At 38.2% G+C, this 124,498-nt stretch overlaps 1 protein-coding gene across 1 annotated transcript; it reads right to left on the minus strand.

Moving 5' to 3' along the window:
• Window positions 1-2,052: 2,052 nt before the first annotated feature.
• LOC108111893 (dnaJ homolog subfamily C member 16) lies at window positions 2,053-116,559 on the minus strand. Its single transcript, XM_041817719.1, has 8 exons — window positions 116,305-116,559; window positions 115,291-115,529; window positions 114,949-115,076; window positions 113,412-113,572; window positions 43,883-44,125; window positions 43,604-43,829; window positions 24,069-24,451; window positions 2,053-2,350 (listed from the first exon to the last, which is right to left on the minus strand). Exons 1-8 carry the CDS (start codon window positions 116,557-116,559, stop codon window positions 2,132-2,134), a joined length of 1,854 nt encoding a protein of 617 aa, XP_041673653.1. The 3' UTR covers window positions 2,053-2,131.
• Window positions 116,560-124,498: the final 7,939 nt, after the last annotated feature.

Below are 124,498 nucleotides of genomic sequence, written 5' to 3' on the forward strand. Positions count from 1 at the left end.
GAACTTGCTGTTCCAATTTTTGTTCTTGTACTAATAGTTTCGATATGGTCCTGAATTCCCCTGAATAAAACCGTAAGCTCTGAAAAATTTAACCCATCATTGGATACGGGAATCCAAATACCGGCCATCCAGCCTTTGGGTATCGGGAATGGAATAGGATACTGTTGGGTACTTTCTGTCCACCCAAACTGAGATCAAACGCCAGTCTGCGACTCCGTTATAAGATTATCTTGTTTTCCTGGCTCCTGTTTTGGAAATTCCTGAACCTCTTTGCCCTGGGACTCAGTTAGTCTTTGACCCTTCATCTCTAGGTCTGTTTCCACCAAGGTACCCAAATTCTTTTCTCTCCGGGCTATTTTATAAGCCCTAGCTATATTGTTCAGCTCTATGTTGCTGATAGTTACCCCTATCCGTCCTCTTAAGGCTAAAACAAAGGCGTTCAAGGCCATTTCCTCATACCATCTAGTATTCTCGATCCCCAACAACATACCTTGCTCGCTAGACTTGACAAGACTCACTAGGGCATTCTTCAGGGTCATGATGTTGGCTTATAAGGCCTCCAATTCTAACTTCTTCTCCCTAATATGGGTCAATTCCATAATCAAATCCTGCTCAGATCTTTTGTCTTTAAAATTTCATAATTTGATCCCATTTCAGCTCCGATTCATCTTGATCGTGGACTTTATCTGCCGCTTCTACAACTTTGTTCCTCACCGCTCTGAGTGCGATTACGTCTACATTCGATCCTTCGCATTTCATTAAGCTTAGCACCTGCTCCAATGCTCCTATAAATCCATCGAATTTACCAGCGTCTCCCTCATACTTCGAGATAATTTCTTCTACGTCTATTACCTTAATAGCTTCTAAAACATTTGTCGTCGTTATTGCTGCATGTCGAACCTCCTTTGTCATAATAAATCTAGATTTAATTCCATTGAGCTGTACTGTATGAGCGATTTGTGTTTAGTAGAATCTAATGTGAGCTTAATTCAGTGTATATTTAGCTTAGCTAATGAGTATCTTATTGTGTTATTCGTGTCTTTTGTTTCTTTTAGTGTGTAGATGCGTGAGTTACCGTGTGGTGGAATAGAGTTTTGGAATTAGTTTTAAATAAGTCCTTTTCCTCTCAAATTGAAATTTAAATAAATAGTATTTATTTCTCATCTTCCAGTCCTTATTACCCATCGTGCTGAAGCTAGTTGATCTGCTGTGCGGACAGTCATTGCCATCGGGGTATTCTTCTCTAATTTCTTGTTTTGGTCAGCCCCATGCTAAACGACCACCCAGTTTGTTACAGTGTATCGCCTAATACATGTCTATAGTCTCATCTGTTTTTTTTCGTTCTTTACTTACCAAATTTTCTATGTTTTCTTTTTCTTATTTTTATTAATATATTTCCTTCCATTCCCATGCTAAACAAACGCCTGTGCATCTCAGTACGCCGTCTAATATATGTTAATGGATTCATATCATTTTTATTCTTTTATTATTCCATAGAATTAATACCTCTTCTTGCTAAGCGGCCGCCGTGTGCTTCACAGGTCCACCTAATACAAGTGAAGTCATAATTAATATTAATCTTTTAATTGTTTACAGTACCTTTACCTCCTCCCCTGCTAAACAGCCGCTCTGTGCAATATACTGCGCCGCCTAATACATGCAACTGAATAAAATACCTTGTTTGAATTATAAATCTTGTCCTCGAATTTCTAGTCCGTTGCACCTTCGTTACACTGTACCTAAACCCATCGAGCCACTCATTCCTCTTCTGTATTAGCTTGAACCTGTCGAAAACAGCTGCCAACACGACTAGAGTCGTCTGCAACTCCCTCTCTGCCATTCGCCAACGATCGGCCATTTCAGCGAGCTGTTCGGTGCGCATCGAACCATCGACAACCACAACGTCTGCCGACGCTTGCCTAAAGCAGACCGTTCGATCGAACTGGTTAAATGGTTAAATGGTTACAATTTATATCTTGACTGGCGAAAGAAAGAGTCTCATACATGTTTCATATTCTTTACTTTACGAATAAAGGCATCTAAAAATCTTGTGATCCCGTATTTTTTTATGGAAATTTAAATTTATTTTAATCATATCTGTTACTTTTGACATAAGTAGTTTGTGAGCTTATCACTTAGTAGTAAATTCTGGCCAATAATTTATGTAGTATTTTTGTGTCCTCCCATCAAACAACCTTTCAAGCCAATTGTCTAGGCTATTTAGTAAATTTTCCTCTAAAAGAATATTTGATTCTGCCTCAGATTCTTCAGAGTAACCTCTTTCCAGAAACGTTCCAACTTCAGGGTCCTCAGTTGGGTCCAAAAGTATTTTTGTGATTTTTAAGATTCTCTGAAATTGAATAATAAAACAATAAATTTATAAGGTATTAAGGGAAACAGGATTTGTAAGTATAGCTATATAAATTTTAAAATTTAATATTAAAAGCTCATAATTCAAGTATTTGATTTATAATGTAGATAATATCGGTCACGATCTTATTATTTATCATAAATATGATGTATTAGGAAGCGAATCTATCACATCTATATATAAAAAAATGTTCTTCGAGATAATCTTCATACACAACCAAGTTAGTTGAGCACTTTCATATTTATTAATATGATTGTAGCTATCTCTCAAAATTCGATAACTTTGTATAATCATTACAGGTCATGAGAAGTTGCCCAACAACTAGTTTAGCTAGTGCTTGTCAGTATTGACATCAATTTTAAGTGCCTAGGGGGGTAAGGCCAAATATAAACACTAACGTGTGACAAATCCAAATCACAGAACTAATTCCTTCAGAATTTCAGAATTGAATAACTAACAACTTTAAGATCTTTTTAATTGACTTTAGGAAATGATTATATTGGGTTTACTCCGGACATTAGGGGAGATGTCGAAATGTTTGCTGACTCGACGTGGTGATGTGATTCACACATATTCACATTCTCTTCCGAAGCGAACGGACGTGTTTTTCTACTCTCGCTTATCTTTGTTGATTATTTGTGAATATAAACTTAAACCTAATCAAAACAATCGGCAGACTTTGCCCCGTGCAGACGTGTTTTCTCAGCGCTCCTACAGTGTGTTTGTAAGCGTTATAACAAAGGGTAAAAAAATATTAAAATAAAGGCGAAAGGACGCTGTCAAAAAAACATAAGGAAAACTGAACAAATGCCGGCAACCAAGCAAATAATTAGTGCACCCGGTAAACAAACGACTCAAAGCCGCGAAAGACAACAACAGCAACCAGCGCTCGCCTCGCCGATTCTCTGTTGCTCGAAACAACGCGTACTTTTCGTATGTCTCTCCGGAGCCAAAAAGAAGTGCAATGTCTTTGACTGCGACCGAAGACGTCCGCTCTCTGTCGCCCCGACTCCTAACCCCAAGCAGCGTTGTCGTTACTCAGTCTTGGAGCTCACAATGCCCTTCCCCCTCTCCACGATCGATGCACTGACGTCAGCTTGGGCAATCTCTTCTACGGTGTCATTGGTAACTACCGTTTCTGCAAATACAACAACAACTGCGTCTACATTGGAAGAGCCACATAAAAGAAACGGCCCCGTGCAATGCACTAATTGTCAGGAGTATGGGGCTTACTGTTCACTTCGAACAGTCTGTGTAGCTTGTGGAGACTTCCACAATTCGGCCAACTGCCCTGCCAACAAAGAAGACCCCAAAAAGAACAAATGCGTTAGCTGCCAAGGTAACCACACGCAAACTACAGAGGCTGCCCGTTTTACAAGGAGATAAAGAACCGAATGCGTAAAGTGACAGCAACGCGTCATCAGAATACCCAAAATGTGTACAATTACTCGAGTACGACGCCGGAAGTATTATCTGCAAGCTGCAAGATCCTCACTGGGTCAACTAAATACCCAGAAGGGCTCCAAATACGCCGATGCCCTTCGATTAGGGACGGAAAACCCACTACAGCCTAATCTAGGAAACGCTCAGCAGACCCAACTTCAGTCGCAAGGCACTCTGGAATCTATGATGATCACCATGCAACAAAGTATGATGGAATTCATATCATTCATGAAAACGACCATGCAAACACTGGTTCATAACCAGAACATGGTGCTACAGCTACTTGTAGCTCAGCAGTCCAAATAAGAGATGGCAAATCTACGAATAACGATGTGGAACGCCAATGGCGTCCAAATAAATTGAAAAAATCTATTGTCATTATGAAACCGAAGCCCGGAAAAGACCATACAATTTCGTCATCCTACAGACCAATCAGTCTATAATCGTGTTGGTCTAAGTTGTTCGAAAAATGTCTTTTAACTCGCAATACCATATCTAGAAGCACACAATGTTATCCCTGCTCATCAATTTGGCTTCCATCAAAACTATGGAACAATTGAACAAGTAAACAGAATAACATCAGAAATTCGCATAGCCTTTGAGCATCGGGAATACTGCAGCGCAATATTCCTCGATGTATGTCAAGCCTTTGATCGAGTGTGGCTAGATGGTCCCATGCACAAAATTAAAACGCACTTGCCTAGATACACTCATAAGATTCTCGACTCCTATCTATAAAACAGAACCTCCGCAGTAAGGTGCAACACAACAACATCCGGTGACTACATTATCGAAATAGGAGTCCCGCAAGGAAGCGCGATAGGGCCTACTCTGATATTCCCACGAATTAGCAGCTAACAACATCTACGTTCGCTGACGACACCGCAATTTTAGGTCGCTCGGGGTTCCAAGGCCGAGCCACAACACAGCTAGCAAATCACCGCCTCGTAGTAGAGAGGTGGCTATCTGATTGGCGGATTAAAATAAATGAACAAAAATATAAACACATAACGTTTACCCTCAACAGGCAAAGTTGCCCTCCACTATCATTGAATAACACGCAGATTCCCCAACTTAACGATGTAACGTATCTCGGCGTCCACCTTAACAGACGACTAACCTGGAGAAGACACATCCAATGCAAAAAAGAACATCTAAAACTGAAAGCCAACAGCCTCCACTGGATGCCGTCTACAACGTAACGACCTGCCAAGCCAGCAATAACATTCAGGCCCCCTTTAGCATTCAGGCCCCTAACTGTTAGTTAGATTAATTAGTTTTAAGATTTGATACACTTATTGTTAGTCTCCAAAGGGAGAAGATTCAATAAATTAATAGCAAAGTAAAAAAAAAAACCTATACTAATTACATTTGATTTAATATTATATAACCTTGAGCCATTTCTCTTCTGCGCAGTGAACTAAACTATGTAGCGTATATGTTTTGTTTAAACTCTCAAATTACTTAAATTTTTTTTACATTCTCTTTTTTCTCGTCTTTTGCGATAAACGGTTCCTATCCCGCTTGCGCCTCTCTCGTGTGCTTATCTATACCTAATCTTGATTTTAATCTATTCCCTCCGCTCCCTCTCCCTTCTTACAGTGTGCACATCTAACACTTATCTTGTTTTTATTCTTTTTTTCTGTTCTCGCACAGTGGGCTTTTTTTTGATTAAATAGTGTTTCAAAATAATATTTATATCTCATTATGTCTGAAATTGTCTGCTATTTTAAATCTTGTAATAAAATAATTAGCTTTGCGATAATGTGGTTCATGCCAAATGTGCCAATTTTCTTGCCACCGTATCGGACGTTTTGGCCCGAGGCGATTCCGGCTTACATTACTGCTGTGAAAGTTGTCGAAGGACTCTAAGGGAAATGAGATCCTTTATGCGGCAGACAAAAAATGGGGTTCGTGAGGTGCTCGGCGCTTTTCGCAAAGCCAGCGATTTGCTCTCGGTGCTGGACACCCAATTTAATAATGTCCAATTGTTAAATGAGTCTCCAAAGCGTAAAAAATCAAACTCGTGTGTGCCGCAGATCACTAGTTCCCTTCTCCCTCCCACTTCTAACCTTCAGAACACTGAAGCGTCGCCGCAGCTGTTTAGAACGCCTGTGGCCATCACTCCGGTGAGTACGAAAAATTCGGCATTCGATACACTGCAGGGCAATTTCGTGCCCGGACCACCGGCGTGCAGTGGCAGTGCAGGATTAGAACCAGCTGCACCAAAGCCCCTAAGCGTAATCCCACCTGAGAAACATATATTCGATTCCCGGCTTTCCGATGATACGTCTGAGGCGGCGAACCGAAAGCCAACATCAAGGTGGATGACATAACTAAATTTAAATATCATTATAATAGGAAAGTATCATCATTTAAGATACGCGTCCCGGTGGAATTTTACAATATGTGCTCAACCAAGTTCTGGCCGGATCAGATTTTCGTCCAAGAACATCAACCGGGACATAAAAAAAGAAAATTAATCTACCTCTACGCAAACAAAAACGACTGAGCAGCCCCTGGCAAAAAACTAATATCTTCTCTCCCTCTTTTCTATCAGAACACAAGGTGGTTGCGTTCTAAGCTTCCTACTTTGTTTTATGAGAGTCTTTCTTTTGCATCCCAAATAATTGTTTTTACCGAAACATGGCTAGTTTCGGAAATTCTTAGCTCTGAAATTTTTCCGAGTAGGTGTGCTACATACAGGCTTGATCGATCACTCGGATCCGGGGGTGGAGTGTTAATTTTTCTTGACTCTAAACTCGTATTCGAGGAGATTAATCTTCAATTCGGTGATATCAAATTCATTTGTGTTAAACTTTTGCTTCCTGGTAGGTGTTTATTTATTACGTGTTCTTACATCCTTCCCAAGTCCGGAACATCCACGTATGAGTTGCACGTAGCGTCCATACAATCCGTTTTTACGTAATTATCAGATATGGATCAGCTAGTAGTTCTGGGTGATTTTAACCTAGTTTAGCTTTAACACTCTTCTTACATCACGATTTTTTTGGAGTTAGACATGACCCGGGAACAAATTAACCATGTTAAAAACACTTTGGGTCAGTTAATCTATCTATGACTAATCTCAGATTCGGACTCCGTATCTATACCTAGGGTTCCACCACTTACACGCCCAGAAAATCTTTATCATCCCACTCTGGAGCTGGCGATCGATGCTGGACCACTCCAAGCGACTGAGCCTACTAGGGCTGTCAAAAATGTTCGCTGTTTTAGCATGTCAGACTTTCTTAAACTTAACATTCTTATCTCTGATTTTGATTGGTCCGATATCTACGCATGCAATGATATAACTTCAGCTTTAAACATATTTTACCATGCTTTAAACCTAATTTTTGATATATGTTTTCCAATAAAGTACCCGCCCAGACAGGATAACCCTCCTTGGTTTACCAAGGGCTTAAGCTTAACGCTCAGTGTTATAAAAATTATTTAGCTCGTTGTAGGACCCAATTTACACAGGATCCGAATCCATTTTATAATTTCGTTAAGACTAAGCGTAAAATAATAACGTTTCCTTCAGCACTAACGTTTAAAAACTCAACGGCGAGAACTGATCAGGCACGAATGCCGATATGTTCCCCAAGTTTTTTCAAACCACATATTCACCTTCGACAACCGCTAGGCAGCCTTATGTCTACGGTGTTTTTCTACGGTAATTGTTTTTACCGAAACATGGCTAGTTTCGGAAATTCTTAGCTCTGAAATTTTTCCGAGTAGGTGTGCTACATACAGGCTTGATCGATCACTCGGATCCGGGGGTGGAGTGTTAATTTTTCCTGACTCTAAACTCGTATTCGAGGAGATTAATCTTCAATTCGGTGATATCAAATTCATTTGTGTTAAACTTTTGCTTCCTGGTAGGTGTTTATTTATTACGTGTTCTTACATCCTTCCCAAGTCCGGAACATCCACGTATGAGTTGCACGTAGCGTCCATACAATCCGTTTTTACGTAATTATCAGATATGGATCAGCTAGTGGTTCTGGGTGATTTTAACCTAGTTTAGCTTTAACACTCTTCTTACATCACGATTTTTTTGGAGTTAGACATGACCCGGGAACAAATTAACCATGTTAAAAACACTTTGGGTCAGTTAATCTATCTATGACTAATCTCAGATTCGGACTCCGTATCTATACCTAGGGTTCCACCACTTACACGCCCAGAAAATCTTTATCATCCCACTCTGGAGCTGGCGATCGATGCTGGACCACTCCAAGCGACTGAGCCTACTAGGGCTGTCAAAAATGTTCGCTGTTTTAGCATGTCAGACTTTCTTAAACTTAACATTCTTATCTCTGATTTTGATTGGTCCGATATCTACGCATGCAATGATATAACTTCAGCTTAAAACATATTTTACCATGCTTTAAACCTAATTTTTGATATATGTTTTCCAATAAAGTACCCGCCCAGACAGGATAACCCTCCTTGGTTTACCAAGGGCTTAAGCTTAACGCTCAGTGTTAAAAAAATTATTTAGCTCGTTGTAGGACCCAATTTACACAGGATCCGAATCCATTTTATAATTTCGTTAAGACTAAGCGTAAAATAATAACGTTTCCTTCAGCACTAACGTTTAAAAACTCAACGGCGAGAACTGATCAGGCACGAATGCCGATATGTTCCCCAAGTTTTTTCAAACCACATATTCACCTTCGACAACCGCTAGGCAGCCTTATGTCTACGGTGTTCCGCAGTCGAATCTCGTCCCGCGACCTTTTCTGTCTAAGAGTGGATCTTCAGAGTGTTAAGCCGACCTTTTCCCCAGGCCCCGACGGCGTTCCCGGCTGTGTGCTTAGGTACTGCGCGTCTTCCATGTGCAATGCTGTCGAGAGAGGCTGTAAATGAAACGAGCGTCTGACGTTGTTGAGTTGATATTTCAAACTGATTTTTATTCGTTCAAATCCTAGCTTAAATAGTTAACATGAGAATGTACATTTTTGATCTTAGTTCTAGACCCACGCATCGGACAGTTCCCGATCGTGGGAAATACTCTAAGTGCCATAAGGGAGCACACAGTCACCCCGATAGCACATATGGTATCTTTAACAAACCCAGACCGCTCGCAGGAGGTCATATTTTGGTTTGCTTGTATCTACGTAGGCCCAAGTGGCGGTTGTACTTATAGATAGACAAGTGCAGTACATTGCTGCAAAGATTCTTACGAAACATATGCATCAGAGAACGTCAAGGGTGTCTTTTTTCGGCACCCGAATCACACTTATACATTTCGAGTGTTTGTCGCACTCATGAACAGCAAGAATAGAGCACACACCCGAGTGCACAGATCGCTTTGTGTGTTTGGAGTGTTTGCGTTTTTGTCACCCACTCAATTATATGCACATGATTCTAATGCACAGACACCCAACACACTCATAGCAAATGAAGGGAGGGTGTCTCAGACACCATGTTTTTGGGATGAGTGAGTCTGGTGTCTTTAAATGATTCGGGTGTCTTCAAATGATTCGAGTGTTTCGGGTGTCTTCAACTTATCTGAGTGTTTCGGGTGTCTTCAGCTGTATTGCATGAGCAGGTCATTGAGGGTTGACCGAATAATTTGACATGAAAGAAAGGAAGGAAATCTCGGGCTGCTTGTATTTACGTAGGCCCAAGTGGCGGTTGTACTTATAGATAGACAAGTGCAATACATTGCTGCAAAGATTTAGTACGAAACATATACATCTTATTTATGTATTAACGTGTTCGTGTGTTCCTTCTGAACATTCTGCCAAAAGCCGGCAAAACTGACATAAGATTTACATAATTTATTGCTTATGTATAATTCTGCTTAAACGATTTAGTGGATCGTAATTATTTATTTCATTTAATTTTTTTATCATAAATCTTGCTTATTTTGTTTATTTATATTTTTTCTTTTTAACCATTAGTTTTTCTTATAAATTTAATTAACATTGGTTTGAATTTGTCTTTCTTAATAATAAAAATTATAATACTTCGTGTTCTTATGAACATTCTGCCAAAGGCCCGGCAAGCTTGATATTTAGTTAACAATATATTTTATTTTCGACATTTGTGTAAACAATGATTAAGTGGACAGTACATTTTTATAATTTTAAACATATTTATATAATATATTATATATACAGTCTGCACATAATTTATTCGTACACCCATGAGTTGCACGTTTATTGCCTAATATCTCGAGAAATACGTAACGGAAATTAAAATGCAATATCTCAAATGAAAGGAACACATTTCGAGAATATATTTTGAACATAAAATTAACAAGTTTTAACTTTAATACTACATAATTTCTTTAATAACACAAAAAAGTAATTTTTTTACGCACAAAAATTATTCGTACACTTCATAAAATGTTAAAAAAAAAACAACAATTCCAAAGATTTAAGCACTTTAATCTTTAGTGGGTCCATCGTTGGCCTTAATGGAACCTTGTAAACGTCGACACATGCTTTTTATAAAGTTGTTCGTCTCGTCAGCATCAGTTCCATCGAGGATATGTTGTCCTTTTCTGGAGGATATCCCAAAAATGTTCTATGTGGTTCAAATCTTGTGATTTAAGAGTCGGTTTTTGCTCCTTGCAGTGACATAAAAGCCACTATTTCACAAAATACGACAAATATATCGGGTCGTTATCTTATTGAAATACGAAAGACGCTGGATTCTGTCCAAGTTTAAGGGCACTTGGAATTAAATTTTGGCCTAAAATGTCTTTATACATAAATTTATTAATTTTATCTTCCAAAACGACCATTCGACCCACTCCACCTGCAGCTGTACACCCATAAACCATCACATTCTGCCCAACGTGCTTAAAAGTTGGAATCAAGTTTTTTCCTTCGTGGCTTAATTAGCCTTTTGACTACTTTAAAGGGACCGCCGCGTCCAAAATTTTTAATTTTTGATTTGTCAATAAATATAACGTTTTCCCAAAACAATTCCGGCTTCCTTACATGCACTTTTGCGATCTCCAAACGCATTTTTTGTTATAATCAGAAATCGATGGGTTTTTACGAACAACTCTACCATGTATACCAGCATTGTGCAGGGTGTTCCGGATGGTTTGGGAACAACATTTTTTTCTGAAGGCTTCTCTAGCGTTTTAAGAATTGTTGTAGATGTTATTCTGGGATTTTGTAATGGTGCATTTACAACTGTATGCTCCTCCCGTGGTGTCAATATGTGGTTCCTTTCAGATTTTCTATGTTCTACTGCAAATTCTCCAGTGATTATGTATTTTTTTTATAAAACTTCGCATTGTGGAAGGTGACTTGACAATATTTCTACTAGTTTCGGGTTAATTGCGGTTCGCTAAATATAATTTTATTATAGTTTTTCTAAAATTGAAGGATAAGACTTGACCCCGACCCATTTCGTCCAATTACAGCCAAAAAAAAGCAGCGAAACTAACAAAACAACTTTGAGAATAGTACACCGAAGTTTGCTCCGAAGTACAGTTCAAAAAAGAATCGCGGATTACCGTTGGATTCAGAAATATAAGTCAAGAATGAGAAGTGTACGAATAATTTTGTGCGTACAAAAATGACTTTTTTTGTGTTATTAAGGAAATTATATAATATTAAAGTTAAAACTTGTTAATTTTATGTTTAAAATATATTTTCGAAATGTGTACCTTTCATTTGAGATATTACATTTTAATTTCCGGTACGTATTTCTCGAGATATTAAGGAATAAACTTCCAACTCATGGGTGTACGAATAAATTATGTGCCGACTGTATATAATGATATATACATTTACTTAATTATTTGACATTAAATTCCTGGCAACGGGCCGGCGAATGTTATGGCTTCTAATCTTTGCCTAATCAAACATTTTTTTACAAAATATATTATCAAAACTAACATAGCTATCAACGAAAATATAAGACTAGCGTGTCCGGAATGGAAATGCAAATCTTTCAATTGTGTATGGTTTTCTTTCAGATCTTTAATTTCTTTCTTTAATTTTTTAATTTTAATTGTATGATTTAATAGGTTTAGTTTTAAGAGATCCCACATAATTTTAGGAACTTCACTAACATCTCCTATGTATGGTGTTGACAGAACCTGTTCACTTTCCGATTGAATATTATGATGTGCTATTAAAATTTTGTCATCCGTTCTTGCAGTACAATACGACGCAATACTGAAGATCCCTTGCTCAGGCAGCTCACTAAACTCCAATTGAGAGCCAGTACATTGTACCCATTGTAAGCGGAACCTTAAACAGCCAACTACTAGCAATTCGAAGCTCTATTTGGTTTTAACGGTTGAACCTCACATGCGTTGTCATTCGCGGAGTTCCAGGGCCAACTTCCTTTGCATATCCTTTTACCTTGTTGCCATTTTTGACATTGATTTAAGGTTGCTTCACTCATTAAATGATATGAATCGATTTCAAAATTATAAATCAAATATTGGGAAGTTATGTGTACCATTATCATTTGTTCTACAATCCTAACAGGCAACGGTTTGTTCTACAATCCTAATAGGCAACGGAATTAGACTGAACAACTTAGACGGATGCCTACTAATCAAAGGCACCTTTGCACTGATGATTCATATTTTCTTCTAATTGTTCCCTGTCATCTTCATCCATTATACCAAATAAAATATGATATAATTAACCCATAAACTCGGAAAGAGCGCGCTAGGTTCTGGATCTTGGTTGCATCATGAATAATTTATTATTCTCTTCTAGTTCTAATAACTGATTTTTTTTTTTTTTTTTTTTTTTTTGCTTTGCTTTTATTTATTGAATCTACTCTTAATTTTGAGACTAACAATAAGTTGACGAATCCTAATATTAAAATTTAACTAACAGTATACTAAGACTGCATTCTGGTTGCGCGTCCCTCAGGTCGGTCGCTGGGTGGGTAGGTCATTGCGACGAAGGCGTGATTGGTTGCTTAACCTTGTTAGACCTCTCGCCAGGTGGTTAGGGTGCACCGATAGCTTGGTGAAGTACTTTACTTTTTGTTATGCGATCACTTTTTTGACTGGTTGAATGTTTAAGTCGCGGTGTGTGTTTTCGTTGCGAACATACCACGGTGCCCCGGTGATTGTTCTCAGGATCTTCGACTGAACTCTCTGAACAATGTCAATGTTGCTATTGCTGGCGTTCCCCCATAACTGGGAGCCGTAGATCCATATAGGTTTTAGTACCGAGTTGTACAGCATGATTTTATATTCAAGGCTACGGCTAAGAATAGCTGTGTCGTCGGCAAACGTAGATGTTGTCAGACGTGTGCTTGTTGGGATGTCTGCTGTATAGAGGACATATAGTGTTGGTCTTAGCACGCTACCTTGAGGAACTCCAGCTCCAACAGTGTAATCATCAGATATAGCAGTGTTGCACCTCACAACAAATTTTCTGTCGTGAAGGTAAGACTCTAAAATCTTGTGGGTGCTGTAGGGGAGCGTTGTCTTGATCTTGTACATTAGACCTTCTAGCCAGACTCTATCAAATGCTTGAGAGACATCTAAAAATATGGCAGTACAGTACTCTCGTTTTTCGAAAGCGTTTCGAATTTCTGATGTTATCCGGTTGACCTGCTCAATTGTTCCATGCTTTTCACGAAACCCAAATTGGTGTGACGGGATTCCTTCCTGGATTCTCAGGTATGTGTTTATCCGAGTCATTAGGCATTTTTCAAAGAGTTTGGATAGGCAAGAGAGTAGGCTTATAGGTCTATATGACATGGGGGTAGTGTGGTCTTTCCCCGGCTTTGCTATCATTATTATAATTGACTTTTTCCATCTCACTGGAAAGTGGCCAAGTTTTGCGATGGCATTAAAGAGCTGGGTGAGAGTGCAAACGGCGCAGTATGGGAGCTCAATGATCATTTTGGGAGTTATGAGGTCGCAGCCCGGGGATTTTTTCGGATTCAGTTGTCTTTTGCTGATGTTTACGATTTCGTTTGGGCGAAACTCAATCGGCTCATGTTGAGGCTGGGGCTCATATGATAGAGTCGGCAAAGTAAACGCATTTGTGGCAGGATTTGGTTGGAAAACATTTTTAAGGTGGTTGGCAAACGTGCTGGCTCGGTCTGCGTCACTGCGCGCCCAGCCGCCCGTGGAATTTCTAATAGGCATCACGGTTTCTTTCGGTGAGCTCAGAGTTGGGTGAGCTCTCCATAGTGAGTGTTTTGTACAATTAGTTCACAATTATAATAACTGATTTTGCATATTATTCAAAACTAGATGGCATTGGTCTTCAAAGCTATGAAGTTTGTCACAAACTTTTCTCATTTCCCTTATCAGAACTTTTCCTTTTGAAATCATATTGAAATATGCATCCATGTTATAATAAATTACTAAATTCCAAGTTGTACTTACAATTTCCACATCTCCTAGTGGATCTAAATATATTGCCGCAGTACTATTTATTTTTTGTACATCAAACACATTATTTTTGGGTTTTATAGCTGAAGCACTGGATACCTGACAAACTAAAGCAATCAAAGTCAATATCACTATGCTACCTAGTTTAGATAACCTAGGAGAAACTCTTTTTTTATGGCCAATTAAAGGACAAATCTTGGTAATCGGCCTCGTCAATGATGCTGCTGAGGTTTTTACTTTGACAACCCTAACTTTATCGTCCCTGCCTTTATGAATTTCTTCTACTTTTGCCATTGGCCATCTGGCTGGGTGAAAGTTTTCATCTTTAAAAAACACTATTTGCCCTTTTTCTATATTTTGACTACCTTTTTTCCATTTATATCTTTGCTGCAATGTATATAAATAATCCTCTTTCCATTTGACCCAAAAATCTCTTTTCATTTTTTGAATTAATCTCCACCTATCTAGGCTCGCAATTTTTCCATTTTCTTCAACTGCCTGCACTATATCCAACATTGATCGACCTATTAAGAAATGCCCGGGCGTTAGCACTTCATTATCATTCACGTCTTCTCCTTTCATATATAGTGGTCTAGAATTAAGTACTGCTTTTCGTTAAGGCTTTTATTATTAGTAGTTTTTGCAGACGCATCAAAACCACTCTTAACTTTGTTGTTAAGCTCTCATCCCTAATTACGGCTTGATGCGGCAAGTAATATTTTCCTTCTGATTTAAATTCAATCATATGACCTAAGTCTATATATTCAGCAATAAACTGACAATATTGTTGTTTTAGATTTTCATCTTTACAAAATTTTTTCTCTAAATTTAAAAACCGCGCCATTGCTTGGTTTTTTGAATCCCCCCAAAACTTGATCCTCTTTAAAAGGAATTGAGACCACATATCGACCTGACGAATCTTTCTTAGTTGGTATAATGAAATTTTCTTCGCAAATTTGAAATTCTAAGTCATCTTTTCTCTCCTCTTCTTGTAATTCCCAAAATATTTCCATATCTTTGCACTCAATCATGGTTGCTACTATTGTGTTCTCGCCTTTCGATTTTGTGCAGCCCGACACTATCCATCCAAATGCAGTATTTTGACCTAGGAGTCCGTCTATTTTCTTTATTCAATTTTTAAAGATGTGTGCATACAGATCTGCTCCTATTATCAGGTCCACCCTACCTGGCTTGTTGAAATCGAGATCAGCAAGCCGGTATTTATCCCACTTTGCTGTGTCAATGTTAATCATTTGAACTGGTAGTGCCTTCAATAATTTTGGTAGGATGATCGCATCAAATTATTTTTATTCTTTTTTTGTGTTTTGATTTGTAAATTTACTGTATGCCTTGAAATGCATGTTTTACTTGTGGAAACTCCACTAATTTCTGTATACTTTTTAATTCTCGGTAATTCGGGATTTTGTGAAGCCTCCTCTGAAATTATAGTGCTTTGAGACACACTGTCTATCAAAGCTCTTAATTTTTCGAAGCCACCATTGCCTGATTTTACTTCAATCAGGGCTGCAGCTAACAACGCTTGCTCAGTTGTTCTACACGTGTTCACTTTTTCTGGAAGGTTTGTTACAAGTCATACACACCTGCTCACTTGTGTATCTTTTAAAACTTTGATGCCTCAGACATCTTGTGCAAATATGATTTTTTTCGCCAAGTCAGTTCTTTCTGCTGGGTTCATTCTTTTAAATTTATAACACTGGACTAAATAATGCCTTGGTAACTTACAACACGCACAATTTTCGATATAACTATTGGGCATTGTAATGACAACTTTCTTTACAGGTTTATCTCCCTGTAAAAATGATGATATAGAATTCAGTCTTTGTTCTTAAAATTCCATCACATCAGAAAGTGCCTGATTATCTTTTGTATCTTTCATACAAATTTCTTTATTAAATTTTCGCAGAATTATGTGCGCAAAAACGGCATCGACTTCTTCGGATAAGTGTGCCTTTAATTTTGTAATGTATATTGACTCATTAATAGTGTCAATAAACTCTTAATCTGCTTATCTGAATCCAAATTTAAATTTGGCATATCCATAAGCCTATTCATGTGCTCAGAGAATATTTTTCTTTTATTCTCATACCGCTTGGTCAAAAACTCCCAAATTCCTGGCTTCTCGTTTTAATGCCCACTTGAGATAATTAAATTTTAGAGAGGGACTTAAATCTTCTCTTGTGTGGATGAGCTCTGTAAACAGCTAATAAAACAGATCCCATTCTTTGGAATCACTAAAAAATGAGGGAATTTAAATTTTAGGCAGGGTTGGTAATTCCTCCGCCTTTACCACAATCAACACATAAGCCTGCTTTTAATCTCTGCTGAGTCTATTGTTTATCGCAGCTAAAATGTTTTGCGTATCAAACTCGATATCGCTTATCTCCTCCTCGAATACCGAACTTTCGAAACAAGTATTAACCTGTTCTATTAAATTCTGAAAAAACTCTATTTTGTTTTTTTCTTATTTTCAGCAAATCCTGACTGCTGTCTATGAGAGTCGTCGTCTCATCCAAATATTCTCTTAGCTTGCCTACCTGAATTTGGAATGTCTGCGCTATTCCGGAAGCGTTCTTAAATATTTGTTTCCGCGTTTTTCAACTTGGAAACTGGGGCTGTGGGTACAATCTGTCCCTCTGGCTTATCCTTTGAAGACTCTTTATCAAATCTTAATTTGATTTGAGCCAGGACCATCATTTCATGTCGTACTGTTTCGAGTTAAAGTATTCATTATCGACAACGCCGATATTCAATAGTTGTGAAGAGTTATGAAGCGATTCTGAAGCTCTTCCAACCTTACTATGTATTGTTTGGGTAACCCTACTTTAGCTTCTACCTGCCTAATTCCCAAAATGATTCCGGACTGCGCCTTTAGCAACTCTAAAGTTTTGTCTGACATCATTTTTTATATATATATGTTTTAAACTTAGGTATAAGTATTTTTGTATAATATATTTATATAGGTAGGTTTTTTTGTAAGCTTATCTGGATTTCCGATGACGATGCTGCTGCTGTTATCGCTGCCGCCGTAGTTGTTGTTGCAGACTTATCTGTAGTTGCTCCCGTGCGGCCTTCCTTCCTCCTGCTTCCTTTCGCTGGTATAGGTGTCGGCTTTAGAGATGATTATATATATATATATATATTTATTTATATATATATATATGTATTTACATTTCACTTTTTGTTGAACTCTGTTTTGGTTCACTTCAACAGGCTCCTTGCCTTGTTATTCAAATTTTTTCACTAATTGTTTGTCCAGTCTGACTTTTTTACACCCGTTACTCGTAGAGTAAAAGGGTATACTAGATTCGTTGAAACGTATGTAACAGATAGAAGGAAGCGTTTCCGACCCTATAAAGTATATATATTCTTGATCAGGATCAATAGCGATGACGATTGAGCCATGTCCGTCTGTCCGTCCGTCCGTCCGTCCATCCGTCCGTCCGTCCGTCCGTCCGTCCGTCCGTCCGTCTGTCCGCCCGTGCGTCCGTATGAACGCTGAGATCACAGGAACTATAAGAGATACAAAGTTGAGATTAACCATGAAGATTCTTGAGGTCCCGGGACAGTGCAAGTTTATTACAGCATCCTGCCACGCCCACTCTAACGCCCACAAATCGCAAAAAACTATAATTGCTGAAATCTCAGGAACTGTTGGAGCTAGAAAGTTGAAATTCGAAACGTAGAATCTTTAGATGCCAGCGCATCTTAAAGTGGTTTTACTATCCGGCCACACCCACCCATACGCCCACAAGGCTCAAAAGACGGATTTCGGATTTTCTAGAAAAGCTGATATCTCGGTAACTATAACTGTTAGAAAGTTCGGATTAGGCATGTAGGTTTTTATGATGATCCCAATGCGAAATCGCAAAAAACTATAATTGCTGAAATCTCAGGAACTGTTGGAGCTAGAAAGTTGAAATTCGAAACGTAGAATCTTTAGATGCCAGCGCATCTTAAAGTGGTTTTACTATCCGGCCACACCCACCCATACGCCCACAAGGCTCAAAAGACGGATTTCGGATTTTCTAGAAAAGCTGATATCTCGGTAACTATAACTGTTAGAAAGTTCGGATTAGGCATGTAGGTTTTTATGATGTTCCCAATGCGAATTGTTTTTTTCCGATCAAGCCACGCCCACTCTAACGCCCACAAAACCCGAAAAACCAAAAATGCAAAAATCTTAAAAACTATAAGACCTACATATGCCTCTGCAACTTTCGACGAAGTTGCATTCGGCCACGCCTACTCTAACGCCCACAAACCGCGGAACACTGTGGCGTCTATAATATTATTATGAATGCCTTCGTTTGACCTTGTATAACTTATTTCTGTTAATATCTATCGATTTACCAAAGATTTTTCAAATCGGAACATTATTTCGCTATTTATGAAGAAATTAAGGTTATAAGGCCTTACATGGGCAGTGACGTCACTATAAGCATACTTCCTCTGACAATAGGTGGCGCCTCGTGAATTTTCACTAGCAAAATAATATTTTAAAATTTTGTAAAATAGTAACGGGTATCTTATGGTCGCGGCACTCGACTATAGCGTTTCCTCTTGTTTTTTTTTTTAACTTTTCGAACTCTTTTTTGTTCGATTTACTTTAAATGATTCCGTTGTTGAGTTGATATTTCAAATTGATTTTTATTCGTTCAAATCCTATCTTAAATAGCTAACATGGGAATGTACATTTTTGATCTTAGTTCTAGACCCACGCACCGGACAGTTCCCGATCGTGGGAAATACTCTAAGTGCCATAAGGGAGCACACAGTCACCCCGATAGCACATATGGTATCTTTAACAAACCCAGACCGCTCGCAGGTCATATTTCGGGTTGCTTGTATTTACGTAGGCCCAAGTGGCGGTTGTACTTATAGACAGACAAGTGCAGTACATTGCTGCATTGATTTAGTACGTAACTTATGCATCTTATCTATGTATAAACGTGTTCACGTGTTCTTTCTGAACAAATCCTCTTCTCAAACTGTTTAATCTCTCGTTTGAAACGGCTACGTTTCCCCGTATTTGAAAGGAATTTTTCATCATTCCTTTACACAAGAAAGGAAAAACTTCAGATGCTGGTATCTCTAAATTATCAGCAATTCCTAAACACTTTGAGAAAACCAAACCAGTGTAGGTCAGTATTATCTTCATATCAACATGGTGTTATAAAACGACAACAACAACCTTACTCGAATTAACCTCTTACGTCATTACTGGGTTCCGAAAAAGTCTTCAGACAGATGTCATCTACACTGACTTTATAAAGTATTTGACTCTGTAAGTCACTTACTTCTAGTTCATAAACTCGAATTAATTTGATTCCCAGTTGATCTTCTTAGGTGGGTTGAAAGTTATCTGACTGGTAGAACGCAACGTGTTTTATTTAAAGATGTCTTGTCTGATCCGGTTTATGCTTGATCCGGTGTTCCCCAGGAAAGCCTTTAAGGTCCGCTATTTTTCCCATTATTCATAAATGACCTCCCAATTGCTTTAACAAATTATTTTATTTCAATGTATGCAGATGATATGAAACGTTGTATTCAATATAAAGATGCGTGCTACCAGAGAAAACTACAATCTGACCTAAACAACTTTCAACTCTGGTGCTCAGCAACCTTACTAAGTCTCAACAGCTCTAAGTGTAAAGTAATGACCTTCAGTCGCTCTATGCCGTTAATAACCACTTATACACTTCGTGGTGTAACCCTGGATAGAATTAAGCTAGTAAACGTCTTAGGTGTCCTATTGGGTGCCAAACTTACAGTTTCCGACCACATATTTTCCATGGTTAACAAAGCCAGAGGTGTGCTAGGTTTTATAAAAAGATGGTCGAAAGAATTTAATGACCCTTACGTAACCAAAACTTTATTTATCTCTCTCGTTCAGCCGATCTTAGAGCATGGATCTTGCGTCTGGAACCCCCAGTACGCGGTCCACCAAGACCGTATAGAATCTATCTAAAAAGGCTTTCTCATATTTGCTCTTCGTGGCCAAAATCGGGATACAAACCTACATCTCGTAACTTAAAAAAGTAGACTATTACTAATAAACCTACCGACCCTTGCTAACCGTAAGACAATGCTTGGCATTGTTTTTATTAACAATCTTATTAGCGGAGATATTAATAGCCAAGCTCTAATAGGTCGCTTAAACATCAATGTGCCCGCTAGGCCCACTAGAAATTATATTGCCTTATCCTTGCAGCCACAACTTTGCAGCTCGAACTTTGCCCTTCATGAACGATTTAGGGTATTATGTTCAAGTTACAATACCCTCTACCACATTACATCCAATACTTCTCCTACAAACGTAAAAATTGCTTTAGTAAACCACTTAGCACACACTTAATTTCGTAGTTTATAACATTTTTCACTCAATACTATCCCCGTGTTCCGAGCCGTACGATAGACGGCAGCGCCCCTCGGTCGGTTGGGCGGGAGGTGGGTTGCACGTCAAGCAACGGGAGTCGTGGAAAGAAGAAGAAGCTACATACTCGAATCCACATCCTATGTGTCATCAATAATGAACTAGGCGGAATGTAATAATCATTGAGCATGCAATCAGTCTACCCATAGATTATTTCATAATAATTAAAACCAAAAACGTGGTAGATCAGTCAGAGAAACGATAGATAGAAACGATATTTGTCAGTTTTGTCAATTGATAAATTAATTGCACAGTGGAGGTGAAAACCGGTTCGTAGACTCTTGCTTAATCTTCGGTATTTTTGATTGGGGTGATTGTTTCGCTTTGGGGACTTAGATTAAGGTGGGCTTGCCACAGAGGAAATCTGGAGCTGTCCGGTGATATCTTTGCTTTGTTATTAGATGTGTTTCTGCCAGCAGCATAACTTCAAAATGATTATTCTGAAAGAATGAGTTATTTCCAGTTCTTGCCGTGAAACGCCGTCAGCATTCAACGTTGTTATTTAACCGTCCGATTGATTAGTTGGAATACTAGCATCTGTATCAGGATTTTTTGGTTTTGCATAAGATTTTGGTGGTTGTCATAAACGACATGATTTCCATCATACTCTTTTGGAGTGTGACCGTCATTGCTTCGATGTTGCATTGGTAGCTTTCCGTGGCTTGATCAAGTTCTGTTTTTAGACTCTGCTGTCTAAATAGGATGCACATCGTTTTTGCCTAGTTTTGTACACTCTGCCTCAAGCTCGATCTTAAAAAGTGGTTGCTGTTTTGTGTCCTTCTTAAAAAAATATTTTTGACGGGAACTTTCTTTTGTCTTAGAGCCTCTGCTAAGTCATCATTTAGTAAAACTTGCCAGCCTTTCTGCTTTTAAGTTGTTATGAGTAATAATTACGTTTTTGTAAATAAAGGTTTTTCGAAACAGACCATTTTGTTTTTACCTTTGTCGTAGACGTCGTACTGCGCAAACTTGTTGACAAGTGCATTGGAAATTTCCTCTGTCAAATAAATTGGTGGGAACTTTTGTGTATTATGGTCGCCTGCTCGGTTTAGCTGCGGTGTCTTTATCCGCTAGAAGGGCATAAGCAAGCGCAACTCTGCCAAAATATATCGTAGAAATAATCTCTCGGACTTTTATTTTGCACCGTTCACGGCACCGCATTTTTTTGTATAATTATAAATTGTAAAATATTTATAAACATGTGGCATAAATTAATGACCTCCGCAAAACATATGGTGTTACCGATGTGTTCGTGAACGCGTGTGAAAGTTAATAAATTATTAAATACGATTTAATAACTCTAAACGCCTCATACTAAATTCGGTGTTAAGGGCCATAAACTCAATTCGCATCGTTTGAACGGTATTCGCTTATACCTGCAAAACATAGCGACAATCAGCATCGGTTGCTGTACATTTCGAAAACTTTTACACAACGCCGAGCGTTACATAATTTCGATTACTAAGCGGAGGATTTCGTTTTTCGGTTCAGTTAAGCCCGCTACTTCTATTCTCGCTTTCGTCGTCGTTAGGCAAGTACATCGGAAAGATTGCGTTTCGAAAACTAATTCGAAATGTCGGAAAAAATAAAAAAAGAGCTTGTGCAACGTGTATTCTTATGTACACCTTTGTAGCTCTTATAGTTCCCGAGATATTTGCATTTATGGTTTTCCGGATTTTGTGGGCGTTGAGTGGGCCTGGCTAGATGACCATAAACTCAATTCGCATCGTTTGAACGGTATTCGCTTATACCTGCAAAACATAGCGACAATCAGCATCGGTTGCTGTACATTTCGAAAACTTTTACACAACGCCGAGCGTTACATAATTTCGGTTGCTAAGCGGAGGTCTTTCGTTTTTCGGTTCAGTTAAGCCCGCTACTTCTATTCTCGCTTTCGTCGTCGTTAGGCAAGTGCATCGGAAAGATTGCGTTTCCGAAACTAATTCGAAATGTCGGAAAAAATAAAAAAAGAGCTTGTGCAACGTGTATTCTTATGTACACCTTTGTAGCTCTTATAGTTCCCGAGATATTTGCATTTATGGTTTTCCGATGAGAAAAAAACAATTCGCATTTGGGCATCATGAAAACCTACATGCTTAATCCGAAAATTCTATCACTTATAGTTACTGAGATATCAGATTTTCTACAAAATAAGAAAACTGTCTTTCAAGCTTGGTGGGCGTAAGAGTGGGCGTATGCGCTGGCATCTCAAGATTAGAAATACATTTTAACTTTCTAGCTTTAATAATTCCGTGGTGTCAGCGATTTTAGTTTTTCGTGATTTGTGGGCGTTAGAGTGGGAGTGAAAAAACCTACGCTGCATAGAGCCCTCAAAAAGCTGTCTGATTCATCTCAACTCTGTATATCTTAAAGTTACTGAGGTCCCAACGTTCATACGGACAGACGGACGGACAGCCGGCAGTTTAATCGACTTTCCTATTGATACTGATCAAGAATATATATACTTTAGGGGTCGGAAACGCTTCATTCTACCTGTTACATACTTTTCAACGAATCTAGTATACCCTTTTAATCTCCGAACAATGGGTATTAAAATTGAGACAAGCGAAGCCCCTCGAATCCAACTGCAATATGGATGACGTAGATATTGAAGCACCCCTTCAAAACAGTGCGGATACCCCTTTAACGCGAGCAAGGAACAGTCACAATGGCACCTGGAGATAAATTATGCCAGAGGAAATAAAGTTCATACCCAGGCTCGAGCTTGCGATGAATAAGAATTCAGAAGCTTTCGTAAGAGTCTTCAACCAGAAATTGCTGCCAAAGCCCAAAAAGCCACCAGAAAATCCGTCGTCTTATAGGCCAATATACCTGGAGTGCTGCATTAGCACATGGCTGCGGGAAGCCGTTTCTCTTTCGAGGTCGACAATCGACGCTATCGCAAAAGGGATAGATGTTGCTTCAAGGGCAATCCAGGGTACCAGATGGAAGGGTGGCAGCAAGGAGTACTGCTTGGTGCTGACCATGGAGATCAAAAATGCGTTTAACTAAGAGCTTGAGACGTGACTTCACATGCTCTCCTAAATCTTGAACAACCGGTCGCGCTAGTGTTAAGTTATACTTTCGAGATATCATACTGCTTACTTATGTGGAGGAGTGGCCACTATTGTGAAATGCTTTGTGCGATGGAGTCCTGAGATTGGCACTGCCAGGTGTATGTTTTTCCTGGTATGTAGTTCCTTCGCATAGGATTAGATTATCTCTAGGGTAAATCAGGGGTTACCCAGTATATGTACGGATTTATTGTTTTTGCTTAATTTAAACTTATTATTATTTCTTAACTTAAAACCAAAAAGCAAATCGATTTCCGTTCACAATAGTAGATATAAACCGATATACTTACCGATAGTAAGGGAAAAAATGTTTAAGATATTAAAATCGGACTTAATAATAAGCTATACATTTCAATTGACAATAAAACATACCTTTGGTCCCCGAACAGATTCTGGATGTTTAGCGTGGTACATGCAAAAGTATTTACGGTGACCATTTAATGCTAGGACAGTTCCAACACAGTTTCGTGGATTAACTTCCAACTTTTGATTTGTACACAATGATAAGCGCAGAATTTCCGTAAACCAGGTCAATCCTCTTTCAATAACCATGTGCCCAAATAGTAATGTTTTAGATTTCCTATATGGCCAAATCGCCTTGTGAAAGTATGGAATAAGTCTATTTCGACTTTTAAAATCGGTTATGAGAAGTATTGTTCGGCATCCTGGTTTTAAAAGGCGAATCATTCCATTATATTTTTCGGCTCTCAGTTCGTATAACTTTAATTCCGGAATATAATTATTTTGGCATTCGTCTGAAATAAAACAAAAAACTCTGCAATAATATACCTTATAATAGAGGAAGTTTAATAAATTAAATAAAAGAAGTGGTTATTCCAAATTAAAAGTTCTACATAAAATTAGTGGGTTATACAAGGGTGGTCCGATAGGTATTTAGGCCCAGGTGGACCACGGAGGATAACGTGACAAAACCCTTGATCTCGTATTGGCAGACCGCCGATTGAACATACGCATCTCAAAAGACTGCGTGGATCATATACTGCATGGAATTTTGGGCATAAGAAAGCTGCTGGACAGAAATTTGCGTCGAATGAGGAGGTCGTCGAAGCCACAGCCCCCTTTTTTTGCAGACCTCGAGAAAGCGTCTTTATCAGACGGGTAAAAAAATTGGAGCATCGCTGGGTCTGGTGTATCGAGCCAAGAGGAGATTATGTTGAGAAATAAATCGCCACTTTTCTAAAATTTTAGTTTTTCTTTTGGAGGCTAAGTAATTATCGGACCACTCTCAATTCAAATACATAATTATCTTGTTTCATATACAACTCGGATTTTCGAAAAATACAAGTCCGGTTGGAGTATAACTCTGATAACAATAGACGCAAGAAGTTTTACAACTCGCGTTACTTGTAGAGTAAAAGGTTATATTAGATTTATTGAAAAGTAAGTAACAGGTAGAAGGAAGCGTTTTCGACCCTGACGCTCCTCGGCCGATTACGGGGAAATGCCTTCAGAACACTAGTTAAAGTCGCCGCTTGGTTACCGATAACAAGGAAAACAAGAGTGTGTGTTCGAGATAGTGTTTTATTACACCGCAGTTTCTCATCATTAGTGTGACCCAAAAACATAACCCTAGACATCTTCACACAAATAATACTGACTTCTAGCGGCGCTAAATACAAGCTTAACTACCGATAGCCCTAATCCGTTCCGCGACATCCCACCCTCGTGAAGGAGCCACATTCACCTCGTCCAGGACAGCTAGCTTCGAAGCGGGACGCATTGTCGTCTTGGCTCGATGGTTAGTCCGCATTGCCGCTCGACGAGGTACTCCTTATCTTCCGTTGAACACCTCTTCCACGACGCCTCGTTTCCACTCTTTTCGCGATATGGCCGGATCACATATTAACACCAGATCTTCTCGGCGAATGGGCTCGATGTGCTTGCACCCTCCCTCCCTGCGCACAAGTGTACTCATGTACCCGTCGCTTCCAGAACCGATCCCACAACATTCTTGCTGGTAGCGCATATCTCGGACTCATGTCCGTCATCTTTGGGAAGATCCGGAATATCGGGCTCTCCCTTCTGCAAATCGTTACACACACCGTGCTCCTGCCTGACGGTGTCCATCAGTCTGCTGCTTGAAGTTCCAATCGCGGGATTGATATAGTCGTCACTACAACTGCGAACGCCGACTGGCTGGAATCCACGAAGATATGCAGATGTATAGCCCGGCTGCCAGTACCTCCTCCTCAGCTTGGGGCCATCTAAAGCTAGTGATTCATGAGGGGTTAACGCTCTGACCACACTAGCCGAACAGCATCTGCATGTATTTTTCTCACCCGTGTTGAAACGGCGATAGCTTCTTCTTCACTGGAGAAACTGTCGACGTAGTCATCCATGTAGTGGTATTCGTTGATCGCCAGGACGCACGGATCCGTGCTGCTGTACTGCGATGGATTCACGGTCTCCACATCATCCGTTGAGCATGGTGACCAGGCCGCTCCGAACGTCTTCACCTGCATATTGTATATGTCGGGCTGCCGATGATCGTCTCCGTTTTTCCACAGGACCCTCTGGGCTCATCTGTCCTGTGGCTGCATTAATATCTGATGAAAGATCTTCTTGATGTCTGCACAAACCCAACTGCTCCTTTTCGAAAAAGGGAAAAGCACCGCTGGGAGGGGCTTGTAGGGCCTGAATTCAGTGACACGCCGTTCACCTTGGCAGCCGCGTCGAAGACAAGCCGAATTTTTCCAGGCTTGTTCGGGTTTTCCACCCCGAAATGCGGCATGGCCCGTGCGTTTCCGTTATCTGAGACTAACGGCGCCGGCTTCACTCCGCCAGCTGCGACTGACTGTGTCGGCTTCGCTCCGAAATTCTCGATCTCGAAGTAATCACTGACCATCTTCTCTAGCGGTGAGCTCGTCTTTCCACTCACCGGTCCATACACCACCCATCCAAGTGTGGTGGCTGCTGCATATGGTCCTCTGGTTCTGAGGGGTATTCCTAGATGCGCATGATCCAGTCCAATTAGGATCCTTGGCGTCGCGTTGTTGCCCGGCTTCACAGGCTGGCGCGTATTTGCCTCCCCTGCCTTCACATCTTCTCGACGTAAACTCTGCATCGGAAGGTTCAAATTGGCCACTCCGTACACATTCTTCAGCTCATGGGGCTTTGGCTTGCTCGCTGTACTGATCTGCAGGCTAACCATTCTCGCGCGCTTTGGCAGATTTTCCACCAAACCACTGCACATTCATTTCTCACCTCGCACCTTTCAGGTTCAGGCTGCGGATGAGTTCGTCGTCGGTGAGCGTGATATACGATCCTGCATCCAGCAGTGAGAAGGAGTCGACCTACGAATTCTCTCCGTACAGCGTCACGAGAAGAGTCCGAAATAGCAGGTGACCTCCAGTCGAATCAACACAAGTCAAGTTTCGGTGCAATAATTCCTGACGGCCGCGTGTCGATCGCCTCTCGTCCTCCTCGCGTCCTGCGTCTATAACTGCGGCTGACGTAGGCAGGCTCTTCTTGCTAGTATCCACTGACTGTGGCATTCGTATCCGTCGGCTGCTGTCTCTGTACAGCTGCCGGTCTTGACTGCTCCTCTGATCCGTCCTACGGCCTCCATCTGCGACTGGCGGCCATCCGGGATGTCCAGCTGGCTTACGGAGTATGTAGTGATGCCTCATTCGGCATCCGTAGACGTTGCATCCGCGGCCCTTCTTGCAGGACCGGGCCATATGTCCATACTCCAAACATGAAAAACGTAACCTCAACTTCCTGGCGGACTCGATCCGAGTCGTTGTAGAAGCGTGGTTGAATTCCTTGCAGTCGTTGATTTCATGCCTCCTTGCGAACAGTATTCGCGTGCAGAACTCTTCGCTTCGGGTGCTCCTTGATTCCGACGTTCATGACAGTGCACACCAATTTGTCGAATGCATGAAGCATATCGCTCAGGTGTTCCACAGTCGGATACGGCTTTATCGGCCAAGGCTCCCGTGGCGGGTGAACATAACCTACTTCAGGCTACGCAGTGGTGGTAACACAAAATGGTGGAGAATAGCTCACTGTTGTTGTTGTACAGGTCCGTGTGACAGGTTGTCCGTTTGCCCAATGGCCGCCGAGCGTCGGAGCCAATTTTCCACTCAGTTGTGGCGGCAAATTTGCACACAATTGTGCCAGAAACTGTTCATCCAAAGATGGCGTCACTCCGAGCTCTACTTGCAGATTGTCACTCATTATCTGCCTTTTCAGGTTCTCACTCGAACTCTGCCGTGGCGCGGCTCTCAAACACGATAAACGTGCGATCCTTTCCATTAGGGCCTCCACTTTTACAGCCGTGGAGTCCGTAATCCGCCTCGTTGCATCGGGCTGCAGGTTACGTACCGCTTTCCTGGCGGCTGTTCCACTTTCCTTTGGAGTCTGTGGCCGCTGCCGATCACCAGCCACCCTCGCAGAGCTGGCCCGGTTGCCAGTTGCTATGGCTGTGGTGAGACATTTGATTTGTGGGCATCATCTCGCAGAGTGCGAATAAAAGAAAATGAAGGCGCTCGGCCGATCACGGGGAAATGCCTTCAGAACACTAGTTGAAGTCGCCGCTTGGTTAGCGATAACAAGGATAACAAGAGTGTGTTTTGGAGATAGTGTTTTACTATATCGCAGTTTCTCTTCCCTTTCTCTCTGAATGCGCAAATCGGTGTAAACCGGGCCGCCAATTTTAAGCTCGTCATCACCCGATTTAGTGTGACCGAATAACATAACCCTAGAAATCCTCACACAAATAATACTGACTGATACTAAAACTGATACTGGCGCTAAATTCAAACTTAACTATCGATAGCCCTAATCCATTCCGCGACAGAGATGATAATAAAAAATATTGACTTCTGATGGCCGATTAGGACATAATAAGAATGCAAATATTTTCTGTTTGACGGTTGAATTGTTTAACCTTAGGCGTGTGTTTAGCCGTTCGTGACGTGCATTTTATTATCTTCTTTTTTGGCTTAAATTAGAACACAAAAAATTCTATGCGGAGATTACGACCAATCGTGTCCGCCAAAGTACAAAAGTGGTCACACTGTCATGCCTATCGTAAACTTCTAATCGTATATGATCGGTAACTAAGCAATCGTTTTAAATTAAACATTAAATGATAAAGGGTACAAGTACTGATTTCATCTTATCAACTTTACTTTAAAAAAAATTTTAATAATAAAGAACATTTCTTAACACATATTGGACTGTTGAATGGCGACCTGGAAGGCCGGATAATCCCATTCTTTAACAACTGTTAACTTTGTTAACGAAATCCGCTGCCCACATGGGGTAAGTGTATAGCTTGGCGTATACGAGTGTTCCCCTCCGTACGAATAGTTCCAATAACTCATGTGTTGGATGGATGCGCCCCGTTATAGTGCGAAAACACTTGTTTTGTCTTAAGTATCACAATGATAAATTCAATTTTCACCGATATCGGGACTAAAAGGTCATCGATATTTGAGAAGTTCACATCAACACATTTTTGATATTTAAGTTGTTCAATTACGTTCCCATAGTAACGCTGGAAAAAAAGAAACGCTAGGCCAAAAATGTGCTTGAATTGCATGTGAATTTTTTTTTACTTTACTGAAGCCATGAACGGATCTTAAAGTAAATAAGTAGTCGACAATCATAACGTTCTTCAGCTCCTTCGCGGGCTTTACGTAATTCTTTGCCGCTTCAGCGTTATGAGAATTCTCATAGTTTTCCCCGCCAGCCTTTGTTCAATAAAGGTCAAGCTTTCTCTAAAAAATTTATCGCAGTCCAGTGAGTTACTATTATACTCATATCTTCCACACAATCGGTTTCCTTGATAAAGAGTTTTGCCTTTTCGGAATCTGCGAAGTTGGGAGCTAGGTCCATTGGCCATTCATTGCTTTTCACATGGGCAGTTATACGTTGCGTGTTCACGAGTTGGGAAACCATGCGCTTTGTTTGTTAACGTCAGAGCAAATAACAAAAAACGTGGTTTACCAAAGAGCACTTTAATGAAACGATAATTTGCGGACACGTACGATTCAGTACGTTCATTTACTTAGAAAAGTTCAACTAAATAGTAGTTGACATGGATTCATTACTGTTGTAAAATAAATCAAAAAAAATAAATAAAATATATAAAAAAAAAAAATCTTCATCTTTTAATCACCAAAATCGCCAACCACTCTTGTCACATTTTTTCAGAAGAGCTGATACCTCGGTCTGTAGTATTATTATGAATGCCTTCATTTGACCTTGTATAACTTATTTCTGTCAATATCTATTGGTTTATCAAAGATTTTTTTAAATCGGAACATTATTGCGCTATTTATGAAGAAATTTATGTTATACGGCCTCACATTAACAGTGACGTCAGTGACTATAGCGTTTCTTCATGTTTTTTATATGTCCAGCAATTACGAAAAATGAAACAAGGGTTTTGTGCTTGAGTGATTGGCTTTTACGGTCGCGATAGCTTCGATAGTTGATCTTGCTCCCCGAAAGACAAACTGCATTGGTGAACGATCCCCTGCTGCAATGCTGACTTCGGTCAGCCAACATGGTAGATCAGGCATATTGACCAATATTAGGGGAATATGCTATGGCTTACAAGACATTTCTAATAGGACCACTTTATGCTTCTTTAACTCTCTGGAAAGGCTCCTTCCGTAAGACACTGATTTAAAACTCTTCCAAAAACCTTCTGGATGCTTATTCGAGTGCCGCGACTATAACGTTTCTTCATGTTTTTTTATATGTCCAGCAAATACGAAAAATGATTAAAAAATTGGTATATTAGAAACAAAATAAATTATAGTTGCCCGCACCTTGGTCACTTAACAAGGGTTTTCTGCTTGAGTCAATGGCTTTTACGGTCGTGATAGCATCGATAGTTGATCTTGCTCCCCGAAAGCCAAACTGCATTGGTGAAGGATCCCCTGCTGCAATGCTGACTTCGGTCAGCCAACATGGTAGATCAAGCATGCTATGGCTTACAAGACATTTCTAATAGGACCACTTTATGCTTCTTTAACTCTCTGGAAAGGCTCCTTCCGTAAGACACTGATTTAAAACTCTTCCAAAAACCTTCTGGATGCTTATTCGAGTGCCGCGACTATAACGTTTCTTCATGTTTTTTATATGTCCAGCAAATACGAAAAATGATTAAAAAATTGGTATATTAGAAACAAAATAAATTATAGTTGCCCGCACCTTGGTCACTTAACAAGGGTTTTCTGCTTGAGTCAATGGCTTTTACGGTCGTAATAGCATCGATAGTTGATCTTGCTCCCCGAAAGCCAAACTGCATTGGTGAAGGATCCCCTGCTGCAATGCTGACTTCTGTCAGCCAACATGGTAGATCAAGCATATTGACCAATATTATGGCGAATATGCTATGGCTTACAAGACATTTCTAATAGGACCACTTTATGCTTCTTTAACTCTCTGGAAAGGCTCCTTCCGTAAGACACTGGTTTAAAACTCTTCCAAAAACCTTCTGGATGCTTATTCGAGTGCCGCGACTATAACGTTTCTTCATGTTTTTTTTATATGTCCAGCAAATACGAAAAATGATTAAAAAATTGGAATATTAGAAACAAAATAAATTATAGTTGCCCGCACCTTGGTCACTTAACAAGGGTTTTCTGCTTGAGTCAATGGCTTTTACGGTCGTGATAGCATCGATAGTTGATCTTGCTCCCCGAAAGCCAAACTGCATTGGTGAAGGATCCCCTGCTGCAATGCTGACTTCTGTCAGCCAACATGGTAGATCAAGCATATTGACCAATATTATGGCGAATATGCTATGGCTTACAAGACATTTCTAATAGGACCACTTTATGCTTCTTTAACTCTCTGGAAAGGCTCCTTCCGTAAGACACTGGTTTTAAAACTCTTCCAAAAACCTTCTGGATGCTTATTCGAGTGCTGCGACTATAACGTTTCTTCATGTTTTTTTATATGTCCAGCAAATACGAAAAATGATTAAAAAATTGGTATATTAGAAACAAAATATATTATAGTTGCCCGCACCTTGGTCACTTAACAAGGGTTTTCTGCTTGAGTCAATGGCTTTTACGGTCGTGATAGCATCGATAGTTGATCTTGCTCCCCGAAAGCCAAACTGCATTGGTGAAGGATCCCCTGCTGCAATGCTGACTTCGGTCAGCCAACATGGTAGATCAAGCATATTGACCAATATTATGGCGAATATGCTATGGCTTACAAGACATTTCTAATAGGACAACTTTATGCTTTTTTAACTCTCTGGAAAGGCTCCTTCCGTAAGACACTGATTTAAAACTCTTCCAAAAACCTTCTGGATGCTTATTCGAGTGCCGCGACTATAACGTTTCTTCATGTTTTTTTATATGTCCAGCAAATACGAAAAATGATTAAAAAATTGGAATATTAGAAACAAAATAAATTATAGTTGCCCGCACCTTGGTCACTTAACAAGGGTTTTCTGCTTGAGTCAATGGCTTTTACGGTCGTGATAGCATCGATAGTTGATCTTGCTCCCCGAAAGCCAAACTGCATTGGTGAAGGATCCCCTGCTGCAATGCTGACTTCGGTCAGCCAACATGGTAGATCAAGCATATTGACCAATATTATGGCGAATATGCTATGGCTTACAAGACATTTCTAATAGGACCACTTTATGCTTCTTTAACTCTCTGGAAAGGCTCCTTCCGTAAGACACTGATTTAAAACTCTTCCAAAAACCTTCTGGATGCTTATTCGAGTGCCGCGACTATAACGTTTCTTCATGTTTTTTTATATGTCCAGCAAATACGAAAAATGATTAAAAAATTGGTATATTAGAAACAAAATAAATTATAATTGCCCGCACCTTGGTCACTTAACAAGGGTTTTCTGCTTGAGTCAATGGCTTTTACGGTCGTAATAGCATCGATAGTTGATCTTGCTCCCCGAAAGCCAAACTGCATTGGTGAAGGATCCCCTGCTGCAATGCTGACTTCTGTCAGCCAACATGGTAGATCAAGCATATTGACCAATATTATGGCGAATATGCTATGGCTTACAAGACATTTCTAATAGGACCACTTTATGCTTCTTTAACTCTCTGGAAAGGCTCCTTCCGTAAGACACTGGTTTAAAACTCTTCCAAAAACCTTCTGGATGCTTATTCGAGTGCCGCGACTATAACGTTTCTTCATGTTTTTTTATATGTCCAGCAAATACGAAAAATGATTAAAAAATTGGTATATTAGAAACAAAATAAATTATAGTTGCCCGCACCTTGGTCACTTAACAAGGGTTTTCTGCTTGAGTCAATGGCTTTTACGGTCGTGATAGCATCGATAGTTGATCTTGCTCCCCGAAAGCCAAACTGCATTGGTGAAGGATCCCCTGCTGCAATGCTGACTTCTGTCAGCCAACATGGTAGATCAAGCATATTGACCAATATTATGGCGAATATGCTATGGCTTACAAGACATTTCTAATAGGACCACTTTATGCTTCTTTAACTCTCTGGAAAGGCTCCTTCCGTAAGACACTGATTTAAAACTCTTCCAAAAACCTTCTGGATGCTTATTCGAGTGCCGCGACTATAACGTTTCTTCATGTTTTTTTATATGTCCAGCAAATACGAAAAATGATTAAAAAATTGGTATATTAGAAACAAAATAAATTATAATTGCCCGCACCTTGGTTACTTAACAAGGGTTTTCTGCTTGAGTCAATGGCTTTTACGGTCGTAATAGCATCGATAGTTGATCTTGCTCCCCGAAAGCCAAACTGCATTGGTGAAGGATTCCCTGCTGCAATGCTGACTTCGGTCAGCCAACATGGTAGATCAAGCATGCTATGGCTTACAAGACATTTCTAATAGGACCACTTTATGCTTCTTTAACTCTCTGGAAAGGCTCCTTCCGTAAGACACTGGTTTAAAACTCTTCCAAAAACCTTCTGGATGCTTATTCGAGTGCCGCGACTATAACGTTTCTTCATGTTTTTTTATATGTCCAGCAAATACGAAAAATGATTAAAAAATTGGTATATTAGAAACAAAATAAATTATAGTTGCCCGCACCTTGGTCACTTAACAAGGGTTTTCTGCTTGAGTCAATGGCTTTTACGGTCGTGATAGCATCGATAGTTGATCTTGCTCCCCGAAAGCCAAACTGCATTGGTGAAGGATCCCCTGCTGCAATGCTGACTTTGGTCAGCCAACATGGTAGATCAAGCATATTGACCAATATTATGGCGAATATGCTATGGCTTACAAGACATTTCTAATAGGACCACTTTATGCTTCTTTAACTCTCTGGAAAGGCTCCTTCCGTAAGACACTGATTTAAAACTCTTCCAAAAACCTTCTGGATGCTTATTCGAGTGCCGCGACTATAACGTTTCTTCATGTTTTTTTATATGTCCAGCAAATACGAAAAATGATTAAAAAATTGGTATATTAGAAACAAAATAAATTATAGTTGCCCGCACCTTGGTCACTTAACAAGGGTTTTCTGCTTGAGTCAATGGCTTTTACGGTCGTAATAGCATCGATAGTTGATCTTGCTCCCCCGAAAGCCAAACTGCATTGGTGAAGGATCCCCTGCTGCAATGCTGACTTCTGTCAGCCAACATGGTAGATCAAGCATATTGACCAATATTATGGCGAATATGCTATGGCTTACAAGACATTTCTAATAGGACCACTTTATGCTTCTTTAACTCTCTGGAAAGGCTCCTTCCGTAAGACACTGGTTTAAAACTCTTCCAAAAAACCTTCTGGATGCTTATTCGAGTGCCGCGACTATAACGTTTCTTCATGTTTTTTTATATGTCCAGCAAATACGAAAAATGATTAAAAAAATTGGAATATTAGAAACAAAATAAATTATAGTTGCCCGCACCTTGGTCACTTAACAAGGGTTTTCTGCTTGAGTCAATGGCTTTTACGGTCGTGATAGCATCGATAGTTGATCTTGCTCCCCGAAAGCCAAACTGCATTGGTGAAGGATCCCCTGCTGCAATGCTGACTTCTGTCAGCCAACATGATAGATCAAGCATATTGACCAATATTATGGCGAATATGCTATGGCTTACAAGACATTTCTAATAGGACCACTTTATGCTTCTTTAACTCTCTGGAAAGGCTCCTTCCGTAAGACACTGGTTTAAAACTCTTCCAAAAACCTTCTGGATGCTTATTCGAGTGCTGCGACTATAACGTTTCTTCATGTTTTTTTATATGTCCAGCAAATACGAAAAATGATTAAAAAATTGGTATATTAGAAACAAAATATATTATAGTTGCCCGCACCTTGGTCACTTAACAAGGGTTTTCTGCTTGAGTCAATGGCTTTTACGGTCGTGATAGCATCGATAGTTGATCTTGCTCCCCGAAAGCCAAACTGCATTGGTGAAGGATCCCCTGCTGCAATGCTGACTTCGGTCAGCCAACATGGTAGATCAAGCATATTGACCAATATTATGGCGAATATGCTATGGCTTACAAGACATTTCTAATAGGACCACTTTATGCTTCTTTAACTCTCTGGAAAGGCTCCTTCCGTAAGACACTGATTTAAAACTCTTCCAAAAACCTTCTGGATGCTTATTCGAGTGCCGCGACTATAACGTTTCTTCATGTTTTTTTTATATGTCCAGCAAATACGAAAAATGATTAAAAAATTGGTATATTAGAAACAAAATAAATTATAGTTGCCCGCACCTTGGTCACTTAACAAGGGTTTTCTGCTTGAGTCAATGGCTTTTACGGTCGTGATAGCATCGATAGTTGATCTTGCTCCCCGAAAGCCAAACTGCATTGGTGAAGGATCCCCTGCTGCAATGCTGACTTCGGTCAGCCAACATGGTAGATCAAGCATATTGACCAATATTATGGCGAATATGCTATGGCTTACAAGACATTTCTAATAGGACCACTTTATGCTTCTTTAACTCTCTGGAAAGGCTCCTTCCGTAAGACACTGATTTAAAACTCTTCCAAAAACCTTCTGGATGCTTATTCGAGTGCCGCGACTATAACGTTTCTTCATGTTTTTTTATATGTCCAGCAAATACGAAAAATGATTAAAAAATTGGTATATTAGAAACAAAATAAATTATAATTGCCCCCACCTTGGGCAAAATAAATTATAATTCCCCACTTCTTAACAAGGGTTTTCTGCTTGAGTCAATGGCTTTTACGGTCGTAATAGCATCGATAGTTGATCTTGCTCCCCGAAATGCTTATTCGAGTGCCGCGACTATAACGTTTCTTCATGTTTTTTATATGTCCAGCAAATACGAAAAATGATTAAAAAATTGGTATATTAGAAACAAAATAAATTATAGTTGCCCGCACCTTGGTCACTTAACAAGGGTTTTCTGCTTGAGTCAATGGCTTTTACGGTCGTGATAGCATCGATAGTTGATCTTGCTCCCCGAAAGCCAAACTGCATTGGTGAAGGATCCCCTGCTGCAATGCTGACTTCGGTCAGCCAACATGGTAGATCAAGCATATTGACCAATATTATGGCGAATATGCTATGGCTTACAAGACATTTCTAATAGGACCACTTTATGCTTCTTTAACTCTCTGGAAAGGCTCCTTCCGTAAGACACTGATTTAAAACTCTTCCAAAAACCTTCTGGATGCTTATTCGAGTGCCGCGACTATAACGTTTCTTCATGTTTTTTTATATGTCCAGCAAATACGAAAAATGATTAAAAAATTGGTATATTAGAAACAAAATAAATTATAATTGCCCGCACCTTGGTCACTTAACAAGGGTTTTCTGCTTGAGTCAATGGCTTTTACGGTCGTAATAGCATCGATAGTTGATCTTGCTCCCCGAAAGCCAAACTGCATTGGTGAAGGATCCCCTGCTGCAATGCTGACTTCTGTCAGCCAACATGGTAGATCAAGCATATTGACCAATATTATGGCGAATATGCTATGGCTTACAAGACATTTCTAATAGGACCACTTTATGCTTCTTTAACTCTCTGGAAAGGCTCCTTCCGTAAGACACTGGTTTAAAACTCTTACAAAAACCTTCTGGATGCTTATTCGAGTGCCGCGACTATAACGTTTCTTCATGTTTTTTTATATGTCCAGCAAATACGAAAAATGATTAAAAAATTGGTATATTAGAAACAAAATAAATTATAGTTGCCCGCACCTTGGTCACTTAACAAGGGTTTTCTGCTTGGGTCAATGGCTTTTACGGTCGTGATAGCATCGATAGTTGATCTTGCTCCCCGAAAGCCAAACTGCATTGGTGAAGGATCCCCTGCTGCAATGCTGACTTCTGTCAGCCAACATGGTAGATCAAGCATATTGACCAATATTATGGCGAATATGCTATGGCTTACAAGACATTTCTAATAGGACCACTTTATGCTTCTTTAACTCTCTGGAAAGGCTCCTTCCGTAAGACACTGATTTAAAACTCTTCCAAAAACCTTCTGGATGCTTATTCGAGTGCCGCGACTATAACGTTTCTTCATGTTTTTTTATATGCCCAGCAAATACGAAAAATGATTAAAAAATTGGTATATTAGAAACAAAATAAATTATAATTGCCCGCACCTTGGTCACTTAACAAGGGTTTTCTGCTTGAGTCAATGGCTTTTACGGTCGTAATAGCATCGATAGTTGATCTTGCTCCCCGAAAGCCAAACTGCATTGGTGAAGGATCCCCTGCTGCAATGCTGACTTCTGTCAGCCAACATGGTAGATCAAGCATATTGACCAATATTATGGCGAATATACTATGGCTTACAAGACATTTCTAATAGGACCACTTTATGCTTCTTTAACTCTCTGGAAAGGCTCCTTCCGTAAGACACTGGTTTAAAACTCTTCCAAAAACCTTCTGGATGCTTATTCGAGTGCCGCGACTATAACGTTTCTTCATGTTTTTTTATATGTCCAGCAAATACGAAAAATGATTAAAAAATTGGTATATTAGAAACAAAATAAATTATAGTTGCCCGCACCTTGGTCACTTAACAAGGGTTTTCTGCTTGAGTCAATGGCTTTTACGGTCGTGATAGCATCGATAGTTGATCTTGCTCCCCGAAAGCCAAACTGCATTGGTGAAGGATCCCCTGCTGCAATGCTGACTTCTGTCAGCCAACATGGTAGATCAAGCATATTGACCAATATTATGGCGAATATGCTATGGCTTACAAGACATTTCTAATAGGACCACTTTATGCTTCTTTAACTCTCTGGAAAGGCTCCTTCCGTAAGACACTGGTTTAAAACTCTTCCAAAAACCTTCTGGATGCTTATTCGAGTGCCGCGACTATAACGTTTCTTCATGTTTTTTTATATGTCCAGCAAATACGAAAAATGATTAAAAAAATTGGTATATTAGAAACAAAATAAATTATAGTTGCCCGCACCTTGGTTACTTAACAAGGGTTTTCTGCTTGAGTCAATGGCTTTTACGGTCGTGATAGCATCGATAGTTGATCTTGCTCCCCGAAAGCCAAACTGCATTGGTGAAGGATCCCCTGCTGCAATGCTGACTTCGGTCAGCCAACATGGTAGATCAAGCATATTGACCAATATTATGGCGAATATGCTATGGCTTACAAGACATTTCTAATAGGACCACTTTATGCTTCTTTAACTCTCTGGAAAGGCTCCTTCCTTAAGACACTGGCTTAAAACTCTTCCAAAAACCTTCTGGATGCTTATTCATTGATAACTTTACTATGCCATCCGATATTCCATTAGGCCTGGAAAATTTTCTGGTTGCCAGAGGTGTATATATTAATTTAATTCAGAAAAATTTCACTCAGTGGTGTAATTGTTACTGTCACTTCTTCACGTTAAGAAGGTGATCGCACTATTGGAAATAGGCGTTCAACAATTTCCGTAATTTCAGGACTCAAAGTAAAAGTAAAGTAAAAAGTATATATATTCTTGATCAGGATCAATAGCGAAGTCGATTGAGCCATGTCCGTCTGTCCGTCCGTCTGTCTGTCCGTACGTACGTCTGTCTGTATAAATGCTGAGATCTCAGGAACTATAAGAGATACAAAGTTGAGATTAAGCCAGAAGATTCTCAAGGTCCATATGCAGCTCAGGTTTATCAGCATCCTGCCTCGCCCACTCCAACGCCCACATATCACGAAAAACTAAAATCTCTGAAATTTCAGGAACTATTATAGATAGAAAGTTGAAATTTAGTATGTATAATCTTTAGATGCCAGCGCATCTTATGATGGTACCATTATCCGGCCACATCCATTCTTACCCCCACCAAGCTAAAAAGACCATTTTTTAGAAAAGCTGATACTTTGGGAGCTCTACTCTTGTTTTAACCTATTTTTGTCAGCTCCTTTCTTGCCGACGAACCTTGTTAGGTTATTATAGCGTGATCTATATGGCCTTCTTATGCCATCCGCTAGAATGTGTTTAACCTCTGTGCGTTTACAAATTCTGTCACCCAAATGGGGTGTTCCTTCAATTTGGAGTACACTGGTTCCCCATATAGTCTTATTGCGAATAGAATATTTATGTTGTGGGGTAACTTTTTTTTGAGCACTTAATTCAGATTAATTTCTTGTAAAAAACCTTAAGTGTCGTATGGAGTCATAAACGGGTCCGCTTCCATAACTGCAATTTGTAAGGGCTGCTTTTTTCTTGACTCCTGCGCTTTTGCTTGTAACGGATGAAATATATACAACATATTCTTTCTTGGGGAGACGTTAGATTCGATCCGGTTGTGTGCGTTAGTTATCCTAGGTTTGTTCCCTGGTCGACTTCTATATTCCTCTATAAATTCATCGACTGACGAGTTGTAGTCGACGTCTAGAACATTAGTTTTCCGTAAAAATAACAGACTTTTATTTGTAATATTTTATTTTCTACATTTGATATAAAAATGATTTAGAAATTAATAAAAAAAATTTCCCAGTGTAGACTGAAGTGAACTTTAACTGTTTTCTTTTTGCCAAACAACAACCTTACTTTTTTTTTATGTCCTGCAGAATTGCCTTTACAGACCCTTTTTTATTTCGTACTAATTAAGATTCAAATTATTCAAACAGCATATTTTCATGCATTTTTTTAGCATCTGATTCTTTTTTTATGTATCCTTCCTTTATAACTACTTTTTATACCCGTTACTCGTAGAGTAAAAGGGTATACTAGATTCGTTGAAAAGTGTGTAACAGATAGAAGGAAGCGTTTTCGACCCTATAGAGTATATATATTCTTGATCAGGATCAATAGCAAAAACTATTGAGCCATGTCCGTCTATCCGTCCGTCCGTCCGTCCGTCCGTCCGTCTGTCCCTCTGTCCCGTCTGTCCGTCCGTCCGTCCGTCCGTCCGTTCGTCCGTCCGTCAGTCCGTATGAACACTGAGATCTCAGGAACTATAGTAGATACAAAGTTGAGATTAAGCATGCAGATTCTTGAGGTCCCGGGACAGCGCAAGTTTATTTCAGCATCCTGACACGCCCACTCTATCGCCCACAAATCGCGAAAAACTAAAATCGCTAAAATCTCGGGAACTATTAGAGCTAGAAAGTTGAAATTTTAGTGGTACTATTAAATGGCCACACCCACCCATACGCCCACCAAGCTCGTATTTTCAAGAAAAACTGTTATCTCGGTAACTATAAGTGATAGAAAGTTCAGATTAAACATGTAGATTTTTATGATGCCCCAATTGTTTTTTTGTTTATCTGGCCACGCCCACCCTAACGCCCATAAAACCCGAAAAGCCAAAAATGCAAAAATCTCGGAAACTAAAAGAGTTAGAAAGTTAGGCTAAGAAATACGTATTTTAAAGAAGCCACTGCAACTTCCCGCGAGTTTTTATCCGGCCACGCCCACTCTAGCACCCTCAAACCGCGGAACACTGTGGCGTCTATAATAATATTATGAATGCCTTCGTTTGACCTTGTATAACTTATTTCTGTTAATATCTATCGATTTACCAAAGATTTTTCAAATTGGAACAATATTTCCCTACTTATGAAGAAATTTAGGTTATAAGGCTTCACATGGGCAGTGGGCCTCACATGGGCTTGGGTAATTTCCACTAGCAAAATGAATATTTTAAAATTGTGTAAATCAGTGACGGGTATCTTATAGTCGCGGCACTAGACTCTAGCGTTTCCTCTTGTTTTTATTAGGTTTTGTAATAATTTGTGTTTGTCTTTACCAAATTTAATGTTTTAATTTTGTATTGGGCTTGGTTTTTTTTAACGTTGAGTGCTAATTAATATTATTAATTTTTCGATTGTTTTATTTAATTATCTTATTAATTGTGAACTCTATCTAGTCATGTAGTGGTTATTGCCATTAAATTTAGTTTTCGTTTGCATGCGTAGTGTAAATAAGATGCTGCATCGCCGGCAAATCGAATGTGAGGCTCCAGAAAATGTTGCCATGAGGTGTGTTCAAGAATCACGCCACAGCCGATAATATAAGATAAGCGCATTCATTTGCATTTGTGCATCTCTGTTTAAGTTAGCTTAGCTAAGATTCATGTTCCGTTAAGGTGCCAATAGAATAGAGGGATGCGATCTGAATTCTTGCTACTTCTTAGTTATTGGCGTGGAAGCATTGAACGTAGTTAACTTATATATTCTTGATCAGAATCAATTGCCGAGTAGACTTAGCCATGTCCGTCATTGGACCTGTCCATATGACCGCTGATATCTCTTTAACTATAAGAGATACAATTTTTGGACTAAGCATGCATTTCTGTAGGTTCTTTCTAATTATGCCTACGAAGCGTATTGTTTTTTCCGCGTTTGCTAAGCATACATATTCATTATTTTCGGGTGTCTTCAGCTGTATTGTATGAGCAGGTCATTGAGGGTTGACCGAATAATTTTACAAAGGAAGTAAGGAAATCCTGATAATGGCCCCTTAAAATTGACTTATGATCTGTATTCTTATATGCATCTGCAAAAAACGGTAATAAGTTTATAGGTAGATGTCTTGATTACGACACGGTAAATCCTAAAATATTGACACTTTCTGAAGGGGCTATATTCATGTTAAAGTAACACGTTGATTTGTATCTGTGTAGTTTTTTATTAGTACCTGTGATGCAATGTTAGTCTCACATGGGCAGTGGGCTTCACATGGGCTTGGGTAATTTCCACTAGCAAAATGAATATTTTAAAATTGTGTAAATCAGTGACGGGTATCTTATAGTCGCGGCAGTAGACTCTAGCGTTTCCTCTTGTTTTTATTAGGTTTTGTAATAATTTGTATTTGTCTTTACCAAATTTAATGTTTTAATTTTGTATTGGGCTTGGTTTTTTTTAACGTTGAGTGCTAATTAATATTTTTAATTTTTCGATTGTTTTATTTAATTATCTTATTAATTGTGAACTCTATCTAGTCATGTAGTGGTTATTGCCATTAAATTTAGTTTTCGTTTGCATGCGTAGTGTAAATAAGATGCTGCATCGCCGGCAAATCGAATGTGAAGCTCCAGAAAATTTTGCCATGAGGTGTGTTCAAGAATCACGCCACAGCCGATAATATAAGATATGCGCATTCATTTGCATTTGTGCATCTCTGTTTAAGTTAGCTTAGCTAAGATTCATGTTCCGTTAAGGTGCCAATAGAATAGAGGGATGCGATCTGAATTCTTGCTACTTCTTAGTTATTGGCGTGGAAGCATTGAACGTAGTTAACTTATATATTCTTGATCAGAATCAATTGCCGAGTAGACTTAGCCATGTCCGTCATTGGACCTGTCCATATGACCGCTGATATCTCTTTAACTATAAGAGATACAATTTCTGGACTAAGCATGCATTTCTGTAGGTTCTTTCTAATTATGCCTACGGAGCGTATTGGTTTTTCCGCGTTTGCTAAGCATACATATTCATTATTTTCGGGTGTCTTCAGCTGTATTGTATGAGCAGGTCATTGAGGGTTGACCGAATAATTTTACAAAGGAAGTAAGGAAATCCTGATAATGGCCCCTTAAAATTGACTTATGATCTGTATTCTTATATGCATCTGCAAAAAACGGTAATAAGTTTATAGGTAGATGTCTTGATTACGACACGGTAAATCCTAAAATATTGACACTTTCTGAAGGGGCTATATTCATGTTAAAGTAACACGTTGATTTGTATCTGTGTAGTTTTTTATTAGTACCTGTGATGCAATGTTAGTCTTTTTTTGGTTTTTTAAGACTTTGTCATTGAAGACTAATCACTTGTAATCATTATAAGCTCTTATTTTTTAATATTAGTTACTGAAGACGGCAATAACTTTTATTCTTACAAATATAGTATTCTAAGATTAATATTAATCCAACCGGAAAATTATTTTGACTTTTTTAAGGGGCTATATTTATGTTAAATTATTTGGATTTCCTTCCTTCCTTTCATGGAAAATTATTCGGTCAACCCTCAATGACCTGCTCATGCAATACAGCTGAAGACACCCGAAACACTCAGATCAGTTGAAGACACCCGAAACACTCGAATCATTTGAAGAAACCCGACTAACTCATCCAAAAAACATGGGTATTTCAGACACTGCCTTCATTTGCTATGAGTGTGTTGGGTGTCTGTGCAAGAGAGTACTGGGTGCGCAAGTGCTTATTCGAAATGAGCTGTGCAAGAAACCCACTCTTATTTTAGGGTGCCGATCATACTCTGAGTGCCGAAAAGGCACAAATGATTCGGGAGCACTTATTGTCTGGGTGTACCATTGCCGTTCTTTGGTAGGTAACCTACCGATTTACTAAATATTTTTTAGATCGAAACATTCCCATTTTTTTAAGGAAGATATCTTATGAGGCCCTACTGTGCAATAACGTCACCGTCAGTTATTAAACATGCTTGTGATAAAAAGTGGCACTGTCTCAATTTCTGTTAGCAAAATAATTATTTTAAATAAAGTTACATTTAATCACTTTTAGCTTTTACTGGCTCAGAGCACATACCTTGACTTTCATTGAGATGTCCTTGTGCCTTAAGATTTTCCACTTCAGCGTTTACAAAGTACGTTAATATATATCCCACAGCGAACATAAAGCCAATTGTTCCTAAAAGGGATAAACATACAAGAAGGTGCTCTTCTTCAATATTATCTGATACGTAATCCACTAAATATCGGAAGCGCGAGATCCATTTACTTAACAATCCTTTTGAGTGTTCGTCAAATAATTTCTGAAAGTTAATAAATATTTATATTTAAGCAATTTTGCAACATAATTACATACCTGCACAATAGATTCATATTTGAATCCTTCGGAAGATTTTAAAAGCCTTTTTAACGTGTACGATATGTCATTTTCAGTGGAATTTGTTAGATTTCCAGCTACGACAGTATCATTTCGTTTAGCAACAAAGACCCATTCGTACTTTATATGTTTATTATTTCGTCGCCAAATTATGACAATTTGTAAAAGACTTTTCTCAAATGATCCTTTGGAAATTGACTGAACAAAATTTGGTTGAGTTTCCTGAAATCAAAATTTTCTTCTTTTAGAATTTCTAATTTTTTAAAACATTTCTATGAATATGAATTCAAGCTTTCTAGCCAATTTGAAGCTACTCTTTTCATGATGATCAATATTGTAAAGCTCTTGGCTTGACTAACACATTTTGTAAAAGGTTTTTGCTTTCTTGAGGCTAAAAAAATCGAAAACCTTTAATAACCGATAAGTTTATATATATATTATATATATGAAACTGTTATTTTTGTTATCTCAATATAAGTTTTATTTTAATAAAAAGAGAGGAGAAAAATAGGTAAGCAAGATAACCCAACATTTTATTTTAAACGGCTGTTAATTTTTTAAAACTTTTCCTTTGGAGACTAACAACAGGTTGTCAAAGCTTAAATATATAATTAACAGTATTTATCTAACAGGTGTTTAAAATATGAATATTGCTGGGCCGGGCAGTCGTTTCGTCGCCATGACTAGGCTCCGAGCGAGATTGTTTGGATGTTCGTTGAGTTTTCTTCGGTAGGTCTCTTTAAGACTTGATATTTGGAACACAAAATTCTACGCGAAGCGTCAACCAAAGACGTTAGCAGGAAGGTAATATTTTATTGACAATAAGCCATCGGAAACCAGCCTGATTAAATTTTTCCTGCCAGATTAGTTTTAAAGAAACTCAAAAAGTGTAATATACCCGGCATATTCAGCAACCCACCTCTTATTTAAAAATTCAACCTATTCCCAAGACAACGCAGTGCAGTCAAGAACCACATCAAATGCCTATCCGGGAGACCGACGATTTCTCAACAACATCCGGACAGCGACTTAGTCATAAAAGAGAAGACTATAATACAACAAAATGTAAATGGATACTGTTAGATTAACTTCTCGTTTTCGATTTTTTTAAGTGTTAAGAGGGGAGCGGGATTTATTAAAGCTTTTTCGCTCTGACGACTTCGGCCACCGTTCTCCTTCTCATTTATTATGTCGATGAACATAAAACAAATATAAAATAAAAAGTAATTTTTTAATTAACATTATTATTTTTTATGTGGGTGGCAAAAACATCCATTGCGACAGTTTCCGAAAGAAAAAACATTAATTCAAAGGTGATTCGGGAGAAATCGGAATAAAGAGAGCATTCTAACAAATAATTTTAATAAAGTAAGATGGATGCGCTAACAAGTATAATTCTTACATAAATATTTATAAATAAAAATACAGGGTAACAAGAAATAACCCTCACAATTTTTGACGCAATGGATTTCAAATGCGTTATGATGCAGCCCTTATACAGCCCAAATATAGCCATTAATATATGTTATATTATATCTACATAATAGTTGTGTATCTGCATTTTTTCTCAAATATAGTTCCTTAATAAGTTGTGATGAAAAATGTGAGTCCGGGTAATTTCTTGTCACCCTGTATTTCTATACATTGTAATAACTAATTAACAAAGTGAATCGATTTGGACTGTTTACATTTCTTGGTGTTATTTCCGCTTGAGTAAAAGTCGTATATATATATATATATTTATATACATATAATGCATTTTTTTCGCTCACGTTTTATAGTTTAATACAAACTTAAATTTTTAGTAAGCTAATAATGCTGTTTTTAAGGTTCTTTGTTAATATATCTGCAATAATCTATTTTGATGAAAGATACTTAAAAAAATCTGCCCTTCCCCACATAAATCTATTACTATTACTATCTATCTATTTGTTTTGATTTTGAATTACGTACGGGATTCTTTGCCAACTATTGAGCGCTTAAATTATCAGTATCCATAACTGTTGAATCTATTATTCTTTCAGATTCTCCGTAACGGATCTCCAAAATAAGTGGTCTCTATAAAATCGCATTCTTGCATGCGAATGATAAGGGCATATATTACAATATAATATATTCGGCTACTTTACTAATGAAAGCTACTATGCTTTTTTTCAGATTACCAAGATATTAGTCCTCCAGCTAGATAAAATAGGTATCCTCCCTATGACTCTCTATTAGTTTTACCGCCTCTCCAGTCAGGGTCCACGTAAAACTCCAAATGCTTATTGCTCATTGCTTATTTTGTACCACAATTTTATATCATCCCTCCTTGTCGCATGTGATTTGGAATCCTGCATCCAGTGGAGTTGTAGCTGCTCTACAATCCTTAATGCGGTGACGCTGAAGCAGATTCTCAATATATAGAGTTTGACTCAGCATTATCTCGCCCAATTCGCCTCCTCGCTGAAATTCCATTCCAAGAAACATGTTCAACTGCCCATGATCAACATATTCGAAGGACTGAGATATCGGGCTTTTTATGCATATGGGATCATTTTTATCTTGGTAAGCTTTAATCCGGTCTTCCGCTTGTTCAAGAATAAGTGCAAGATGGGATCTATAGTTCCACTCTTTGCTGGACTGATTAGGGCCGTAAATAGCGTTCTTTGGCGAGATTACGCCGGCCGCATGATCTTTGTCTAGAAATTCTCATGGTTGTTTCATGTTATCAGTGCCTTTTAAATTAATATTTAGATAAGCCGTACAGACATCCATCTGGTGCAAATGTAGTTTAAATTTTGCAGCCAGGGCAAGTATGAAAGAAATGCTTTCCATTCGACAGACAGGCGAAAATGTCTCGAATCAATTAATTTATGGTCTAACAGGTTGTTGCTCAAGACAACTAGCAAGCTAAGTCTTGGTGACAACTGTTTAAATCGATTGTGGTGCCCACGATGTTGTACTGCATCCAATAATGGGGCATGGCTTCAGACTGCGGTGCGCATACTTGCAAATTCACCCAAGTACCTCAGAAACGTAGCCCTACTAAGTGATCTGGATATCATGTATCTGGATTTGGTCTCAAGTTGAGTTATATTCTACGCTGTTTCGGTTCAGAATACACAAATTTCCCTTGCAACGGACCGCCAAGTGATGGTCGATAAAGATGACCGGAACTTTCCGATTATGGTGTAGAAACGAGATCCTTGAGTTTTTGAAGACCTTCAAGCTAATTACTGCGGCATTGGAACATAGCCAGCACCTTCCATGAACACATTTATGTTGACGATTTGTTGACAGGGGCCGAATGCCCCTGATTGCGCAGAAACACAGATTGAAATACGCAGACGCTTCCATGAGAGCATATGGAGTGTTCGCATGCATTACGCTGAGGGTTTGAAAGTGGCGTTACTGGCAACCATATCTAAAGTAGATCCCCTCAAGACGAAAACTTTGGCTCGCCTTGAACTGTGTGCAGCTCACCTTTTAACAGATCTTCTTAATCGTGTAAGATCATAAATCTATTGCCTAATAAACATCGATTTTACTTTTGTAAGAGAAAATTTTAGAAGTTATCCAATTAACCAGTTTAATAACGGCATAGGCCAAGTTCGGAAGCGAGACCGTATCAACGAATATTCAGAAACTAAATCTTTTTTTGCAGGAAAATTAGATTGGTGCTTTCCGACATTGATACGAGTTGGTTGTAGGTTATTGTAGGTTATTGCTATCGCTAGACTTGCAGTTCGTTGAATCTTTCGTGTCGAATCTGCACGTTACGAATTGTCACGCTGCATGCATGCAGGGGGGTGCCAAACTCGAGGCCCATCTGAGCGCTAAGCGACCCCAGCGTCGGCGACGCCTTAACCCCAAGGCACCTTCAGTCTTCTCTTCGCTCCCGGACCAGATTAGCCTAACCTGTTTGCAGGGAAGGCGCAATGTCTTGTATCAAGAACAGGTTTTGGCTGCGATGGTCCCGGGAGTACGTATCGAGCCTGCAGACGCGGCCCAAGTGGAACCAGGAGGTCCCAAACGTGGAAGTGGAAGCACTCGTCGTCGTGTAGGATCGGGCTCGTGGTCGGTGCACCGAGTGGAGGACGTGAAGACAGCGGAGGGAACATAAAGGCGCGCCATTTATAGATTGGCGCTCCAACCGATTCTGTCCTGAAGGATGTCGTCCCTTCAGAGGGGCGGTGTTCGTTCAGAGATTGGTTTCTTCCAGTGTAAAGAGAAGAGCGTGACCCAATAAAGCTTTTCGCTCAGGAGAATACAGACCCCGCTATTCCTCTCCTATCTTGTCTTCATCTCTGTATATAATTAGTTGAATAAAGTTAGTTAAAATTCGAAATTCTATTTTCCTATCGTCAGCACGTACCGTGCCCTTTCGACAAGAATAAATTCGCTAATTCCGAAATAACATAATTAAAACCAAACACACAAAATATTGTTGCCGCCACAGTGGTAACAGGCACCATTAGAACGTCCAGAGTGCTCCTGTGCACTCGCACTCGTTTGCTCGGGTCTGATTCTGGGCCAGCACTGCAGTCAGTACGATGAGCTGCGGTTCTCAATCGCATCCATTATGACCAGCCGATCGTTCAAAAAGGATTCCAACTCCCTGTAGGATGGAACGGTGGCACCACTTCCTTGATGGAGTTCCCAAGCGTTGTGGGTGTCCTTTGGTAACCTTGATGCTACGTAATGCGCCAACCAGTGTTGCGATTTCCCATCCACGGCTTGTACGGCGGATTGCAGCCACTCAAACATTGACCCGGCTTAGCATCGAGCGTATTAGATCCGTGTTGTCCCTTTGAAGTCTGGGCAACGCGTATATGGCGTTCATATGGTGAGAGAAAACGAGACGAGGATTGTTGTACCTCTTGATCATCATTCCCCAGACCACTGAATAGTTTCCTTCCGTGAGCTGCCGGATGTCGTTATCGCTATTTGCTGGCAACGATTTCTTGAGAAAGAAACTTCTTAACACTAATCAAATTGCTGTTGTTGTAGAAACGGACATCTGCGGCATATTCAGCCGCACTTTCGCGTCGGCGCCCTCAGACACTGGTGGCAGAGGCACACTAGCCTCTGGTCCAAGCTTGTACTAATCCTCAGCGAAAGCTCAATGGGCATCCATGTACCGTTCCTCCAACTTCGACTGGAAAATCTTTGTTGCATTGGTCGAATCAGAAAATCCTTTCATGTTCTCTAGCAGCACGTGTTTCTTCAAATAAATCCTAATTTTCCTGGATTGCGAGTCTTTCCTAAAATTTTGCAACATTTAGTTTAGGGCCTAGAATCTAGTCCATGCTAATTGACTAACTGCTCCAAAGTCGGAGTCGAATTAGCCTTCATGTTGGCAAGTGTGAAATACAAACTTCGCGTGAGTTACAGATGATGTGTTGCAGATGACATCACCTCCACCCAAACCGCCTCTGGCAATGTCCCACTAACGGCGATGCCGTTCAACCCGGGCATCGAACCGTCGACGTATGTACCCCCACTCTAAAGTTATTTTTCATATGTACTCAGAGTGAGAATAAAAATCAGTCTGATAACGACACCAAAACAAGGCAGATCGTATTTATTAAATCCAAATCGAATTTACCAACCAAAAAACCAAACAGAAGACAGCCCATCCCGGGCCATCGGCATAATTAGCGCAGTCGGTTGCTAAAAGGCCAAAAGGATGGAAATCACCAGGATCACCGTACTTATCACTACGTAATAATTGGGTAAGCCAAGGGGCAAAGTGGAAATGAGGTAAAAGAAGAAGAGAATACATAGGGAAACGATTATGTGTCGACAAAATAAAAGTGAAAATAATTAAATACAATGCAAGTCGGCGAGTTAGTGAGGCCAAATAAAAAAGTATGTGCTTGTTTACCAACTAAACCCTAACAAAAAAAAATATATATATATGTAATTGTGACCGTCATCGCCGATTGGCACAAAATGAATCGCGCATTATTATAAATTATCGAATTAAAATATCCCAAATAAAATCGTACAATGAAAATTTTATCTTGCATCCATCCATATCAACCGCGACCACCAATAGCTGACCCAAATTAATAACGGATGCGCACATTCAATTTTCTGGAGCCTTCACAAACCCTAAATTAACATTCGCAACATACACCCACGCAAATAAATTAGTTATGTTTTCGTGGCCGAGTACTCCACTTATATGGATTAGGGGAAGAGGGGTTACCACTGACGTCGGCCTTGCTCCGGGCTTTTCGTTCTTTTTTTTATATATTATATATATTTATATATATGTATATGTGGGAGCGTGAGTCCGGGAGCCGACGACGACTCGGTCGATTATTCTGGTTTCCCTTTCTCCGACCTCTTTGCCCACTCCTCTCGCCACGGTACCTGATTCGTTGGGTCTCAGACTCGACAAGAGAAACTACAGAAACTAAGAAAAATACAAACTCGGAACTCGCTGACCAAAAGGAAAAACAAGTCGTCAACATAATCGAAACTCCTAATAAAATTATATTGTGCCATTGGCATTGCACTTTAAATTATAAATCAAATTAAAATTTTCAAAGTTTTCAAAAACTTTACATCCAAAACTTTTTTAAAGAATTGTCCAGCAAACCACTTTGTCCCAAGGTTACCTCTTCTCAAAAAAAAAAAAAAAAAAGAAACACACACACTAATATTGTCTGCCTAACAGATTCTCAACATAATACTATACATACACCAGTAACTACTATACACTAAAAAAAATTTACTTATACATATACCCATCTTTATATTTACTATATGCAAAAACACACTTATCCCCTACATACTAAGGAAGCTATTTTCAAAAATACATATAGGAACATTCATTTTTCTACACAAAAAAATAGTTCTTATTAGAGCACATAATATAGTTCCGAAGTTAGTATACTAAATTTAATACATTTTTTATTAAGAAAATACGTATTCTTTTACCTGATGTCAAGGAAAACTATTGTACAAAAAACAAAATCCAGACTTGTTCTCAGAAGTAGTACTAGCTTACCTGAAATTAGAGAGTAAGAAATTTTTTGATAGAATCTGCCTTAACGCCTTTTTGGTTGGGCTACGGGATCCGCTCAGGAAGGTCATCCGAGCCCGAAATCCGAGAATGATCGAGACGGCTTATGAGTGGTGCCAGGCCGAGCCAAATTGTATATATCAGAAACAAAACAAAGCACAAAACAATTCAACTCAGATCGTAATAGGCCCTATCAAAGGAATTCGTATCAAAAAAACTCTGGCAGAAGTGGTAATTACTCCTCTAACACCTACGGGCAGGATTACCGCGGAAATAATTATTCCTCAGCAAACCCGTTCCGTCAAAGCTCAAATCAAAGCCAGTATCGTCCCAATAACAACAGACAGAATAATGACAACAGGGCAGGGGGAAACAACTGTGGTCGTCAAGGTAGCAGCACTTCCCAAAGGGGTGCGTCCAATTTTAACAACATTGACGACATCGAAAATTTTCAATAAGAAGCCTCAAGCGGCAAGTCGGTTACATAAAAAAACGCATGGCCTGTCTTACCCTTACATAGTTATTACCTTGTCTAAATAGCCGCAACCATTAAAATTCCTCGTGGATACCGGTTCCACTTATTCTTTCGTCGACCCAAACCTTATTCCGCAAAACGCTATACAGGAATTAGAAAACAATGTCCTAATCACAACAGTCTTGGAAAGCTATTCACTGAACTTAATAGATATTCTACCCATACCGACGGAATTTAAAAAAACATGGCGAATTGCAGTTATTAGTTTTTAAATTTCACCCATAGTTTGATGGTCTTCTTGGTATAGATTTCGTGGCTGACAGAAAAGCCAAAAAAATATTGAAGTACTTTAACTCGAAACCCCTTTACAGCAATTAATATAATAACCGAAATTAATAGAGGAACCGACGTGCTTTTTATCCACCCCGAAAGTAATAATATTATAAAACTACCAGTTAACCTAAACAAAGGCGACTTCCTCTGCAATCCTTTAGAAATAGACAACAATCTCCACGTTTCCAGGGGACTTTAAACTGCCGAAGACGGCCAAAGCTTCATAGAAGTAACTAACGACTCCGAGGCTGGGCAAGTCCTTTGTCTCGACCAGCCACTAAACGTGAAACCCGTTATTTAACAATAGAAAAGGAGCTGTTATCAATAATCTGGGCGGCTAAGTACTTTCGTCCATATTTGTATGGCAACAAATTCATAATCCTTACTGATCATAAGCCCTTAAAATGGCTACAAAATTGCAAAGGCCAAAATCCTAAACTCCTGCGTTGGAAGTTAACCCTTTCCGTGTATGACTACGACATTGTTTACAAAAAAGGCTCTCGAAATGTGATCGCAGATTCTTTAAGTACAATCGAACCGAACACACTTGTAAATTACGTTGATCCAGGTATTTTAGCCAATATTTCATTAAAATTCATAAGCCACACCCCTCCTTGTAGTAATCACCCCATTTAAAAAGAAAACGGACACTTATAACAGAACCATCCTATACCATAGAAAAAGCGACAGATATTTTTAAAATTCATTTTAACACCAAACAAGCCTTTGTCTGTTTATTAGACTGACGAAATTCTCGAAGTAATACAATAAGCTTACTTGAAATATTTCGCAGTCTGTATAAGATTTCAAGATGTCTCCTTTTTCTACACGAACCTTTTGACCCTGACGAAACCGATATTTTGACAAGAACCCACCACTCAAACAATAATCATAGAGGGGTGGAAGAGATGTACCAACACCTAAAAAGAGTAATCTACCCAACCTAAAAGCTCTAATCTCTCAAGTAATCCGAGATTGCGAAATCTGCCTCACACTAAAGTATGATAGGTGCCCCCATAAACCTCCGTTTGTAATACCAGAAATTCGGAAGAGACCCCTCGATATAATACACACGGATATATATACTAATCGATTCACTCTAGTACCAATTTAACCCCATTCGAAATCTTTAGTGGTCGCACTCACATTTTTGAGAAAACAGTTAAATTTGATAACGAACACGATTATTTACTAAAGTCGAACGAATTTCGAACTACACTTTATCCTACATTGAAACAACGCATGGACGAAGCAACAAAAAGAGAACAGATCGACGAAACAAGAAGTGGACAGATCCCTTCAATTTATCGGCTGGTACTTCCATTTTTCGCAAAGAAAATAGGAAAAAAAATTTCCCCTCGTTTTAGTAAACGCAAGGTTTTACGAGATAGCGGGGTAACTTTACGCACTACAAGACAACAAAACCAGCACAAACAAAAAATAAGGACGATCATACTACAAACTAATGGCACACACACATAAAAGACTTCACGCTTACGATATAATTTTACAGATTACAGATTATAGATACACCTTGTATAAAAGTGGGTGAAGATTGCAAAACTTCTTTAACATCGAATATCACTGAATGCCTCCACAACTGGAGTGGAAAATTTGAATTGCATCTCGAGCAAGATCTTCAGTGGATCTATGCTTATAAAACATGATAATTGCTCTATCTCCGCCAATGGGTCCAAATACGTCGAGGCCGCCACTACAATAATTGACGACATCGAAATAAACCTGCTACACATCCAGAATTGGACTTTAATTCCCATAAACTAACCCTCCAGGTACTACACCTCAGCAACCTGGAAAATCGATTGGCAGTTACCATCATAAAGGAAAGTGCCACCGCTCACCTGTCAATCTTATACAATCTTATACTTGACGAGCGTAAGAGAGGGCGTGGCCTACGGGAAGAGACGGGCATGGCTTAACCGACTTTGCAATTGATACTGATCAAGAATATATCTACTTTATAGGGTCGGAAACGCATCCTTCTACCTATCACATACATATCAACGACTCTAGTATATCCTTTTACTGTACGAGTAAGGGGTATACCAAGATTCTCCTCCCGAATTGGAAAACTTCTTGCGTCTATTGTTATCAAAGTTATAATCTTTAAAATAATGTGTTTAAATTATTTGTTAACAAAAGGATATAAAAAAAATTTTAAATTATTTATCAATGAGACACTGGTTACGTTTATAAGTTTCTTTGTCACGATTCGGCAATATATAACCCACTAATTTTATGTACAACTTTCAATTTGGAATTAGCACTTGTTTTATTTAATTTAGAATTTTTTGTTTTTTTTTCAGCCCAATGCCAAAGTAATTATATCTCGGAATTAATGTTATACGAACTGATAGCGGAAAAATATAATGGATTAGTTCGCCTTGTAAAGCCAAGATCCAAACATTTCTTCTCATAACCGCTTTTCAAAATTGAAATAGACTTATTCAATACTTTCATAAGCCGGTTTGGCCCATTAGAAAATCTAAAATATTACTATTTGGGCACATAGATTAACCTGGTTTACGGAAATTCTGCGCTTATCATTGTGTACAAATCAAAAGTTGGAAGTTAATCCACGAAACTGTGTTGGTAATGTCCTAGCATTATATGTTCATAAATACTTTTGAATGTATTAAACATCCAGAATCAGTTCGGGGACCAAAGGTATGTTTTATTGTCAATGAAAATGTATAGCTTATTAGTAAGTCCGATTTTTTTTCCTTTACTTTTTCCCTTACTATCGGTTAATATATCGGTTTATATATACTATTGTGATCGAAGAATCGATTTGCTTTTTGTTTTTAACTTACGGAGTAATAATAAGTAAGTAAGTAAGAGCAGTAACAATAAGTCTATACATATACTGGGTTAGTCTTGATATACCATAGAGATAAGCTTATCCTAGGCGAAGGAACAACATACCAGGAAAAACATACACCCTTTCACAATAGTGGCCACACCAAACTTACAAGTATAAACATTAAAGTATAACTTAATTATGCATACTAGCGCGTCTGGTAGTTCAAGATTTAGGAGAGCATGTGAAGTCACGTCTCAAGCGCTCAGTTAAACGCATTTTTGATCTCCATGGTCAGCACCAAGCAGTACTCCTTGCTGCCACCCTTCCATCTGGTACCCTGGATTGCCCTTGAAGCAACATCTATCCCTTTTGCGATAGCGTCGATTGTCGACCTCGAAAGATAAACGGCTTCCCGCAGGAAGACCAATTTTTGGTTGAAGACTCTTACGAAAGCTACTGGATGCTTATTCATCGCAAGCTTCATTGCGCTATCCTGAGAACACGTCTCTGGCTATTGGCAAAATTATTCTCAGTGGCGCCATTGTGACAGTCCCTTGCTCGCGCTTATGACGCACTGCTGGAAGAGGTGCTTTTATATCTACGTCATCCAAATTGCACTTGGATTCGAGAGGTTTCGCATGCCTTAATTTTTATACCCATTGCTCGTAGAGTAAAAGAGTATACTAGATTCAATGAAAAGTATGTTACAGGTAGAAGGAAGCGTTTCCGACCCCCCCCCCGAAGTACATATATTCTTGATCAGTATCAATATCAAAGTCAATTAAGCCATATCCGGCTGTCCGTCCGTCCTTTCGTCCCGCGCAAGTTTTTTTCAGCATCCTGCCACTCCCACAAATCAAGAAAAACTAAAATCGCTATCAGCTCAGGAATTATTAAAGCTAGAAAGTTGAAATTAAGTATGTATAGTCTTGAGATGCCAGCGCATCTTATGGTGGATTATACGTCCATTCCCACTCTTACGACCACCAAGCTCAAAAGACGCTTTTCGAATTTTGTAGAAAAGTTATAACTCTAGTAAGTAAGTAACTAAGCGTAATAGAAAGTTCGGATTAAGCATGTAGGTTTTTATGCTGCCCCAAATGCGAATAGTTTTTTTCCAATCTAGCCAAGCCCACTCTAACGCTCACAACACCCGGAAAACCAAAAATGCAAAAATTTTGGGAATTATAAGGGCTAGAAAGATAGGCTTAGGAGTAAGTATTTAAAAGGTGCCACTGCAACTCGACACGAGTTTTCATCCTGCCACGCTACTCTAACCCCCACAAACCGCGGAAAATTGTGGCGTCCAAAATATTATAGTGGATGTCTTCGTTTGAATTGCATAACATATTTTTGTCAACATCTATTAATTTACCAAAAATTTTTCAAATCGAAATATTATTTCGGTATATATAAAGACATCAAGGTTATAAGGCCTCACATGGGCAGTGGCGTAACTATCAGTTTCTCAAAATGCTTTCTCTGACAATAGGTGGCGCTATATTATAGTCGACTATAGGGTTTCTTCTTGTTTCTACTACGATTTTGTATACTGAGCACCATGGGTTGTCTTCGGCCTAGTCACAAAGGTCTAAGAAGCATTTATTCTTTCTATGTTCAGTCATTTTAGTGTCCTGCGTTTTTCCGCATACACCTGCCTCGTACCCTCAAGCCTTGAACGACTGAGCGCCCTTTAATGCAAGCTTTTGGCCCGCAAGCAGTCCCTGCGTGAATATATGAATGAAAAATTGTGTAAAACAGTAACGGGTATCTTACTCAAGCGGCACTCGACTATAGCGCTTCTTCTAGTTTGTATATATTACTCGGCATAATTATTTTGACGAAAAACAAATGGTGCACGTTTTTATGTTACTTTTTAGTGTTTTAAGATAACGCAGTGAATTTTTTTGGTTTCACTTAGTGCTAGTACAAACTTAAAAATAATGACTTCAGCATTTTGTGTTGGGTTAAGAATTTTGACAAGTACCTTTTTATATGAATACAATTTTTTATACTTAACATAAAAGTAAAGAAAAAAACATTTTAAAATATTTAATACCCTTTGGGTTCTATAAGTTTTTGCAGTCATCTTTTCACAAGAGCGGATCCGCTTTCACTTGTATTTAAATCTGGACTTTGAAGTGGCCAGTCACCAAAACTCCTTTAGATTATGGAGATATTCCTTTGCGAGAGGTAGTCTTTTGCTTTTGTTATATATGGCGTGGCATTTGCTTTATAGGTTTTAAATTTAGATTCTTTTATCGTCAACGGAATGAGCGCTCACTAATTGGTCTTAGCAGCCACATTAAATGGATATTCTGCCGATTAAGGCTTCAAAAAATTTTAATTCCCGTACAAGGACTTGGTCTTAACTGAGCTGTTTTGAGCTAAGCTTACGCATGTCATTATGGTTCAGCTTATCGATCTCGCATTTTGGGACGATAGGTGGGATCACGAGAGCAGGAGGGAGAAATGGGCAGAGGCAGTCGACTTCGGTAAACTAGAGAGCACGAGTTACCGGTGATGTTTTTCCAATGACATCACCTCCACACAAACCCCTCGGGCAACGGTCCCCCCTCGAGCAACGTTCCACTAACGGCGATGCCGTTCAATCCGGACATTGGATCGCCAACGCAGCGGTCTCTGGATGCCGAATGTTATAAACAACTGGGTCACAGGCATCCGGTCGAAACCGCTACTAGGAGTTTTCGCTTACTCGACAAATGTACCCCACCCGCAAGACAAAGCTTCTTTATGTACAAGATCGAAAATAAAAGTCAGTCTAGAACGGACACTCAAAAGCAGAAGTTGATCTTAAGCCTCAAGCTTACATTTATTTGAACATAAACCTATTCACATAATTGGCGCAGCCGGTATTCGGACCAAGGATGGACTTCATCAGGATCATCTTAGTAGCAGCTATGTAATAATTTGGGTAAGCCAAGGGGCAAAGTGTAACATTGAATCAGTGGAAATAAAAGAGCAAAAGTTTTGACCCTAAATTATGTGGTTGTGTGGCAACAAATTTTCAACAAGAAATATATGTATAATAAATTAATGTGGTTGTGTGGCAACAAATTTTCAACAAGAAATATATATATAATAAATTAATGTGGTTGTGTGGCAACAAGGAAAAATATATATACATATGCATGTGTGTAATAGATTAATGTGGTTGTGTGGCAACAAAATAAAATACATATATAATAAATACCCATATTGTGTTTATCAATTGTTGATCAGCACAGAATGCACTGCACATTAAATGTGGTTATCTGTATCAAAATATGTATCTATATAAATGTTGACCATCAATCGCTGATGGGCACAAAATGCATCGCGCATTATTATGGATATATATGGTAAAACTAAAATGTGAAAAAAAAAAAAAAAAAAAAATTTACACATCGCAAATTTTTCTTATGTATCTATATAAATTTTGACCATCGATCACTGATGGGCACAAAATGCATAGTGCATTATTATGGATATATATGGTGAAACTAAAATGGTTTAAAAAATTACGCACCGCAAATTTTTCTTATGTATCTATATAAATTGTGACCATCAATCGCTGATCGGCACAAGATGCATCTCGCATTATTATGGATATATAAAACTGGAATGTTTACAAAGAATTATACACTGCAAATTTTACTTATGTATCTATAAAAATTGTGACCATCAATCGCTATTTGGCACAAAATGCATCGCGCATTATTATGGATATATAAAGCTGAAATGTTACAAAAAAATTATACACTGCAAATTTTACTTATGTATCTATAAAAAAATTGTGACTATCAATTGCTGACTGACACAAAATGCGTCGCGCATTTTCATGGATACGTACAAACTGAAATACTCAAAACAAAACGTACACAAAAAAATTTAATTGCTACAATCACATCAATCGCGACCCTCTGTGGCCGACTCACATTAGTAATGGCCGCACACATTCAATTTCCTTCGACCCCCACATACCATATATGCACATACGCAATATACACCCACTCAAGAATATTGTTTATGGCTGAGCACTCTACATAGAGAAGGGGAAGGGGGGCACCACTCGCCTCGCCGGTACTCCAGGCTTTTCGTTATTTTATGTTTGTATAAATAAGAGCGTAATCCGGGAACGCCGACGACTCGTTGAATATTTTTTCCCCTCCTCTTCCCATGCCCTTGCCATGAAACCCGATACGATTGGGCCACACAAACGCATTGACGAAATAAAATAACTTTGTATTTGTTTACATTGTTGCCATTTTAATTACAATTTAAGATTAAAAAATCAAAATTCAACTTCCCAAAGAAACACAGAAAAAATCTTATTAATCATTATACTCCAAACGAATTGATTGAGTACTTTGCCCCATGGTTACCATAACATATAAAAAACACACACATACACTAATTATACAATTTTACAGATTCTCACCGTAATACAACAACACAAACATTAATAATTATTAGTAAGACATATATCCAAATTTATTTACACGTAAGATTCACTATACACAAAAAGAAATTATTCTTATTAAGGTATATACACCAAAGAAATATACATATTAAAATTTTTTACATACAATTTACAATATTTTTTGCACCCCTTCCTATAAAAGCGCATCATATTCACCAAAAATATATAATTCAAAAAATCCATATATATATATAGATACATATATACATATAACTACCAAATCTTTAATTTCGCAAATACGTATTTTTCCCCATCTAATGTCAAAGAAAACCATAGTAGAGAAAACTAAAACTAGACTAGGTCTCAGGAGTAGTACTAGCTTACCAAATATCAGGGAGGAAGAAATTTTAATCATGGATTCGGGTCAGGGGAAATATAATATAATAATAATAATAATAATATAGGAAATGCTGGCACCATTTTGAACACCTCGACAACCACAACTCTAAATACCACTCTGAACCCGACCGATATATTAGCCTTTGTCAAGCAATTGCCTACTTTTGAGGGGACCCCAGGTATATTTATTTTGGACACCAAGCTAGAATGGGACAGTATCAGGGAAAATCTGAAGCGTATGTATGCTTGCAAGAAGACAGAACCAATACTCATCGCCGAAATTCAGAACCTTCCCACTAATTTGTCCCTGGGTAAATTATTCCTTGAAATCACTAGACTCCGTAGCGAACTATTGTCACTCCCCGCAGACCCAGATTACGGAGCAAGTGTAACATCAAAAAGAGCTCTGTATGATGGAATTTGCCTTAACGCCTTCATGGTTGGGCTACGGGACCCACTCAGAACGGTCATCCGAGCCTGAAATCCGACAACAATCGAGATGGCGTACGAATGGTGTCAAGCTGAGCAGAATTTTATTTATCAAAAACAAAACAATTCGCAAAACAATAGATTCAACCCAGAAGTCACTTAACACATTCAACACGCAAGTTATATTTGAAATCGGCCAGACCCCATCGGTTGTAGTAAACACTCCATTTAAAAATAAAACGCGGACCCGTATTACGGAACCATCTTATACCTTAGAAAGAATCACAGATATTTTAAAAACAATTTTAACACCGAACAAACCTCTGGCAGTTCACTCGGCCGACGAAATTTTCGAAGTAATTCAAAAGGCCTACATTAAATATTTCGCGGACTCCAATTTGTATAAGATTTATACATGTCTCATCGTTTTACACGAGCCTGCCAACCCGAACGAAATTAATAACTTATTAAAAACCCACCACTCTAACAACAATCATAGAGGGGTGGAAGAGATGTACCAGCATCTAAAAAGGGAAATTTACGTACCCCAACTAAAATCTCTAATCTCACAGATAATCCGGGATTGCGAAACATGCCTTACACTTAAGTACGATAGGTGGCCTCAGAAACCACCATTTGTATTACCAGAAATACCGAATGGGCCCCTTGAAATACTACACACAGACATATATACTATTAATAGTAATTATAATCTAACAATTATAGATAAATTCTCAAAATTCGCTCAAGCCTACCCTTTAACCAACAGAAACTCTATCCTTGTTATTAAAGCCTTTAAGACATTCTTTTGCCAGTTTGGAATACCCAAAAAATTAATATTTGACCAGGGTGCCTCCGTTCGAACTTTTTAGCGGCCGCACTCATATTTTCAAAGAGACAATCAAATTTGACAATGAACACGATTATTTACAAAAACTAAACGAATACCCTACCCTGAAGAAACACATGGAGGACGCAACAAAAAAACGAACAGATCGATTTACCAGCTGGTACTTCTATTTTTCGTAAAGAAAATAGGAGAAATAAAATTACGCCTCGTTTTAGTAAACACAAGGTTTTACTGGATAAAGGGGTAACATTAAGAACTATAAAAAAAACGAAAACTACGCAAACAAAAGGTCCGAAAAGCTATAATACAGACAAATGACACATTAACATACTTGCGAGACTTGCATAACTATACCCCCAATGTAATTTTACAGGTTGACCTTGGGAACAACTCAACGGCTCGTTAGCGAGATTTTGGATAAAGATCAACCTCTCATGAAAATTAACCTGGGAACGGCGAGAGTGGTAAAATCATTTAAAATTTTTAAACATATTATTCAATTGAGCAACTACGAAGAAACAGCAACTAAAATACATGAGGTGATAGGAAAACTACCTAACGATCAGGGTTTTGGAGATTTGAAACTCACCTTACACCAAAAATTATCTCAAGTTCAGCAAAGACTAAGTTCCTTGCTCTCCAACAATGGGAAAGGTAGGGCCAGAAGAGGATTAATTAATGGATTAGGCCACTTAGTTAAAATAGTTTCGGGGAATATGGCCGCTTATGATGAGGCACAAATAAACAAAGACTTAGAAGGCTTACGCGAAAATTCCGAAATAAACAATATTTTTCAAAATGAAACACTTATAAGATTTGAGGAAATAACTAAACACATTAATAAAGAACAAGAGCTTATAAGCAGCTTTATGAATTCCTATCAGAATAAAATTTTTAAACAAATAGATGAGGAACACAAGAACATTCAGTTTATTCAATATATAGACAGGATTAATTTCAATATAGATTTACTTTATAATCACATAAACAATATTGCGGAAAGCCTACTATTTGCTAAATTAAAGATAGTCCCTAAATACCTATTAAACTCAGTAGAAATGAAAAAAATAAAAAGTATGTTAGCAGACCAAAAGGTAGAAGTTCACTTAGAACATGAATTATATTATGCGCTTTCATTGGAGTCCACCACTATTAATAAAACGCTCATATTTAACATTAAAGTTCCAATTCTGTCCCAACAATCCTACAAATTGTATCAACTCATTGCACTACCGATAAACAAAACAATGTATGAAAACCTACCAAATGTTATAATTAAGAATGATGTAGAAATTAGGATTACAGATACACCTTGCATAAAAGTGGGGGTACACATGTTTGCGAAACTCCTTCGACTCCGAATAACACGGAATGCCTCAACAATCTTCTGGACGACAAGGAAACAACCTGCAACACAATAAAAAGGGATCATCAACCACAGATCCTTATTCCTGTAAAGGGATTGATGGTGATCCTCAATGTAGAGAACTTAAACATTACCTCCAACTGCATTTCAAGTAAGATCTTCAGCGGATCTATGCTCATAAAATACGATAACTGTTCTATCTCCGCCAATGGGACCAAATACGCCGAGGCCGCCACTACAATAATTGACGACATCGAAATTAACCTCCCTCACATCCAGAACTTGACAACAATTCCTGAGGATGAACCCTTAAATCTCCAAGTACTACATCTTAGCAACTTGGAAAATGGATTGGCAGTTACCAGCATAGAAGAACGTGCCACTACTCACCTGTCGATCATATACATACTCGTGGCATTATCAATCCTGATTGCGACTGTGGCTTGGACCTTTAAGAGAAGATAGAAAATTTTCACCCCCGCCCCTGCGGACGCCATTGTCACTCCCGCCATGCCTTCATTATGGCCATCGTTCCAAGTTAAGGGGGGAGGAGTTACCGGTGATGTTTTTCCAATGACATCACCTCCACACAAACCCCCTCGGGCAACGGTCCCCCCTCGAGCAACGTTCCACTGACGGCGATGCCGTTCAACCCGGACATTGGATCGCCAACGCAGCGGTCTCTGGATGCCGAATGTTATAAACAACTGGGTCACAGGCATCCGGTCGAAACCGCTGACATGGTGTTTTCGCTTACTCAACAAATGTACCCCACCCGCAAGACAAAGCTTCTTTATGTACAAGATCGAAAATAAAAGTCAGTCTAGAACGGACACTCAAAAGCAAAAGTTGATCTTAAGCCTCAAGCTTACATTTATATGAACATAAACCTATTCACGGGGACTTGGACATAATTCACGCACGTCGCTAGTCTAACGCGAGACACCCTTTACGCATTATTATACTTATTATTATATTATATACTTTTGAACATTATATTACATCAAATATATCAACCCGATCGTATATTAATGGTGAATTTGCGAATTTATTAAGTTTTGTTTGAATTGCCTGAGAACCTATCTTACAATGAATTCTAGTTAATTTGAGTACAAGGGGACAGTTGGTAAACTTGCAGAAAAATCGATTCCAGTCCTTGAAATACATGTTACAACATCGTAGGAATGATTCGAAATCGTTAAAACCGAGGATTTAACTGAAGAAACGGCTGGAACAAGTAGAAATATTACGAAGCGCGTTCAGGGAGGCGGATTCAGTGATCGTAAACTTGAAAAGGTTTTCTGAGTCTACCTATGCCACGAAAGATATCCAGTCGGAATTCGAGGAGGCTCGTGCTCCTCCGCCTCAACTGTCTGCCTGGCTACTATGATGTCTTCACTAGCCTCATCCAAAACAACAACAATTTGAATAGTGTTCATAAGTTGCACTCATCAGTCAAATGCAGCTCTCGGAGGGAAAATATTCAGTGGCCTGGGGAATGATGATCAAGAGGTGCAACAATCCTCGCCTTGTTTTCGCTCACTACATGAACGCCATATACGCGTTGCCCAGGCTGCAAGAACTGCAGCTAATCGTTCTGACTCCAGTGCTGGCCCAGGATCAACCAACCCGAGCAAAGGAGTGCGAGTGCGGAGGACTCTGGGCGCTCTAATTGCGCCTGTTACCACTGTGGCGGCGACAATATTTTGCGGGGTTGCACAACCTTTTTGACCCTATAGTGCTCCAGAGGAAGGATATAGTAAGCAAAACTAAATTATGAATCAATAGTTTAAGTCGTAAGCTGCACAAGTAATAAAAGCTGTTAAGTTTGTGCACATCACACATTGTTGCATTTCCCAGTTCTGGCTCATAATCAATCGAAGAGCCCCATACCGCCGCATCGGGTCTTACCTGTGGCGCCGGATTTTAGTGCACCTGCAGCAATGGAGAACATATCTCGACAGCGCATGCAGCTGAGGAAACCATTATCTCGGAACACGTAGTGCAGTCTCTGCATTTGAAACGGACTAGCACCTGTGCTTTATTTTTGGAATGGGTCTTGTGGACGGCCGACGGTGCAAGTATACAGTCAACTTCGAAATCAGTAATACTTTAAACCCTGATTTCAAAACGGCAAATTCAGTTACTTCCAGTCTTTCAAGCCTCAGCTTTACGCCAGAGCGTTGGGATCATATAAGAGGGCTCCGACTGGTGGATCTATACTTCTCCCGATCGAAGCGAGTCGATCTTATCTTGGGAGTGGACATCTTGGCTCAAATTATGTTGCTAGACACCAAGAGCGGACTGCCCGGCAGTAGTTTAATAAAGCTGGTTCTGGCACAGATTTAAGGGCTATTAACCTGTCACCTTAGTGATAAAAACATGGTTTCCCCCACCCAAACCCATTATCCGTCTTCTCCTGCGATAAGGATTCCCCCTCACCCTTTTAGTCAGTATGGATTCTGTCACAGAAATCATAAACGCATAAATTATAGTTTTTAAAATCAGTGCACGTGTTCAAAGTTGTAATAAAATGTGACAATTGTGTCATGATTAGTTTTCCCCCTATCCGTTATTGAAATGTATTCCTGACCCTAATTAGGAGGATTGGGAACATCTTAAGGGGTTGAATTTTCTGAAAACACACTATCAATTTCTATATATGTAAGCCTCTGTCTACGTATGTGCGTGTCAGATGTTAGTGAAGAGGGTCGGATACTTATCACGATATGGAGAACCGATATACATTCATGGACGCACCATAATAACATTTTCAAGTGCATAGTCAAGTATAAGTCAATGTTTGAAGTTGTTTATTCAAATTTCAGATTTTTTAGATTTCAATACTTTAAACAAAGGGACACAGACTAAATAGTTTGCATTGCAGTCGTCGTTTCTTAACGCTCGCATATTTTACCGTATTAAAAATGTCAATACATATGCATACAATTATTGGGTAAACATGTACATATAAGTAGTGTAACGTTGCAGTAATTGTTTTCTGAGAACATATTTCTAAGACATTTATATTCATATTTCAAAGTGTTTGGGATATCTAACTTTCAATATAGTTGAAAAACAGAATTGGATTGTTGAGAGGTCTAGGAGTATAACATATCTGTATGCCCTTTAAGTATAAAAAGGAGAGCAGTCAAATTGTTCAGCATCAGTTCGTCAGGAGCACCAAAATCACCATGAGCGTAATATCTGTGGAATTCGTCGATTCAGTTCAGGCTTTGGAATTGTTGACGGACATTGAAATCGGTGACCAGGACTCCGATGTGGTGGTCATCGAAGACTCGGAGCCAAACTATTTAATGGCTCTAGACGAAGAAGACACAATAGACAGGAATCTGAGGGAAGTATTTGCACCCTACTCATCATCTACTCAAACGATTCCACAAGAGTTGGAATCACTTGTAGTATGCACATATATTGAATACCCACTGTACCGAAAGTACTTAAAGTACAGTAGGTGACAAAGTTTTATTAAAAAACGAGACAGTTAGATCCTAAGTCCGTACATAGTAACGGAAATAGGAGATATAGATGACATAGTAATAACAAATAATAAAAATAAGAAACAAACAGTTTATAAGAATAGATTAAAAATCTTTATAATCTAAATTGCACTTAGTATGGCCATACAAAGACACACATACATAGATAAATAAATACACATATTCTTTTAATAATTTCATTTTCTTTGATTCTAATTACATAATACAACAAAAAAATAAAAAAAGGATGTATTAATTAGAAGTTCTTATTATAAAAATAACTTCATTATATTACATTATTTTTCAAAAGGAGGGAGATGTAGTGTGCACATATATTGAATACCCACTGTACCGAAAGTACTTAAAGGGTGCGCACTGTAACACTTCGTTGCAGTGTTTACATAATCCAAAGTCCCTAAGTGGCCGAAGTATGAACCGATCGTTATGGCTTAGCCCGCACACAGAAAGTGCTAGTGTCGGCATAATCGTAACAAACGGTCAGCATATGCATAACCCTCGCGCCTCCACTTGAGAGTGCATAACAACGTATATTATTATATTCCTTTATACATAAGTACATTGCCGTCTTTCTGCCGCCGCCTGCAAGCAGCGCAGCTCCGAGACTTAGCCTTACTTAGACTTAAAAAATATTATAAAAGAACAGAGACATTTTGATCGTTGGAGTGGCACCTCAGCTGCTCCTTCTAAATAAAAACCTAACAATAATCAAACCACGGAGTTATCCTATCACACACTCAATTGGGAAGATTCCCCATTTGGAGAAGAAACGATGGATGTACTTGGAAATGAGTTTTTGTATGAGCACTTTTAATGTGCTCAAAGGATTGATATAGATGACCCGGATGAAATTGTTTTTCCAGACGATGACTACCTCTTTGACGATATAAAAGTGGATGACTTAGAAAGTAAATATCTAGATTTTAAGAAGATAAATACGATGAGTTTTTAATAAATGTTGCCAATAGCTTAGATATTGATTTAAATAAAAATTGTATAAAAATCAAATCAAATAAAAATATTTAAAATTCAAATGCAAAAATCTTTTATTTTTTCACGCCCATATTAACTGAAATAAATAAAACAAATATTTACTTTATCAACAAATGTGTTTATGTAATTATTTTTTTTATTTCAGTGATTTTGTTTTCACTTTTTAATGAAATCAATAATTAATTATCTGAAATAAAGTTATATAGAATTTAAGTTTAAAAAAAAAAGAAATGATGCTCTTTACCACCTGCCTTACCATTTATTCTAAAAAATTTCTAGTTTTTTTTATCTTTTCTACCCTGACTTGTAGATATCTTAAGTCCTGCAAATGAAAAGTCATTAATTTCAAATTATTCCAAGTCCATTTTTAAACTCGGCTTCTATTGGTTACTTTTTCTCAAACAATCTTTATCTTAAAAAAAAACTATTTCTACTCTCTTCTAACTACAGGTCATCTATTTTTAAACTCACACTTCCTTGTCTTGAACAATCTGCATCTTGAAGAAACTATTTCTGATCAATTCTAACCAAAGGACTTTATTTTTAAAACTGAGATTCCATTTGGTTTCGAACCATCTCAAACTATCTAGGAATCTATCTGAGCTGCTATCTTTGGAAACCTAGAATTGTAACTCCCAGACTTCCAAAATTAAATTAAAATTGTGTACAAAATCAGAGAATTTAATTAGTTCTTTCCAAGACATTCTCCGGGAAACATCGTTAGTTTGAAAATTTAAAAAGAAGCAAATAACTAAAAGTGTAATGAAGTGTATAAAAAATCATAAAATAATTTAAAAAAAAAAACAAAAACAAAAGCAACAACGATAAAAAACAAAAAACAAATAAACAAAAACAAAATTAATAAATTCGAGTTTTGTTATTCGTGCCAGAAGGATTCTCCATTACATGTATGTTAACGATGGATCGGACATCCAATTACCTGAAAACTTTATGAGTGAAGCAGGATCGTTTTTGCTCACACATCTCAGAACATTGTTAGAGAGTTATATATCGGTAAAAGTAAATTTCGAATTATTTGCCGAATATATACTCTTTAAGAATGAAACGGAAGAAATTAAGATTAAAAGTTTTCAGAGTAAAATGACCATTACGAATCAGTTCTCGGATTTGGATTCTATCTTTCTTGAGCATACTATGCAAATAGTAGGAAAAACACAAGAAGGCATTAATTAAAATATTGCGCCTAGAAATGAATGTGAACCAATATACACCTTTATCAGGTTCATCGTATATCCCGCTACCAAAATTCTTAGCTTCGAAGAAAGCTATTATTAATGTATGTAATGAAAATAATGCACTGTTTCAAAAGGGGCTTGATATCGGCATTAATACATGTTAAAAACCCCCAAAGATGTTGTTCCTATAACGTTAATATCCAATGAAAAAATATACTTGAACAATGGATTAATATTGGATTTCACCAATCTAAATTTCCCTATGGAAATAAAATGTGTGAAACATCTTTGGGTATAATGAGGATACCAAACAAATAATTAGGCAGAAACTATTTAATATAAATAATCATATATCCATATCTTATGCTTAAGAAAAAGACTACCTCTTTGATGATATAAAATTGGATGACAATCAGTATCTAAAATTACTGAAAGATGTAGACGGTGAGTTTTTAATTAATATTGCCAATAGCTTAGATATTTAAATAAAAATTGTTTACAAATAAAATAAAATAAAAATATTAAAAATTAAAATATAAAACTCTTTTATTTTTCACGCTCATATTAACTGAAATAAATAAAACAAATATTTACTTTAACAAGAAATGTGTTTATTTAATTATTTTTTTATTTCAATGATATTGGTTTCATAATATAGTGAAATCATTATTTAATTATCTGAAATAAAGTTAAATAGTCTGAAATACTTATTTTGTATTTTTTATTTTCTTCTCATTCTTTTTTCTAGATTATAATATATATTAATGTTCGCTGCCTCCCTTTCGTACTCAAAATTTTTATGACATCCACAAGTGTCGATTCCTTCCGTAGCTGAGTCCTTACTCCAGATACATGTTTTTCGGTGTACACCTTGGATAGAAGTTATCATTTTAACATCTTCACACTCAAGTAGTTTTGTATTTATAAAGAGAAGTCGCAGATAGTGAGAATTTAGTAACTCCATTAAACTGTTTGAGAAACAATTTAATTTGATCCGAATACATAATGTACACCCAGACTTTAAGTTAAAAAAAAAAATGATGCTCTTTACCACCTGCTTACCAAATTTATTCTAAACAAGAGGAAACGCTATATTCGAGTCCCGCGACTATAAGATACCCGTTACTGTTTTACAAAATTTTAAAATATTATTTTGCTAGTGGAAATTAACAATGCGCCACCTATTGCCAGAGGAAATATGTTGAGTATGCTTATAGTGACGTCATTGCCCATGTGAGGCCTTATAACTTTATTTCTTTATAAATAGCGAAATAATGTTCCGATTTGAAAAATCTTTGGTAGATCGATAGATATTAACAGAAATAAGTTACGCAAGATCAAACGAAGGCATTCATAATAATATTATAGACACGACAGTTTTCCGCGGTTTGTGGGCGTGGTCGGATGAAACTTCGTGGCAAGTTGCAGAGGCATCTCTCAAATACGTGTTCCTAAGCTTTTAAAGTTTTCGAGATTTTTGCATTTTTGTTTTTTCGGGTTTTGTGGACGTTAGAGTGGGCGTGGCTTGATCGGAAAAAAACAATTCGCATTGGGAGCATCATAGAAACCTACATGCTTAATCCGAACTTTCTATCTCTTATAGTTACCGAGATATCAGCTTTTCTAGGAAATCCGAAAACCGTCTTTTGAGCCTTGTGGGCGTATGGGTGGGTGTGGCCGGATAGTAGTACCACTATAAGATGCGCTGGCATCTAAAGATTATACTTTCAGAGTTTCAACTTTCTAACTGCAATAGTTCTTGAGATTTCAGCAATTTTAGTTTTTTGCGATTTGTGGGCGTTAGAGTGGGCGTGGCAGGATGCTGTAATAAACTTGCGCTGTCCCGGGATCTCAAGAATCTTCATGCTTAATCTCAACTTTGCATCTGCTGTAGGTCCTGAGATCTCAGCGTTCATACGGACGGACGGACGGACATGGCTCAATCGACTTCGCTATTGATCCTGATCAAGAATATATATACTTTATAGGGTCACAAAAGCTTCCTTCTATCTGTTACATACTTTTCAACGAATGTAGTATACTCTTTCACTCTACGAATAACGGGTATAAAAATTTCTAGTTTTCTTCATCTTTTCTACCCTGACTTGTACATATCTTAAATTCTGCAAATGAAGTCATTAATTTCAATTTATTCCAAGTCCATTTTTAAACTCGGCTTTTATTGGTTACTTTTTCTCAAACAATCTTTATCTTGAAAAAAAACTACTTCTACTCTCTTCTAACTACTGGTCATCTATTTTTAAACTCACACTCCTTTTCTTGAACAATCTGTATCTTAAAGAAAACTATTTCTGATATAATCTAACCAATGGACTTTATTTTTAAAACTGAGATTTTGTTTGGTTTCGAACCATCTCAAACTATCTAGGAATTTTTCTGAGCTGCTATCTTTTGAAACCTAGAATTGTAACTCCCAAACTTCTAAAATTTGTGTAAAAAAAAATTAAAATTGTGTAAAAAATCGGAGAATTTAATTAGTCCTTTCCAAGACATTCTCCGGGCAACATTGTTAGTTTGAAAACTTCAAAAAGAAGCAAACAACTAAAAGTGTAGTGAAGTGTATCAAGTATCATAAAATAAATAAAAAACGAAAAATCAAATAATAAAATAAAAAACAAAAACAAAACAAAACAAAAAAAAACAACAAAAAACATAATCAAAAAACAAAAAAAAATGGATGGACGTATCAAGAAAATTTCGGAAGGATTCTCCATTACATGTATATAAACGATGGATCGGACATCCAATTACCTGAAAAGGTAAGAATCGTTTTTGCTCACACATCTCAGAACATTATTAGAGAGTTATATATCGGTAAAAGTAAATTTGGAATTATTTGCCGAATATATACTCTTTAAGAATGAAACGGAAGAAATTGAGATTAAAAGTTTTCAGAGTAAAATGACCATTATGAATCAGCTCTCGGATTTGGATTCTATCTTTCTTGAGCATACTATGTAAATAGTAGGAAAAACACAAGAATTCCAAAAAAAAGATAGCGGGTGGGCATTAATCAAAATATTGCGCCTAGAAATGAATGTGAACCAATATACATCTTTATCAGGTTCATCGAATATCCCGCTACCAAAATACTTAGTTTCGAAGAAAGCTATTATTAATGTATGTTATGAAAACAATGCATACTGTTCCAAATGGGCCTTGATATCGGCTTTAATAAATGTTAAAAACCCCAAAGATGTAGTTCCTATAACGTTGATATATCCAATGAAAAAATATACTTGAACAATGGATTCATATTGGATTTCACCAATCTAAATTTCCCAATGGAAATAAAATGTGTGAAACATTTTTTAAAGAATAATCTCTACATGAGTATAAACATCTTTGGGTATAATGAAGATACCAAACAAATAATTGGGCCGCTGTTTCAATCCGAGGTTGAGAAACCATGTCACGTTAACATGCTGTTTTTGGAAGATGGCGGAAATTGACATTATATGTTCATTAAAAATATTTCAAGGTATATAAATAAACATACTAAATAAAAATTAATTGTTTTATAGATTATTAACAAGCCAAAAGGGGTCTCAGAACAGATCACAATGGCTGAGTAATGTTTGCTTGAATTTCTCTGGATCTGAGGATGCTGCTCTAAGACATAAAACTGTTTGTAGCGGAAGTTTGTTTGAAGTCTCCAGGCTGCCGGAATTACACAAGCGAACTCTGGAGTTTACCCAATACCACAAGCAGCTTGAGGTTCCGATCGTCGTGTACGCTGACTTTGAATGTGTACTGGATGTTGAAGTAAGCCCGAATTTATTTAATTTAAACTCTCATATACCTATAGCTCATGCCTATTATATTAAGTGTGCCTTTGATTCTAAGCTAGATAAATTTGTAATAAAATCAGTTAGTAGGATCAGGATTTTGCAGGATCAAATTTTGTAGACTCCCTTGTACAAGATTTATCAAAACTGAATGATGAGTACTTGTATAAAGTTAAACCAATCATAATGACCCCTGAAGACGAGTTTGAATTTCAGGATTCATTAAATTGTCATATTTATAAAAAAAATTTATTAAATGATAGAGTTAGGGATCATTGCCATTTAACAGGTTTATTTAGGGGTGCAGCTCATTCTAAATGTAACTTGGAGTATAGACTATGTAAATTTATACCAGTGTTTTTCCATAATTTTTCTAAGTATGATTGTCATTTATTTATTGAAGACTTGGCTAAAATTCCTGGTATTATTAATGCAATCCCACTAAATAAAGAACAATATATTTCGGTGTCCAAAACCATAAATGTATTGTATGTTTACAAATTTATTCATTAGACCCAGTTTTTTACTACACCAGTGCTCAGTTTTTTACTAGACCACAAATATTCAACTAGAGGTATTAGTAGATATCGATATGTATAGATTTATTCAAAATAGCATTCGAGGGGGCTTATAACAATGTTGCCATAGATATACAAAGGCAAATAACAAATACTTAACAGATTTTGATCCAACAAATGAATCTTCCTTTTTAATGTTTTTGGGTGCAAACAATTTATATGGTTGGACAATGTCACAACCTCTTCCATATAAAAGGTTTCAATGGTTGTCCCCTAATGACTTAAAAAATTTTGATATACATAACATATCTATAAATAGTATGGATATTTTTTGGAAGTAGACCTAATTAACCACTATCGCCTTCATGATACACATAATGATCTTCCGTTTTGTCCGTCAAATAGTTTTGCATCTAAAGGTAAAAAATTAATAGCTGACCTCGGAAACAAAAAAAATTATGTAATCCTTTATTTTTTTATTTTTTTTTTTTCGCGACTCCCGTTGCTTAACGTGCAACCCACCTCCCGCCCAACCGACCGAGGGGCGCTCCCGTCTATCGTACGGCTCGGAACACGGGGATAGTACCGAGTGGAATATTAAATAAATAAATTAATTGAATATGAGCTAAGTGGTTTAGTAAGACGATTTTTATGTTAGTAGGAGAAGTATTGGATATAATGTTGTAGAGGGTATTGTAACTCGAACATAATACCCTAAATGGTTCATGAAGGGCAAAGTTCGAGCTGCAATGTCTCAAGGATAAGGGAATATAGTTTCTAGTGGGTCTAGCGGGCACATTGATGTTTAAGCGACCTATTAGGGCTTGACTATCAATGTCCCCACTAATAAGATTGTTAATAAAAACAACGCCAAGCATTGTCCTACGGTTAGCAAGGGTAGGTAAGTTTATTAGTAATAGTCTGCTTTTATAGGAGGGAAGATGTAAGTTTGCATCCCAATTTTGGCCACGAAGAGCAAATAAGAGAAAGCTTTTTTGAATTGATTGTATACGGTCTTGGTGGACCGCGTACTGGGGGTTCCAGACGCAAGATCCATACTCTAAGATCGGACGAACGAGAGAGACAAATAAAGTTTTGGTTTTTTATAAAACCTAACACACCTCTGGCTTTGTTAACCATGGAAAAAATGTGGTCGGAAAATGTAAGTTTGGCATCCAATAGGACACCTAAGTCGGCTACTAGCTTAATTCTATCTAGGGTTACACCACAAAGCGTATAAGTGGATATTAACGGCTTAGAGCGACTGAAGGTCATTACTTTACACTTAGAGCCGTTAAGATTTAGTAAGTTTGCAGAGCACCAAAATTGAAAGTTGTTAAGGTCAGATTGTATTTTTCTCTGGTAGCACGCATCATTATATTGAATACAAAGTTTCACATCATCTGCGTACATTAAAATAAAAGAATTTGTTAAAGCGATTGGAAGGTCATTTATGAATAATGTGAAAAATGGCGGACCTAAATGGCTCCCCTGAGGGACACCGGATGAAGCATAAATCGGACCAGACAAGACATCTTTAAATAAAACACGTTGCGTTCTACCAGTCAGATAACTTTCAACCCACTTAAGAAGATCGCATGGGAATCCGATTAAGTCAAGTTTATGAACTAAAAGTGAGTGATTTACAGAGTCAAATGCTTTACTAAAGTGTAGATGACATCTGTCTGACTTTTTCGGAACCCAGTAATGACATAAGAGGTCAATTCAAGCCAGTTTGTAGTTGTAGACCGTCGAGCCATAAAACCATGTTGATATGGAGATATTATTGATCTACACTGGTGTTGCAAATGGGGCACAATAATTTTCTCAAAGAGTTTAGGAATTGCTGATAATTTAGAGATACCTCTATAATTACCAGCATCCGAAGTTTTCCCTTTCTTGTGTAAAGGAATGATGAAAGATTCCTTCCAAATAGGGGAAAACGTAGTCGTTTCAAGCGAGAGGTTAAACAGTTTGAGAAGAGGATTGCAAATGGAAGACGCGCAGTACCTAAGCACACAGCCGGGAACACCGTCGGGGCCCGGAGAGTAGGCCGACTTAATACTCTGAAGATCCTTAAGAATACCACTCTTAGATAGAAAAGGTCGCGTGACGAGGTTCGATTGTGGAACACCGTAGACATAAGGCTGCCTAGCGGTTGTCGAAGGTGAATATGTGGTTTGAAAAAACTTGGCGAACATATCGGCTATTGCCTGATCAGTTCTCGCCGTTGAGTTTTCAAACGTTAGTGCTGAAGGAAACGTTTTAGGTCTACGCTTAGTCTTAACGAAATTATAAAACTGTTTCGGATCCTGTGTAAATTGGGTCCTACAACGAGCTAAATAATTTTTATAACACTGAGCGTTAAGCACGGTAAAATTTGACCCAGCAATTAAGTATTGAGAGTAACTAAGCGGAGTTCTAGTTTTTAAGTATTTTTCTGAAGCCTGAACTTTATATTTTTTAAGGTGCTTAAGGCCTTGGTATACCAAGGAGGGTTATCCGTTCTGGACGGGTACCTCATCGGAACACATATATCAAAAATTAGGTTTAATGCATGGTAGAATATGTTTAAAGCTGAAGTCATATCATTGCATGCGTAGAGATCGGACCAGTCAAAATCAGAGATAAGAATATAAAGTTTAAGAAAGACTGACATGTTAAAACATCGAACCTTTTTGACAGCCCTAGTAGGCTCAGTCCTAGGGGTCCAACATCGATCGCCAGCTCCAGAGTGGGATGATAAAGATCTTCAGGGCGTGTAAGTGTCCGAATCTGAGATAAAGCATAGATCGAGTAACCGACCTAAAGAGTTTTTAACATGGTTAATTTGTTCCAGGGTCATGTCTAACATACCTGCAATAAAGTCATTATGTGAGGAAGGTGTTAAAGCTAAACTATTTTCATTTTTTGACCAGTTAATTTGTGGTATGTTAAAATCACCCAGAACCACTAACTGATCTACATCTGATAATAACGTAAAAACGGACTGTATGGCCGCTAGGTGCAACTCATACGTGGATGGTTCGGACTTGGGAGGGATGTAAGAACATGTAATAAATAAAAACCTACCAGGAAGCGCAAGTTTAACACAAATGAATTCGATATTGCCGAATTGAAGGTTGATCTCCTCGGATACAAGTTTAGAGTCGACAGAAATTAACACTCCACCCCCAGATCCGAGTGATCGATCAAGCCTGTATATTACATACCTACTCGGAAAAATTTCAGAGCTAAGAATTTCCGAAACCAGCCATGTTTCGGTAAAAACAATTATTTGGGATGCAAAAGAAAAGCTCTCAGAAAAGCTCTTAGAAATGCATACAAAATGTGTTGATATTAAAAAAGATTCATAGAGGGGTTCGCTTTTTGCAAAAACCTTGGCTAAAGACTTATATTGACTTAAATACTTTACATAGACAGAATGCCAAGAATTAATTTGAAAATGATCTTTTTAAATTAATGAACAACTCGGTCTATGGGAAAACTATGGAAAACCCTGAAAAACGTGTAGAGGTTAAATTGGTGACTACATGGGAGTCTAAAGATAATCATAAACTCTGTCGGAAAAAACATCGTGCTAAAAATTTAATTTCAAAATTCAATTTTCATAGTGCAACTAAAATAAATGACAAGTTTTATGCCATCCAAAAGAAAAAACTTTCTGTGATATTTGATAATGATGATTTTCATTACCCATACATGAAACCCAAATTTCAAAAAAATTTAGTTTTAAATTACATAGATACAGACTCGTTTAACTATACTATAAACACTGTGGTATATTGAATCAATATATATTTGATATATATTGCTATATTGATACATCCGATTATTCAGAAAGAAGAATCGATTTATATAATTTTAAAATAGGTAATAAAAAGAGGTTAGGATATTTTAAAGATGAGTTGAATGGAAAACCAATGAGTGAATTTATAGGTCTATGCTCCAAAGTTTATAGCTATAAAATAGATGAAGTTGAAAACTCTTATAATAAAGCAAAAGGTCTGAGTTCCGGAAATTTAACTATGGATCATTATAAAAATGTATTGCTCACTGGAACTCCACTATACGGTAGTGGGACAATGTTTAGATCAAGGGCACACAAAATATCAACATATAGGGTATATAAGAATGTGCTTTGTGCTAATGATAGTAAAAGAAAACGAAAACATAATGAAACAGAGTTTGCAATGTTAAATCACAATGATTATGGTACTCTATCAATAAAACATAAAAGATTAATTGAAAAGGACATTGTGGATAGTATCAATTTCTTAGAACTTGAAAATATATTCTTAAGAGATATAATAAATGGGAGAAATACGGATGTCAATACATTAAATGAACTTAGAGATAAGCAAGTAAACATAGAACAAGAATTATTTTATAAGTCAATTGAATTGGAAATGTTTTATTTTGATCGAGATAGTGGTAAATATAAATAAAACAAAAATAAATTTTAAAACACATATAATATTTTATAAAAAAAACAAGAGGAAACGCTATAGTCGAGTGCCGCGACCATAAGATACCTGTTACTATTTTACAAAATTTTAAAATATTATTTTGCTAGTGGAAATGCACAAGGCGCCACCTATTGTCAGAGGAAGTATGCTTATAGTGACGTCACTGCCCATGTAAGGCCTTATAACCTTAATTTCTTCATAAATAGCGAAATAATGTTCCGATTTGAAAAATCTTTGGTAAATCGATAGATATTAACAGAAATAAGTTATACAAGGTCAAACGAAGGCATTCATAATAATATTATAGACGCCACAGTTTTCCGCGGTTTGTGGGCGTTAGAGTAGGCGTGGCCGAATGCAACTTCGTCGAAAGTTGCAGAGGCATATGTAGGTCTTATAGTTTTTAAGATTTTTGCATTTTTGGTGTTTCGGGTTTTGTGGGCGTTAGAGTGGGCGTGGCTTGATCGGAAAAAAACAATTCGCATTGGGAGCATCATAAAAACCTACATGCCTAATCCGAACTTTCTAACAGTTATAGTTACCGAGATATCAGCTTTTCTAGAAAATCCGAAAACCGTCTTTTGAGCCTTGTGGGCGTATGGGTGGGTGTGGCCGGATAGTAAACCCACTTTAAGATGCGCTGGCATCTAAAGATTCTACGTTTCGAATTTCAACTTTCTAGCTCCAACAGTTCCTGAGATTTCAGCAGTTATAGTTTTTTGCGATTTTTGGGCGTTAGAGTGGGCGTGGCAGGATGCTAAAATAAACTTGCACTGTCCCGGGACCTCAAGAATCTTCATGGTTAATCTCAACTTTGTATCTTTTATAGTTCCTGTGATCTCAGCGTTCATACGGACGGACGGACGGACAGACAGACCGACGGACGGACGGACGGACGGACGGACGGACGGACGAACGGACGGACAGACGGACATGGCTCAATCGTCATCGCTATTGATCCTGATCAAGAATATATATACTTTATAGGGTCGGAAACGCTTCCTTCTATCTGTTACATACTTTTCAACGAATCTAGTATACCCTTTTACTCTACGAGTAACGGGTATAAAAATTGTTAGTATACACATTATAAAATTGTACAATTATACGTATGTAAATATATTTATTAACTTTAATTATATGTTATAATAAGGAAAAGACAAAAAAATAATAATAAAACAATAATAAAAATTAAGTATTACATTGTCTTTTAATTTGGTATTTGTACTATAAAATTTCATCTTTATTTACCCAGCTAGCTTCGTCCATTGGAAAGCCATTTTACCAAAACATTATTAGCTAGCTTCGTCCATTGGAAAGCCATTTTACCAAAACATTATCACATCTTCGCTTTAAAATTTCACAACTATAAATGTGTTCGGGAATTCAGTCTTTTTGAGTTCTTCTTTATAATCTTCAAGTAAGTATGTTTTGGGGGATGTATTGTTAACTTTTCTAATTTTAAAGATTTCTATTGTATAATTCGGTGTATACCCTTTTTCAAACACATGTTTATACTTGCTGATACGAACGTGATCGCCATTTCGTAGTTTACTCTCAACATATATCTTTATTTGATTATATGAGTCTTGTAATATTTGTTTTTCATTAGTTGTGTTGACACTGATTGGGCTCATTTTTATGGTTCTATGTACCCTATTATTGTAATCAAATATCAAATTTTTGTAAATATCTATCCACTTATATTTCCCATTGAAACTAAACTCACGCCACATTGACTCTTTAAATGTTCTATTAAAACGCTCGACAATTGATGCCTTAAGAGTGTTGAACGTCGAATAATGATTTATATCAAAACGTTTCAATAATTGTTTAAAGTTTATATTAAAAAACTCTTTTCCTTCATCTGTTTGTAAATTTTTTGGTGTTCCATGACCTGATGTTAAGATTTTCTCCATTGCTTGGGAAACATCATTGGCATTTTTTATTGTAGTGCTTCACCGTAAGCAAATTTTGAAAACGTATCAATTACATTTAATAAGTAACGATAACTCTTGTTAGATGAATAACCCCCCATTTCAACCAAATCTGCTTGCCACAGATCGTTTATTCCCTTCGTAATGACTCGTCTCGTTTACGAGACGGTCCGTGCAACTCATTTACAATTGCTCGACTAATCATATACTTCGAATTGGTGTATAGGCTACACCTTCTATTTCAATTGTTGTTTTTTTTGGTATCGTGTCGGTTTTGTTACATACTTAAAAATATAATCCTCAATAACTTTTATCTTTGCAAGAACTTTCTCAAATATTTGATCAGTACTATCTGCTCTCTTGTTATAGACCTCTATTTTATTTTCAAGATTTGAAATTTTTGTAAATCGACGATAAATACTTTGATTTACAAGTTTTCTTAGGTCTTCCCCCAACTTTCTGACACACTCATCTGTATATTCTTTTGTAGTCAAGTCATTATCATCTAAGGGGTTAATAGCGTTTTTAACTCTTTTATTTTGAGCGTTTAGATTACCATCAGTATAAATTAAAAAGTTTTATTTAATTTAACACCTCTTTTTAAATGACTTGTCAACAGACATGATAATTATAAATAAAAACCATTTTTGTGTTTAATATATATACTCTAATTAAACAATAATTCCCTCCTACCGCAGTTCCTCTACTATTGAGAAAATCTCATTATTGTGATTGTAGTTACCCGCTGTTTTTGACGCCATTAAAATTTGTAACCGTTTGACTAGTTCATTCTCATCATTCCAATATATATAATTTGGTTTTGATTCCTCCAGAGTCATATAACGGAAACCAGTTTTCGTACGAAGTGGAGTGGATGTTGTAGGATTTTCATTATCGTTTATTATTTTTTTAATAACCTAATCGTTATAACCTAATCGGTGAACATTTGTTTCCAATATAATATTTTTATATGTTTTCAAATCATGATCATTATAATTTTGGGGGTGTTTATGATATATAAGAGAGTACAGACCAGGAGTTAGCTCGCAACTCATTCCACTAGACAAATGAATCTTATTATCAATAATTTTTAGTTCACTATTCCCTAATGTTAATACACTATCTAAACTTTTTTAGGTCCGTAAGCCTTGTCCAATATATTTTCCCGACTCAAATGACTGATATTAAAATTATAATTTTTATTATCTATCTCGTCTTCTATATTTATATCTTTCCTCATTTCATTTTCTTTTGTAGGCATTGATATAGCTTCCGGCTCACTCCCTTTGTCCACATCATCATTATATGTTTCGCCTTTCTATGTTTGCTTTTTATTTTCGTTAACTAGTTCATGTAAAGGTTCTGTAATAGGTTTAAATTTTTCCTCCATTTCTATAACACTTTGATTCTTTACATGTTTTAGGTCATCAAACTTTCTCTTCAATGCAGATCTCGCTTTTGTTGACTGAGCTAACACACCTGCATAAATTTGGATAAAGTAAATTTTAAAAATTTATATAATCTTTTATGTAATCACTCTTCAGTTACTCGATCTATACTGTTTACTGGAAACTATAACTTGTAATATTTATATCCACCCCATCCATCCCATGAAATAAAAAATGTATTGTTTATATATATTTTAAAATTGTATTTATTCGACGTAATATAAAATATTGGTTTTTTATTATTTATTTATTGTTTATATTTTATTTACTTATTTCTAAATATAAATTATCATTCTTTTTATGAATATTAAATTTTCCATTAACCATTTCCTCAATAAATTCCTCCCGAAGATGTGTATACCTTTGCGTGGTGTATAGAAAGTAATCCTCCAACTCCAGAACAAGGGATTTTCCAATCTTCGTCCTTTTACACTCAGCCTTGAAGATGGGGAACTTTATATTTTCAGGCATCCTTGCCTTTGACATAATAGATTTCTTATTACATCTATTGAATTTTTGAGTTACCGTCTTAAGCTTTGTTCGTATTACATTATGTTCAACATCAATTGGTATGAACGCTGTTTCTGTGGCATCATCATTTTCATCGTTCTTCTCGTTAAAAAAGCAAACCAAACTTGTCGGATTAACAGGTGTCTTCCTATTATCCTCGTCAGTAGGATCGAATTCGACTTCTGTAGTCTCCTCGTTCTTATAGTTGTTGTTCTCCATGTTAATTTTATTATATATATTGCTTTTTGTTGTTTAGCATTTGTTATTTTTTGTTTAGTAGTTTTTTTTTGTTGTTTAGCAGTTGGTTTTTAATGTTTGGCAGTTGTTTAGAAGTTTTTTTTTGTTGTTTAGCAGTTGTTTTTTTTTTGTTCACTTGTACAACGTCTGTTGAATGTAAAGTCGAAACTTGGACTGTGAATTGTGAAGTAGGCAGCCCCGATTTTTATACCATCCAGAAGTCACACATACGAACGTATAAGTTATTTAATATTCGTGCCGGCTGGCGGTGCCCTCGTGGCAGGGGTAGAGCCGGTTGGTTAGGTGTTGGTGACCACCAAGGATGGCAGCCACTGAAGAGTCGGGTAGTCGCTTCGACTTCCTTCTTTCGTCCGAATTACGTAACTATTAGTGCCGGCTGGCGGTGCCTCGTGGCAGGGGTAGAGCCGGTTGGTTAGGTGTTGGTGGCCCTCCAGGATGGCAGCCACCGAGGAGTCGGGTAGTCGCTTCGACCTCCTTCCTTCGTCCGAAGTTTACGGTGGGAGAGACTTATCCCCGTTGTTATGGCCCTTAAGGCACAATAACCAAATTCAACAAATAGAATAAATGTAACGGCTGTGGCCGGAGTTTTATGATCGAGCCAGTGCTCTCTATTTCAAATCCAAATTAAAACTAAAACTTAAGAACTAACAAAAGCTCATGCATAGCCGGCTGCCCGCGCAGACGCTGACCTTCACATTTTGCAGAAGTCAAAGAGCCACGGCTCGGAACGGTACAATGTGCTGGCTCAGCTTAGGGCCCACAAGGTGGACCCAATTTAGGGTGGACCATGCATGAGAGGAAAGTGTAATAATAATAATAATATAATATTAACAAGGGGAATAAGAATTGGCCTGCTCAGCCTAAGCTGGGAGTTGGTTGTTAACTACTCCCCCCTTAAATTGGACGCCGTCCTCGGTGACAGCCAATTCGTCGATGGACCTTTGTAGCTGGGCTGCCTCTCGTTTGCGCCTGCAGTGTTGTTGGAGCAGGACCAAGCCGCATAGTGCGAGGCTGACGGCGACTCCTGCGGCGAACCACATCCTCGGGGAACCTCCAGCCGACACGTCATCTCTAAGCTCCTGCATTAAACGCAGGTTATGCTTGTTCATCCGCTGTAACATTGGCAGACTCAATATGTGATCGTGTCCCGTAATGTTAATTAAGGGGGAGGCCGCAATAGCCGGCTCTTATTCACGGAGGAGTTGAGGTTCAAATACATTTACTCCATCGTCCCCAATTGTAAGGGGTTCCAGATTGCTGGGCCGCGTCCGGCACGTAGCCGCCCCGCCTGCATGTAACTGCCTGGCGCGGGTGTCGTGAGACGCCTTATTGCAAAATGTGGCCAAGTTGGTAGGAGCGCAATCGGAGACTGCTAGGATTCCGTCATCGCATTCCGCCACGCTGTTGTCTTCTATTTGTAGCATAGTATGGTAGAGTGCGACAGGGCAGAGCAGGACTTTTTTACAAATACGCCTAACTCTAGGATACTGGACTATAACGTTGATAAGAACATTATTTTGAAAAATCTTAATCTAGATACATCCATAAGGCTAACTATCGGGACCTCCGTAAGCTGTTCGTCGAAAATAGCCTTTAGGTCATTATGATTGAAAACAGTAGGATTGATGATATTATTTTTAGCAAGCGTGATAGTGAACATACAATTTTGGATTTCAGATATTAACATTCTATTTCTGGCTAGTAGTGTTTCAAACAAATGGCCTGAATCAACAAGCCCGTCCTTTTTCTCCCTGAGGATCTTGTTTACTGTGTCTGTTAGTAGATTGATGTGTTTCTGTGTCTCTGTGTTAATCATAACCTGTCTATTATTAGCCTCGATAACTCTATTTAGATCATCCGCGCCGGGTGTACCCGCCACGACCTTAAGGAATGAGCCCAAAAAATCAAGGCTCCTGGCCATTCTATGGTGTATCTTAAGTTCCTCCAGAAGGTTCTGGGCATGCGCAATATCCACTTCCAGCAGCTTCCTCATGTGGGAATTATAGCAAAGATTGGGTTTTAATATAAGGGCGACTGTGGCAGATGAAGTGCCTATCTAATGTTGTCCTTGTGGACCACCCTCCCCCTAATGAGAACAGATGTTCCCAGATCTGCTTCTACACGCTCTTCTGAATAAAGCGGTGTTAATTTGTTCCCTAACCTTTTGTTGTTGCGTAAGTGCACTCTTTCACCGACTTCGAAGACTCTGTTCTGCCTTGAAGGATTAACCCTGTCTAGGTTAGATTGTTGTGCCTTGTCAATCCTGGCTCTAATTGCCAGCTTCATCTCATCGCTGCTGGCGTGAATGACCTCTACCGGTCTAAACTCTGTAACCGAATGTAGCGACCTGTTGTACTCTATAGTAGACCTCAATATTAGTTCCACAGTATCCTCAATTTTTTTATCAAGCTTGAGGCATCTGGCAATTTCCGCCAGGGTACTGTGAAATCTCTCTACTTGGCCGTTGGAGCTACTGTGTAGCGGTGGCGTATTGACAACATCGATGCTGTATTGGTTTTGCAGCAATGATGTGATTGTCTCAGAGTTAAATGAGGCCTCATTGTCGCAGTATATGGTCTTGGTGTTAGGATAAAAATTTACCAGTTGGAGAATGGGTGCTTGTACATCTATTATTGCCCTAGAAGCTAAGGGCTGTACGACAGCGAATTTGGAAAATTTATCAATGCAAGTTAAGAAAATTTTTTTTGTTGGTCGAAAAAATGTCGATATGCAACATTTCCCCAACGTATGATGGGATAGGCGTAATTCCTAATTCTTGTTTCTTGGGATGGCGATCGTATTTGGTCTTATTGCAGACTTTGCAATTTGCGACCACTTCGCTAGCTAATTTGAACATGTTCGGGAAGTAGTAATCCCGGAGAATTTGTTTTGCGTTCTCCTGGGCAGCCCTATGGGCGCGATTGTGCTCTGTGTTAGCGATCTCCAACTGTTCATTAGCGTTGGTTATGTCACTGACAAAGGTTTTACAATGCCAGAACTTTGTCGCAGGAAATTCCTGCCTCAAGGCATGTTGAATGCGAGCCAGGGTAGGGAAATCACAATGAATTGCGTTCACAACGTTGGCGTTATCGATCTCCTTAACGGATTCAACGAGCGAGTCCTTGTTATTAAAATTAATGATATGGCGAGTTCTATTTCCGAAGACTATGAAATCCCGCCGAAGCGGTTGGCCTGCTTCCTCCAAAATAATTTGGTTTCTAAAACAGTTCAGAGGTTTGTCTATGGTCTCTATGGTGTATGAGAGCGAAAGCTCACTATGTACCGTAGCCGCGTCAGACTGGGCCTCAGCCTCTGTGTAATTCAGGGGTTGCCTCGATAGTGCGTCAGCTACCAGGTTTTGTTTTCCGGGTGTGTAAAACACTTTCCCGTTGTTCTCATCAATGAACGCTTTCCATCGCTTGATCTTAGCGTTGGTGTTTTTGTCGGATACCGCATATGTGAGAGGCTGGTGGTCTGTAAAGATCCGTACCTCATTATTACCGTATAGGTAATTTTGGAGTTTGCCTATTGCCCAGACTATCGCCAACAACTCTCTTTCGTTGGTGGCGTAGTTCAACTCGCAGTCTTTTAGCGTGCGTGAAACCATGGTAATAGGTCTTTTATTATTTATGGGATAGTACCGCGCCTATTCCACTCGCTGAGGCGTCGGTGTTTAATTCAAACGGTAATTTAAAATCAGGGTATGTCAAAATGACGACTTCCGATGCCAAAATGTTACGAAGGTGGTCGAATGCATTTCGCTGGGTTTCATTAAACCTGACCGCTACTTTTTTCGACATATTCTTGCTGACCGTCCCGTTTTCCCCTTTGAGGATGGCGGTCAGAGGTCTAGCAATGCAAGCAAAGTTTTTTACAAAGCTCCTGTAATAGCTCGCCAGGCCTAGGAAGGACCTGAGGCTAAACAGATTTTTAGGTTCTGGGAACTCTTTTATTGCCCTAACTTTTTCTGGGTCTGTTCTTGTTCCTCCTCTGGTGACAATGAACCCTAGGAACTCAACGCTTTCTTTAAAGAACTTAGTTTTTTCCCGTGCCACCCTCATTTTGGCATCGAGTAGGCGCTTAAGCACCGTGTCAATATGCTTGACATGTTCCGTCTCATTCTCGGAAAAGATGATAACGTCGTCGACGTAGACGTAGCATATTTTGCCGATTTCTTCCCGCAGCACATCGTCGATGGCTCTTTGGAAAATGCTCCCTGCATTTTTTAGGCCGAAGGGTAATCGGCAGAATTCGTATTTCCCACCATTGACTGAGAACGAGGTCTTCTCTCGGTCCTTTTCAGCCAGGTATATTTGATGGTACCCTGACTTCAGGTCTGGGGTGGTAAAGAATTTGGCTTTCCCCAAGTTCGCTAGAATCATGGGTATGCTCGGCATGGGGTAGCGGTCGGCGATTGTTCACTCGTTCAGCTTCCTGAAGTCGATTACTAATCGCTTCTTCTTGCTGCCATTGTCATCGGTCCCTTTTTTGTCAACCACCCAAGTAGGGCTATTGTATGGGGATCTGGACGGCCTGATTATGCCATTTTGCAGCAGCTCTTTTATTTCATTGTTTACAAAGTCTGCTGCCCCCATAGGGTAGGGGTATAGCTTGGAGTAGATAGGTTCGTCACTCGTAGTTCGAATAGTAGCGATGACCGATGTGTTAAAGGTGAGCGCCTCGTTAGAGGTCGAAAACACCTTGATTCTTTTCAGAATAATTTTTTTGAAGTCGGCTTTAGCCGAGCCTGGTACCACTATGTCATCGATCTTTGTGAAGCTGACATTCTGACAGTCAAAAAATTTGAGCTTCTCAGTGACGTTTGCGTATTTTATTACGCTGTTGCCTAGGTCCAATGTTACTCCTGCTCGCGTTAGCGAATCAAAGCCTACAATAGCATCAAACGTGCTCAATGTATCCAAGAGGAAAAATAGGACGTGTAGTCCAAAAATGCGCATTACACACTTGTTTTTGACATCACTGGAGCCGTGAATAGAGCTCACTGTAAAGGGGGTTTCAACCGGCATTACGTTTCTTAGCTCCTTTACGGGCTTTACGTAATTTTTTGCCGCCCCAGTGTCGATGAGAACTCTTAGTGTTCTGCCAGCCAACTGTAGCTCGACGAACGGCAGTCGGGAACGCTCCCTAAAAAATGTAGGAGGTCGTTAAGCTCGGCCGTGTCGCTATCTTCCTCAATGGTGGCGACCTCAGCCTCGGCTTTGGTGTCATAATCTGTTAGTTCCTGTTGGAGTTGGGCTAAATTGTTGACGCGTTGGCGTCTTTGGCCCGATTGGCGCTGGGACGCGTTCTGCCTTTTGTAATTGTTGTTACTTTGAGGCTTTCCCCAGTTTGTTCCCTGTCTGAACTTAGCCGTTGAGGGGTCTACCTCCATCGGCTGAACCGTATTGTGGTCTAAGGACTCGGGATCCCTGCGCTTCAGCCAGTGATTGTCCTCATGAGGCTTACTTTGGTTCTGCTTAGGAACAAAGTGCGGATTCTTATCCTCACCTCTCCACTGCTTTCCCTGACCCTTATTATTGCGCCTATTGCCCTCATTGAAATGGGACTTGTCTTCTATAGCTTTAGGGTAGGATGCCGCGAACGCACTTCTTTCAATGCTGTTCTCGGCTTCCCGCGCTAATGCCAGTGCAGATGGAAGGTCTTTGGGTTGTGCTGGTAGCACGAGTGTCTTGAGTGGCCTCTTAAGCCCTGCAATGAATGCATGAAGGGCATCATCCCTAACCTCCATATTCAGGATTGCTGCTGTGTCCATGTTATGTGACATGACTATTTTATTAGTGACGAGCGTGAGTTTCCTCTCGACTTCGTCATAGTATGCCATAAGGTCGGAATCTCCTTGTCGAACCATTTCTAAATTTTGCCGTAGCACTCTTAGGGACGTTTTGTCCGCATATGTGCAATCTAGTCTGGCTAGAATTGCATCGAAATTTAGCACTGTGTTGTGGGACGTGAGTAGTGCCCGAGCGGGCCCGCAAATTTTGTTTTTAATGATGACAACGGCCTCGTAGTGTGCCTCGCTGCCATCGTATCTTTTCAACACTTCATAAGCATCTGATGCAACCTGCCTCCACGAAACGTACTCGTCGTGGCTTCCATTGAACGTAGGCAGGGATTTTACTATGTCCAACTTGACATCGCATCTTACTGCAGGGTCCGGTACTACTCTTTGGTAGACCTCCACCTGCGGCGCTATCGTCACTACGAATTTCCTGCTTTACTTCTATATACTCCCAACTCATTGGCAGTTAAAGGGCGCTGGGTAGATACGAGGTATTTGATTATTGGGGCTCAAGACAAAAGGTTTCGGCGGGCCACTTGGTGATATAAAAGGCGAAGAGAAAAAAAAACAAATGGATCGTCACCTAAAACACAGGATTAATTTGTCTCCAAAAAAAATTAAAATGCAGAACGGTGACAACAAGCATAGGTCAATTCGACTGGGTGTATTATTAGCACAGATACACTGGATAACCTTAGTTAAAAATTAAATACAAGCACAGTGGAAAAAATTGTAGCAAAATACAAGGAGAAAAACGACTGGCAACCTCTGCATGCGTACAGAGACCAACCTTAACAAAGAAATAAAATATTCCTTTGCATAATTAATTCATGCAAATGTTGACTGCCTTGGCACCAATGTGCGTTATATGAGATATATGTTTTTTTTATTGTTATTTTTTATTTATGGCCACGCACTTAGAAAAATCTGAATCAGAAATCGAAAATCGAGTCACTATTTATTTACTGTAAAAAATTCCTAATGCTGGGCATAGGGAATTGTATACACTGGTATTTGTGTTTGCGTAGACCTTGGCTATTGTCGGCGCTCAGCTACTTACATATTGTACAACTTCAGGCGTGAAATTCGAATATTAGTAATAATATTACTCCGTTGGGCGACAGTTATTTAATATTCGTGCCGGCTGGCGGTGCCCTCGTGGCAGGGGTAGAGCCGGTTGGTTAGGTGTTGGTGACCACCAAGGATGGCAGCCACTGAAGAGTCGGGTAGTCGCTTCGACTTCCTTCTTTCGTCCGAATTACGTAACTATTAGTGCCGGCTGGCGTTGCCTCGTGGCAGGGGTAGAGCCGGTTGGTTAGGTGTTGGTGGCCCTCCAGGATGGCAGCCACCGAGGAGTCGGGTAGTCGCTTCGACCACCTTCCTTCGTCCGAAGTTTACGGTGGGAGAGACTTATCCCCGTTGTTATGGCCCTTAAGGCACAATAACCAAATTCAACAAATAGAATAAATGTAACGGCTGTGGCCGGAGTTTTATGATCGAGCCAGTGCTCTCTATTTCAAATCCAAATTAAAACTAAAACTTAAGAACTAACAAAAGCTCATGCATAGCCGGCTGCCCGCGCAGACGCTGACCTTCACATTTTGCAGAAGTCAAACGATCGCTGTCAGCCAACGAAACGGAGCCACGGCTCGGAACGGTACAATGTGCTGGCTCAGCTTAGGGCCCACAAGGTGGACCCAATTTAGGGTGGACCATGCATGAGAGGAAAGTGTAATAATAATAATAATATAATATTAACAAGGGGAATAAGAATTGGCCTGCTCAGCCTAAGCTGGGAGTTGGTTGTTAACTTATATGCGACACATTTGTTTCACCCTCCCTCCACTTCCTAAGTGTAAGCCAATCAAAACCATCAGACTCACTCCATTGACAAAGGAAAGTAGAAATGGAAGAATGGAAGAATGGAATTACCACAGTTGTATGTATCAAAATGTTGAACTCTCTCGTAGTTGTATTGTATTTGTTTTCCCAAATACTTGACAACTTCTATAGGTGGTTGTAGATTTCCGAAACTATCAATATAATGTATATCATTTTTATTTTTGTTATATGCGACCCAATGTGTACCACTTGATTGCGAATCATCTAGGTTTACTATACCACATTCTCGAATTCTTGGAGAGCGTGGAAGTAAATCCCTCATATATAAAAAAAAAAAAATTTGGTATATATTTTTGAGCAAAAGTTGTAATGTCTATATTTGAAAGTGGTCTATTGGGTAGCTGACATATTAGTTTTTTCGCTTCCTAACACCATATCCCTTACTATATGGTTTTAGGTAGAATCCATAACCTGTTCTATACGGTTTGAGATATAACCCTTCTCCTACAGCAACACTTTCAATTTTTCTATTATGTCGTCTCTTCTCCTTCATATCCTCTTTGATCACCTCGTTTCAAACGCTTTTCTAACTGTGTACCCGGACCACAAAATTTATATCCTGGTATATGGGCTTCAAACGGTAATGTATTAATTAAGTTGTTGACAAGACCACCACCTCGTTTACAATTGAAAACACGAATGAATCGATTATAAAAACGCTTCCCCATTATATTGATGTTTAATCATCAAAGATTTTTCATCAAATGAGGTACATTAGCTTTAAGAATGCGTTTAATAAGACCAAAACAAAAAATTATCATTAGAAATATCAACGATGAAAACGAGAAAAAACAACCCCCACGATATAGTTCCCTCTTACCTAATACAATAAGAGCTCTTATTGTTGGACCTTCAAATTGTGGTAAAACCAACATTATGCTCAGTTTAATAGAGAGTCCAAACGGATTGAAATTCGATATATTTACGTGTTTTCTAAGAGTTTATATCAACCTAAATACGAATATTTGAAAAAATTTATAAAATATTAAAGGAATGGGATATCATACTTTCTCTCATAACGATGGTGTATTAGACCCCAGTGAAGCAAAAAATAATTCTATTATGATATTTGATGATGTAGCTTGTGAAAAACAAGACAACATATCATCTTATTTTTGTATGGGTCGTCATAACAATATTAATTCCTTTTATTTACGTCAAACATATACCCATATACTTAAACACTTGATTCGTGATAATGCAAACTTTACAGTAATGTTTAAACAAGATGATTTAAATATGCGACATATATATAGAGATCATATTAATACAGATACACATTCGTATATATATTTGTAAAAAATGTTGGGAGGATAAATTTGGATTCTTGCTTATAAGTAAAGATAACGATATGGATAATGGAAGATATAGAAATGGTTTTGATCAATTTATTTTGATTTAAAAAAGTTATTGGATTTGGTATAGAAATAGATTAAAAATAAACATTTCCACAGTTTAACAACAGATTTCATTATGTATAGATCAGTCACCTTGTCCTTGAATGGAAAAAGTTCTGTTATAAATATGGATGGACGTATTGAGTGTGCATTAATTGATTTTAATATGTACAATTTAATCCGAAATATAGACGAAAAAAACAATCTCTTCCGTATTGGAACTAATGTAATCACCATTCCTACTGGATCCTATGAACTAAATGATATAACTGATTATATTTATACAAAACTTAAAGATTATGGTATTGAAAAATCTTTTAAAATTAAAAGCAACAACAATACTCTTCAAGTGGAAATAACTAGTACTCTGGAGCCGGTTTACTTTAATAAGGAAAGATCAATTGGCCAACTTTTTGGTTTTGATAAAAGAGTTTTAGAGCCTCACCCAACAAAAACATATCTATCGGATCAGACTGTCAATATTTTAAAAATTAATACTATTCTTTTGGAATGTAACATAATAAGTTGTTCTATAATACACCTAATCATACGTTACATGAATTCGGTATTAATGTTCCTCCTGGCTATAAAATGAATGTGACACCACATAATCTTATTTACTTGCCAATCAACTGTGATGAAATAAGCACACTCTCCATACGCATCGTTGATCAAAACGGAGATTTGGTTAATTTACGTGGTGAAAACGTTTCGATTCGGTTTCATATTCGCATGATAGAATGATGATTTATAATAAAAGACCTGGTTCATACACTCAACCAAGCATTACTAATTGTAAAGCTATAGAAAGAGGATCTACTCAAAAAAGAAGTTCACTTACTTTAAAAAATAAATTATTTTTAAAGTCTCTAGGCTTCAAAGTTAAAAATTAAAAAAATATACTACTAATATAATACTCGGATGAGCGTATTTCGAAAAAAGAGTTTCATACCTATTCGTCGTATAACCAAACATTTAAACCAAACGATGAAATTCGAAGTAATATCCAAAATCATGACTTGTATGTGCTCCCTCATGAAAGTTAACTCAACTTTCAAGGAATTATTAGACAAGATACAACAGTCGGTCCTACAACTGATAATGTTTTTTTTTTTTGAATAATTGTATGGCTTACTTCTTGGATGAAATCAAGTATGAAATAAATGGATGCGAGATTGATAGAACTCGATTTGTCGGTATGACAACTACTCTTAAAAATGTTTTATCTGTTGATAACCTTTACAGTCAAAATCTATCAAATTCTGGATGGAGTGGTGGAGATGACTTTTCTACTGGACCTTACTTTAACTTTTCTGTCCCATTAAAAAATTTATTTGCGGTTTGCTGAAGATTACAAAAAGGTTTTGTTGAATTGTAAACATGAACTTGTGCTAATACTAACTAAAAACCTAGATGATGTCTTTGAAAAAAAGAAATTGGAACAAACATTTAAATTAGAAATGACCAATATAAGTTGGAAAATTCCTCATGTGACACCTAGTGACATTGCAAAAATTAAGATGTATGATATTATGAAAAGTGGTGTAAACCAGAGAACGTCAAGGGTGTCTGTTTTCGGCACCCGAATCACACTCATACATTTCGAGTGTGTGTCGCACTCATGAACAGCAAGAAAAGAGCACACACCCGGAGTGCACAGATCGCTTTGTGCGTTTTGGGTGTTTGCGTTTTTGACACCCGCTCAATTCTATGCACATGATCCTAATGCACAGACACCCGACACACTTATAGCAAATGAAGCGAGTGTCTGAGACACCCATGTTTTTGGGAAAAGTGAGTCGGGTGTCTCGAAAATGAGTCGAGTGTCTTGAAATGAGTCGGGTGTCTTGAAATTATTCGAGTGTCTTGAAATGAGTCGGGTGTTTCGGGTGTCTTCTACCGATCTGAGTGTCATTGAGGGTTGACCGAATATTTTTACTTACTTACTGAAAGGAAGGAAATCCCAATAATGGCCCCTTAAAAAAGGCCAAATATTTTAGGATTTTCCATGTCAGGCCATCTACCTGCTATTCGCAGTGCAATTGACTTATGATATGTATTCTTATAAGCATCTGCAAATAACGGGAATACATTTGCAGGTAGATGGTTTGATGACGACACGGAAAATTCTAAAATATTGATGCTATGTAAGTTTTTTTTGGTTTTTTTAAGACTTTGTCATTGAAGACTTGTAATGATTATAAACTCTTATTTTTTAATATTAATTACTGAAGACGGCAATAATTTGTATTATTAGAAATATACTTTTCTAAGATTAAATTATTGGGATTTCCTTCCTTCTATTCATGTAAAATTATTCGGTCAACCCTCAATGACCTGCTCATGCAATACTGCTGAAGACACCCGAAACACTCAGATTAGTCGAAGACACCCGAAACACCCGACTCATTTCAAGACACTCGAATCATTTCAAGACACCCGACTCATTTCAAGACACTCGACTCATTTTCAAGACACCCGACTCACTTTTCCCAAAAACATGGGTGTCTCAGACACTCGATTCATTTGCTATGAGTGTGTCGGGTGTCTGTTGAAAAGAGTACTGGGTGCACAAGTGCATATTCGAAAAGAGCTTGTGCAAGGCACACACCCTTATTCTAGGGTACCGATCACACTCTGAGTGCCGAAAAGGCACACATGATTCGAGTGTCTCACTGTTGGAATGTTAACCTTTCAGCAAATCGGGAGAGACCTAGGTTTGCAATAATCGGATTTACACTGAACGGAAAACTTGTCACAAATAATTTATCAAACTTGAAGGTTCATTTAAATTCTGACTCATACCCATATGATAATTTAAATGTCGACTTTAATAAGATTCAGTTTGCTCACCTATATGAAATGTGTTCAAGATTTAAATCTAGTTACTACAATCGTGAGTCACAACCATTTTTAACACAATCTGAATTTAAAATGAAAGCTCCAATTATCGTAATTGATCTATCATATCAAAATGAAACAGTAAAATCTGGTCCTATTGACGTGAGAATTTCAACTGAACTGAAGACACCATGTGACGAAAATACCCAAGCTTATTGCCTACTCATTCATGATCGATTAGTCGAATATAATCCATTAAACGGATTAGTACAACGAGTTTTTTGATGTTGTTTAAAAATGGTTAAAGATATTACATCAATTGATATTGAAGGTTTCCTTGACAATAACAATAAATTTATTCTTAAAGAAATTGGAATAGTAGTTGAAAAGGAACCAAACTTGAATAATAGTTTTATTTTAGAACCACCATATGATTTCACTATATTAAATACGAAATCTCAAACCACTGCAAAATGGTTAACAAAAAAGCATCATAAAATTTGTTGGAACGATGGAGGCGAAAGGTTTGCGCAAACGCGACGATATCTTAAGGCAATAACTATTGGAAAAAAAATTATCTGCAAGGGAACGGAAAAGAAACGTTTTCTACAATCATTTTTTGGAAACCACCATTTGATTAATGTCGAGGACATACATTGTCCAGATTTCCCTATTGTAAAAATCATGTCAAAGGTGGTGTTTGTGCTTTAAACAATGCATACAACATTCTAAATTTTTTTAAAAGTAGTTCAAAATAAATGAAACATATCTATTTGCATTCACTTCATTTTGAAGTTGAGACCACTTGTGACAAGACCTGTTTCACAAAAAAAATATTTCGATAAATAATGAAATTTCTTGAAGAAATTGATAATTTTTTTCTACAATTCAATGGGAAAATATTTGAAAATCATTTCCAATACCTTCTTAAAACCAAAATTATGTTCATGAATCAAATTGCATAAAATCTAAAAACAATGATATATGGTGAACACTTTACATTCTCTAGCACCGATTCGAGGTTAGAAACATGCGCATGCCTCTTTTACGTAAATCGAAGGAATGAAGCTAAAAAAATAATTTCATTGTATCAATAATTAATAAATAAAAGTATTATGTGAAACGAAAAAAAAACTTGTTTTCTTATTTTTATGAATAAGGTAGGGGAAATACATATATACAGACTCACTTCCACACGTACACATATACACTCATCTATTGTGATGTATACTATACACACTAGAAATTGTCAGTGTGTTTTGAGAAAATTCAACCCCTTAAGACGTTCCCAATCCTCCTAATTGGGGTCAGGAATACATTTCAATATTCCCTAATAACGGATAATGGGTTCGGAAAACTAATCATTACACAATCGTCACATTATATTACTCCTTTGAACACGTGCACTGATTTTAAAAACTATAATTTATGGGTTTATGATTTCTGTGCCAGAATCCATACTGAGTAAAAGAACCTGCGGGGTGGTGAGGGGAAAACCTTATCACAGGAGACGACGGATAATGGGTTTCGGGGTGGGGGAAACCATGTTTTAATAACTAATGTGACAGGTTAAGAGCCCATAAATCTGTGCCAGAACCAGCGTTTAGTACTACTTGCGTAAGATAGAAGTGTGGCACCACTTTCCTGATGGTGCTCCCAAGCGTTGTGGGGGTCCTTCGGTAACTTCGATACCACGTAGTGTGCCAACCAGTGCTGCGATTCTCCGTCCAAGGCTTGAACGCGGCGTAATGCAGCCAGCCAAACATTGACCGTGCTTAACATCGCCCGTATTGACTCTGTGTTGTCCTTTTGTAGCCTAGGCAACGCGTAGATGGCATTCATGTGGTGTGCGAAAACGAGGCAAGCATTGTTGTACCTCTTGATCATCAATCCCCAAGCCACTGAATAATTCCCTACCGTAAGCTGCATCTGACGGATGTCATTATCGCGTTCTCTCGGCAGCGACTCGCATCGTCCCAAAGTGCGAGAGCGATCAGCTGATCGCTTCCAGCTTCCAGCGCACTGTGACAAGCAGTAAACTTAACACCTTATAAGCTACATTTCTTCATAAGTAGCAAAACATTGTTCGGATTTGAAAAATCTTTGGTAAATCGATAGATATTGACAAAAATATTATTAACAAACTCAAACGAAAACTCAGGCCAAGCTGCAGTGGCATCTCTAAAATTCCATATTTTATAGTTCCCGAGCTTGGAGCTTTTTTGGAGTTCCGGTTTTTTTTGGGTGTTTCAGTGGGCGTGGCCAGATGGTTAAAAATAATACGCATTTGGGGCGTCATTAGAAACTACATGCTTCATCCCAATCTTTCTATCACTTACAGTTACAGAGAAATCAGCTTTTCTACAAAAAGCGAAAATCGTCTTTTAAGCTTGGTGGGCGTAAGAGAGAGCGTGCTGGATAATGGTACCACCATAAGATGCACTGGCAACTCCAGATTGCTATCTTAATCCCAACTTTCTAGCTCTAATACTTATTGAGATTTCAGCGGTTTTAGTTTTTCGTGATTTATGGACGTTAAAGTAGGCGTGGGAGGATGCTGAAATAAACTTGCGCTGCGAAGGGACCTCAAGAATCTTCATGCTTAATCTCAACTCAGCGTTCATGCGGACAGACGGACGGACGGACAGACGAACATGGCTCAATCGCCTTCGCTATTGATACTGATCAAGAATATATATACTTTATAGGGTCGGAAACGCTTCCTTCTACCTATTATACACTTTTCAACGAATCTAATATACAAGGGGTATAGTAACAACGAGTAACAGTTATAATAACACTATATTCAATATCATTTTTTAATATAGCTATTATATAGAATGACCTTATTTAATAAGTGAAATGCCGAAAAAAAATCATTGTAAAGAGAGCGATTAAAAAGAAACTGAAGTTTAAACAAATCCGACACTGTCAAGAAACTTCTGTTTGCTATTATTTCTTCTATTTGTTTGTAAACATTTTTTAAAGTTGCCCATTAAGTTTAATTCTTAAGATTTTTAAATTTTCTTGAAAGAAATTCACCTCCTAGTTAACCTTTTTTATTAAGGTTGGTGGGCGAATGGACCACCTTTCAAGAGAAATTTGTACCAAAAGTACCTGGAATATTGACGTGAACCCCTACTTAGGACCTTAAGGATGAGTGCTGCATACTTGTGCTGTATACTTGTATACTCAATCGACTTCGCTTTTGATTCTGATCAAGAATATAAATACTTTATAGGGTCAGAAACCGTTTCTTGTATCTGTTACATACTATTCAACAAATCTAGTATACCCTTTTACTTTACGAGTAACGGGTATAAAGATCACGAATTTGTTGTTTTCAATATAATGTTGTAAACAATCGAAAAATATTGGAGAAAAGTTATTTATTATAACGAGACTTTGATAATCATGATGATGATGAACCAGTCCCACCTCTCAAAACACTCAGTCAGAGAAAATATTGGAACGTTATAACATCAATGATTATAAACAGGTCTTGCATATGAAAATTTTATATATACAAGGAAAAAAATATAAGGTTTGCAAACCAAATTATTGATTTCATTCAAAAATATCTAAATATTTTCTCGCCTAAGAATAAGGAAGATATACAAAGTGTACAGACGTGATTGAAGTATATTGAAAATTTGAATATTTCCTTTAATCAAATTAAAATACATGATGAAGTAGATTGCGAAAATGGGCTACAACGACAACCATATTGAAAATACATTCAACAAAAATTGATTGATGAACATGACGCATTACAAATTATGACTTCATTTGATATTTTGTAAGCAAATACAACAATGTAAGAATCAGTTTGCTCACCTATATGAAATGTGTTGAAGATTTCAATCTAGTTACTACAATCGTGAGTTACAACCATTTTTAACACAATCTGAATTTAAAATAAAAGCTCCAATTATCGTAATCGATCTATCATATCAAAATGAAACAGTAAAATCTGGTCCTATTGACGTGAGAATTTCAACTGAACTGAAGACATCATGTGACGAAAATACCCAAGCTTATTGCCTACTCATACACGATCAATTAGTCGAATATAATCCTTTAAACGGATTAGTACAACGAGTTGTTTGATATTTTTTAAAAGTGATTAAAGATATTATATCAATTTATATTCAAGTTTTCTTTGACAATAACAATAAATTTATTATTAAAGAAATTGGAATAGTAGTTTAAAAGAAACCAAACTTGAATAATAGTTTTATTATAGAACCATTTTTATTATCTAGAACAACTGCAAGCTGGTTAACAAAAAAGCGTTATAAAATTTGTTGGAACGATGGGGCGAAAGTTTTGCACAAATGCGTCGATATCTTAAGGCAATAACTATTAGAAAACAAATTATCTGCAAGGGAATGGAAAAGAAACGTTTTCTACAATAATTTTTTGGAAACCACCATTAATTTCGATGACATACAGTGTCCGTCATTAAACCGGTTTAGAGGAAACAGATTTCCGCATTGTAAAAATCGTGTCAAAGGTGGTGTGTGTGCTTTAAACAATGCATACAACATTCTAAATTTTTTTAAAAGTAGTTCAAAATAAAAAAACATATCTATTTGCATTCACTTCATTTTGAAGTTGAGACCACTTGTGACAAGACCTGTTTCACAAAAAGCAAGAGGAACCGCTATATTCGAGTGCCGCGACTATAAGATACCCGTTACTGTTTTTCACAATTTTAAAATATTCATTTTGCTAGTGGAAATTACCCAACCGTCCCCTATTGTCGGAGAAAGCATGTCGAGTAACTGATAGTGACGTCACTGCCCATGTGAGGCCTTATAACCTAAATTTCTTCATAAGTAGCAAAATAATGTTCCGATTTGAAAAATCTTTGGTAAATCGATAGACATTAAAAGAAATAAGTTATACACCGTCTAACGAAGGCATTCATGTTATTATATACGCCACAATGTTCCGCGGTTTGTAGGCGTTAGAGTGGGCGTGGCCACGCGTGGGAAGTTGCAGTGGCAACCCTTAAATACGTATTCTTAAGCCTAACTTTCTAGCTCTTTTAGTTCCCGAGATTTTTGCATTTTTGGTTTTTTGGGTTTTGTGGGCGTTAGGGTGGGCGTGGCTAGATGAGAAAAAACTATTCGAATTTGGGGCATCATAAAAATCTAGATGCTGAATCCGAACTTTCTATTACTTATAGTTACCGAGATATCAGCTTTTCTAGAAAATGTGAATACCGTCTTTTGAGCTTGGTGGGCGTATGGGTGGGTGTGGTCAGATAATAGTATCACTAAAAGATCCAAAGCTTATACATACTGAAATTCAACTTTCTAGCTCTAATAGTTCCCGAGATTTTAGCGTTTTTAGTTTTTTGCGATTTGTGGGCGTTAGAGTGGGCGTGGCAGGATGCTAAAATAAACTTGCACTGTCCCGGGACCTCAAGAATCTTCATGGTTAATCTCAACTTTGTATCTTTTATAGTTCCTGTGATCTCAGCGTTCATATGGACGGACGGACGGACAGACAGACCGACGGACGGACGGACGGACGGACGGACGGACGAACGGACGGACAGACGGACATGGCTCAATCGTCATCGCTATTGATCCTGATCAAGAATATATATACTTTATAGGGTCGGAAACGCTTCCTTCTATCTGTTACATACTTTTCAACGAATCTAGTATACCCTTTTACTCTACGAGTAACGGGTATAAAAATTGTTAGTATACACATTATAAAATTGTACAATTATACGTATGTAAATATATTTATTAACTTTAATTATATGTTATAATAAGGAAAAGACAAAAAAATAATAATAAAACAATAATAAAAATTAAGTATTACATTGTCTTTTAATTTGGTATTTGTACTATAAAATTTCATCTTTATTTACCCAGCTAGCTTCGTCCATTGGAAAGCCATTTTACCAAAACATTATTAGCTAGCTTCGTCCATTGGAAAGCCATTTTACCAAAACATTATCACATCTTCGCTTTAAAATTTCACAACTATAAATGTGTTCGGGAATTCAGTCTTTTTGAGTTCTTCTTTATAATCTTCAAGTAAGTATGTTTTGGGGGATGTATTGTTAACTTTTCTAATTTTAAAGATTTCTATTGTATAATTCGGTGTATACCCTTTTTCAAACACATGTTTATACTTGCTGATACGAACGTGATCGCCATTTCGTAGTTTACTCTCAACATATATCTTTATTTGATTATATGAGTCTTGTAATATTTGTTTTTCATTAGTTGTGTTGACACTGATTGGGCTCATTTTTATGGTTCTATGTACCCTATTATTGTAATCAAATATCAAATTTTTGTAAATATCTATCCACTTATATTTCCCATTGAAACTAAACTCACGCCACATTGACTCTTTAAATGTTCTATTAAAACGCTCGACAATTGATGCCTTAAGAGTGTTGAACGTCGAATAATGATTTATATCATAACGTTTCAATAATTGTTTAAAGTTTATATTAAAAAACTCTTTTCCTTCATCTGTTTGTAAATTTTTTGGTGTTCCATGACCTGATGTTAAGATTTTCTCCATTGCTTGGGAAACATCATTGGCATTTTTTTATTGTAGTGCTTCACCGTAAGCAAATTTTGAAAACGTATCAATTACATTTAATAAGTAACGATAACTCTTGTTAGATGAATAACCCCCCATTTCAACCAAATCTGCTTGCCACAGATCGTTTATTCCCTTCGTAATGACTCGTCTCGTTTACGAGACGGTCCGTGCAACTCATTTACAATTGCTCGACTAATCATATACTTCGAATTGGTGTATAGGCTACACCTTCTATTTCAATTGTTGTTTTTTTTGGTATCGTGTCGGTTTTGTTACATACTTAAAAATATAATCCTCAATAACTTTTATCTTTGCAAGAACTTTCTCAAATATTTGATCAGTACTATCTGCTCTCTTGTTATAGACCTCTATTTTATTTTCAAGATTTGAAATTTTTGTAAATCGACGATAAATACTTTGATTTACAAGTTTTCTTAGGTCTTCCCCCAACTTTCTGACACACTCATCTGTATATTCTTTTGTAGTCAAGTCATTATCATCTAAGGGGTTAATAGCGTTTTTAACTCTTTTATTTTGAGCGTTTAGATTACCATCAGTATAAATTAAAAAGTTTTATTTAATTTAACACCTCTTTTTAAATGACTTGTCAACAGACATGATAATTATAAATAAAAACCATTTTTGTGTTTAATATATATACTCTAATTAAACAATAATTCCCTCCTACCGCAGTTCCTCTACTATTGAGAAAATCTCATTATTGTGATTGTAGTTACCCGCTGTTTTTGACGCCATTAAAATTTGTAACCGTTTGACTAGTTCATTCTCATCATTCCAATATATATAATTTGGTTTTGATTCCTCCAGAGTCATATAACGGAAACCAGTTTTCGTACGAAGTGGAGTGGATGTTGTAGGATTTTCATTATCGTTTATTATTTTTTTAATAACCTAATCGTTATAACCTAATCGGTGAACATTTGTTTCTAAAATAATATTTTTATATGTTTTCAAATCATGATCATTATAATTTTGGGGGAGTTAATGAAATATAAGAGAGTACAGACCAGGAGTTAGCTCGCAACTCATTCCACTAGACAAATTAATCTTATTATCAATAATTTTTAGTTCACTATTCCGTAATCTAAACTTTTTTTTTAGGTCCGTAAGCCTTGTCCAATATATTTTCCGGACTCAAATAACTAATATTAAAGTCATAATTTTTAATATCTATCTCGTCTTCTATATTTATATCTTTCCTCATTTCATTTTCTTTTGTAGGCATTGATATAGCTTCCGGCTCACTCCCTTTGTCCACATCATCATTATATGTTTCGCCTTTCTATGTTTGCTTTTTATTTTCGTTAACTAGTTCATGTAAAGGTTCTGTAATAGGTTTAAATTTTTCCTCCATTTCTATAACACTTTGATTCTTTACATGTTTTAGGTCATCAAACTTTCTCTTCAATGCAGATCTCGCTTTTGTTGACTGAGCTAACACACCTGCATAAATTTGGATAAAGTAAATTTTAAAAATCTAAATAATCTTTATGTAATCACTCTTCAGTTACTCGATCTATACTGTTTACTGGAAACTATAACTTGTAATATTTATATCCACCCCATCCATCCCATGAAATAAAAAATGTATTGTTTATATATATTTTAAAATTGTATTTATTCGACGTAATATAAAATATTGGTTTTTTATTATTTATTTATTTTTTATCTTTTATTTACTTATTTCTAAATATAAATTATCATTTTTTTTAGGAATATTAAATTTCCCATCAACCATTTCCAATCTTCGTCCTTTTACACTCAGCCTTGAAGATGGGGAACTTTATATTTTCAGGCATCCTTGCCTTTGACATAATAGATTTCTTATTACATCTATTGAATTTTTGAGTTACCGTCTTAAGCTTTGTTCGTTTTACATTATGTTCAACATCAATTGGTATGAACGCTGTTTCTGTGGCATCATCATTTTCACCGTTCTTCTCGTTAAAAAAGCAAACCAAACTTGTCGGATTAACAGGTGTCTTCCTATTATCCTCGTCAGTAGGATCGAATTCGACTTCTGTAGTCTCCTCGTTCTTATAGTTGTTGTTCTCCATGTTAATTTTATTATATATACGTGTTTTCTAAGAGTTTATATCAACCTAAATACGAATACTTGAAAAAATTAATAAAATATTAAAGGAATGGGATATCATACTTTCTCTCATAACGATGGTGTATTAGACCCCAGTGAAGCAAAAAATAATTCTATTATGATATTTGATGATGTAGCTTGTGAAAAACAAGACAACATATCATCTTATTTATGTATGGGTCCTCATAAGAATATTGATTCCTTTTATTTACGTCAAACATATACCCATATACTTAAACACTTGATTCGTGATAATGCAAAATTTACAGTGATGTTTAAACAAGATGATTTAAATATGCGACATATATATAGAGATCATATTAATACAGATATGGGGTACGACACATTCGTATATATATTTGTAAAAAATGTTGGGAGGATAAATTTGGATTCTTGCTTATAAGTAAAGATAACGATATGGATAAGGGAAGATATAGAAATGGTTTTGATCAATTTATTTTGATTTAAAAAAGTTATTGGATTTGGTATAGAAATAGATTAAAAATAAACATTTCCACAGTTTAACAACAGATTTCATTATGTATAGATCAGTGACCTTGTCCTTGAATGGAAAAAGTTCTGTTATAAATACAAACTATTTTCCACCAATCGAATTGGATGGACGTATTGAGTGTGCATTAATTGATTTTAATATGTACAATTTAATCCGAAATATAGACGAAAAAAACAATCTCTTCCATATTGGAACTAATGTAATCACCATTCCTACTGGATCCTATGAACTAAATGATATAACTGATTATATTTATACAAAACTTAAAGATTATGGTATTGAAAAATCTTTTAAAATTAAAAGCAACAACAATACTCTTCAAGTGGAAATAACTAGTATTCGGGAGCTAGTTTACTTTAATAAGGAAAGATCAATTTGCCAACTTTTTGGTTTTGATAAAAGAGTTTTAGAGCCTCACCCAACAAAAACATATCTATCGGATCAGACTGTCAATATTTTAAAAATTGATACTATTCGTTTGGAATGTAACATAATAAGTGGTTCATATGTATATAATACACCTAATCATACGTTACATGAATTCGGTATTAATGTTCCTCCTGGCTATAAAATGAATGTGACACCACATAATCTTATTTACTTGCCAATCAACTGTGATGAAATAAGCACACTCTCCATACGCATCGTTGATCAAAAAGGAGATTTGGTAAATTTACGTGGTGAAAAGGTTTCGATTCGGTTGCATATTCGCATGATAGAATGATTATTTGTAATAAAAGACCTGGTTCATAAACTCAACTCATTACTAATTGTAAAGCTATAGAAAGAAGATCTACTCAAAAAAGAAGTTCACTTACTTTAAAAAATAAATTATTTTTAAAATATACTGGAAGAAAAAAATGAACGTAATTTTAAATGTTCAAGAAAAGGTTTACTCGGATGAGAGTATTTCGAAAAAAGAGTTTCATACCTATTCGTCGAATAATCAAACATTTAAACCAAACGATGAAATTCGAATTACTAGCCAAAATCAAGACTTGTATGTGCTCCCTCATGAAAGTTACCTCAACTTTCAAGGAATTATTAGACAAGATACAACAGTCGGTCCTACAACTGATAATGTTACAATTTTTTTTAAAAATAATTGTATGGCTTACTTCTTGGATGAAATCAAGTACGAAATAAATGGATGCGAGATTGATAGAACTCGATTTGTCGGTATGACAACTACTCTTAAAATTTTTTTATCTGTTGATAACCTTCACAGTCAAAATCTATCAAATTCTGGATGGAGTGGTGGAGATGACTTTTCTACTGGACCTTACTTTAACTTTTCTGTCCCATTAAAAAATTTATTGGGGTTTGCTGAAGATTACAAAAAGGTTTTGTTGAATTGTAAACATAAGCTTGTGCTTAACTAAAAATCTAGATGATGTCTTTGAAAAAAAGAGATTGGAACAAACATTTAAATTAGAAATGACCAATATAAGTTGGAAAATTCCTCATGTGACACCTAGTGACATTGCAAAAAATTAAGATGTATGATATTATTAAAAGTGGTGTAAACCTACCTATTGCATTTCGTAGTTGGGAACTGAGGAGTGACGAAAATACCCAAGCTTGTTGCCTACTTATACACGATCGATTAGTCGAATATAATCCATTAAACGGATTAGTACAACGATATTGTTTGATATTGTTTAAACATGATTAAAGATATTATATCAATTGAAATTCAAGGTTTCTTTAACAATAACAATACATTTATTCTTAAAGAAATTGGAATATGAGTTGAAAATGAACCAAACTTGAATAATAGTTTTATTATAGAACCACCATATGATTTCACTTTATTAAATACAAAATCTCAAACCACTGCAAACTGGTTAACAAAAAAGCATCATCAAATTTGTTGGAACGATCGAGGCGAAAGTTTTGCACAAACGCGACGATATCTTAAGGCAATAACTATTGGAAAACAAATTATCTGCAAGGGAATGGAAAAGAAACGTTTTCTACAATCGTTTTTTGGAAACCACCATTTGATTAATGTCGAGGACATACATTGTCCGTCATTAAACCGGTTTAGAGGAAACAGATTTCCCTATTGTATAAATTATGTCAAAGGTGGTGTTTGTGCTTTAAACAATGCATACAACATTCTAAATTTTTTTAAAAGTAGTTCAAAATAAATGAAACATATATATTTGCATTCACTTCATTTTAAAGTTGAGACTACTTGTGACAACCCCTGTTTCACAAAAAAAAATATTTCAATAAATAATGAAATTTCTTGAAGAAATTGATAATTGTTTTCTACAACTCAATGGGAAGAAATTTGAAAAACATTTCCAATACCTTCTTGAAACCAAAATTATGTTCATGAATCAAGGCGCTCAAGATCTAAAAACAATGAAATATGGTGAACTTTACATTCTGTAACACCGATTCGAGGTTGGAAACATGCACATGCCTCATTTACCTAAATCGAAGGAATGGAGCTAGAAAACTAATTTCATTGTACCAATAATTTATAAACAAAAGTATTATGTGAAACGAAAAAAAAAACTTGTTTTCTTACTTTTAATGAATAAAGGATCCCTTCCTTACATAATACATATATATAGACTCACTTGCACACATACACATATACACTCATCTATTATGATGTACACTACCCCCGGAACTCAACCGCATTCAGCGCGTGCGCAACGGGTGCCGTAACATGCTCTTATAAGATGTTGGAATAGAGAGAGAAATACTAAAACACACATTTTATTACGGTGCGAGCATGGATCTTCCTCATCGGTTCCACATGTCATGTTTCCACACACATATGGGGTTCCCACTCAACCATACACACGCACACACGTAGACAGAGGCTTACATATATAGAAATTGACAGTGTGTTTTGAGAAAATTCAACCCCTTAAGACGTTCCCAATCCTCCTAATCAGGGTCAGGAATACATTTCAATATTCCCAAATAATGGATAGGGGGGTCAGAAAACTAATCATGACACAATTGCCACATTTTATTACTTCTTTGAACACGTGCACTGATTTTAAAAACTATAATTTATGGGCTTAATAGCCCATAAATCTGTGCCAGAACCAGCTTTATTACTTCACTCCCGGCGAGCCTCTAACTCAAAACATTCGCTTCGGATGGATCCTTTCTTAATGGGCGGGAGGAGTGTGGGAAGCACCCAGGTTCGCTGTCATCGAGTGCTTTTGGACAACGAGGCATTGTGGAAGTGATTCTGCGAGGACAGGACTTGGCTTGGAGACGGGACTGTCTAGCACATTTACCATACAGGTCAAAGGGGTGCCGCGAAGCTGAAAGTCTCCAGCTGAACGTTCTCGTCATCTTGATGATATCCGATCGATGATATCATCGACCGATATCAGCCGTCACAGGTGAAACGTTCAGTGTCGGAACATTGTCCACTGTCAATCCGTTCTGAAGCGCCGTCACTTACCACCCTCTTTAATAATTAACTTGTTTCTTGCACACACTTCTTGTTTTACATGCTAGATATTCTGATCCACCCACAACCAGGATAAACCCGACAAGCGAAGGGGTTTCATGCTAGTTCTAGCATAAGAGGCATGTTAGGTTCACTGCTTGTCCTAGGAATGATCGGATCGATCAGCTAATCACTCTCTCACTTTGGGACGATGCGTGGGAGCGAGAGCGGAAAAGAGGGCACAGGCAGTCGGCTTCGGTTAACGTAATAGAACGCACGTCGAAAATCTTCCGCGTGATGCTATTTAAACATTGTATAATTTAACACGATCTAGTAATTAAACGTTTTTTGTGAATTTATCAATACGGTGTTGCTTTGCCTGGGAACCCCTCTAACAATGGCCTCTTGTTAATTCAAGTACAGGGGACACAACTTGTCAAACGTTATATTTCAATAACAACGATTAATATTGATTAAAGTTGTACACAGAAATTCTTTGATTCTTGCGTGCTTAAAAGTGTAAAAAAAATAACATGAAGATGGTGTCAAAATAATTGTAACACGCAAAAATCCGTTATCTGCATGCAATTTCATCAGCAGAAAGAGAATGCAAAAGGTAACCGAAATAAAGTTTGGATTGCACATAGACAAAAATATATTCTTTGTTCTGCGCCACATTTTTGCACCGTTAATTTTATTTTATTTTTTGTACTTTTATTTAGATTAAATTTTTAAATAGTCCTAAAAATGTATATAAAATTGTTAATGCCGTGCAAAATTGCTCAGCATTGCAGTCATGGATACATTTAAGTTGACGCCGCTTGACCGATCACGGCCATGATATGATGTGATGTGTTTTACTCTAGAATATTGCCTTAAGATAACTTAATCTAAATACAATGACTTAGCTTACCGCAGTTTTCCTTCCCTCTCACTGTGATGGCGCGGTTTGACTTTGACCGAATAGCCCGACCGATCCCGATCTATTGGTAGTGGTCGTTTATGATCGGGGACTGTTCGAAAGTTGCAGACAATTCGGGTCAAGTTGGCAATGGTTGTCGTTCAGATACAGTGGGATGTCACGACAGCGGACTAGAAGTTCGAGGCCAAGATTTATAATTGAGTGGTTGTTTCACAGGGCTGCCGCTAAGCATGAGAATGGGGTAAAGTTCAAGCCAATATAGAAGGGGAGTGAGTGGTTCGATCGGTTCGGATACAGTGGGATGTCAAGACAGGAGACTAGAAGTTGGAGGGGAAGATTTATAATTGAGTGGGGCACTGTGTTACACAGGGCTGCCGTTTAGCATGAGAATGGGGTAAGTACCATGAACAATTAGGGATTTAATAATAATTAATATCGGTTATGCTTTCACTTGCATTAGGTGGCAAACTGTAGAACACAGTCCGCTTACAAAGGGAGGTACTGATCCGAGGGAAATAATAAAAGAACAAAGTTATATACACGCCGTCCCACTGGAACCATATGTCGTCTATGTCTTCCTCTTTCATTCGGGGAATGTAAAGTCTTCCAACATACCGCGATAGCAGACACTAATAACGGTTACGGCGGCTCCTTCCTCATTTTAAAAGAAAATCGGCCCAATAATGCCACCCGACCACATAACGCACCGAACAGTCACTCGTTGTGGATGCATTGGCTTCTTCAAGAAGACGTGTTGATTTTCTCAACCCCAAATGTAACAGTTTTGCTTATTAACATAACCACCGGGGTGAAAATTCCCCTCATCAGAAAACACGATTTTCTGTAAAAATGGTAATCTTCAATCTTCAACCAAGCGCTCCTGAGCCCATTCCGAAAAATTTGATAAATAAAATAACAAAACAAAAGAGATATGAGACACTTGAACAGGGTAGTCGCTTAGCATGGAGATTGTCAAAAACAATTCAAAAGGAAAATAATACCCTAATGGCAATGACTGTCCGCATGTGGTTGTTATGCTGTATCGCACAGCTGATCAGCCGTCAACCACTAGTCAGTTGCATTGCATCCAAAAAGATGCTGCAAAATTTTCGCAATCAGCCTCGAGCAACCAACAGGATAGTTAGGGACTCATTATAAGAACGGAATAAGCATGAAGTTCCTAGAAGAGGACAAGAGGATTTATAGGTTATAGGACATAGAGAGGATTTCCGTAACGATACATATTTTACGATTATATTTAAATGATACAGCAGAAAACTTGTTGCTAGCAAAGAAATCGATAAATTAATATTTGACAACGAAGAAGCAACGAAGTGTGGACAAGAGTTGGAAGGGCAAGGTATACAAATAATGTCCGAAGATCATATCAACGAATTTTTAGAATTAAACGCAATAATGAATAGGACAGACGTAATATTTTCCATATAAAATAGAATTATAGTGTTATTTATGAATAAAATAGAATTTGTAATAACGCCGGAATATGTAGTGAGCAAGAAGGAAGAAATATAATACTATAAAAATAAATGTCAGTAAATAAGAAATTTTTAAGCATGTCAGAATGATAAAATTGTAAACCAGGTTAACGAGAATTCTATTAAGAAGCTGATCAGCGGATAGGAAGCGAATTGTGAAACAACGGATGTAGGATTCGTTAGCAGGATTTTCGAACCCGCAGAGGGTTACATCGCCATCTTTAACGGAGAGAATGTAAAATTACAAAGAGGCTGTGGACACGAAAGAATCATAAATGGATCAGCACTGATCATATTCAGCAAGTGCAGAGCCATGGTACATAACAATAGAAAAACTTGGCACGGCGAGATTATCGCCTCAGCATTTAACCTCGGCGGTCCCTCACCGAAAACCCCACGATAGCCAAATACTTCGTTTGCAATAAAGTTGCCAGCCGAACCAATTGAAATACCTAACGGAAGTTAACTCACGCTCTCCAGTTGGCTACGGATCAGTAGCTCTGAACGTCACACATTCCTGGGGTCGATTAGGAGTGACTTTACTTTACTGCTACCCGTGCCTCGCCCTTCGGGTCTTTCACTAGCCTCTGTTTACTCTCAAAATCTGTAAGGTAAGCTCCCGTTGTATCCGAGAATGCGCACAGGAATATTGGCTGACCCTCGAACTCGGCAAGATCAGGCAGTCTGCGTGGCGCCCATCCAGGTATGCTCATTGTCGCATGTGTGTTGGCTCCCGTGGCGGCTGAACATACCCTAGCTCATGCTGAGCCGTGGCGGTGATACAAAATGGCGGAGAATAGCTCACAGTTGTTGTTGTGTATGTCCGCGTGAAAGGTTGCCCATTCGCCACTCAGTTGTGGCGGAAAATTGGCACTGAATTGTGGCGGCAACTGCTCATCCATGGATGACGTCACTACTTGCAGATTACCACTCATTATCTGCCTGTGCAGGTTCTCACAAACATGGCAGCATTTCACTTAAACAAGGCTGTGTATTCGCCGCACCGCTCACTCCAACACCGCGTGCCCCGACTCCAACGCAATCCCTGGTGACCTACGCTTCTCCTCCACTTGCCCTTGCCTTCACCAGCTCGGAATCTAAATGCGTGATCCTTTGCATTAGGGCCTTCCGAACACTCAATGAACATATCGATGATATGATGTGGTGTGTATTACTCTAGAATATATCTAGAAAACTTAATATAAATATAATACCTTAGCTTACCCCAATTTCCCTTCCCTCTCACTGTGATGGCGCGGTGTGATTTTGACCGAATAACCCGATCCACAAATTCTCATACAAAAATGCCGATCTCTGGCGGCGCTAAATTTAAACTTGACTAAGTAACTAGCGATAGCCCTAATCCGTTCCGCGACACAAGTTTTGAGCCTTAACCTCTTAAACACTTAGGACACGTTTTTTTCTTAGCTTCTAGAAGAATTCTTTTATTATTCCAAGCCATAAAAAAGGATAGCAAGATCCCAGCAGACAGATTTCTGAAACTATAGAGCCATTTCTAAATGGTAAGCGATTCCTAGAACATTTCATCACATTATAACTTCTTATCTTCTGCACCTTTTAGGCACCTCGTTGATAACACCTTAAATTATTTTGTTAAGCGAACTAGTAGTAGAAAAGATGAATGATGAAAGATGAACTATAAGTAAAAGAATGTTCGGATTAAGCATGTAGGTTTTTATGATGCCCCAAATGCGAATTGATTTTAATCCATCTAGCCAGTTGTGTTTAAGAATTCGTATTTTAGAGATGCCACTGCAACTCGACTGGACATGTTTTCATCTGGCCACCCCCACAAACCGTGGAAAACTGTGGCGTCCATACTATATCCATAACCTTGTTTAACCATATTTAACATTATTTGGAAAGAAATGTAGGTTATAAGGCCTCATATGGGCAGTGACGTCATTATTAGTTACTCAGCATGGTTTCTCTAACAATGGGTGGCGCTTCGTGAATATCCATTAGCAGAATAAATATTTTCAAAGTTGTGTAGTACACTAACGGCTATTCGCGGCACTCGACTATAGCGTTTCTTCTTGTTTTTCTCTCCCTCTAGTTGTAAGTCCAAAAAACGCTAAGATCTTGGGAACTATAAAACCTAAAGGGTGAGCCACACTTATTCTAGACATATTTATGTCTTCGTTCACCTTGTTATTAAACATACTTTTTCAGACAAAATCTGTATCTTTAACAATTTCCACTAGCAAAATTTATATTTTAAAATAAGTTCAAACATTAACAGTGTTCTTTTTGTTAGATTTCCAAACGTTAAATCGGCTCTCACAATATTTTCCGTCACTGGCAGTAATGTTTTGCCGCTAATACTAGACAATGTCGTGCGTGCACACCATTAAAACATAAATCATTTATTCTATGCAGGCCCTAAAATCCAATCAAGCGACTATACCCAATACTCGACCCGACGAGGGAGTAGTCTTTGTTATCCAGTCAATCAATACCCGAGTAGACAACAGTACCGAGATTAGGGTACACGGTAGGCACTTTGTTAACTTCAATAAACGTTCCCAGAGAATGACACCAGGAGTTTCAAGCTCGCCATTGGTTTAAAACAAACTGTTTAATACACAAGTTAAGTTGTTGTTGTTATTGTAATTATTATTATTGCACTTATACTCTTTTAGGCTTCATGGTAATATATTAAATGCCTTGTATGGTTCTAGCAACAGATTGCGCTACTGATTCTTAATGCTACGCAATAAAGAGATTTTAATTACGACACGTATGCGACCATTGAGAGCGGCGGTAATCTGACGGGAATCTTGGCATTTAGACCGGCAATCCGAACACGAGTCGAACGCAACTCTTCGGTGGACTTGTGCGTAGAGTTGGATGTACGTGTAGCGGCCTCTTGCAGACGACTGATTTTATCCTTGCACAGCGATTCAATATCGTCGCGATTAATTCGCATCTGCTCCTCATACTGGGAGCTTAGGCGTCCGTCGATTTCGCTGTAATCCGACTGGTGGATGCGGCGCAACTCATTGATCTTCTGTGAGTGGATCTGATCCTTGAATGACAGCTCCTCACGTAGGTTTGGCATGGTATTTTCCAAGTCAACGCGCGAGAGTGTATCCTGCTCTAGAGTCTTGCGCGTGTCTTTGTACTGCTTGCGCAGACGATTCAACTCCTTGAAATTATCGTTCAGTTCATTAGTGAAGTTCGGATCTGCCAGAATCACATTGGCTGGAACCTTCCAGTTGGAGACATCTAGTTTAGACCAGGTTGACGCTCTGCGTTGTGAGACGCCACAACTGCCTCAATGTATACCGACTACGTGGATAGGCGAGACTTCAGGCAAACATTAACCGATGCTCCTTCCGTAGTGAACTCAGTATTTCCAAGGCCAGTCACCGCTAAAGTGCATTCGGACCGATGAAGCTGAAGTTGGCTGGCCAGCCGTGATGTGATGAGATGAACTTGAGAGCCGGAATCAAGTAGCGCTCGGCAGGGAAGGAAGTCTTCTGACCGGCCAAGAACGAGAATGTTGGCTGTTGACAAGAACACGGCTTCAGCGTGGCGATCCTGGGTCAAAAGTAGGTAAGACGCCGAACTTTATAGTATCGTTCCTCAACTGGAAAGGCAAGGAAACTTGGGCAAGATGACACAGCATGTGCCAGGATACCGCACAGAGCACACGGAGCCGACGGAGCATTAAGGAGCATGCAAGGGCCCACTTGCTCACTGTGGGGCTAAGGCCAAATCCACAGTCTCAAGTGTACGGACTGCTTCCTGCGAGAGAGTCTTCTCACTTCGCCTTTGTGGCAGGGTCCAGCTTTTGAAATACGATCTGGATGAGGAGGCATCCTTGAAGTTCGATCGCCGTCCCGGAGCTCATGAGGGCCCGCATCTGACCTTTGAAAATCTCCTTTCTGCAAATCCAGTGGTTTCAGCTTCAGACTCCATTATGTAATTTAAGTGCAAGTTTATGACAACAAGTCAACAGCCGCACAAAATACCACGCCGAATATACAATAACAAGTTTTCCAAACAATGTTCTGAGCTAGTGTGCAGCAGTTCTACAAAAGCTCCCAAAAGCGCATGCTTTAAAAAATAACAGTAAAGCGTATGAGAAACTGGAATAGCCAAAAAAAAATAGAAACTGCTTATAAATCCGCCGATGCTCATCCGTCTTTGGCTACTTGGCCCAACAACAGTGTCGGCATTAAAGTCAAGGCGGAAGAGTAATTTATGTCTTGTGTGTAGCGGTTTTTTTTTCGAATCAGTAAAATTCACTTCTCGGAGAAGAGTACGGTAAATAGATTGCGTTCAGCTTAGCACCGACGGTTCAATATTTTGAGACTTTTTTTGTGTTAATAGTGGTTGTATGAGCGATTCAGAGTCTAAAGACTTGGTTGTTCGTTCAGCTAAGTAACCTTGTATATCAGAAAACAGAATATCGAGCCACAACAACCACAGACTGTCATATATGTAATTGTATAGGAGGCGGACTGCGATACGCCTCTGTATATCGAGAACAAGGTCGACGCTGACACTGGGACAACGGTCCTAATTAAGGGGAGGGTGGTCCACAAGGTGATGTTCTGTATTGCTGTATCCTAAACTCTTAAACTGACAAAGGTGGAGCCTTTCGAAAAAATCCTGCAGCATATAATGGAGTCGCAATTGCTTACAATAAAATGCCAGCTGCAGCATCGTCAACCTGCTTCGCGTTATCCGTATTGATAAAGATAAAGATTTTTCAGGTTTACCTATAGGCGGTGAAGCAGGGTTTCGATAGTGGTGACGCAAATCCTTGCTAACATGGATATCACCGAGGACGTCCAATTTTGAAAGGAAGGGGAGTAGTTAACAAAGATATGAACTAAGAGCACGGCGCCAGACGGCACACAAAGTCTTACGGCGGACGCTGGTCGACGGCTGTGGTCTGTGCAATTTGGGGTTACGATTAAGTTCTTTCTCTTTTGTTTATTAGTTCTGGGCTGTCAGCCGAATAATAAAGGCACATTCTTTAAGTCGGGAGTTTTCATCTGTGTCAACCGCCGCGACACTATAGTTGAAGCTAAGACCCTGCTATCAGCTTACTAGAGGAAGCTTGGTAGTTACCAATCGTAGCCACCATCAGGTCTCGATCCGACTCTGCATCACTTTACGGATGCAGAGGCGTTCACAAGGTGACCGATCGTCGTGGGCAGCAATTTGCAGAAACGCGCTTTCCAACTACTCCGTGAGCAGCGACGGTGGTAACCTCCTGTTAGATCTGTGCAGTTGGAGAATATTATGGGCAAACACGAAGCCAAAATATACTATACTTTTATCATAATAGCTGAAACTTATACGCTAAGAGAAACCTTTTTTATGAATTGCCAGTAAAAATAAAAGAACGAAAATAAAAGAATATATTTAAATTTGTGATATTTATTATTAAACATTAAACATTAAATAGAATCTGCTAATAAGCCCGCCGCTGCTCATTGATCTTTGGCTGCTTGGCCTAACACTTAATTATTTTGAAATAGGTTAAATGATTAAGGGGTGCTTTATAGTCCAAGAACATAAAATAATGGCTTCATCCAATATTTAGTAATTTAGTGCAGAAAGCGCTATCATATTGTTGTCAGAATATACACCTGCTTACCTTAAACATGTGTGCAAATTGAACTCTTTTTGAATTATATCTACTATAACATAATAGCGCTATCATATTGTTGTCAGAACATATATCTGCTTACCTTAAACATGTATGCGAATTGAACTCTTTTTGAATTATATCCACTATTTAGTGCAATATCTCTTAAAGCAACCCTTGCGAATTCATGTTTTTTATTATTCTCTGTAATAAGAATCACACATAAACGTTTCCTTGGGCGGTTCCATTCAATTGGGCACAAACCTATAAAATAATTTTTAAAAAAATTCTTGAGTTTTTGATGATGTTTAAATAATGGTGGCATTTTGAGTTAGCATTAGAGTTAATAGTTTGTTTTTCTTATGTTTTAAATAATTATTTTTATTCACCATAATTTGTTTTTACGGACTTAAAGGTAAAATAAATTTATAGCTTACAAGACATTCGTTGAGAATTCTGGTTCAGCTTAATAACATCTGTTAAAAAGCAACTCTGCTAGAAAACCCAGAGTTTGTTTCCATCATGTAATCTAAAACTAAGGCCCCATAATAGCTTCATAATGAAAAAAAAGCTCGAAAAAGAAGAATCATAATCATACGTTCGGTACGTCGAGCGGGTTCAGCGGCCGAAATACTGGCTGCGCCGGCAAAACACTCCAGGCGAATTGCATAACAACCGATGTGCGAGATAACTGACGCTGCAGACCTGAATCTAGTGGACCCGGAGCGATGGGCTAGCTGGCAACAGCCAGCCGGTGAAGACTTCAGTTAAGGAAAGAGACTATGAACGGAACGCTACTACTTGTAGCGTAATTACTTTTCTTTCCAAATTAACCAAAATAAATTTAAGGAAAATAAAGGGAGAAATGCTAAGAGCCCTTTATTGAAAGTAATAATCAACAGGAATCGAAGGGAAGATCATTCAAGTGAATTAACGGGCTAAATTAAAAGTAGTGTTGAGCAACTAAGAGCTTTTAATTGCTGTAGAATAAATAAACCGGTCCAAATTAACCAAAATAAATTTAAGGAAAATAAAGGGAGAAATGCTAAGAGCCCTTTATTGAAAGTAATAATCAACAGGAATCGAAGGGACGATCATTCAAGTGAATTAACGGGCTAAATTAAAAGTAGTGTTGAGCAACTAAGAGCTTTTAATTGCTGTAGAATAAATAAACCGGGGCAGTTTAATTTCCAAATTTTATTCTGAGTTCAAATTAAACCAAATCAACTCCGCAATAAAACCACGCCGAATGCAAGATGTACACCTTCAACACAAAAAGTTCGAGGAATAGCAGTTCTACAAAAGCTCATAAAAACGCATGCGCTATAAAAAAAACTGTAAAGCGCATGCGAAACTGAGTTAATCAAAACAAACTAGAAACTGATAAACCCACCACTGATCATCACTCTTTGCCCTTGGCGGCTTGGGCAAACATCCTCCCCCGTTGACGGCTTGCCCTTCAACAGAGTCCTTGAGGGGCAGCAGACACAACCTGGACATCACACGTTTTGTCGTTCCAACAACTGTCTTTAGTATGGCAACACGGTTCAGTTTTTACAGAACGATGGAACTTGTAGGTGATCGAAAGACCGCCCTTGTTGATCAAACGCCTCCAATAGCTACTTCATCGTTGCTCTTACTGTACAGCTTTACGAACTTGGCCTCGAGATCGATCTTCTTGTTTTCCAACAGCTCAACCTCGTCAGCCACGCCAGGGTGGCAGGTGGAGCTGAGGGGGCTGGAGACCGCTGACGAAGCAGTCACACGACTGAGAACAGATAAAAAAACAGGGTCGCTCCAATCAGCATATCCACACGCTGCGCTCTGTGGAAGTTGGGATCTGCCAGAACCACATTGGCAGGAACCTTCCAGTTGGAGACATCAATGTTTAGACCAGGTTGACGCTCTGCGATGTGAGACGCCACAACTGCCTCAATGTCTACCGAATACGTGGATAGGCGAGACTTCAGACAAACATTAACCGATGTTGGCTGGCCAGTCGCGATGTGATGAGATGAACTTGTGAGCCAGTAGCGCTCGGCAGGGAAGGAATTCTCCTGATCACGAAATCGCGAACGAAAATGTTGGCGGTTGGCGAGAACACTGCTTCAGCGTGGCGACCCTGGGGCACTAACGTGTTAGCTGGCGGAGCCTGAGAGGTCGCAACTCCCTTGGCAAGATCCAAGCCGGAAGCGGGAACGGAAACAGTCCTGGGTAGTTGCTCGCAATAAAGCAACAAAGCATGATGTCAGCGATTTTACGTTGGGCAGCGGGAGGATGAGCATTCGCGGGCAAAGTGTCCAGACTTGAGGCAATGAAGCAGAGGGCAAGACGCCGGACTTCATCGTATCGATATTCAACTGGCAAGGCGAAGAACATTGGGCAAGAATGCACAGCATTTTCCAGGATACCTCACAGGGCACACGGAGATGGCGGTGCATTGACGAGCATGTACGAACGATTATTAAATGGCCTAAGTCGGTTCACTTGATCCGCTGTCAGATGCGGAGCTAAGGCCAAATCCACAGTCTCAAGTGTACTCAAGCTTTGTTGCAAAACCCGAGCCATATATCCTCGGCTGTCAGCACTGTTTCTTGCGATAGAGTCTTTCCACTTCGCCTTTGTCGCAGGGTCCAGCTTTTGAAAGATGATCTGGATGAAGATGTATTATTGAACTTCGTCAGCCGTCCCGAAACTCTTGAGCATATGACCATTGAATCGGTCGGATAACTCCCAAAGAGTTGCAACGGATCCCAGCTCGACTACCCTTAGCTGCAAGGTCTCGTTGATGTGAGCCTGGAATATTACTCCGTCCATTAGTAAAATGGTTGCGCAAAAGATCAAGGGCAAAAGACCTGAGCTTCTCCATCTTGGTCAAGTGAGGATGGCTGTCAATAGTCTCCTTAAACAAGGCCACTCGGCATAGCTACCGCTGAATGTTGGCATCGGCAACGGGGCCAATGAGGGAGCAGGCGTGTATGGAGTGGGTGAAATACCAGCACCACTGGTAACATCCAATAACGTAGAGGGGGCAGCAACTCTACTGGAGCGCTTGGCAACTTCCACCTAGATGCTAGCTGAGAGAATTTCCAATATAAATCTATTCCGATTTTGCTATAATTTAGCTCTTCCAATTCCTTCTGAAGCGTGGCGAATCGATTTCGCAGACGCTTCTCCGTTGGTTCCAGGGTCATAATGGTTGAGCCTTCGGTCAGCATCGCAGACTTGAACTTCTGATGCAGGACCTCCATTTTCTGGCAGTTCACTTCTGCTCGTCTCCGCAGCATCCTTTTCCTGTTTGCAGCAGCAGATCCAGTGGCTTCAGCTCTAGACTCCATTATGTAATTTATGTGCACGGTTATTACAGCATAAACAACAAGTTTCCGTGGTTCTTTTAAACTTATCACATTAATTAAAGCGGGGTACGATCACGTCGGGGTTATCAACATGTTGAGCAACTAAGAGTTTTTAATAGCTGAAGAATAAATAAACCGGGGCAGTTCAATTTCCAAATTTTATTCTGAGTTCAAATCAACTCCACAACAAAACCACGCCGAATGCAAGAAGTACAGCTTCACCACAAAAGCTTCGAGGTACAGCAGTTTAATAAAAGCTTCATAAAGGGCAGGCGCTACAAAGTAACAGTAAAGTGCATGCGAAACTAAGATGATCAAAACAAACTATAATCTGCTGATAAACCCGACGCTGCTCATCCTTTGCCTTTGGCTTGGCATTGCTTCTGGTTTGTTCACGTATAACTCAAGTAAAGACAAAATAAGGCTACGAAACAAAGCAAGCAAGGTAGTGTTCAAGTTAAGGGTTAACAGCAAGTCGTACCCTAGAAGAATAGTTTTACAGTGGTTAACCATGCAATCATCCAGGCTAAGCTGTTTCGTCGCCAACCGGATTTCTGAGATGCAATCAACCACGTCAAACATCACTTGGAGGCACGTTCCGGGCAAGGACAATCCCGTGGACATAGTATCAAGAGGCTGCGCAGCGTCCTAGCCTATGGAAAGTATATGGTTTCGTGGACCAAGCTTCTTACGTCAGGACTCATCTGGATGTCCTCAACCAGTACCACATTCTCAGGAGACCAATGAAGAGTCCTCATATGTACCGATAGTGGTAGCAAGGAAGATATATTCGACTACGTTATCAACAAATTCTCATCCTATAGGCGCATTTTGCGAGTCACAGCTTTTGTGTTGCGCGTCTTCAATAGAATCAAGGTCAACAGGAAATTGAACTTAGTCGATGTAATTCATACACTAGCAACTGAATTGCACGGACCTCAAGAATCTTCATGCTTAATCTCAACTTCCTATCTCTTATAGTTCCTGAGATCTCAGCGTTCATACGGACAGACGGACAGTCGGACAGTCGGACAGACGGACATGGCTGAATCGTTTTCGCTATTGATACTGATCAAGAGTATATATACTTTATAGGGTCGGAAACGGTTCCTTCTATCTATTACATACTTTTCAACGAATCTTATATACCCTTTTACTCTACGAGTAACGGGTATAATGATTTAAGACAAATGACCCGTCGGAAGCAAAATAACAGAAAGGCAATTACACCGAAATGGAAACGCTATATGTAGCCATCTGCCATATCCATATCTATCCACAGATAAGCGCTAACGGAATGAGTAGCTCACGCCCAACGGCAGTATATAGGGAAGAAATCAACATAGAGCAATAAACACCATTTATATAAAGCCCGTTTAAATCTAAAGACACCAACAGAAATAGTTTACGGTTTATAAAAAAATTTATCATAGAAACATATTTGCTAAGCATCTTCAGAATGTGTTCAAAACATATCCGACCACAAACTATTTGGATTTGATCTACCTTGAGAATCTCCACACCTAAACTAACCTATCGAGATCAGTCAAAACAAAGTTAAACATATCATCAAACACGGATTATGAAATCAACTGAATGTTAACCAACAATGAAATCTCATCTCTATTCTCAATTTGGATTTCGAATGAAAACTCGTGTCGAGTTGTAGTGTCATCTCTAAAATACGTATTCTTAAGCACAACTTTCTAGCTCTTATAGTTCCCGAGATTTATGCATTTTTGGTTTGGGCGTGGTTAGATGAGGAAAAATGCGTAAACCGCCTTTCGAGCTTGATGGGCGTAAGAGTCGATGTGGCCGGATGGTACCATCATAAGATGCGCTGGCATATCAAGAGTGTATATACTTAATCTCAACTTTCTAGCTCTAATAGTTCCCGAGAATTCAGTTATATTAGTTTTCCGTGATTTCTGGGCGTTAGAGTGGGCATGGCAGGATGCTAAAATAAAGTTGCATATGGACTTCAAGAGTCTTCATGCTTCATCTCACCTTTAAATCTTTTACAGTTTCTGAGATCTCATCGTTCATACGGGCAGACGGATAGACGGACAAACGGACGGACGGACGGACGGACAGACGGACATGGCTCAATCGACTTCGCTATTGATCCTGATTAAGAATATATATACTTTTTACTTTACTTTTACTTTGAGTCCTGAAATTACGGAAATTATAGACTTTTCATATACCTTATAGGGTTTATTCGGGTCTTCCTTAATGCTACGCTCTACAGTAGTAATAGCTTCTCTGTACGCACCGTACGGCACCGTACCATTGTTTTCGAAATAAAATTTTTGTTCAGGTCTGAGTTTATTAATGATGAATTGCCAAAGCAAATTGAGAATAGTTCACTTGACAGCAGTTAAATCGATCGCCATCTTGAGCAGAATTGCCAAATTAAAATTCTACACTCTGAAAAAACACTCTTTAGTTTAAGTATGAGCTGCGCTCATGCCAGCCATTCCCTTAGCATAGAAGACAACCAGAAGGGGCGTGAGTTCAGCTTAAGTACAGTGATATGCATGTAGGTATTACGTCCATAGAAAACGTATGTTATTATTGGTGACTGGGATAAGTATAGTAATATATAAATATACCTTTGAAGGATCATTTTTGGTTTGTTTATAGAATACAATGATTAGGAAACTTTCAGGTGCCAATTATAAGTTTGACTATCCTGACCGACTGAAAACGTTCCGATTGTAGACCGTAGATGGAAGAAAATATTCTTCAACAGTTGCTCAGCTGAATTGATGTTAAATACCTTAGTGACACTTCGGATCAATACTTTTAATTTAGACCGTAAATTCAGTTCAGTAACGTCCCTTCGATCCCCGCTAATTATTAGTCTTTTTCCTTTTTTTCATTTTTCATTCGGGTGTGTAAGCTGCAGATCTGGAGCTTTAGATTTTTGGCCGCTGAACCCGCTCGGCGTACAGAAAGTAGGTGCCATGAGCGGCTCATATTGCTTGCAATGGCTGGCCCAGCGCATCTGAATATTTAATCACGTGGCCGAGCAGTAATATAAGTGGTGGGGCGGGGTAGGGAAGAGTATAGTGTTAACTCCTCCCCACCTCAAGATCTGTGTCCCGTAGATCAACGAGGCTTTAGGTGATGTGAGTGCCCAAATTCACGGCGATGTCGCTGACTCCTCTCTCGGACGTCAGTTTGCGCCGCAAGAGGTAAAGCAAGGACAGGAACGGCAGCGCCAGGTGATTAATGTCACTAGGGAGTAGATATTATAATGGACTATTCCGCAACCTGCGGAAATTAAGCAGGTTGGTGTCGTGGACGTAATTCAACTATGGTTGATTGCTAGTGGCAGTTTTGTGTGTGAGAACTGCTGGCATGGCCATGCAAGTGTCCCCTAGTGGCTGCTATAATTTCCCGGTTCGTCCGGTTTGTTGTTGAGCTGCACAATGAATGGTACAGATAGGTTGAACTCCCTTAAGTCGAAAGTTGATGAGGAATAAGATGCCGTCCTCAATTAGTCTGATCGTCTCCAGGTCGCTTGCCTCTGGCGATCCCATCCAGTCAATGCGGCCACCTTGGTTTCAGGCCCGTTATTTATTTTTTATTTTTTTCTTGTTTTCTTTCTTTTTTGTATTATGCATGGTCTTAATTTTACATGGGGTGTATGAAAAATTTCCGTTGAGGCTTCATCTGTTCAGCTTCTTTAATCTGATTTATGAAGCAACTTGCCCTATTCTAAGGCTGGATTATAGCTTGCAAAGTGGAACACAAGCAACATAGAAGGCAACGGAGCAGAGTTTCAATTCAATGTTGATACCGAAGATGTAACGAAGACTTTGGGCATGTCGTGGCAACCAAAACTAGATGTGTTCTGTTTTAGGTATACCCTACCTACAATCTCTGTTATCACCAAGCGGATCATCGTTTCACTTGTAGCTCACATGTACAATTTGCTAGGGCTCGAAAAATATTGAAAAATATTGGTCCAATTGTTGTGGGTGCACCCCGTCTAAACTGGGACGATCCACTTCCCCCTGACCTTCAATCTCAGTGGAAGCAAACAGAAGATGTGCACAATCTTCAATCCATCGAAATTCCAAGATTTATTAACTCGTCACAAAGAAATCTATCGGAAATACGGATTTTCAGATGCAGCGAGCTTATGGTGGTTGCCTATATCTACGAACATACATAAATGGAGAGTTTAAATCAATGCTTATCATCGCCAAGTCTAAAGTGGCCCCAATAAAGGCAATTTCATTGCAGCGGCTAGAATTGTGCGCCGTATATTTATTGTGCCAAGATTAAGCAAAAATTCGGAAAATACATTAATAATATTTTCTTTTTAGACAGATTCAAGAATAGTTTTACAGTGGTTAACCATGCAATCATCCAGGCTAAGCTGTTTCGTCGCCAACCGGATTTCTGAGATGCAATCAACCACGTCAAACATCACTTGGAGGCACGTTCCGGGCAAGGACAATCCCGTGGACATAGTATCAAGAGGCTGCGCAGCGTCCTACCCTATGGAAAGTATATGGTTTCGTGGACCAAGCTTCTTACGTCAGAACTCATCTGGATGTCCTCAACCAGTACCACATTCTCAGGAGACCAATGAAGAGTCCTCACATGTACCATGTAGGTAGCAAGGAAGATATATTCGACTACGTTATCAACAAATTCTCATCCTATCGGCGCATTTTGCGAGTCACAGCTTTTGTGTTGCGCGTCTTCAATAGAATCAAGGTCAACAGGAAATTGAACTTAGTCGATGTAATTCATACACCAGCAACTGAATTGCAATACGCCTTCAAGCACATCGTATTACATATTCAGCAGAAAACCTTATTCAACGAAATCCAGCAGGAAAACAAGATTTTAAAAACCTAATCTTAAAAAATAAATCCGTTCCTAGCAGCGACTGACCGATCAAACCATTCTATAACACTATTACGTGTAGGAGGCCGCTTATCCAAGGCGCACATTTCACTCGATGCCAAGTTTTCTGTTCTTCTTCCAAAGAATCATTGCTTCACATTGAAGTTTGTTAAATATTTCCACCGGCAGCACATGCACGCTGGACCAAAGGCTCTCATTGGAATCCTACGTCTTCAGGCTTGGATATTAAACTCAAACAAGTAATGGGATCATTTCCAGTCAACCTATGTGGACCATTTGCTTCATCATACAATGCAACTAATTTCGTTGGTGCACGATCGCAGCTCGAGGACTTTAAGCAGCAGCTGTTCGACGAAGCCAACACATTGAATGCGCAGAAGTTCAGCAGCATCGTGGGATTCAAGTTCAAGTTCAACCCTCCGCGTGTTCCTCACTTTGGCGCTTGTGGAAGGCCGCAGTAAAGTCCATGAAGAGCCTAATGATGAAAAACTGGGCAACACTGGGCTAACGTACGAGGAGCTTCAAACGATTGCAATCGAGTCGGAGGCAATCTTAAACTCAAGACCAATAGCACCCCTCTTTGATTGGCAGCGCGTAACGTAGTTGAAGCAAAGGTTCTGGGAGCTATAGAGGCGTGATTATTTACACACGCTTCAGACGCGCTCTAAATCGCTCAAGCCCTATGCCAACATTCAAATTGGCCATATGGTCTTAATTCACGAGGATAACACACCTCCCCAGGAATGGATCCTTTGTCGCATCACCATCACGCACGTTGGAGCTGATGAACGAGTAATAGTAACTGAGATCAAGGTGAAAAATGGAACCAATCGAAGACCCATCTGTAAGATAGCGCCCCTGTCTGAGCAAATTGATGTTTGAATACTCCTTGGACCATTCAACGGGCAGAGAATGTTCGATGACATCATAAGTTAATGCTAGTTTCATTTAATTACTATTGTTTTATAAATAACTTTGTTTAATTTGCCCAATAATTTGAAATCTTGCCAACTTGATCAACTATCCCACACTGTAATCATATGTTTATATTTTTAATTCGCCTTACGCACTCTGATACATGCAGATCACACATGTACATATCTCTCTTTTGTAATCTCAAAATCGAACATTAAAAATGAGTGCATATTAGAAATCGAAACAACTCGGACGTTTATTCTAATTACTCTGCATTTAGGCAGAGTCCGCACACTTTTGAACGAATCTAATATACCCTTTTACTCTAAAGGGTATAAAAATTGACAATTACACTTATAACACTAAAAAGGGGGAATCGGAGGCAACATGTCTAAAAATCTACTTAAACAGGCAAAATGAAGTTCACAATACCCAAAAAGTTATTATTAATCAAAAATACACAACAACAAATAATAAATAAATGAAATTAATTTCAGTAGAAGAACTTATTTACGAAAATACGTTCAAGATTAAAATCCATTTTAGATCTTTGAAATCAGAGATATTTTGAGTACGTTTGACCACTTTAAAATGCAGCTTTGATATGACACAAAACCACTTTAACGTCGCTGTGCTGTGAAATTGAACACGTGTTCACGCACTCGATTCTATTTTTAGAAAGTCTGTAACGAATCAAAAATAATTCAGTCTTGAGGCGAGATGGAATTGAGCTCACGCGAGCGATGGTCTGGCTGCTGCTTGTCGGCAATAAGGGGGTGGTGGTCTTGCCACAGATTCCATAGATGCCTTTTATGATCCTAATACTTATGTCCACGTGAAAGACAAGCCTACTACGACCGGAAGTAGAGAACTCAGGGAATTCGGTTTCTTTTAGTCAAGTGAGATTTCAGTATGCCTCCGATGACTGAAAAGGTCTTTGGCCCCCTTTCCTCCTGGAAGAAGTTAGTTCCTCCACAGTTTATGTATTAGAGTAGGTTTCACTTTTCCTTGATGAACGTCTGTTTAAAGGGCAATTGCTTAAGATTGGATATCGTCTGTTTCATTAATCCAATTTCGTATCTGATTAAATAGCATGAAGAATTTAATTGCTTCCGTGTAGATTAGAAATGGTCTCTTATTGCTTGCTCCATCTTATTCAATTCCAGTGTAACTTCTTCTGTAGTAGTGCGTACTAAATCCAACGTCGCATTGATAATTGAGGTCCGGTTAATCATATAATCATTAATTCGCTTCTCATTTCGGATGATAGTTTGCATGTTTTCTTTGATCCTGTATGCAGTGCCAATGTCAAAAAACAGGTTGAACCTTTTTGTCTTTTCGATTCCTGTGTGATGATTTTATTTTTCTTCTATATGTTATCTATTTGCATTGTATGTGTATTGTATGGCTAATGTTGTACAATATTCATTGAGTTTGCCCAGTTTTCTCCATAACTTTATCTGCTTGACTTAGGGCTTTGAAGTATGCTTCCATATTATAGTAAAATAGTAATTGACAATTTAATGAGATCACTTCCACTTTTCCGATTTTGTCCATTAGTACAGCTGTTTGTTGATCTATATTGTGAATCATGATGAGTTCATATTCCATATCATAGCACCACTTCCTTTTTGCAGAATCATAAGTAGACTGAGAATTGCTGCTTTGCCTGATGTCCCTTTGGCTGCTCTGGTCATCCTTTTCTGGCTTGACTTGTCGACTTGGTTGTCTTTGTTTTGAGACTGCAACAATCCAATTGTATTTAAGAGTCTTTTGATTTTCCCAGAATTTATTTTTATTGTAACCACACGGACTTTATCATCTTGTCCTTTTGCCTTTTTTATTATCTTTCCCATTGGCCATCAGGCTGGATGCGTGATTTCTTGTTTTAGTAAAACAAGTTGTCCTTCTTTCAGGTTTGGCTTTTCTTGTCTTAGTTTCGTTGTTGAAGTGAAACCAAGTATTATTTTTTCAATTTTCTCCAAAATTCTCCTCTGATTCGTTGCATGTCCCTCCATTTGTCCTGGGA

This window comes from Drosophila eugracilis, unplaced genomic scaffold (genome assembly GCF_018153835.1).
Source record: "Drosophila eugracilis isolate 14026-0451.02 unplaced genomic scaffold, ASM1815383v1 contig_1864, whole genome shotgun sequence".
Classification (NCBI taxonomy): domain Eukaryota; kingdom Metazoa; phylum Arthropoda; class Insecta; order Diptera; family Drosophilidae; genus Drosophila; species Drosophila eugracilis.

Bases quoted from the DNA above. Each gene is read 5' to 3' on its own strand.
- LOC108111893 (XM_041817719.1), bottom strand. From the start codon at position 116,559: ATGGAGGTCCTGCATCAGAAGTTCAAGTCTGCGATGCTGACCGAAGGC. The intron at 115,077-115,290 runs GTTAATGTTTGT...ATCTGTTCTCAG, and splicing joins CGACTGGCCAGCCAACATCG to TCGTGTGACTGCTTCGTCAG. The intron at 24,452-43,603 runs GTATGTGCTCTG...GTTTTATTTCAG, and splicing joins ACATCTCAATGAAAGTCAAG to ACGAATGCCAAAATAATTAT.